General features: G+C 43.7%; 2 protein-coding genes and 2 pseudogenes across 16 annotated transcripts; 3 read left to right on the top strand and 1 right to left on the bottom strand.

Moving 5' to 3' along the window:
• Positions 1–24,149: 24,149 nt before the first annotated feature.
• Positions 24,150–120,069, top strand: CNOT10 (CCR4-NOT transcription complex subunit 10). Of its 15 annotated transcripts, XR_009214475.1 has the most exons (20): positions 38,099–38,366; positions 46,414–46,508; positions 47,349–47,510; positions 51,420–51,570; positions 56,264–56,406; positions 59,495–59,581; positions 60,410–60,493; positions 63,321–63,438; positions 68,742–68,891; positions 71,243–71,445; positions 77,344–77,465; positions 78,706–78,882; positions 81,311–81,391; positions 104,183–104,296; positions 108,115–108,245; positions 109,836–109,871; positions 110,063–110,190; positions 113,556–113,696; positions 115,448–115,523; positions 119,645–119,661. XR_009214475.1 is itself a non-coding variant. In XM_032162214.2 (19 exons), exons 1-19 carry the CDS (start codon positions 24,441–24,443, stop codon positions 119,797–119,799), a joined length of 2,232 nt encoding a protein of 743 aa, XP_032018105.1. In that variant the 5' UTR covers positions 24,150–24,440; the 3' UTR covers positions 119,800–120,069. The 15 variants fall into 15 exon arrangements, 13 of the variants coding, with proteins under 13 accessions (XP_032018105.1, XP_032018104.1, XP_058298373.1 ...); XM_032162214.2 differs by lacking the exons at positions 38,099–38,366; positions 113,556–113,696 and adding an exon at positions 24,150–24,462 and having other exon boundaries at positions 81,314–81,391; positions 119,645–120,069; XM_032162213.2 differs by lacking the exons at positions 38,099–38,366; positions 113,556–113,696 and adding an exon at positions 24,150–24,462 and having other exon boundaries at positions 119,645–120,069.
• LOC116474078 (small nucleolar RNA U3) lies at positions 36,645–36,721 on the bottom strand (annotated as a pseudogene).
• Positions 97,139–98,405, top strand: LOC116473699 (protein SGT1 homolog; annotated as a pseudogene).
• An 11,879-nt stretch (positions 120,070–131,948) lies between the features above and the next one.
• On the top strand, positions 131,949–132,444 carry LOC116473697 (large ribosomal subunit protein uL23-like). The gene has a single exon (XM_032758376.2). The coding sequence runs from the start codon at positions 131,965–131,967 to the stop codon at positions 132,430–132,432; it is 468 nt and encodes a 155-aa protein (XP_032614267.1). The 5' UTR covers positions 131,949–131,964; the 3' UTR covers positions 132,433–132,444.
• The last annotated feature ends 9,932 nt before the right edge of the window (positions 132,445–142,376 follow it).

The following is a 142,376-nucleotide window of genomic DNA, read 5'->3' as shown; positions in this document are numbered from 1 at the left end:
GGAGGCCGAGGCGGGCAGAGCGTTCGGGGTCAAGAGCTGGCGAATAGCGTGGCCAAGATGGCGAACGCGCGCCGGCAGGCAAAGGATAAAAAACAGGCAGCGGTGGCGCGCGCCGGCAGTCCCAGGCAGTCCGCGGCGCGGGGCAGCAGCGAGACGAGGAGAGTGCTGCCTTGGCCACAGAGGGAAGGAAAGAAAGAAAGAAAGAAAGAAAGAAAGAAAGAAAGGAAGGAAGGAAGGAAGGGAAGGAAGGAAGGAAGGAAGGAAGGAAGGAAGGAAGGAAGGAAGGAAGGAAGGGGCTGCCACTTCTTTATTAACTAAATGTATGTAATATTCTAAATTATTTGTTATCATTTCAACAATCACTGGCCGGGTTACAGTGGCTCGTATCTGTAATCCCAGCACTTTTGGGAAGCTGAGGCAAGCAGATTGCTTGAGCTCAGGAGTTCAAGACCAGCCTGGGCAACACTGTGAAACCCTGTCTCTACAAAAAATACAAAAATTAGCCAGGCATGGTGGCATATGCCTGTAGTCCCAGCTACTCAGGAGGCTGAGGCAAGAGAATCGCTTGAACCTGGGAGGCGGAGATTGCAGTGAGTTGAGATCACACCACTGCACTGCAGCCTGGGCAACAGAGCAAGACTCCATCTCAAAACAAAATAAAGCAAACAACGTTCACAGCATCTTCACCAGGAGTAGACTTTGTCTCAAGAAACCACGTTCTTTTTTTTTTTTTTCTTCTCAAGACCTAGTCTTGCTCTGTCACCCAGGCTGGAATGCAGTGGCGCAATCTCGGCTCACTGCAACCTCCACCTCGTGGGTTCAGGCAATTCTCCTGCCTCAGCCTCCTAAGTAGCTGGGATTACAGGCGCCCACCACCATGCTGGGCTAATTTTTGTATTTTTAGTAGAGATGGGTTTTTGCCATGTTGGCCAGGCTAGTCTCAAACTCCTGACATCAAGTGACCTGCCCGCCTTGGCCTCCCAAAGTGCTGGGGTTACAGGCGTGAGCCACCATGCCTGGCCAAGAAACCACTTTCTTTACTCTTCTGTAAGAAACATCTCCTATCTATTCAAGTTTTATCATGAGGTTGCAGCAATTCAGTCACATGTTCAGGCTCTATTTCTAATTCTAGTTATCTTGCTATTTTCTACCACATCTGCAGTGACTTCTCACTGAAGTCTTGAACTCCTCAATGTCTTCCATGAGGGTTGGAATCAACTTCTCCCAAACTCCTATGAATCCTGAGATTCTGACCTCCTTCCATGAATCACGAATGTTCTTTAATGGCATCTAGAATGGTGAATCTTTTCCAGAAGGGTTTCAATTTACTTTGCCCGAATCCTTCAGGGGAATCACTATTTATGGCAGCTATAGCCTTACAAAATTTATTCTTTAAATAATAAGACTTGAAAGTTGAAATTACTCCCTGATCCATGGGCTGTAGACTGAATGTTGTGTTAGCAGGTATGAAAACAACATTCATCTCCTTGTACATCTCCATCCGAGCTCTTGGATGACAAGGTGCACTGTCAATGAGCAGTAATATTTTGAAAAGAATCTTTTGTCTGAGCAATAGGTCTCAACAGTGGGCTTAAAATATTCAGTAAACCAAATGTGTAAACAGATGTGCTGTCATCTAGGCTTTGTTGTTCCATTTGTAAAGTACAGACACAGTAGATTTAACACAATTCTTAAGGGGCTTAGGATTTTCAGAATAGTAAATGACCATTGGCTTCAACTTAAGATCGCCAGCTGCACCAACCCCTAACAAGCAAGTCAACCTGTCCTTTGAAGCTTTGAAGCCAGACATTGACTTCTCCTCTCTAGCTATAAAAGTCCTAGATGGCATCTTGTTCCAATATAAAACTGCTTCATCTATATTGGGTATTTGTTGTTTAGTGTAGCTATCTTCACCAATGATCTTAGATCTGGGTAACTTGCTGTAGTTTCTACAAAAGTACATGCTGCTTCACCTTGCACTTTTATGTTATGGAGATGGCTTCTTTCCTTTACCTCATGAATCCAGCTGTGCTAGCTTCAAACTTTTTCCTGAATCTTCCTCACCTTTCTTAGTCTTCATAGAATTGAAGACAGTTAAAGCCTTGCTCTTGATTAGGCTTTGGCTTAAGCGAATATTGGGACTGGACTGATCTACCCAGACCACTCAAACTTACTACGTATCAGCAATAAGGCTATTTTACTTTTTTAGCATTTGTGTGTTCACTGAAGTAGCACTTTTATTTATTTGTTATTATTTTTGAGACAGAATCTCACTCTGTTGCCCAGGCTGATGTGCAATGGTGTGACCATAGCTAACTGCAACCTCGAACTTCTGGGCTCAAGCGATCCTCCTGCCTCAGCCTCCTGAGTACCTGGGACTACAGGCTCATGCCACCACATCTGGCTAATTTTTATTTTCTATTTTTTGTAGAGATAACATCTCATTATGTTGCCCAAGCTAGTCTTGAACTCCTGGGCTTAAGTGATCCTCCTGCCTAGGCCTCCCAAAGCACTGAGATTACTGGTGTGCGCCACCGTGCTTGGCCTGGAGTACTACTTTTAATTTCTTTGAAGAACTTTTCCTTTGCAATCACAACTTGGCTAACTGTTGGGAGCAAGGGGCCTGGCTTTCAGCCTGTCTTGGCCTTCAGCATGCCTTCCTCACTAAGCTTAATCACTCTCACTGTTTATGTTCAAAATTGTACTGAAAGTTCTAACTTTTGGTTTAAAGTGAGAGATGTGCGACTCTTCCTTTCACTTGAGCACTCAGAGGCCATTGCAGAGTTATTAATTGGCCTAATTTCAATATTGCTGTGTCTCAGGGGATAGGAAGGTCCAAAAAGAGGGAGAGAGAACAGCAGTCCCCACCTTTTTGTCACCAGGGACCAGTTTCACGGAGACAATTTTTCCATGGACTGGGGGATGGGGAAGTAGTTTTGGGATGATTAAAGCGCATTACATTTATTGTGCACATTATTTCTATTATTACATTGTAATAGGTAATGAAATATTTTTGCAACTCACCATAGTACACAATCAGTGGGAGCCCTGAGCTTGCTTTCCTGCAGCTAGATAGTCCCATCTGGGAGTGATGAGAGACAGTGACAGATCATCAGGCATGTGCAGATCCCTCACATGTGCAGTTCACAATAGGGTTCACACACCTATAAAAATCTAACGCCACTGCTGATCTGACAGGAGGCGGAGCTCAGGACGTAATGTGAGCAATGGGAAGTGGCTGTAAATACAACACAGATGAAGCTTTGCTGGCTCGCCCGCCTCTCACCTCCTGCTGTGCAGCCCGGTTCCTAACAGGCCATGGACTGGTACCGGTCTGTGACCCAGGTGTTGGGGAACCCTGATATAGGGGAATGGCCAATCCATGATGCAGTCAGAACACACATATTGATCAATAACCTTGCTGTCCTATGTGGGCACAGTCCATGGCACCCCAGAACAATTACATAGTAACATCAAACATCACTAAATACAGATCACCATAACAGATATATAATAATACTAACGTTTGAAGTATTGTGAGAATTACCAAAATGTGACACCGTGACATAAAGTGAGTACATGCTATTGGAAAAATGGTGCTGATAGACCTGTGTGATGCAGGGATGCCAGAAACTTTCAATTTGTAAAAAAAAAAAAAAATTCGCGAGGCACAATAAAGCAAAGTACAATAATACAATGTATGCCTGGGTTATACCAAGATTAATTTCCTGGCTTTAATGACTGTACTATGGTTATACAAGAAGGTAGCATTAGATGAAAATGGTTGAAAGGTATATGAGACTTCTCTGAACTTTTTTCTAAGTCTGAAATTAGATAAAAATAAAAAGTTTTTTTGTTTTGTTTGTGTTTCCGAGACAGGGTCACTCTGTCACCTAGGCTGGAGTGCAGTGGCATAATCTCGGCTCACTGTAACCTCCATCTCCTGGATTCAAGAAACTCTCCCACCTCAGCTTCTTGTGTTGCTGAGACTACAGGCACACACCACCATACCCGGCTTTTTTTTTTTTTGTATTTTAAGTAGCGATGGGGTTTCACCATGTTGGCCAGGCTGGTCTCCAACTCCTGACCTCAAGTGATCCGCCTGCCTTGGCCTTCCAAAGTGCTGGGATTACAGGCATGAACCACCACGTCCAGCCAAAAATTTTTTTTTCTTTTTTTTTTAAAAGGTGGCCAGGCACGGCGTCCTCACCCTCGCAATCTCAGCATTTTGGAAGGCTGAGGCGGGTGGATCACGTGGTCAGGAGTTCGAGACCAGCCTGGCCAACACAGTGAAACCCCATCTCTACTAAAAAATACAAAAATTAGTCGGGCATGCCGGCAGGCGCCTGTAATCCCAGCTACTCGGGAGGCTAAGGCAGAATCGCTTGAACCCGAGAGGCTGAGGTTGCAGTGAGACAAGATCACGCCACTGCACTCCAACCGGAGCAACAGAGCAAGACTCCGTCCCAAAAAAAACAAAAAAGTGTCCATCTACAAATGTCAGCAGAGGATTTGGTGTAAAAATATTGAATATAGAACGTGAACATTAAAGCCAATAGTTATTTCATATTCTTTAGCACAATTTTTAAAAAGTATTGTCTCATGTTTTAGTAAGAAAACATATCTGAACTCCCAGAATAAGGGAATGGAACGAAGAAAGTAGCTAAAACCACTGTCATCCTGGGGTAACAGTGGACACACAGCTTTTTCCCTTGAGGAGCAGCAGTCTTTTCCCCTGAGAAGCTTGACACAGTGAGGGGAGGCAAGGAGAACAGACTACACTAAAATAATTTAGCCAGTCACTAAATAAACAGAGGAAGAGGACAGTATACAGACTTACTACAATGTATTGTGTCCGGAATTGGTTCCTTCCTGTGGGTTCTTGGTCTCGCTGACTTCAAGAATGAAGCTGCGGATCCTCGCGGTGAGTGTTACTGTTCTCAAAGATGGTGTGTCTGGAGTTTGTTCCTTCAGATGTTCAGATGTGTCCGGAGTTTCTTCCTTCTGGTGAGTTTGTGGTCTCGCTGACTTCAGGAGTGAAGCTGCAGACCTTCACCCTGACTGTTACAGCTCTTACAGGTGACACGTCAGGAGTTGTTCGGGAGTTGTTCGTTCCTCCCAGTGAGTTCCTGGTCTCACTGACTTAAGGAGTGAAACTGTAGACCTTCGCCATGAGTGTTACAGCTCTTACAGGGGGCACGTCGTTCGTTCCTCCCAGTGACTTCCTGGTCTCACTGACTTCAGGAGTGAAACTGCAGACCTTCGCCGCGTGAAAGCTCTTAAAGGTAGCGCGTCTGGAGTTGTTCCTTCCTCCCGGTGGGTTTGTGGTCTCGCTAGCTTCAGGAGTGAAGCTGCAGACCTTCATGGTGAGTATTACAGCTCATAAAGTAGTGCAGACCCAAAGAGTGAACAGCAGCAAGATTTATTGCAAACAGCGAAAGAACAATGCTTCCACATCATAGAAGTGGAGTGCCGGTTGCCACTTCTGGCTCAGGTGGCCTGCTTTTATTCCCTGATTTGGCCCCACCCACATCCTGCTGATTGGTCCACTTTACAGAGAGCTGATTGGTCCATTTTACAGAATGCTGATTGGTCCGCTTTGACAGAGTGCTGATTGGTGCGTTTACAAACCTTTAGCTTGACCCAGAGTGCTGATTGGTGCATTTACAATCCTTTAGCTGGACAGAAAAGTTCTCCAAGTCCCCATTCAACCCAGAAGCCCAGCCAGCTTCACTTCTCTGTATTACTAAAATGTTTCTGACAGAAACAATTATAGAACATACAAAGAAACAACAAAGTGTGATTCACTCTAGAAAACAAACAACAAACAAAAAATACAGGAAACAGATACTGCATGTGAGAGCAACCAGACTTCAGATTTAACAAACAAGTCCTTCAAAGTATAACACTTGTTACAGATATGTTGGAACAAACTAAAGGAAACCATGATTAAAGAAGTAAAGGGGCCCGGTGTGGTGGCTCACGCCTGTAATACCAGCACTTTGAGAGGCCAAGGCGGGTGGATCATTTGAGATCAGGAGTTCAAGACAAGCCTGGCCAACATGGGGAAACACCATCTCTACTAAAAATACAAAAATTAGCTAGGCGGTAGTGGCATGTGCCTGTAATCCCAGCTACTCAGGATGCTGAGGCAGGAGAATCGCTTGAGCCTGGCAGGCCAAGGTTGCAATGAGCCAAGATCACGCCACTGCACTCCAGCCTGGGCAACAGTGTGAGACTCTGTCTCAAAAAAAAAGAAGTAAAGGAGACTGGGCCCTGTGGCGCTTGCCTGTAATCCCAGCACTTTGGGAGGTTGAGGTGGGTGGGTCATTTGAGGTCAGAAGTTCGAGACCAGCCTGGCCAACATGGTGAAATCCCATCTCCACTAAAAATACAAAAAAAAAAAAAAAATTAGCTGGGCATGGTGGCACACGCCTGTAATCCCAGCTGCTTGGAAGGCTGAGGCAGAAGAATCGCTTGAACCTGTGAGAAGGAGGTTGCAGTGAGCCGAGATTGGCCCACTGCACTCCAGCCTGGGCGACAGAGCAAGATTCCGTCTCAATAAAAAAGTAAAGGGGTTGGGAGCAGTGGCTCAAGCCCCTAATCCCAGCATTTTGGGAGGCTGAAGTGGGCAGATCACTTGAGGTTAGGAATTCGAAACCAGCCTGGGAAGCATGGCAAAACCTCGTTGGCACAAAAAATTTAAAAATAAGATGGACATGGTGGCACATGCATGTAATCCCAGCTACTCAGGAGGCTGAGGTGGGAGGATGCTTGGGCCTGGGAGATTGAGGCTGCAGTGAGCCATGACCACGCCACTGCACTCTAGGATGAGTGGCAGAGAGAGAGATCCTGTCTCAAAAAAAAAAAAAAAAAGGCAGTTACAGACTGATGAGTAATGGAATTACAGGTGTGAGCCACTGCACCTGGACTAACCTGCATATTTCTCAATAAAATATCCCAAGTAAATGTGGCAAACATTGAGCTTTGTTCAATCTGGGTGGTAAATAGACTTGTCATATTATATTCTGTACTTTTCAGTGTTTTGAAATATCTCATAATGATGATGATGATAAAAACATTATTCCTCAAATTCCCCATACTTATAGTTGAAATAATTTATTGGATGTACGTTTTAAAGAGTAATAAAAGTATATCTAAAATATATTTTTTTCACAAGTAAATTTAAAATGTCCACAGGAGATGGCACCAATAGATCATTGAAAAACACTCTTCATTGGTAATTGGACACAGAATTACAAAATACAGATAAAACAGTGAAAATCCCATTGTACTATTAATACTTCTATTAACAATATATATATTTTTTGAGACGGAGTCTTGCTCAGGTGCCCAGGATGAAGTGCAATGGCACGATCTCAGCTCACTGCAACCTCTGCCTCCCGAGTTCAAGCGATTCTCCTACCTCAGCTTCCCGAGTAGCTAAGATCACAGGCACCTGCCACCACATCCTGCTAATTTTTGTATTTTTGGTAGGGATGGGGTTTCACCATCCTGGCCAGGCTGGTCTTGAACTCCCTACCTCAGGTGATCCGCCAGCCTTAGCCTCCAAACATGCTGGGATTACAGGTGTGAGCCACCGCGCCCTGCCTTTTTTTTTTCTTTTTTTCTTTTTTTTTTTTTTTTGAGACAGAGTCTCGCTCTGTCACCCGGGTTGGAGTGCAGTGGAGTGATCTCAGCTCACTGCAACCTCCACCTTCCGGGTTCAAGCAATTCTCCTGCCTCAACCTCCAGAGTAGCTGGGATTACAGGCACCCGCCACCACGCCCGGCTAATTTTTGTATTTTTAGTAGAGACAGGGTTTCACTATGTTGGCCAGGCTGGTCTCGAACTTCTGACCTCGTGATCCTCCCACCTCAGCCTCCCAAAGTGCTGGGATTACAGGCATGAGCCACCATTCCCAGCCTATCAACAATATTTTGTATCTGCATAGAGATACAAAATATAGGGTGCTGTGACTCACACCTGTAATCCCAGTACTTTGAGAGGCCAAAGGCAGGCTGATAGTTTGAGCTCAGGAGTTTGAGATCAGCGTGGGCAACATAGTGAAACCCCACCTCTACCAAACATAAAAAAAAAAAAAAAAAAAGGCAGGTGTGAGGCTGAAGTGGGAGGATCACTTGAGCCTGGGAAGTCAAGGCTGCAATGAGCCGAGATGGAGCCACTGCACTTCAGTCTGAGTGACAGACCGAGACCCAGTTTCAAAAAAAAAAAAAAAAAAGGAGGGGGAAGGGGCGGGGAAGGTGAGGCAACAAAAGAAAAGAAAAGAAAAATGATAAAACCACAGACCCAAATGCCACCAAACGTTGTAAGATATCTCTACAAGAAATAAGCAAGCTCTCTCAGGAAGACTTGGGATGAAAGAGGAGACTTGGCTGGGTTAATATGTTTTTTCTAAGTCTGTTGCCAAAGAGTTATATCAGTGAGGATCTAGCTAGGAAAACAGAAACCACTCTAAGCATTTAAAAAACACCCAATACTTTTTTTTTTTTAATTAAAAAAAAAAAAGGAAGAAATTGAGCTGGACGCAGTGGCTCACGCCTGTAATCCCAGCACTTTGGAAGGCCAAGGCAGGTGGATCACAAGGTCAGGAGTTCAAGACCAGCCTGGCCAAGATGGTGAAACCCTGTCTCTACTAAAAATACAAAAATTAGCCGGGTGTGGTGGCGGGCGCCTGTAACCTTAGCTACTCAGGAAGCTGAGGCAGAGAATTGCTTGAACCCAGGAGGCAGAGGTTGCAGTGAGCAGAGATTGTGCCACTGCACTCCAGCCTGGGCAACAGAGTGAGACTCCATTTCAAAAAAAAAATTAAAAAATTAAAAATAAATTTAAAAAAGAAGGAATCAAATAGTAGGAATTGGATGGAAGAGCTGAGAAACCAAGCAAAGGAGTAAAGCAACCCAGGCCTTAGCAACAGAAGGACACCACCACCACCCTCAGCTACAGGAGAAAGGGAAGGATGGAAGAGATGTTTCTGACATCCAAGGGCTGGGGTCACTGAACAAAGCCTGCACCATCATGGGACTGTTTGGGGATAAAGCCTTTTCCAGAAAGACTTCTGAGGCAGACATGGAAAGGGAGAAACACCTTGCCCTTCCTCTTGCCCTGTAATATCTCACTGATGCCTTCTGTTGACTGAATTTCACTGAAATGGGAGCCTGGGAAGCAGCCTAGAGGAGTGAGCCCTGTGATACAGAGCAGAGCAGGACAAGGACAAAATGTAGAGCCAAGGGCAAAGGAAATCCCTTCCATGAGTTATAACCTTATAAATTACGGCTGAACTTTTTTTTTTTTTTTTTTTTTTTTGAGACAGGTTCTCGATCTGTCACCCAGACTGGAATGAAGTGGCAAGAATACTGCTCACTGCAGCCTCGACCTCCTGGGCTCAAGTGATCCTCACACCTCAGCCTCCCAAAGTGTTGAGATTACAGGTGTGAGCCACCACACCCGCCCCCACCTACCTTTAAAAACCGTTGCTTGCAAGCCATCAAGCAGGTTGGATCTTAAGCATGAGCTGCCCAATTCTCCTTGCTTGGTGCCCTACAGATAAACACTCCTTTCTCCCACCACAAACCTTGGTGTGGGTATTTGGCCTTACTGTGCCAGGTAAAGGGACCCTAGTTCAGTTAGACAACATAAATATTTGCAGTGCATGTGTACTACCCAAGTGCATGACTTCATTGACAAATACGTATAATCCCAGGGCTTTGGGAGGCCAAGGCAGGTCAAACAAAATTTGCCAGACTTGGGTCCAACGGTTACTACCACACTTTAAGTTAGCAAATAGCTTTCCCTTGGAAGCTTGATTTGAACAGCCAGTAAAAGAGAAGCACAGCTGGGCCAGGGGCTTGATGTCCCTGGGTATGTTACTGCTTTGGCAAAAGGGGCAGAAATTTATGCTTTTGCACCTTTGTAGTACTTCTTGGTAACAGAGTGTTCCTGTGATGAATCAGTTGCAAAACCATTTGTAGTTTCCATCTAAATCTTGATTATGGGAATAATAACACCTTGATTTAACCCTCAGGGACCTAGAAAGAGTCACATCTAGAGTCCAACAACTCTTTTCAAGTTCTAGTTCTAAAACTTACTAGCTGAGCAAGTTGATCTACTGATTTACTTTTTGGAAATCAAAAAAACCCCCAGTTTCCTTATCTATAAAATGGGTATGAATATCTGTATCACAGGAATGTTAAGGATAAAAAGAGAAATAATTGTACAAACTCTGTATGAAACCATCAAAGGCCATACAAAAGTAAAGACTAACACCCCTGATATAGTGAGGAATTATATTTTAAAGTTGTGTGCTTACAGATATTGTAGTGCTTACTAGGCATCGGACACATATACAAATCAATGGAAATACAATATTGATAATATTTAAAGGCAGAATTTGGAGATTACAGTTAGGGTGGTGGCAAGGGGATTTGTGCCAAGAGATTGTCCCCAAAGTGTAATAGAAGATTTGAAAGATGTTAGTGCAATCTTTTTTTTGAGATGGAGTCTGGCTCTGTCACCAGGCTGGAGTGCAGTGGCTTGATCTTGGCTCACCGCAACCTCTGCCTCCCAGGTTCAAGCGATTCTGCTGCCTCAGCCTCCTGAGTAGTTGGGACTACAGGTGCATGCCACCACACCTAGCTAATTTTTATATTTTTAGTAGAGACGGGGTTTCGCCATGTTGGCCAACATGGTCTCAATCTCTTGACCTCGTGATCCGCCTGCCTTGGCCTCCCAAAGTGCTAGTAGTACAGTCTTTGGCAGTCAAAAAGTCTTCTTGGGAAAATGACACTCATCCTTCCTTGGTAGGTGATGGCATTGGCTATACAAGAGAGTATGTGGCCGGGCATAGTGGCTCATGCCTGTAATCTCAGCACTTTGGGAGGCCAAGGCAGGTGGATCACCTGAGGTCAGAAATTCGAGACCAGCCTGGGCACATGGTGAGACCCCATCTCCATTAAAAATACAAAAATTAGCCAGGCATGATGGTGCATGCCTGTAGTCCCAGCTACTCAGAAGGCTGAGGCAAGAGGATCGCTTGAACCCAGGAGGCAGAGGTTGCAGGGAGCTGAAATTATGCCACTGCACTCTAGCCTGCGTGACAGAGAGACTCAGTCTTAAAAAAAAAAAAAAAGAAAGAAAGCATGCGGAGTGGAGGCTACAGGGGATTATAGACAAATGCTGGCAAATGCAAAAAACAACGTAGTGCCTCTGAGCAACCCCAGTAATATGGCCAAAGTGGGGAGTATGGAGACATGAAGCCAGAGGTCAGAGCCAGATTGTGAAGGCCCTTAAAAGTCCTTTTAGGTCGAGCACGGTGGTTCACACCTATAATCCCAGCAATTTGGGAGCTCGAGGCGGGTGGATCACCTGATGTTAGGAGTTCGAGACCAGCCTGAGCACCATAGGGAAACTCTGTCTCTATTAAAAGGACAAAAAATTAGCCAGATGTGGTGGTGGGCACCTGTAATCCCAGCTACTCCAGAGGCTGAGGCAGGAGAATCACTTAAACCCGGGAGGTGGAGGTTACAGTGAGCTAAGATCTCGCCATTGCACTCCACCCTGGGCAAGAGCGAAACTCCGTCTCAAAAAAAAAAAAAAAAAAAAAGTCCTTTTAAGGAGTTTGGACTTGGTACTAAGAGCATTGAATTGTCTTAAATGGGTGTGGATATAATCTGATTCGTATTTTTAAAAATCTTTGGCTAAATGGAAGCATTCTAGAGGAAAACAGACCAGATGACAAGGTTGAAGTGGCGCTAGTCTCATTTGGGATTTAGGCTTAGGAATGGAGTAGCAGTGAGAACGGGAAGATCCAGCCTATTTAAGAAGTAGAATGCACAGATCTTGGTTGGTTGAACTGGATGGGGAAATGAACTAGTAGATGTTTCAGTTACCTGTTGCTGCACAACAAAGCATCTTCAAACGTAGAAGTTTAAAAGAATAACATGGGCCAGGCGCGGTGGCTCAAGCCTGTAATCCCAGCACTTTGGGAGGCCAAGGCAGGCAGGTCGCGAGGTCAGGAGATTGAGACCATCCTGGCTAACATGGTGAAACCCGGTCTCTACTAAAAATACAAAAAATTAGCCTGGCGTGGTGGCGGGCACTTTTAGTCCCAGCTACTCGGGAGGCTGAGGCAGGAGAATGGCGTGAACCCAGGAGGTGGAGCTTGCAGTGAGCCAAGATCATGCCACCGCACTCCAGTCTGGGTGACAGAGCAAGACTCCGTCTCAAACAAACAAACAAAAAAAGAATAACATGGACATCCACATGAAAAGAATGAAGTTGGACCTATAGTTCACACTATATGTAAAAATTAACTCAACTTGAATCAGAGACCTAAATGTAAGAGCTAAAACTTTATAATTTTTCAACTTTCAGAAGAAAACATAGGAGTAAATCTTCAAGAGCTTGGGTTAGGCAGTGGTTTATTACATTTGACACCAAAAGCAAAAGTGATAAAAGAAAAAATCGATAAATTGGACTTCAGTAAGATTAAAAATTGGCCGGGCATGGTGGCTTACACCTGTAATTAATCCCAGCATTTTGGGAGGCTGAGGCAGGAGGATGGCTTGAGGACGGGAGTTTGAGGCCTGCCTGGGTAGGATTTTGTCTCTACAATGAAATAAAAAGCTTAGCCAGGTATGCTGGTGCATGCCTGCAGTCCCAGGTACTTGGGAGGCTGAGGTGGGAGAATGGCTTGAGCCCAGTAGTTTAAGGCTGCAGTGAACTATGATCGCACCACCACAATTCAGCCTGTGGCGACACAGCAAGACCTGTCTCAAAACAAACAAACAAACAAACAAATAATAGATTAAAATTTTTTGTACTTCTTGAATTGGATAAAACACTTGTATCCAGAATATATACTTTTACAAGTCAACAATAAAAAGACAAACAGGTCAGGCACGATGGCTCATGCCTCTAATTCTAGCACTTAGGGAGGCCGAGGCAGGTGGATTGCCTGAGTCCAGGAGTATAAGACCAGCCTGAGCAACACAGCAAAACCCCGTCTCTACTAAAAATACAAAAAATTAGCTGAGCATGGTGGCACGTGTCTGTAGTCCCTGCTACTCTGGGGGCTAAGACGGAAGAATTGCTTGAGCCCAGGAGGTCGAGGCTACAGTGAGCCCTGATCATGCCAGTGCACTCCAGCCTGGGTGACAAGGTGAGACCCTGTTTCAAAATAAGTAAATAAATAAAATAGAAATAATAATTTTTTTTTTTGAGACAGAGTCTTGCTCTGTTGCCGGTCTGGAGTGTAGTGGTGCCATCTCGGCTCACTGCAACCTCCGCCTCCCGGGTTCAAACGATTCTCCTGACTCAGCCTCCCAAGTAGCTGAGATTACAGACGCCTGTCACCACACCCAGCTAATTTTTTTTTATTTTTAGTAGAGATGGGGTTTCACTACGTTGGCCAGGCTGGTCTCGAACTCCCGACCTCAGGTGATCCACCTGCCTCAGCCTCCCTCCCAAAGTGCTGGGATTAGAGGTGTAAGCCACTGTACCTGGCAATAAAAAAAATTTTTTTTCTTGAGATGGAATTTCACTCTTATTGCCCAGGCTGGAGTGCGTCAGCCTCCCAAGTAGCTGGGATTACAGGTGCCTGCCACCACGCCTGGCTAATTTTTGTATTTTTAGTAGAGATGGGGTTTCACCAGTTTGGCCAGGCTGGTCTTGAACGCCTGACTTCAGATGATCCACCTGCTTTGGCCCCACAAAGTGCTGGGATTACAGGCGTGAGCCACCACACCTGGCCAAAAGAAATTTTTTTTAAAAAGACAAATAATAGCCAAGCATGGAGGCTCACAGCTGTAATCCCAGCACTTTGGGAGGCTGAGGCAAGAGGATCACTTGAGCCCAGGAGTTTGAGACCAGTCTGGGCAACATAGTGAGCCCCGTCTCTATTAAAAAATTAAAAAATTAACTAGCATGGTGGCACATGGTCCCAGCTACTCAGGAGGCTGAAGTGGGAGGATTGCTCAAGCCCAGGAGGTCAAGGCTGCAGTAAGCTATGATCACACCATTGCCCTCTAGCCTGGATGACAGAGTGAGATTCTGTCTTTAAAAAAAAAAAAAAGACAAATAATCTGCTTTTGGGGAAAATCTGCCAGGTGTGGTGGCACATGCTATAGTCCCAGCTACCAGCTACTTGGGAGGGTGAGGTGGGAGGACTGAGGTTGTGGTGAGCTATGATTGAGCCACTGCACTCCAGCCCCAGGAGAGGCCCCAACTCTTAAAAAAAAAAAAAAAAAGACAAATAATTCAATTTAAAAATGGGCAAAGGACTTGAATAGACACTTCTCCAAAGAAGATGTACAATGGCCAATAAGCATATGAAGAGAAGCTCAAAATTATAAGCTATTAGGGAAATGCAAAAGAAAATCACAATAAGGTAACACTTTATATTCTCCTTGGATAGCTATAATCAAAAATACAGTAACAAGCATTGGTGAGGATGTGGAGAAATAAAAATTCTCATACACTACTAGTGGGAACATAAAATGCTGCAGCCACTTTGGAAAACAGTTTGGCAGTTCCCCCAAAAATTAAACAGTTACCCTACGACCCAGCAATTCACTCATAGCTATAGATCCAAGAGAAAACATATATCCATACAAAAACTTGTACGTGAATGTTTTACATAACATTATTTCATAGTAGCCGAATAACAGTAACAACCCAAATGTCCATCAGCTGATGAACAGATAAACAGAATGCGATTTTTTTTTTTTTTTTTTTTTTTTTGAGACAGAGTCTCACTCTGTCACCCAGGCTGGAGTGCAATGGCATGTTCTCGGCTCACAGCAACCTCTGCTTCCCGAGTTCAAGCGATTCTCCTGCTTCAGCCTCCCGAGTAGCCGGGATTACAGGCATGTGCCACCACGCCCAGCTAATTTTTGTATTTTTCATAGAGATGGGGTTTCACCTTGTTGTCCAGGCTGGTCTCAAACTCCTGACCTCGTGATCCACCTGCCTCGGCCTCCCAAAGTGCTGGGATTACAGGCGTGAGCCACCATGCCTGGCCCGATATATTCTTACAATGGTATATTATTCAGCCATAAAAATGAATAAACTTCTGATACTTGCTACAATGTGGATGAATCCTGAAAACATTATGCCAAGTTAAAGAAGCTAGACATAAAAGGTCACATATTGTATGATTCTCTTTATATGCGATGTCCAGAATAGGCAAATCTATAGAGACAGAAATCAGATTAGTGGCTGGGGGCTGGGAGAAATGGACAATGACTGCTAATGGGTACAGAGATTCTTTGGGGGGTGATGAAATTGTTTTGGAATTAGTGGTGACAGTTGCACAACTTTGTGAATATACTAAAACTCATGGAGTTGTACACTATAAAGGGATGATTTACATGGTATATGAATTATACAATTTTAAAAATTAGATATTAAAAGACCACAAAAGACAAAGGTTTATTACTTTTCACAATTCTAAGAGTTAACTGGGCAGGTTTTCTGCTTCATGTAGCTAGGATCACTCATGTGACTATATTTAGCTGGCAGCTGGGCTGGATTGGATGATTCAAGGAGGCCTCATTCGTACGTCTGGAACCTTGGTGCTGGCTGTCAGCTGCCACACCTTGGTTCTCCTCCACATCCTCTCTCCCTCTTTTTCTCTCTCTCTCTCTGTTTCTCTCTCTGTCTCTGACTCTGTCTCTCTCTCTCTCTCCAGCAGAACAATCTGGGCTTCCTTACAGCATGGCAGCTGAGTTCCAAAACAGAGAAATGGAAGTTGTCATGCCTTTTAAAGGCCAGGCCCAGAACTGCTTCAGCATCCCTTCTGCTGCATTCTATTGGTCAGAGCACAAGGCCAACCCAGACTCAAGGGAAGGAGAACTTGACACGACCTTTCTTCACCCCCCAGCTTTGCTGAGGTATGATTGAGCAAATAAAAAGTGCATATATTTAGGGTATGCAATGTGATGTTTTTTGTCGTTGTTGTTGTTTTGAGACAGAATCTCACTCTGTCGCCCAGGCTGGAGTGCAGTGGCGCGATCTCGGCTCACTGCAAACTCCGCCTCCCGGGTTCACGCCATTCTCCTGCCTCAGCCTCCCGAGTAGCTGGGACTACAGGCGCCCGCCACCATGCCCAGCTAATTTTTTATTATTTTTTAGTAGAGACGGGGTTTCACTGTGTTAGCCAGGATGGTCTCAATCTCCTGACCTTGTGATCCGCCCGCCTCGGCCTCCCAAAGTGCTGGGATTACAGGCGTGAGCTACCGTGCCCGGCCATGCAATGTGATGTTTTGATATACATATACATTGTGAAATCATTACCACAGCCAAGCTAATTAACATATCAATCACCTCACATAGTTACCATTTTCTGTTTGTTTGTTTGCTTTGAAAAAGGGTCTTTCTGGCCTGTCAGAGTGGCTCGTGCCTGTAATCCCAGCACTTTGGGAGGCTGAGGCAGGTGGATCACGAGGTCAGGAGTTCGAGACAAGCCTGGCCAATATGGTGAAACTCTGTCTCTACTAAAAATACAAAAATTAGCCAGGTGTGGTGGCTCATGCTTGTAATCACAGCTACTTGGGAGGCTGAGGCAGGAGAATCTCTTGAACCTGGAAGGTGGAGGTTGCAGTGAGCAGAGATCACACCACTGCACTCCAGCCTGGGCAACAGAGGGAGGCTCCATCTCAAAAAAAAAAAGGAAAAGAAAAAGGGTCTTTCTCTGCCACCCAAGCTAGAGTGCAAAGTGCAGTGGCATGATCACAGCTCACTGCAACCTCCCAAGCTCAAGCAATCCTCTTATATCAGCCTCCTGAGTAGCTGGGACTACAGGCGCGCACCATAACACCCAGCTAATTTTTAAAATTTTTGTCGAGACAGGGTCTCACTGTGGTGCCCAGGCTAGTCTCAAACTTCTGAGTTCAAGTGATCTTCCCACCTCTGCCTCCCAAAGTGCTGGGATTATAGGCATGAGCCACTGTGCCTGGCCTGTGTGTGTGTGTGTGTGTGTGTGTGTGTGTGTGTGTGTGTGTGTGTTGTGAGAAGACTTGAGGTCTACTGTTTTAGCAAATTTCAGGTACAGAAGGACTTTTAAAAGTTCATGCAGGCCCAGCGTGGTGGCTCACGCCTGTAATCCTGGCACTTTGGGAGGCCGAGGCAGGTGGATCCCCTGAGGTCAAGAGTTTGAGACCAGCCTGGCTAACATAGTGAAACCCCATCTCTACTAAAAATACAAAAAATTAGCTGGACTTGGTGGTGGGCGCCTGTAATCCCAGCTACTTGGGAGGCTGAGGCAGGAGAATCATTTGAACCCGGGTGGCATAGGTTGCAGTGAGCCAAGATTGAGCCAGTCCACTCCGGCCTGGGCAACAATAGTGAAACTTCGTCTCAAAAAAAAAAAAGTTCATGGAAAAATAGAATTAAAAAGATAAACTTCATTTCTTAACATAAGCTTCGTTGAGTTCAAGACACTTATAAATGATGATACCAGATCACTTGAGGAAAGGAGTTTGAGACTAGCTTGGGCAACTTGGTGAAACCCTCTCTCTACTAAAAATACAAAAATTAGTTGGGTGTGGTGGCGCACACCTGTAATCCCAGCTACTCGGGAGGCTGAGGCATGAGAATGGCTTGAACCTGGAAGGTGGAGGTTGCAGTGAGCTGAGCTCATGCCCCTGCACTCCAGCCTGGGCAACAGAGGGAGGCTCCATTAAAAAAAAAAAAAATCTTAAAGGGCACCCATTTTTATTCAGCTAACAATGTAAAAAAGACGTGCATTGACATGATTAAATCCCCAGGCCCCTCAGTTCTTTAGTGATCTGCCTGCCTTAGCCTTAAGGTTAGAAAAAAAAAAAAATCAGAAGAAGCCAAATCATGACTGTAAGGTGGACGCCTAATGATTTCCCACTGAAACTCTCAAAAAATTGCCCTTGTTCGATGAGAGGAATGAGCAGGAGCATTGTTGTGGTGGAGAAAGTCTCTCTAGTAAAGCTTTCCTGTGTGGTTTTGCTTCTTTTAAGTTTTTTTGTTTTTGTTTTGTTTTGTTTTGGGACAGAGTCTCACTCTGTCGCCAGGCTGGAGTGCAGTGGCGTGATCTTGGCTCACTGCAATCTCTGCCTCCCTAGTTCAAGCGATTCTCCTGCCTCAATCTCCCAAGTAGCTGGGACTATAGGCACACGCCACCACACCCAGCTAATTTTTGTATTTTTTAGTAGAGACAGAGTTTCACCATGTTGGCCAGGGTGGTCTTGATCTCTTGACCTCGTGATCTGCCCACCTCGGCCTCCCAAAGTGGTGGGATTACAGGCGTGAGCCACTGCACCCGGGATTTTTTTCTTTTTTTCCTAAAACTTTGGCTAACTTTCTTAAAACACTCTCATAATAAGCAGATGTTATTATTCTTTGGCCCTCCAGAAAGTCAACAAGCAAAATGAGTTGAACATCCCCAGTAACTGTTGCCATGATCTTTGATCTTGATTGGTATGCTTTTGCTTTGACTGGACCCCTCCCACCTCTTGGTAGCCATTGCTTTGATTATGCTTTGTCTTCAAAATTGTACTGGTAAAGCCATGTTTCATCTTCTGTTACAATTCCTAGAAGAAATGCTTAAGAATTTTGATCTCATTTGTTTAAAATTTCCATTGAAACCTTTGCTTGTCTACAGTTGATCAGGGTGCAACTGTTTGAGTAACTATTTAATGGAAATTTTGCTCAACTTTAATTTTTTAGTCAGACTTGTGTAAGCTGAACCAATTGAGATGTCAATGGTACTGGCTATTGTTTCTGCTGTTAATCGTCTGTCTTACTCAATTAGGGCACAAACCAAGATAGATTTTTTCCTTGAAAATTGATGTGGATGATCTGCCACTTTGCACTTTGTCTTCAACATTGTCTCATCCCTTCTTTTTTTTTTTTGAGATGGAATCTCACTCTGTCCCCCAGGCTGGAGTTCAGTGGCATGATCTTGGCTCACTGCAGCTCCGCCTTCTGGGTTCAAGTAATCCCCCTGCCTCAGCCTCCTGAGTAGCTGAGACTACAGGCACGCCCCACCACGCCTGGCTAATTTTTGTATTTTTTCAGTAGAGTCAAGGTTTCATCATTTTAGCCAGGCTGGTCTTGAACTCCTGACCTCAACTGATCCACGCACCTCGGCCTCCCAAAGTGTTGGAATTACAGGCATGAGCCACTGCACCCGGCCATCTCATCCCTTCTTTTTTTTTTTTTTTTGAGACGGAGTCTTACTCTGTCACCCAGGCTGGAGGCACGATATCGGCTCACCACAACCTCCACCTCCTGGGTTCAAGTGATTCTCCTGCCTCAGCCTCCTGAGTAGCTGGGATTACAGGCGCCTGCCACCACACCCGGCTAATTTTTGTATATTTAGTAGAGACGGGGTTTCACCATTTGGGCCAGGCTGGTCTTGAACTCCTGACCTTGTGATCCACCCGCCTCGGGCTCCCAAAGTGCTGGGATTACAGGCGTGAGCCACCGCGCCCGGCCATCTCATCCCTTCTTAAAACGAGTTATGCATTTGTAAACTGCTGATTTGTGGGGGGCATTCTCTTTATAAACCTTTTATAAACAATAAATTATTTCACCATTCTTCCATCCAAGCTTTACCAGAAATTTGGTGTTTGTTCTTGCTTCAATTTTAGCAGAATTCATATTGCTCTGAAAGGGGCTCATTTCAAACTGATGTCTTATCTTAGTGCCTCAAACCGGATCCTATTTTGACATGTTATAATAAGTTAGTATGAATTAATTTTGGTGCAAAAAGGGTTTGAAATCATGCATAGCTTTTTTGTAATACATATTTTCCATGAACTTTTTGAAGACTCCACATATACAATACATTATTATTATTATTATTATTATTATTATTATTGAGACAGGATATTGCTTTGTTGCCCAGGCTGGAGTGCAGCCTCCACCTCCTAGGCTCAAGCAATCCTCCCACCTCAGCCTCCTGAGTAGCTGGGACTACAGGTGCCTGCCACCACACCTGGCTAATTTTTGTATTTTTTGTAGAGATGGGGTTTCACTATGTTTCCCAGGCTGGTCTCAAACTCCTAGGCTCAAGTGATCCACCTGCATCAGCTTCCCAAAGTGCTGAGATTACAGGTGTGAATCACCACACCCAACCTTACAATACATTATTATTAACTATAGTCACCATGCTATACATTGGGTTCGACTCCACCTCCTGATGGATGGGAGGAGCAGCATGTGCGTATTGGGATGGTAAGAGTTGTCAACCAAGAAGCTAGACATAAAAGGTCACATATTGTATGATTCTCTGGAGGCAGTCTTCTACAAGCAGTAAGAATCACATATAGGCCAGGCACTGTGACTAACGCCTATAATCCCAACACTTTGGGAGGCCGAGGTGGGTGTATCACTTGAGTCCAGGAGTTTGAGAACAGCCTGGGAAACATGGCAAAACCCGGTCTCTACCAAAAATACAAAAAATTAGGCCAGGTGAGGTGGTCACGCCTGTAATCCCAGCACTTTGAGAGGCTGAGGTGGGTGGTTCACCTGATGTCAGGAGTTCGAGACCAGCCTGACCAATGTGGTGAACTAAAAAAACAAAAATTAGCCAAGCACAGTGGCTTGTGCCTGTAATCCCAGCTACTCGGGAGGCTGAGGCAGGAAGATTGCTTGAACCCGGGAGGCGGAGGTTGCAGTGAGCCAAGATCGCATCACTGCACTCCAGACTGGATGACAAGAGAGAAACTCCATCTCAAAATAAATAAATAAATAAATAAATAAATAATAAAAAAATAACAAAAATATAAAAAATTAGTCAAGCGTGGTGGCGTGCACCTGTAGTCCCAGCTACTTGGGAGGCTAAGGTGGGAGAATCACCTGAAACTGGGAGTTAGAGGCTGGAGTGAGCCATGATTACACCACTGCACTATAGCCTGGGTAACAGAGTGAAACCTGTCTCAAAACACAGACACAAACAAACAAACCACATACAGTCTAAAGTACTGTGAATGGATAGTGGTATCATTATTAGCTGGAGGTAAAGTGACTCACCATAGTTTATGACGCAGCAAAATCCTACTGAGTTTTTCCACCTCCCCACTCCTGAATTAATTATCCGTCATTGATGTCAGCCTGATTGTGAAAAAAGGGAGAGGTGCTGATATTGAAAATAGAGGGAAGAGAGCCCAAATATCTTCAATATAATAGCAAATCCTAGAGTCTAGAATGTAGTGGTTAAGATAATAGCCATTTACCAGTCTTGTGGCTTGGGAAAGTGGATTAACATCTGTGCCTCAGTTTCCCTATCTATGAAATGGGGGACAAGAACCAACATAGATGTGACCACATGTGAGAAAGTGAAAAGGGAACTAAGAAAATTAAAAAAAAAAACAAAACAGTTCTGTTAGTAGAATGTTCCCAACTGGACATAAACAGCACTGACAGAATATGAACAATGTTCATAGACAGTTTCACCATGATCGTGTTTTGGACAAGACAGAAACAAGGCCCTCAACAACCACAAAAATGAGAAAACATGCCCTTCTTCTAAGTGATCTTGCTTTTTTTTTTTTTTAACAATGACAGCTCTAGCTTGCTTTGTTCCTCCTTCTGTTTAGATAAAACCAAGACTGAATTGCCTGTTTCCTGACAACATCCAATTCAAATTTGGCCTCCTACTTTCCCAATCCCTTTAGAATAAGCCCAAATTCTGTAAGAGATTCCTCCTAATTCCTTTTCATTAAGAGGCTTCCCACTACACTTCAGGTGTGCCTTTTTATTATTTATTTATTATATTTATTTATTTATTTATTTTAGAGATGGAGTTTTGCTCTTGTTGGCCAGGCTGCAGTGCAATGGCACGACCTCGGCTCACTGCAACCTCTGCCTCCCGGGTTCAAGCAATTCTCCTGCCTCAGCCTCCCAAGTAGCTGGGATTACAGGCACCCATCACAACACCCGGCTAATTTTTGTATTTTTTTTTTAGTAGAGACGGGGTTTCACCATGTTAGCCAGGCTGATCTCAAACTCCTGACCTCAGGTAATCTGCCTGCCTCAGCCTCCCAAAGTGCTGGGATTATTGGCATTAGCCACCATGCCCGGCCAGGTATGCCTTTGCCCGGCCAGGTATGCCTTTTTATGGTGGGCACATATTCATCAAAAGTCATACTAGAGTATTCATATTGGCCTTATTCAAAATAGATAAAATATCCAAATGCTCAACAATAAAATGAATACATAAATTAAGGAATATTCACATAATGTAACATTATAATATATAACAATGAGAAACAAATACAACTTCATTCAACAATGTGAATGAATCTCATACTATCGAGCAAAAGAAGCTAGACCCTAAAAAATATATTGCATAATGTATATACATTAAGTTTAAAAGCAGGTGAAACTAATCCATAGTGTTAAATGTCAGCATAATGATTATCTTTGTGGAGAGATGGGAAGAGGCATGAGGGGAACTCTCAGGTACGGGTAAAGCTCTGTCCTTTCTCTGGGTGCTAGTTATATGTATGTGTTGAGTTGATGAAAAGTCAATAAACTGTACTTATGATTCATGCACTTTTCTTTGTGTATGTTAGCCTGAATTAAAAAGCTTAAGAAAAAACAAATAATTTTTTTTTTTTGAGACAGAGTCTTACTCTGTTGCCCAGGCTGGAGTGCAGTCAGGCGATCTTGGCTCACTGCAATCTCCGCCTCTCGGATTCAAGGGATTCTCCTGCCTCAGCCTCCCAAGTAGCTGGGATTATAGGTGCACACCACCACGCCCGGCTAATTTTTGTATTTTTAGTAGAGACGGGGTTTCACCATGTTGGCCAGGCTGGTCATGAACTCCTGACCTCAAGTGATCCACTCGCCTTGGCCTCCCAAAGTGCTGGGATTGCAGGTGTTAGCCACCGTGCCCGGCCAAAAACAAATACTTTTTTAAAAGAAAGTTTAAAACAAAAGTTAAAAAAAAAAAAAAAAAAACAGGTACAAACCTGAAAAATCTCCCAATTAACAAAGCTGGGACAATTTTAGCAACAAAATAATGTAGTATTGGAATGTAACCATTATAAGATAGACATCCATAAGTCCATACTGATATAAATAGCTAAATGAGGGAGAAGAGGCAAACTTCCCTTGGGGAAGATAATTTATGTACATACTCCCCACTGCAGGAGGTAGAGCTTAAATACCCCGCCTTCCCACCTTGAGTGTGGGTTGCATTTATTGACTTGGTTCCAAAGTAGTGTGGAAGGGTAGGAGGAGTAACCGCACAGTAGAGAAAACCGGCAAGCACTACCTTAGAGAGGTAATCAAGGTTAACATGATCAGCGATGTCATTTTGACAGCATGTACCCTTGATTCTATGTGATGAGAATAGCCAGTCACCTTGTGGTCTTTCTCCTAAACACCCAAAACCCCAGTCTAACCATGAGAAAAACATTGGCCAAACCCAAATTGAGGCACATTCCACCAAATATCTGAGGAGTAACTCTTCAAAACTGTCAAGGTCATCAAAAACAAGGAGAATCTGAGAAACTGCCACAGCCAAAAATAGCCTAAGACGACATCATGAATAAATGCGGTGTGATGTCCTGCACAGGATCCTGGAACAACAACAAAAAAGGACATTGAAAGAAAGCTGGTAAATGTGAATAAAATGTGTAGTTTAGTAATAGTGCACCAATCAAACTGGTTTCTTAGATGTGATCAACGTACCATAGCAAAATAATTAAGATGTTCACAATAGGAGAAACTACGTGAGGAGACAGGAACTCTAGGTGTCCTCTTTGCAACTTTTCTCCACAACTACAACTATTCTAAAATAAAAGGCGTTTCTTTTTAAACAGGGATCCTCAACAGCGCCTCTCTCATGGGGTTGCAAGAAATCAATGAGATAGTACAGACCAAGTGCAGGGCTCAGTGCTTAGCACATAAATGTCAGATGTGGTTATTGTAATCTTATGTAACATTGAGGGACAAAAGCTCTGACACCTCGGTGTTTTAATTAGAATAAGCAAAGGACAGAGGCGCGTACGTCCTACCGCGTCCGCCCTGCGAACATCCAGAGGTTCCAGAGTACGTCCGGCCGGAGGCGGGGCGCGGAGGGGACGTCGGCGTGGGGCGGGGCCAACAGCAGTTCCCACGCCGGCGCTCCAGGCGCGGCAGGCTGCCGCCCCCGGAAGTAGTGGGTACCGGGACGCCGTGAGGCGGAAGCTGTGTATGGCGGGAGGCTGTGGCTGTCCCTTGGTGGGGAAGCTGTTGCTGTTGCTAGACGACGGGAACTAGCTCTCGTCACTTCCTCAGTCCACCGTCTGCCCACTCCTCTAGCCGGAACCTGGGGGCCTGGAGCCGGGGTAGGCACAGAATTGTCCTCGGAGGTCCAGGACAGCGGCCAGCGCGGCGGCGGGAGTCAGGGCCACGCCACCTGCAGGGAGGAAAAGAACTCGAGCCGAAGCGGGAAGATGGCTGCAGACAAGCCTGCAGGTAGGGCGCCAATGTCCCGAGCGACGAGACGGCGGGACGTGCGGGGCCGGGCGGACCCTGAACTCCGAGGCGGCGGGGCCTGGGGTGGGAACTCCAGGGCGACTTGAATTTGGGCGTGCATTTCTTTACCTCATCCTCTGTCTCGGCTGTCGCTAACATGAGTGTTCGGGCCCCGGGTCCAATAGTTGTTTTACTCAAGTGCAGTATGAAGTCGCCACTGGCCGCCTTTGCCCTGCTCTTCAGAATAACTCCGGCCCCAAAAGCTTAAATGTATTTTGCCGCTTCGCAGAATTTTCCGCTTCTTCGTGGGAAAAGCAGACAAGAGAAAGTCACCCTGGAGTACACATCTGCCTGTAATATCGCGTGGCTGAGGCTGGGATTCACCTGGGCTGTTTTGACCACATGTGGCTTCCTCTGGTCATTGACTCCTGTGAAATTACCTTGGAAAAAACACTTTTTTTTTCTTGATAGAGACGGGTGGGGGTCTCGCTATGTTGCCCAGGCTGATCTCGAACTTCTGGGCCCAAGCGATCCTTCCGCCTTGGCTTCCCAAAGTAAACCACTTATTTAAATAGGCATAAAATCCCATTGTCTCTCTACAGTCTGTGCTCCTAAAGTCTTGCGTTTGGTAACTAATTGCTCTAGTTCCTCGAAATTACTTAATCTCGATGGTTTTCTTTATGGATTATTGCTCCCATTCCTAGAATCTTCCACATTAAGGAATATAAAATTATTTCCTGACCATGTCCGGAATGTTTCCCGCAAGGAATTAATATTCTTTGTGGCATCCAGGTTTTATTGGAAATAATTGACAGGATTTAAAAGTGATGGAACTTAAAATTTTTAAAGTGAATTTAATTTAAAATTAAAGAAAAACTCAGTGTGCTGTGGATTTTAGTAGGTTCTGATCACAATAACTGACAAATGAACTTCACTTGGAAATTAAAGTAAGCCAATTCTATTTTAGGTACAGAGGAATAAAAATCATCAGAGGATCTCTTCAATAAGCTAAGAAGAAAAACAACAGAACAAAGGCCTAGAGAGGGTATAAGGAATGTGCTGTGAAGTTTTGGATAGGTTGGTCAGGGAAGGCCTCTGGTGAGATGATATTTGAGCAGAGATATGAAAGAAGTGAGGGAATGAGCCGTATGGAATGAGGAAAGGTGGATGAGGGAGAGACTATTAGGAAAAAGGCATGGCCTGTCCAAGGCTGGACTAGGGGACCAACATCTTCCTCCTTATTTTAGAATAGTGTCTGTGTTCCGCACATTTACCATTCCTCCTTGCTCATACCATTGCGCTTGCCCGAAATCACCCTTTTAGACCTAAAGCCCATCCAGTTTTCAAATCCTCAGTCATAAAGCCTTCTACTTGTTCATTTATTCATTCACAAAGATTGAGTGTTGAATAATGGATATGGCCGGGCGCGGTGGCTCAAGCCTGTAATCCCAGCACTTTGGGAGGCCGAGGCGGGTGGATCACGAGGTCAGGAGATCGAGACCATCCTGGGTAACACAGTGAAACCCCGTCTCTACTAAAAATACAAAAAATTAGCCGGGCGTGTTGGCGGGCGCCTGTAGTCCCAGCTACTTGGGAGGCTGAGGCAGGAGAATGGCGTGAACCCGGGAGGCGGAGCTTGCAGTGAGCCGAGATCGCGCCACTGCACTCCAGCCTGGGGGACAAAGACTCCGTCTCAAAAAAAAAAAAAAAAAAAAAAAAAAGAATAATGGATATGACACACTCCCTGCCTTTGAAGGCCTGCTGTTCAGTCTGTTGGAGGAGACAGACATATCCTAGTTGCACTTCTGTCTGGTAAGAGCTGTGTAATGTGTGTAGTTGAAGAGTAAGGTCCACAGTGATTAGAGGACTGTTTTTTTCATTGGTTTAAGTTTATAGGCCATACTGAAGGAAACTTCCTGCTTTGATATAAGGTTAAATTTGTATAAAATAGATGAGTGTTTAGTGTAGCTCCTTTGACTCTCTGCTCATCTCCATCTCAACTGCTGTGTTTCTGGCCTTTATCTTTTAATATGATCTGTGTCGCATTGAGTAGTCTTCTCACTGGTGTTTGTCTCTTGTCTCTTCCTATCCCATCCATTTTCCTCACTGTCGCCCCCGCCTTTTTTTATGTCCTAAGACATTCATTGAATCCTGTCATTCCCCTTCCTATAAAGTTTTTAAGACTGTACATACTTTGGGCATCAAGTCATCATTCTTTTCAGTTAATTTTTATTATATTTTCTTTCTCCTTTTAAGTCCTCACTGTTTGTTTTGTTTTTTTTTTTGAGACGGAGTCTCACTCTGTCGCCCAGGCTGGAGTGCAGTGGTGCGATATCGGCTCACTGCAAGCTCCGCCTCCCGGGTTCACGCCATTCTCCTGCCTCAGCCTCCCGAGTAGCTGGGACTACAGGTGCCCGCCACCACGCCCGGCTAATTTTTTTTGTATTTTTTAGTAGAGAGGGTTTCACCGTGTTAGCCAGGATGGTCTCGATTTCCTGACCTTGTGATCCGCCTGCCTCGCCCTCCCAAAGTGCTGGGATTACAGGCATGAGTTACCGCACCCTGCCGTCCTCACTCTAATGTGGTTTGTGAGCATCTTCAAAATCTATTTCCAGCTGGTTTTTCTGTATCAACCCACCCAGCTCTTCACATCATAAATTACTGTTGCAAAGCATTGTGTTTTTTGAGCTTCTGAGCTGTAATGTCCTTTCTCTTCTCCATCTGGTGAACACTATTCATTCAAAGTCTGTCTTACATGCTGCTTCCTCTCTGAGCTCATGAGGTCCGGATATTTGTCACAGAGGGTCTTGTGTGTGTGTTCTTTATCAGGTAAGAAAAAAGGGTCATGAAAGGACTTAAGGTGAGTGATCTGATCACACTGACTGTTTTAGGTGGTGGATTTAAATGAAGTAAGACAGGAAGCCTAGAGACCACCTGAGATGAGTTAATGTTGTGATATTAATTTATTCAGTAAACATTCACCAGTGGCCTGTTTTGCCAGGTACTACTTTAGGAACTGGGCAGGAACAAAACAAAGTCTCTGTTCTGGAGCTTATGTACTATGAAGGACAGATAAGCATGTAAACAAAATGAAAAATAAGATGATTTCAAGTTCTGATAGATACTCTGAAGAAAGCCGAGTACGGTGGCTCACACCTGTAATCCCAGCATTTTGGGAGGCTGAGGGGGGGGCGGATCACCTGAGGTCAGGAGTTCAAACCCAGCCTGACCAATATGATGAAACCCCCATCTCTACTAAAAATACAAAAATTAGCCGGGCATGCTGGCGCATACCTGTAATCCCAGCTAGTCGGGAGGCTGAGGCAGGAGAATTGCTTGAACCCGGGAGGCAGAGGTTGCGGCGACCCAAGATCGCGCCACTGCACTCCAGGCTGGGTGACACAGCGAGACTCCATCTCAAAAAAAATTAATAATACTCAGAAGAAAAAATGAGTAAGAGAGGCTGTCTGCAGTTGCTCACACCTGTAATCCTAGCACTTTGGGAGGCCAAAGTGGGAGGATTGCCTGAGGCCAGGAGTTTGAGACCAGCCTGGGCAGCATAAGTGAAACCCTGACTAAAAAATAAAAAGCCAGACATCGTGGTGTGTGCCTATAGTCTCAGCTCCTAGGGAGGCTGAGGTGGGAGGATTGCTTGTACCTAGGAGTTCAAGGCTGCAGTGAGGTTTGATCACGCCACTGTCTGGGCAACAGAAAGACCCTCTCTCAAAAAAATAAAATAAAAGGCCGGACGTGGTGGCTCACGCCTGTAATCCCAGCGCTTTGGGAGGCCAGGGTGGGCAGATCACGAGGTCAGGAGATCGAGACCATCCTGGCTAACACAGTGAAACCCCGTCTCTACTAAAAATACAAAAAAATTAGCCGGGCCTGCTGGCGGGCGCCTGTGGCTCCCGCCTGTAGTCTCAGGACTTTGGGAGGCCGAGGTGAGTGGATCACCTGAGGTCAGGAGTTCGAGACCAGGCTGGCCAACATGGTGAAACCCTGTCTTGACTAAAAATACAAAAATTAGCTGGTCGTGGTGGCAGACGCCTGTATTCCCAGCTACTCGGGAGGCTGAGGCAAGAGAATCACTTGAACCCAGGTGGCAGAGGTTGCAGCGAGCCAAGATCGTGCCATTGCACTCCAGCCTGGGCAATAAGAGCGAAACACCGTCTCAAAAAAAAAAAAGAATAGAGGATGACTGAAAGCCTTGTTTTTCAGATAGATTAGAGGAAGGCTTTCTTAGAGTTGACATTTAAACAGAAACCCTAAGGATAAAGAGCCAGCTGTGTTGGGAAGAATGATCCAGGTAAGAGGAGCAACGAATGTGCAAATGTACAGAACCCTTGCTTGGAAAATGTTTAAAGAACATCAAGCAGACCCCTTGAATACAAGCTCCCTGAAGATAGAGACTTTTGTCTGTGTTAGTTGTGGTCTAGCTCTAGTCCCTAGAACAATATCTGACAAATAAAAGACACTCAACACATAATTTAAGGCTGGGCATAGATGCTCACACCTGTGGGAGGCTGAGGTGGGAGAATCGCTTGAGGCCAGGAGTTCAAGACCAGCCTAGGCAACATAGCCAGACTTGTCTCCACAAAAAATAAAAAAAAATTAGCTAGGCATGATGGCGTGACCCTGAAGTCCTAGCTACTCCAGAGTCTGAGATGAGAGGATAGCTTGAGCCCAGGAGTTCAAGGTTGCAGTGAGCTATAATTGTGCCACTGTACTCTAGCCTGGGTGACAGTGAGACCCTATCTCAAACAGAAAACAAAACAAAAAAGCCAATACACATAATTTATAGCATAGTGAGCAAACGCAGCATGGCAAGAGATAAAGTCACAGTTGTATCAGGAGTTGGTGTATGTTGGGCGTTATAGGCCATGGAGGGAGTTTGAATTCATTTTAACTAATGGGAAGCGAGTGGAAGTTTTCAATAAGGGCATGATGGTGTGATCTGATTTATATTTAACTGATCCAGGTAAGGAATGATAAGAGTTAAGAGTAGGGGGTTTGAAATCAGATAGTTTAGTTTCATCCTATCTGTACTACTTGGTATTTGTGTGACATTGGGCAAATTTCAAGAAGCCTTTTTTTTAAGCTTCACCTTTCCTGCGTGTAGAATGAGAACGATGAAAGTATCTACCTCACAGGTATGGTAACAGGTTAAATGATATAATCTCAGGCTCTGAGTTTTTTGGTTTTTTTGTTTTGTTTTGAGACAGAGTCTCACTCTGTCACCCATGTTGGTGTGCAGTGGCACCATCATAGCTCACTGCAGCCATGAACTCCTGGGCTTAAGCAATCCTCTTGCCTTAGCCTCTTGAGTAGTTAGGACTACAGGTGTGTACTACCGTACCCAGATAATTTTTTTTTTTTTTTTTTTGAGACAGAGTCTCGCTCTGTTGCCCAGGCTGGAGTGCAGTGGCGTGATCTCGGCTAACTGCAAGCTCTGCCTCCCGGGTTCACACCATTCTCCTGCCCCAGCCTCGCAAGTAGCTGGGACTACAGGCGCCCACCACCATGCCTGGCTAATTTTTTTGTATTTTTAATAGAGACGGGGTTTCACCTTGTTAGCCAGGATGGTCTCGATCTCCTGACCTTGTGGTCCGCCCACCTCGGCCTCCCAAAGTGCTGGGATTATAGGAGTGAGCCACCATGCCCGGCCCGTACCCAGATAATTTTTAAATGTTTTGTAGACATGGGGTGTTGCTATTTTGCCTAGGCTGGTCTTGAACTCCTGGCCTCAAGCGATCCTCCTGTCAGTTCTTGGTGTTTTCTAAATGCTGACTAATATTACTTTAGGGTAGTGGTAGGATGGAGAGGAGAGGCAAATGGGAAAAATGTTTAAAGATTAAAGTTGGCAGATCTTGATGACTGATTAGAAAGTCGTGCACTTGGAAAAGGGTATTAGTTGAGCCTCAGTTTTCCACATTCATAAAATGGGGATCCTAATAGCTTTCTGTTGTATTTGCTTTACAGGGTTTTTAGCTTGTAAGGTTCACATGAGGTAAGTTGCATGTTTTAGCCCACATCCTCTGGGACGCTGAACTCAATTAAGGTGCTACCTTTTTATTTGAAAGATACAAACCCGGGGTAGTGAAAGTGAGGGAGAGAAGTAAGGCAAAGGAAGACACAGTAGGTTACATCCCTGGCTACTGCTTCACTTTGAGCTGTGAAGAGACATAGGTCACTTGTGTGTGAGAGTCTTCTGGAGGGATTTTCAGGAGAAACTTCAGAGAGAAAGGAGGGATGATTTATCGGTCTAGGTTCCTCCCATTTTCGGTTGCCAGTTGGTTAGGACTCACCCCATGGGGAACTAATTTACCTGTGCTTCTGTGTTGCATGCTTTCCCAGTGATGTATCACCCGGCTGATCCCACACCCTGAATTGTATTTCAACCAAATCCTGCAGGGAGGAGTGTCTTAGGGTGTAGGTAGGTGCACCAACCAAAAACAGGGGTAGTGGAAGGTTCACAAGGTTTGTGTCTCTATATAACATGGAAAAGTAATACGAAACCAGTGTCATTCCTGACTAAGGGAATAAATACCAACAGTGTTTTAGGATTTTTTTTTGGGGGGGGGGGGGGGGCGGTACTCTTTAGGGTTATTTGAAAGGAGAAAGTAGCTGGAGTTAGGACACAAAATCCCAGATTTGAAGTTATCTGAGAATTTGCACTAGGAAGATGGTGGTGGTAGTCTCAATAAGAAAAGATTGATAACATTATGAAGAAGGGAAAAACAGAACCGGATGAGTAACAAGAAATCAAGATAAGAGTACTTTATGATGTTGGTTGGGCATGGTGGTTCATGCCTGTAATCCCAGCATTTTGGGAGGCTGAAGTGGGCAGATCACCTGAGGTCAGGAGTTCGAGACCAGCCTGGCAAACATGGCAAAACCCTGTCTCTACCAAAAATATAAAAAATTAGCCAGGTGTGGTGGCATGCACCAGTCGTCCCAGCTACTCAGAAGACTGAGGCAGGAGAACCACATGAACCCGGGAGGTGGAATTTTCAGTAAGCCAAGATCGCACCACTGTACTCCAGCCTGGGCAATAGAGTGAGACTCTCTCTCAAAAAAAAAAAAAGAGAAATTTTAAGCCAGGACGACCAGAAAAACTGTAGGAAGAACGAACAAGTGAGACTATTTTAAGTGAAGACTGTTTTTATTTAGGCCGGGCACTGTGGCTCATGCCTGTAATCCCAACACTTTGGGAGGCTGAGGCGGGTGGATCACCTGAGGTCAGGAGTTCAAGACCAGCCTGGCCAACATGGTGAAACCCCGTCTCTACTAAAAATACAAAAATTACCTGGGCGTGGTGGTGCGCCTGTAGTCCCAGCTACTCTGGAAGCTGAGGCAGGAGAATCACTTTAACCCGGAAGGCAGAGGTCGCAGTGAGCTGAGATGGTGCCACTGCACTCTAGCCTGGGCGACAGAGCAAGACTCCATCTCAAAAAAACTCTATAAAACCAAATGTAATCCCAGCACTTTGGGAGGCTGAGGCGGATGGATCACAAGATCAGGAGATCAAGACTATCCTGGCTAACATGGTGAAACCCCGTCTCTACTAAAAATACAAAAAAAAAAATTAGTCGGGTGTGGTGGCGGGCACCTGTAGTCCCAGCTACTCAGGAGGCTGAGACAGGAGAATGGCGTGAACCCTGGAGGTGGAGGTTGCAGTGAGCCGAGATTGCGCCACTGCACTCCAGCCTGGGGGACAGAGCAAGACTCCATCTCAAAAAAAAAACAAAAAACCCAAATGTGTAAGTTTTCCATACCTACTTACCTAGTCTTACTTTCCAGCTAACTAGTACCAAGTTTGCCATTCTTCCACACTTTTTCTATTCCTACACAAGTTCATACGCTTAAAATACATATTTTAAGTCATTTATATATGATATACAGAGATGAGTTAAGTATACTACAGCAACACTGTCCTGCCATTTGCTTTCTTCAAGGTCCAGTGAGGAATCTGTGCATTATTTGTTTTTTGTTTTTTTTTTTAAGATGGAGTCTCCCTCTGTTGCCCAGTGGCGGGATAATCAGCTCACTGCAACCTCCACTTCTTGGTTTCAAGTGATTCTTCTGCCCCAGCCTCCCAAGTTGCTGGGACTACAGGTGCATGCCACCATGCCCGGCTAGTTTTTTTGTAGTTTTAGTAGAGAAGGGGTTTCACCATGTTGGCCAGGCTGGTCTCGAACTCCTGACCTCGTGATTCACCCGCCTCAGCCTCCCAAAGCGCTGGGATTACAGGCATGAGCCACCTCGCCCAGCCTTATTTGGTGTTTTTTCAACTTTTTATTATGAATGATTTCAAACACGTAAAAAATTTAAAAAATAAAATGAATATCTATATATCTACCCCCTAGTTCAGCAATTGTTATATTTTACCGTATTTGCTTCCTCTATCACTAACTATGACTTTTTTTTTTTTTTTTTTTTTTGAGGTGGAATCTCACTCTGTTGCCCAGGCTGGAGTGCAGTGGTATGATCTTGGCTCACTGCAACCTCCACCTCCCGAGTTCAAGCGATTCTCCTGCCTCAGCCTCCCGAGTAGCTGGGATTACAGGCACACGCTATCACAGCCAGCTATTTTTTTTTTGAGATGGAGTCTCACTCTGTTGCCCAGGCTGGAGTGCAGTGGTGTGATCTCGGCTCACTGCAGCCTCTGCCTCCTGGGTTCAAGTGATTCTCCTGCCTCAGCCTCCTGTGTAGCTGGGACTACAGGCGTGTGCCACTACGCCTGGCTAATTTTTTGTATTTTTAGTAGAGACGGGGTTTCACTGTGTTAGCCAGGATGGTCTCGATCTCCTGACCTCATGATCCACCTGTCTCAACCTCCCAAAGTGCTGGGATTACAGGCGTGAGCCATGGCCTGGCGACGCCCAGCTAATTTTTGTATTTTTAGTAGAGACGTGGTTTGACCATGTTGGCCAGGCTGGTCTTGAACTTCTGAGCTTAAGTGATCTGCCCACCTCGGCCTCCCAAAGTGCTGATGTGAGCCAACACGCCCGGCTCTAGCTATGACTTTTAATGTTGAATCATTTCAAAATATGTTATAAACATCATAACACTTCATCTCTAAATATTTCAACATGCATTTCTTAAAAATAGGGACATTCACCTATGTAACCACAATACCATTGTCATACTTTAGACAACTCATGTTTTAATATATTAAAAATTTCCTGCCAGCCAGGCATGGCACCTCACACCTGTAATCCCAGCACTTTGGGAGTCTGAGGTGGGAGGATCAGTTGAGTTCAGGAGTTAGAGACTAGCGTAGGTAACATGGTGAAACCCCGTCTCTACCAAAAATGTAAAATATTAGTGGTGGTACACGCCTGTAGTCCCACCTACAAGGGAGGGTGAGGTGAGAGGATCACTTGAGCCTGGGAGGCAGAGGTTGCAGTGAGCCAAGATAACACCACTGCACTCCAGCCTGGGTGACTGAGACCTTGTCACCAAAAAAAAAAAAAAAGCCAGTTTCCCGCCAGGCATGGTGGTTCATACCTGTAAATCCTAGCACTTTGGGAGGCCGAGGTGGGTGGATTGCTTGAACCTAAGAGTTCAAGACCAGCCTAGGCACCATAGTAAAACCCTGTCTCGGCCGGGCACGGTGGCTCACGCCTGTAATCCCAGCACTTTGGGAGGCCGAGGCGGGCGGATCACGAGGTCAGGAGATCGAGACCACGGTGAAACCCCGTCTCTACTAAAAATACAAAAAAATTAGCCGGGCGTGGTGGCGGGCGCCTGTAGTCCCAGCTACTCGGAGAGGCTGAGGCAGGAGAATGGCGTGAACCCGGGAGGTGGAGAGCTTGCAGTGAGCCGAGATCGCGCCACTGCACTCCAGCCTGGGTGAAAGAGCGAGACTCCGTCTCAAAAAAAAAAAAAAAAAAAAACCTGTCTCTACAAAAAATACAGAAAGTTAGCGGGGTGTGGTGACATGTGCCTGTAGTCCCAGCTATGGCTATATTTTTAAAATTTATTTGTAGGCACAGGGTCCCAATATATTGCCCAGGCTGGTCTCAAACTGTTGGGCTGAAGGAATCCTCCCAGCTTGGTCTCCCAAAGTGTTGGGATTACAGGTGTGAGCCACTGCACCCAGCTTTATCTCCTGTATTTTCTTAAACTCTAACTTATTTCTACAGGCTTGATTAGATATAGGTTCAACATATTTTTGAGAAACTTTGTAGGTGATGGTATATACTTTATTTTCTGTATAAAGTACATAATGTCAAGTTATCCGGTCTTAGTGATGCTAAATTTGATCAATTTGAGGTGCTGACAGGAACATCTTTTTCCATTTTCAATTAGAGGTAATTTATGGAGTAATCGGCATTTCGTAAATATCCACTGTTGTTGATTCTTTCCTCATTCAGTCATATTATTGAGGGTTACAAAATGATTTTTACCTAGTTCTTTTGTAATTTCTACCTTTGTTAGTGAATGTTCTTCTTTAAAGAGTAGCTCTCCTGGGCTGGGTACAGTGACTCATGCCTGTAATCTCAGCACTTTGGGAGGCCAAGGTGGGCAGATCACTTGAGCCTAGGAGTTCAAGAGCAGCCTGGGCAACATAAGGAGAGCCTGTCTCTACAAAAAGATTGAAAAAACTTAGTTGGTGTGCTGCTGCGTGCTTGTAGTCCCAGCTACTCGGGAGGCTGAGGTCGGAGGTCACTGGAGCCCAGGAAGTCGAGGCTGCAGTGAGCCGTGATCACACCACCACACTCTAGCCTGGGCTACAAAGTGAGACTCTGTCTCAAAAACAACAACAAAAAAGAATAGCTTTCCCATATTGACTGTTAGTCTTCCCAGAAAGACATGTTAAATGCTAAAAGCTTAATTCATTATTTTCAATTACTAGTTTTTAGAACAAGGAGTTGATGTGGTAGTGACCTATGTTTGATATTTAAAGTGTTTTTTTTTCTTTTTTAAATTTAATTAATTTTTTTGAGGCAGGGTCTCACTCTGTTGCCCAGGCTGGAGTACAGGGGCATGATCTTGGCTCACCGCAGCCTCAACCTCCTGGGCTCAAGTGATCCTCCCACCCCAACCTCCCAAGTAGCTGGGACTACAAGTGCATGCCACCACACCTGGCCAGTTTTTCTATTTTTTTGTAGAGACAGGGTTTTGCCATGTATCCTGGGCTGGTCTCAAACTCCTAGACTCAAGCAAGCCTCCTGCCTTGACTGCCCAAATTGCTGGGATTACAGGCGTGAGTAAGTGTTTTTAATATATGAATTTAGAGTAATATATTGGTTTTTTTTTTTTTTTTCCAGACAGAGTCTCACTCTGTCACCCAGGCTGGAGTACAGTGGCATGAGCACTGCTCACTGCAGCCTTGACCTCCCAGGCTCAAGCAATCCTCCCACCTCAACCTCCCAAGTAGCTGGGACTATAGGCATGCGCCACCAGGCCTGGCTAATTTTTGTATTTTTTGTAGAGATGAGGTTTCGTTATGTTGCCCAGGCTAGTCTTGAACTCTTGAGCTCAAGCCATCCTCCCACCTTGACCTCCCAAAGTGCTGGGATTACAGGTATGAGCCACTATGCCTGGCAGTTATATTAATCTTATGATTTCAATTTAAAATGTATAATTGACTGAATATTGATTTATACTTGTGAATTTAAATTGAAACCTTATTGTAGTTATTTTATTTTGTGGACACTAGAGAGTACCTAAGAGTCACTGTAAGTTTAATTTTTTAGGTTTGTAAGTTATTCTCAGGAAATTTTTTTTTCTTGACACATGTTAAAATACAAAAATTTTGTCTTTTTAAGTCTAACAATTATACTTAAAATTGGATATATTGTTGGGGTTTGGTGGAGGGGGGGTTGCAATAGTTCTGACTTGATAAATTTTTTTTTTAATTAAAAAAAAGTGTTTGGGGCCGGGCGCGGTGGCTCAAGCTTGTAATCCCAGCACTTTGGGAGGCCGAGGCGGGCGGATCACGAGGTCAGGAGATCGAGACCACAGTGAAACCCCGTCTCTACTAAAAATACAAAAAAATTAGCCGGGCGTGGTGGCGGGCGCCTGTAGTCCCAGCTACTCGGAGAGGCTGAGGCAGGAGAATGGCGTGAACCCGGGAGGCGGAGCTTGCAGTGAGCCGAGATTGCGCCACTGCACTCCAGCCTGGGCGACAGAGCGAGACTCCGTCTCAAAAAAAAAAAAAAAAAAAAAAAAAAAGTGTTTGGTACTCTACACTTTTGGAGAAACTTCTCTAGTAACCAACTGTAGAAATGATCCCTGAAAGTGTAGTCTTGATAAAATTTTTTAAGTAGTTAACACTTTATGTTTGAAGATGTTATGTTGAAGGTGAACTTTGAAATGAGTTTAGACATTCATGACAGGCCTTTAAAATTAGACCTGCAAGTAGAATAAGTTGTCTAAGTTCAGTGTAAAAATTTGAGTAAAATCCACGCTTTTTGAATTTGTTACTTTAATAAATTAAGTATTAATATTTTAAAACTAGAGTAAATCTCAGTCTTTTCTATGCATAAAAACAACTCCTCTTACATGTGAAAACAAAATACTCATCAGCAGTGGCAATATTCTGCTTTGCCTAGCTTCCTTAAAGCATGCTGATATTGTTTTTTCTTTTCTTTTTTTTTTTTGACTCCCTGTCCCATTCTGCCTCCGCCCACCGCAACCTTCCGGTACTGGGATACAGTCGCCCGTTAACTACCTCATCTTTTTTTTAAGACAGTCTTGCTCCGTTGCCTAGGCTGGAGTGCAGTGGCATGATCTCGGGTCACTGCAATCTCCGCCTCCTGGGTTCAAGTGATTCTCCCGCCTCAGCCTCCTGAGTAGCTGGGATTATAGGTGCGCACCACCATGCCTGGCTAATTTTTGTATTTTTAGTAGAGATGGGGGTTTCACCATGTTGGTCAGAATGCTCTCAAACTCCTGACCTGCTGATTTGCCTGCCTTGGCCTCCCAAATTGCTGAGATTACAGGTGTGAGTCACCGCGCCCAGCCTAATTTTTGTATTTTTAGTAGAGATGGGATTTCACCATGTTGGCCAGGCTGGTCTCAAACTCCTGACCCCAGGTGATCCTCCTGCCCTGGCCTCCCAAAGTGCTGGGATTACAGGCCTGAGCCACTGTGCCGGCCATGCTGATATTGTTGATTTGAATTTCTGTTCCTTTATTTCTGCACTACTGGGCAGGATGCTCAGTTCTGTAGCATTGCTTGTTACAAATGGCTTATTCTTTGGGCTGCGAAGTGTGTGCTTTCCCATTTCTCCAGCTCCTCTTGTCCAGCTTAAAATGGAGGGAATATGGTTTAGTGAATAAACAATTTGAGGTTTTGAAATCAAGTATACTTGTTCAGATGATAGAAATCATATGTGAGGTATGTTAACCTAGCTGTATAGTGAATTGTTTTTCTTCGAAGTGGCATCCTTCTTAAGATTTAAAACTTTCCTTCACAATGGCATCATTGGTATTTTGTGACTGTGATCGTTGATTTCCTTAGGTCTTTTAACATCCCTTTTTTCTTTGGAAAAGTTTTCTTTTCTTGATATATCAGTGGAGCTGTATTTTGTTGAGTGTAGCTTGTAGTCTCCTCCAATCAGATTTGAATGATTAACGTTCTGTATTGGAATGTGTCTGTGCTTTCAGTTAACTGATGATTTTCAGTTTTGAAAACGTGGTGCATTTCTTCTCTGCATAGTTCAAACCTAAAGGCAATTGTTTGGTTAGAAATGAAGTCTATTGGTGTAAAGACTGTCAAGGTTTGTGGGTCAAAGAGCTCTGTACGCACAGAAAGTCAGCCATGTTCATTAGGCCAGAGTAGAAGGAAAGTCAAGCTTATGGGTGAACGGTCGTATACTCTTTCAGTTGGCAATGGAGACTACTTTTGGACAAGTAAAGAAATGCTATGGGATTATTTGCAGAGTCTGTCTGGTAAGAAGTCAGTAGTTATAAATAATAAATGTTTTTAAAACATTAAAAAAACTGATTACAAAAATGAATACCCATTTCTGGCAGAAAACTTGAGAAATGTACAAATATTTAACAGGGAAAATAAAAATAATCCTGTCGAAGTATATGTGTGTGTGTGTGTGTGTGTGTGTGTGTGTGTGTGTGTGTGTGTGTATTTGAAATGGGGTCTTGGCCAGGTGTGGTGGCTCACGCTGGTAATCCCAGCACTTTAGGAGGCCGAGGCAGGCGGATCACTTAAGATCAGGAATTCAAGACCAACCTGGCTGACATGGTGAAACCCCGCCTCTACTAAAAATACAAAAATTAGCTGAGCATTGTGGCGGGCACCTATAATCCCAGCTACTCAGGAGGCTGAGGCAGGAAAATCACTTGAACCTGGGAAGCAGAGGTTGCGGTGAGCTGGGATTGTGCCTGTGCACTCCATCCAGCCTGGGCAACAGAGCGAGACTCTGTCTCAAAGAAAAAAAAAGAGGAAGAAGAAATGGGGTCTCACTGATTGCTCAGGCTGGTAGTCAAATACTGGGCTCAAGCGATCTTCCCTCCTAAGCCTCCTGAGTAGTGAAGTGTGTTTTTTTAAAAACAGAAAATTTTTATCCTGAAGTTAAAGAATGTAGGTAAAATAATGGTTTGTTAACATGTAAAAGGTTATTTATTGAGCTCAGTTCTGTGAAACGTGTAGAAATGGGAATTTCAGAGGCTGTTGTCAGCCTTAGAGTCCAGTTTATCTATTTATTTATTTATTTATTTTGAGATGGGGTCTCACTGTCACCCAAGCTGGAGTGCAGTGGCACAATCTCAGCTCACTGCAACCTCCACCTCCTGGGCTCAAGTGATCCTCTGTCCTCAGCCTCCGAAGTAGCTGGACTACAGGCATGTGCCACCACACCTGGCTAAGTTTTGTGTTTTTGGTAGAGATGGGGTTTCGCCATGTTGCCCTGAGCTCAAGATCCACCCTCCTCAGCCTCCCGAAGTGCTGGGATTACAGGCATGAGCCAATGTGTCCAGCCCAGCTTATATATTTATCTTAAATTGGCTTCTCTCCTTTTCTGGAGAATTTTAGGAGACTTACATTTTCTTTTTCTTTCCTTTTCTTTTCTTTTTTTTTTTTTCTTTTTTTTTGAGATGGAGTCTCGCTCCATCACCCAGACTGGAGTGCAATGGCGTGATCTTGGCTCACTGCAGCCTCTGCCTCCCGGGTTCCAGCAATTCTCCTGCCACAGCCTCCTAGGTAGCTGAGATTATAGGCATATGCCACCAAGCCCAGCTAATTTTTGTATTTTTAGTAGAAACGGGTTTCACCATGTTGGCCAGGCTGGTCTGGAACTCCTGACCTCAGGTGATCCGCCCATCTTAGCCTCCCAAAGTGCTGAGATTATAGGCATGAGCCATCATGTCCAGCCTGAGACTTCCATTTTCTGGGTTGCTGACAGCAGTGGCCACATGAACTACTCTACTTTTAGTGGAGAATAGAAGCTCAAAATTTTCAACACCTGGGTGAGTTGTTGGGTTTTCCCCCTTTGCCCTGTATTTCTAAGGTGCTCTTACAGTTGGGCCCAAAAGTCCCATTAAAGAATGTCATCTAATCTAGGGCATATTTTACTTATTTATTTTATTCATATTTATTATTATTATTATTATTGAGACAAGGTTTCACTCTGTCACCCAGCTGGTCACAGCTCACTGCAGCCTCAACCTCCCAGGCTTCAGCGATTATCCCACCTCAGCCCCCCAAGTAGCTGGGACTACAGGCACATGCCACTATGCCTGGCTAATTAAAACAATTTTTAAAAATAGAGACAGGGTCTTGTTTGGTTTCCCAGGCTGGTCTGGAACTCCTAGGCTCAAGCGGTCCTCCTGCCTTGGCCTGCCAAAGTGCTGGGATTACAGGTGTGAACCACTGTGCCCAGCCAAGGGACATATTTTAGAAGAAGCTTTAAAGAAAGCTTGATGGCAAACTAAGAATTTTTGGCATTTGGTTTAAATTATGTTTCTTTATGAGAGAAGACACATTTTTTAAAATGTTATGTTTCCTAAAACCTTTAATAATAAAAGAAACATGAAAGGTATTTATATTCTTTGTTAAAATTTTATGGTGACAATATGTGGATTGAGTATTCTGTTTCAATCTAAACTTATAACTTGCTTTCTGAGGTCCTAAAGTCCTGTGTCACATTTTTACACGTTTTAAAATAATTGGTCCTTACCTTTTTTGTGCACCTGACAGTTTTGCAAAACACATGTATTGGGTAAACAGTATGTTCTTGCAGTGAAACTCATTGTTATTGGCTTTCCAAAGAAAAAACTTTAACATTGTCCTTTGAAACTGGCAAACTTCATTCACTTAACTCTTAGCTTTTCCTCCTCCCTGTCGTATACTAAAGTGGAAATAAAATACTAATTGACCTGCTAACTTTAATTATCAGAAGTAACACTTTTTAATAAGCCCAAATACTGGAATGCCTTTTTTATATGGCAGACAAGTTCTTAGATGAGTTTTTTTAAATACAAGTTATACAGTATTACGTTGTTATAAGTGGTGACTCTCAAAAAGGTGTGCAGTCTTCTGGGGGTTTCGTAGTGATCTAAAGAGCTGTTTCATAGTCAAGTCACATGAAATTGAATTTTACTGTTAATTTTTATGTTTAAATTACAGACAAATATATTTTTAAAAATATAACTACAAGAATTTTTAGTTCTGGTAAAAGGAAAGCAGGGAAGGGAGCTATATTTATTTAGCATCTCCAATTAAAGACAGGCCAAAGGAAGACTGGACTGAAGATGTGACTTATTCTAAGACTTGTGCTCTTTTAATTATGTCATATTGCCTTCTTGGAAAAGGGAAGTTGGGAATCTTCACTGACTGCTGACATGTGCTAGGCTAGGACTTCCCAAAGTTAGTTCTGTTGACAACTGGTTCTTTTATTTTTAGTTTATTAAGATGAGGTCTTACTCTGCTGCCCAGGCCGGAGTGCTGTAGCACAATCTCAGCTCACTGCACCCTCCACCTCTTGTGTTCAAGCAATCCTCCCACCTTCGCCTCCCTGGTAGCTGGGACTACAGATGCATGCCACCATGCCCAGCTAATTTTTGTATTTTTTGTAGAGACAGCGTTTCACCATGCTGCCCAGACTGTTCTTGAACTCCTGGGCTCAAGTGATCCACCCGCCTTGACGTCCCCAAATGCTGGAACTACAGGTGTGAGCCACCACACCTGGCCAACAACTGGTTCTTTGAGATGCTCCTGGTGTCTAGGCAGTTATCAAAAAGTGCCCAGATCATAAGTGCACATACAGTTTGATGAATACTTTGCTGTGTATCCTTGTAGACTTTATACTTATTCAGAGGTACATATTTGTGTATATATTTTTATAAAACACGGGATTCAGTTGTACAAAGCAGTTCGCAATCTGTTTCTTTTATTTAACAACATGTTGTAAATATTTTTCCACATCAAGTTATATAGACTTAATAACTGTTAATGTGCCATTGTATTCCTATACTATGATTTAGTTATCAAATCTCTTGAAGAATATTTATTTCTAGACATTTAGTATTATTGTTTTAATTTACAATTATTTAATAAATAATGAGGATGAATTTCATTTCATGTTATTAAGCCATTCATATTTACTCTCCTTTCAGCAAGTTTCTGGTGTTTGAGGAACACTATGAAGGACTGTGGCAGGGTTCTTGAGGATAAGGGAGTTTGTTTATCTAGGCAACTCCTTAAAGCCATTATAGAGGGAGTCACACTTCCCAGTATCCTGGAAGGGGGCTTGTGATGGAGAAGTGCAAAAGTGGAGGCTACTATGAAAGATACAACTCTGGGGCACCATACTGGCGGAGCATTCTACTAGCTCTAGCCCCAACTTGAGTCCATGTTGGCAGATCTATAGAAGGAGAGGGAAGAATGGAAAGGAGACAGTAAGCAAAAGAACTCCATGACCGGTGTGATTCTTGACAACTTTCTGGAAAGTTGGTTGTAGGCACTCTTGAGGGGTAAACTTGGGGACAAGGTGGTCTACTATTTCTCATGTGGGGATTTGTCTTCCATAGAAACCTTAATTGGATATGAGTGCTGCTTTAGGAACAAACATATCAGTTTCTTTTTTTTTTTTTTTTTGAGATGAAGTCTTGCTCTGTCACCCAGGCTAGAGTGCAGTGGCATGATCTCGGCTCACTGCAACCTCTGCCTCCCAGGTTCAAGTGATTCTTCTGCTCCAGCCTCCCAAGTAGCTGAGACTACAGGCTTGCACCACCACGCCTAGCTAATTTTTGTGTTTTTAGTAAAGATAGGGTTTCACCATGTTGTCCAAGCTGGTCTTGAACTGACCTCAGGTGATCTGCCCGCCTCGGCCTCCCAAAGTGCTGGGATTACAGGTGTGAGCCACTGCGCCCGGCCTCAGTTTCTTTATAGAAGCATGTTTGGAGTTACTGAATCTGAGTTGGAAGAGATGCTAAAAGCTATTTAATACAGACTCTTATTTTAGTGAATAGGGAAGCTGAAACTTGCCCCAGTTCCACTTTGTAGCATCTGTTTAATTTCAGAAATGACATTAAAGTTTTAGTCTTATTTCAATTCTAAAAATTGTACGTCACTGTGCAACCTGCCTCCCGTCTGTATGTTGAAAATGATAGAATCTGCACTATTGTGCTACATATCAGGGGTTTACTCTGCCAGGTACATGCCAGTTACTTCACATATATTCTTACTAAAGCCTTACAATAACTTAGAAAAGGGTTTTCTTATCCCCATTTTGCAGATAGGTTCAAGCTTTGGAGGTCTTTGAGTTTCAGTCTGAAGCAACAATTCTGTATGAAAAAAATTCCTGTATAAATATTAGAAATTCAAATATTGTGAGACTTTGAAATTCTTTAAAGTCATACACAGTGGCATTGCCATCACCTACCTATGTTTGCGGCCCATGACATCACATTTATGCAGTGATCACATTTCCTTTTAATGATGTTTCTATTAGTGGTGCGTGGAGCTTTTGCTGGTGAGTAGAACCAAGAAACAGGATATTCTTTGGGAGATAGTAAAATATAAAAGGCACTTTTAAAAACAAATGGCAAATTTTTGCAGAAAAGAAAACTTAACATTAAAAATGACTAGGCCAAGCGCAGTGGCTCACACCTGTAATCCTAGCACTTTGGGAAGCTGAGGCCAGCAGTCACCTGGGAGGTCAGAAGTTTGAGACCAGCCTGGCCAACATGGCAAAACCCTGTCTCTACTAAAAATAAAAAAATTAGCCAGGTGTGGTGGCAGGTTCCTGTAGTCCCAGCTACTCGGGAGGCTGAGCCAAGATTGTGCCACCGGCATCCAACCTGGGTGACAGAGCAAGACTCCATCTAAATAAATAAATAAAATAAAAATAAAAAATAAATAAAAATGACTAATATTTACATTACCTATATAGTATTCTTGCCAGAAATGTTAAACTGCTTGTAATATTGAGGAAATAGAAAAATTCAGAATGTAGGACATTCTAATTCTATTTAATTAATTCTAATTGGCTTAGACTCTTTTGAAATAAATAAAAAACCAAAAAACAATGACCTAATGATATTGTGTAGCTCTGTGTCCCCACTCAAATCTCATGTTGAATTGTAAATCCCCAATGTTAGGGGAGGGACCTGGTGGGAGGTGACTGGATCATGGGGGTGGATTTCCCCCTTGCTGTACTGGTGATAGTGAGTGAGTTCTCACTAGATGTCATTATTTAAAAGTGTGTAGCACCTCCCCCTTTGCTCTGTCTTCTGCTGACCATGTGAAGATGTGCTTGCCTCCTCTTTGCCTTCTGCCATGATCGTAAGTTTCCTGAGAACTCCCTATATGTGCTTTCTGTACAGCCTGTGGAACCATAAGCCAATTAAACCTCTTTTCTTTATAAATTGCCCAGTCTCTGATAGTTTTTTTTGTTTGTTTGTTTGTTTTTTGACAGAGTCTCACTCTGTTGCTCAGTCTAGAGTGCAGTGGCACAATCTCGGCTCACTGCAAGTTCTGCCTCCCAGGTTCACGCCATTCTCCTGCCTCAGCCTCCTGAGTAGCTGGGACTACAGGCGCCCGCCACCACGCCCAGCTAATTTTTGTATTTTTAGTAGAGATGGGGTTTCTCTGTGTCAGCTAGGATGGTCTCGATCTCCTGACCTTGTGATCCACCCGCCTTGGCCTCCCAAGATGCTGGGATTACAGGCATGAGCCACCACACCTGTCCTTTTTTTTTTTTTTTTTTTTCCCTCAAAACAGAGTCTCACTCTGTCGCCCATGCTGGAGTGAAGTGGTGTGATCTCAGCTCACTGCAACCTCTGCCTCCCTGGTTCAAGCAATTCTCGTGCCTCGGCCTCCCAAGTAGCTGGGATTATAGGCATAAGCCATCACGCCCAGCCAACAATGACTCTTGAGAGAACTATAAAAAGTATTGAAGCATTTGTTAGAGTACTTAACACACTTTTGTTCTGAGTAGTTTTAGGTTTGGTTCAGCTGAGATTTTTACCTTTATTTTGGAATTTATTTTCAAATTAAAACAAAAAGCAAAACATCTAATATTTAAAATAGTAAATTATAGAGGTAGGAGGTAGTTTTCCCAGCTAAACAGATTATTAACCTTTACTGTGAATTTATATGGACACTTAACATATTAAACTTTTTAAATGTGTTAATATTTTGGATTTCTGAGCCTGTGAAAATATTCCTTGCCTGGAAATTAGCTGTAAGCTCTTATCAATGTAGTTTTCTGATTAAGTGTTACTACTTTCCAACCAAATTATAAATCTCTTAAAGGCGTCGTAGGTGTGTTTATATCTCCAGCACCTGGCATAGTTGCTTGAATATGTGGGACTGTATATTGCTGGGTGGCAGATCTAATATTTTTTAAAGAGCACAATATTCTCAGCTTGAATGTCCTCATCAACAGAGCTTGTGGTCTTTATTTAAGTGGGCAGGTTTTCATTGTGTTTCAACTTGGCCAAAGGAACCTTTTCAAGTTTTCAGAGGAGTAGCTTCTTATTAGCTTATAACATTAATCAGTTATTGGTTTTTTGTTTTTGTTTTTGTTTTTGTTTTTTGAGACGGAGTCCCACTCTGTTGCCCCGGCTGGAGTGCAGTGGCATTATCTTGGCTCACTGCAAGCTCCACCTCCCGGGTTCATGCCATTCTCCCACCTCAGCCTCCCAAGTAGCTGGGACTGCAGGCGCCCGCCACCACGCCCAGCTAATTTTTTTTTTTTTTTGTATTTTTAGTAGTGACGGGGTTTCACTGTGTTAGCCAGGATGATCTTGATCTCCTGACCTCGTGATCTGCCCGCTTTGGCCTCCCAAAGTGCTGGGATTGCAGGCGTGAGCCACCACGCCTGGCAACATTAATCAGTCATTGTTGAGAGAGCCCTAACTCTGGCCACTTTATTAGGAAGAACACAAGATGAAAACTAGGGACAAATTCACTATACAGTAGTCTCCCACCTTTTCCTCAAGAGATACGTTCAGGGTCCTCCAGTGGATACTTGAAACCACAGATAGTACTGAACCTATGTACTGCTTTTTTTTATACATACATAACTATGATAAAGTTTATAAATGAGGCACAGTAAGATATTAACAACAACATTAATAAAATAACAGTTATCTGAATGTGGTTTCTCTTTCTCAAAATATCTTACTGTACCCTACTCACCTTTCTTCCTATGACCTATTGATCTGATAACCAAAATGGCTACTATGTGTCCAAGGGGGAGGTATCTTATACAACATGGAATGCTGGACAAAGGAATGATTGACTTCCTGGATGGGACAGAGCGGGACACTGCAGGATGGCAAGAGATTTCATCATGTTACTCAGAACGTTGCTGTTTAAAACTTAAGAACTGCTTATTTCTGGAATTTTCCATTTCATATTTACATACCATACTTGACCTTGGGTAACTGAAACTGCAGAAAGTGAAACTGGATAAGGAGAGACCACTGTACAACTTTTATTTCTAAAGAACTGTAAACATTTGTGTGTTTGCAGATCAGGGAGTAGAGAAACATGAAGGCACAGGTCAGTCCTCTGGGATCACTGATCAAGAGAAGGAGTTATCCACCAATGCTTTCCAAGCTTTCACAGTAAGAAATGGCTTCTCTTAATCTGCTCAAGTTGTAGGGTTCTGTCAAGTATGAATCTTTTCATAGTGAATTTTTAAATTTACAATTTTTACTCTGTAATAATTCAAAAGTTAATTTAGAGATAAGTAGGTTTAATTTTAAAAATAAATGTTTTAGAGTTTAAATATGGTGAAAGGAATGGGAGTAATTGGAGCCATTCCCAAGTTTTTGTAAACATGTTTTAACTCATATACTGTTGTTTTTAAGTCTTTTAAATTTAGATTTGTAAGTATGTGGGTCAGTCTTTTCATTTCACTATGCTGTTCAATTATTTATTTATTTATTTATTTCTGAAAATATCAGATTCAAAAATTATTTTCTTGAAGGTACTTTAAAATGGAACCCCAAAACTTTATTGGCAGAATTTTAACTTTTCTGACATTAAACAATATGAAAGAAAACCTTATTTGGTTATCAGGTTACGTGCATGTAAGCAGAAGAACTTGATGCTTGGGTATTCAAAATATATTTACTAGAAAATAAAATTTAGAGTGATTATATTAGCTTTCTTGACTAGTCTCAGCCATTAATACCCTGCTAGCACTATATGTATATACCAGTATATTTATCATATCAATATATGTGTCAATGTCAGGGTTTTGAGTCTTAGGAAGTAAATATCCACAGTTTCTTAACTGACATAATATTGCTTTAGTGACTGATTAGTATATGTAGGGAAACTACATCTTTCTTTTTAAGAACTTTTAAGATAAAGATGAATGAAATATATTTGGAATGATACACTGTTCTTAAAGCTGGTATGTAATTTTGTGTGTGTATGTGGTTTTTTTTTTTTTTCAGTCTGGAAATTATGATGCCTGTCTACAACACCTTGCCTGTCTACAAGATATAAACAAAGATGATTATAAAATAATTTTGAATACAGCAGTAGCTGAGTTTTTTAAAAGTAACCAAACAACAACAGATAATTTGAGACAAACACTTAACCAACTGAAGAATCAGGTGATATACAAATGAATTTAACTATAAAAAATATTGTTATGTTCTTCAATTTATGAAATACAAATAGTTAAGGAAAATAAATGTGATTTTTCTGGTATTTCTTGTCTGAAACATTTGTTAGCATTAATTTTATTTCCATAAAATTATTATTCCAGGAGATAAAAGGTGTGTTGTGGGATTTTTTTTTAATTGGGGTTTTAATTAACTTGAACAGAATAGACTAATATACCAAATTTGAATGAGCTTTGGAGTTTTGAGAAAGAACTATATGAAGAAGCTTAGCTGTGGAGATATATCTTGTTTATAATTACAAAAATATGATTAATCCTAATGTCAAGTTTTTTTAGCATTTGGATCAGGAGATGATTAATTAAATAGAAGATATTCTGCTTTGTATCTGGCTTGAGGCTTGAATTGGGGATTGGTCTGGTGATAACGGCAATGTTTCTTGAATCCTGGGGCTAGACTTTTGGTGTTCAAGAGGGTTGATAACAGTGATGGTGCTGATAGGATCAGCTAGCATATGTTAAGTGTTCACTGTGTGACAGGGCTCTGCCAAGAGCTTGTGTGCAACTTCTCATTTGTTCTTCTCAGTAGCCCTATGAAATAGCTATATAATTTTTCTTATTTTAAAAGTGGGAAAGCCAGGGCACAGATAGCTGTGTAAATTGTCCAAAGACACAAAGTTTTTGAGTAGTAAGAGCTACATGAACTCAGTTGTATTTAACTCTAGAGTCTGTAATTTTAGTTACTGCTTCATGCTGTTAGGGAGTCATGAGATCTTTCCTGTAATCATGAGTACCATGATACTGTATAGTATCACCCTAAAGTGTGACACAGGTAGAAGCAAGTTGTCCCTTCAGGCTCTCTATAATCCTTTATAGGCATAAAGTAATTTTAAAACCCCATTAAAATTCAAAAATGAGAATAATAGCTACCATTTATTGAATGCATACTTGGTGCCAAATTCTGTATTAAGTGCTTTTTATGCCTTATCTCATATAATCCTCACATTCAACTCTTGAGGCAGTAGGTGCTTATTATCTCAGTTTTAAAACCAGGGTTTAGGAAGTCTAATTTAAATTTACACAACTAGGAAGGAAGAACAGATTTAAACCAGGCCTTCTGACTCTTGAGCCTGTTCTCCTACCTGTCTCAGTCTTCATAAATTTATATGTCCTCACGTTTCCTCATTACTCCAGTATTATTACTGATGACTTTATCTAGTGTTCCAGAATCAAAAGAAAGATGATGCTTACTGATAATCTAGTACATGCACCCTATGACCCCATAGGCAGTTTCTTCCAGGACAAATTTGTTTGGTTTTTGAGAATAAGTTCAGCCTTTAAACTTTTTTTGAATAAGCAATTCCTGCAAACTTCCAGTTAGGCCAAAAAAACTTTGTGAAGTTCTTTCACTAGCTTTTATTTATTTATTTTTTTTTATTTTTATTTTTTTTTTTTTTGAGACGGAGTCTCGCTCTGTCGCCCAGGCTGGAGTGCAGTGGCGCAATCTCGGCTCACTGCAAGCTCCGCCTCCCGGGTTCACGCCATTCTCCTGCCTCGTGATCCGCCCGCCTCGGCCTCCCAAAGTGCTGGGATTACAAGCGTGAGCCACCGCGCCCGGCCTGCTTTTATTGTTTATAAGGTTTGTTAGGGCCTTCCAACTCTTGAGTTTCCTAGAAGTGTTTGTATTTGTGATTACTGGCTTCTTTAAATCATACTTCTGTTCTCAGTCACATTGGGCACAGTGACACACCTTTTCAACCTATTCCATTTTAATTAACAAACGTCTAATTTCACTTAATGAGTAGTTTTTCTTTTGGCTGGAGCAATTACTAGATTATTTTGGTGAGTCATAGAACATATGGCAAAGTTATTCGTGTGATAATTATTCAACCATTGCTGAATCCAAAACGCCATAGTTTTATCTAAAAGCTTTTCTGGCTAAACTCTTCTTAATTCAGTCTCTCTCCATTACATAACTACAGAAAGAGTTGCCTTTGGAAATTGAGTTTTCACTGTTTGAAGATACTGTTTTTAATCTCTTTAAGATAGTGACTTGATAAGTGAAGATTATAAAAAGTTCCCAAACTCATTGAAATGCACATGTTGTTGGTCAGCTGGGACCACTTGCTAACATTTGAACCATGTCAGGCTTAACCACGTGGGTGGTTGATGTCTGTTGAAGTCCAGTTACAAAATTTACAAATCATTGTGTGTTGTGAACCTTCAGGTTCCTTGCCATTAGTCAAAACAATGGCTGTTAAATCCATGTACTATGTATCAGAGTTCTAAGGAAGTGTTGGTCTTAGAGTTAATTACTTAATATTGAACAATAATTTATTGCAATCTTCATAATGGCAAAGGTTAGTTTTGATACAGGTAGACTTCCAATTTCATGTGTTATATGGAATTGTGCAATGGTTGTAAATCTTGATTAAAATTTAAAAGCCCGTTGCTACAGCTTACAGAAGGGGGTATACAGTTTGAGAATGCAAAGTGTCATGCTTTTTTTTTTCTTTTGGTGTCAGTTATAGATGTTAGCCTTTAGTGAAGCCCATAAAAGCCTTTTCTAACTATCATGTGTGCAATAATATATTTTTGTTATTGAGTACTTTAAAAATATTCTTTTTTACGGGAACAAAACCTGAAAATATACTTTCTAGCCCTATGGCCTTGGGCAAGATAATTAAGTTTTCTGTGCCGGTTTCCTTATGTATAAAGTGGAAATGAAATTATCTATGTCCTCTGCCGGGTGCGGTGGCTCATGCCTGTAATCCAAGCACTTTGGGAGGCTGAGGTGGGCAGATCGCCTGAGCTCAGGAGTTCAAGACCAGCCTGGCCAACATGGTGAAACCCCATCTCTACTAAAAATACAAAATTAGCCAGGTGTTGTGGTGCATGCCTGTAGTCCGAGCTACTCAGGAGGCTAAGGCAGGAGAATCACTTGAACCCTGGAGGTGGAGGTTATGCTGAGCTGAGTTCGTGCCACTACACTCCAGCCTGGGTGACTCCATCTCAAAAAAAAAAAAAATTATCTATGACCTTGAGGTCTGGTGAGGATTAACCTGTAAAAAACTTTTAACATAGCAAGTCTGGCACATGTTAAATAGTTAACTGTTTTTGTTTTGTTTTGTTAGATACAGAGTCTCGCTGTGTTGTTCAGGCTGGAGTGTAGTGAGGTGATCTTGGCTCACTGCAGCCCCTGCCTTTTGGATTTAAGCAAGTCTCCTCCCTCAGCCTCCCGAGTAGCTGGGACTACAGGCGCGTGCCACCACACCCAGCTAAATTTTTTTTTGTATTTTGTATTTTTAGTAGAGACGGGGTTCACCATGTTGGCTAAGCTAGTCTCGAACTCCTGACCTCAAGTGATCTGCCTGCCTCGGCCTCCCAAAGTGCTGGGATTACAGGCATGAGCTGCCATGCCCAGCCAGCTATTATTAATGTTTGAATTTTACCTTAGTTTTTACAAAATGAAATCAAACTATGAATACTACGTGACATTTTTATGGGAAAGGTCATTTTGAGTTTGTTGCACGCCTGGTGTAGCCTCTCGTAGGTTGTGAGTCTAGGAGATGGGAATCCTACTCAGAAGCCGTGTTACCAATTGAAACAGGGAAGATAGCTTCACAGTGACAAGGAAGATAATTGTCTAGCCATGTGCTGGGTACTTAATAAAGTCTCATCAAAACATTTTACCTGAAATTTTATTATGTGTGACACAGAAGAATGAAAATAATTTTTAGTATGTGAGGGTAATTAAAATCTAAAGATACTGTTGAAAGTATGGAAAAATTCAGAATAAGAATGTTGGCCTATGTTCCTTTTTATTCATATGAATTCTTTCACTTTTGCTTTTTATTTCTTTAATGTTGTTAAAGTATAAACTCTGTTGATTGCTTTATAGGTCCACTCAGCTGTTGAAGAAATGGATGGATTAGATGATGTTGAAAACAGCATGTTGTACTATAATCAAGCAGTCATTCTTTATCATCTGCGGCAGTATACAGAAGCCATATCAGTTGGTGAAAAACTTTATCAGTTCATAGAGCCTTTTGGTATGTTATCTGTCAAGTCAAAAATTTCCCTATCTTCCCTATACTTGCAAAGTTCTCTGGTACTTTTACCTAGATAACCTAAATCTGAGAAGTCCATGTCAGTATTCAAAGAAAAGCCATATCGGCTTTGCTTAATGGTTAGAAAAGATAAAAATGTAATTCAGGTTTTCTTTGAGTGTCCCTTCCCAAATTTTGAAGATAACTGTTAAAAGTGCTGTTGGAAAGTGTTGAAAACACTTAGTGATATTTGTGGGGTTTTTGCTGTTTCAACACTATTTTAGTGTACCTGATCCTTTCTTACTTTAGTACATTAAGGAAGTAGCATTTTGGAATGTTAGGGGACAGTGAGGTATTTCATTTTTGCCTATTGCCTTACTGAAATTTTTGGTGGTAATTATGGAGTAGGAAGTATAGAACAGAGTTAGTTTTTTTGCTATCTTAATTAGCTTACTAACCTCAAGTAGGAGTAGCAAGAAAAGTAAGGGCAAAGGAAAAAAGAAGAGCAAAGGAGAAAGCTGGACCCAGGAAATGGTTGTTAGAGAAGGCTATTGGTTTCTAGCCCACAAGCAGTCAAATTCCATTTGTGAGTTACATTTTTGTCTTTTTTTTCCATGATTGCTTTCTTTTACATTCAAAACACAAATGAGAATTCCTGATTTATCAGGAATGCCTGATTGCTGATGTGGTTACCACAGGACAAGTGGTGGGGTGTGATAGCGCTCTGTGGTGCTTTGGGAAGAGGTAGAGAGTCCCCTTTTGCTGACAGCTGGTTGAACAGCTGATTACTATGGCTCCAGAGAGCCGTTCTGAGGTGCTTCTCTTCTTTCCCTCAATCCTGAGAGCTTGGTAGCTGGACAGACTGGGCAGGAGAGACACCAATGGTAAGGGATTATGTAATTAGTGACCATGTCCTTCTGTATAGCTGGAAATCAGAGTTACACTTTTAGGACTGTACACATTTTTCTATAAAGTTACTGTTATTGATGCTTCTTAGAATTTCAATATGGAGAAACTGCCTTTAAAGGCAGCTATGAAAATATAAATATGCCCAGTGTGGTGGCTCATGCCTGTAATCCCAGCACTTTGGGAGGCCGAGGCGGGCAGATCATCTGAGGTCAGGAGTTCGAGACCAGCCTGTCCAACATGGGGAAACCCCGTCTCTACTAAAAATACAAAATTAGCCGGGTGTGGTGGCACATGCCTGTAATCCTAGCTACTCAGGAAGGCTGAGGCAGGAGGATCACTTGAACCCAAGAGGCAGAGGTTGCAGTGAGCCAAGATCGCACCACGGCATTCCAGCCTGGGCAACAAAAGCAAAACTTGTTCTCAAAAAAAAAAAAAAAAAGGCCGGGCGCGGTGGCTCACGCTTGTAATCCCAGCACTTTGGGAGGCCGAGGCGGGCGGATCACGAGGTCAGGAGATCGAGACCACGGTGAAACCCCGTCTCTATTAAAAATACAAAAAATTAGCCGGGCGTGGTGGCGGGCGCCTGTAGTCCCAGCTACTCGGAGAGGCTGAGGCAGGAGAATGGCGTGAACCCGGGAGGCGGAGCTTGCAGTGAGCCGAGATCGCGCCACTGCACTCCAGCCTGGGCGACAGAGCAAGACTCCGTCTCAAAAAAAAAAAAAAAAAAAGGAATTTCCGGAATTCATGAAATCCTATTAATCTGCACTGTGGCTGAACAGAATATATTAACAGTAATCAACTAGTCAGTATTCACATCCATTTTTCTTTTAAAATATTATGGCTTTTTTTTTTTTAAACTTTTACTGCTTGGATTTTTTTTAAAGACTGTTTTTTTAGAGAAGGTTTAGATTTACAGCAAAACCAAGTTTCCTCTTGTACAGAGATTTCCCATGTGTCCTCTGCCCCAACACATCCATAGCCTGCCTCATTACCATTATCCCCCAACAGTGTGGTGCATTTGTTATAATTGATAAACCTACATGGATACATCATAATCATCCAAAGTTCATAGTTTATGTTAGGGTTCACTCTTGGTGTTGTATGTTCTATGTGTTTGGACAAATATATTCATTATAGTATCATACAGAGTATTTTTCACAGCCCTAAGAGTTCTGTGTTGTGCCTGTTCATTCCCTTTCTACTTATAACCACTGATCTTTTTACTGTCTGTGTTGTTTTGCCTTTTCTACAGTGTCAAACTTGGAATCATAACTACTCAGCTTCTTTTTTTTTTTTTTTTTTTTTTTGAGATGGGGTCTCTTTCTGTTACCCAGGCTGGAGTGCAGTGGCGTGATCTCCACTCACTGCAACCTCCACCTGCCAGGCCCAAGCGATCCTCCCACCCCGGCCTCTTCAGTAGCTGGGATTACAGTCACGCGCCACCACACCCAGCTAATTTTTGTAGTGTTTTGGAAAGACTGGGTTTCGCCATGTTGCCTAGGCTGGTCTTAAACTCCTGGGCTCAAGCAATCCACCCACCTTGGCCTCCCAATGTGCTGGGATTACAGGTGTGAACCACCGTGCCTGGCCAGTACTCAGATTCTTCATACAACATATGCTAATTGAGCACATGGGCCAATACTGTGGGCCAGACACTGTTCTGGGTCTGGAGATAATGCAGTGAATGAAATACAGAAACTCTACCCCCCGTTAAGCTTCTATTCTAATGGGAGAGAAAGCAATAATAAAACAGCCATCCGTTGGTATTCAAGGGAGATTGGTTCTAGGACACCCCTCTTCAGATACCAAAATCTGCTGATACTTAAATCCCTTATATAAAATGGTGTAGTATTTACATACAGTCTTTGTATATGTCCTCCTGTACATTTTAAATAATCTCCAAATTACTTATAATACCTAATACACTGTAAATGCTATGAATATGTTTTTATACCATATTGTTTAGGGAACAGTGATGGGGAAAATATCTGTACATACTCAGTGCAGATGCAACAACTCTTTTTTTTTTCTTTTAACATTTTCAATCTGAGGTTGGTTGAATCTGTGGGTGCAGGTCAGATACAGGGGGCTGGCTGTATACTGAATGCTATGAAGTAAAGCTAAAATTGAGTGAGAATGTAGAGATTGACTGGGGATGTTTTAAGTAAGGTAATCAAGCAAGGCCTGGGACGAGATGGTATTTGAAACAAGACCTGAATAAAGAAAAGACGTTATCCTTGCTACTGTTTAGAGGGAAAGCATTCCCACTGGAGATAATGGGATATGGAGAAGACTTGAGGTGAGAGGCTGTGTTTGGTGAGAGCAATAGCAGCAAGATCATTGTGACTGGAGCTAGGTAAGGAGGATAATAGGAAATAAAGTCAGAATTAGCCACGGGCAGAACAGGTAAAGCCTAGGGCAGGGCTTACTGTCTTAGGTGCAGTGAGAAGCCCTTGGAGATATATGACCTTTGCACACCAGCTGTGTTAATTTCAGTTTTTAAATGAATTCCACTCTTTAAAGCCTTTTGAAATTTTCTCTTCTAGACCTTATTTTTCCTTTTATATTCTTTTTTGAAAGGAAAGATAGTTTTATGTCACACCAGGTTAACTTTCCTCTCTTCATTGGGTTCTTTTTGTTTTGAAGGTCTTGTCTCTTGGCAGTCTCAATTTTGTGATATACTCCAGCCCATACCTTGCTTCTTTTGCTTCTGTAATCAGATTTTTTTTTTTTTTTTTTCCATCTCCGTGACCGAGAAAAGAAATGTACTTCATGGAGTCATAGACTTTTTTAGTTAGAAGGAACCTCACAAGATCCCCTGGTCCACCCCTCTGCCTTCAGGCAGGTAAAATATTCTCCTCATTTTACAGGTCAGCCAGCTGAAGTCTGAAAAGTTAAACGATGTACAGAGACCACACATACCTAGTTAGTGGCTGAATAGGGGCAGGTTGAGTATCCCTTATCCAAAATGCTTGGGACAAGAAGTGTTTCAGATTTGGGATTTTTTTTAACTTTGGAATATTTGCATTATACTTACTGGTTCAGTATTCCTAACCTGAGGTCCAGAATGCTACCATGAGCATTTTATTTGAGCATCGTTGGCGCTCAAAAAGTTTTGGATTTTGAGGCTGGACACAGTGGCTCACACCTGTAATCCTAGCCTTTGTGAGGCCAAGGTGGGTGGATCACTTGAGCTCAGGAGCTTGAGACCAGCCTGGGCAACATAGTGAAACCCTGTCTCTATAAAAAAATTAGCCAGGCATGGTGACACATGTTTGTGGTCCCAGCTACTCAGGAGGCTGAGGTGAAAGGATCTCTTGAGCCTAGAAGGCAGAGGTTGCAGTAAGCCAAGATTGCAACACTGCACTCCAGCCTGGGTAACACAGTGAGATACCATCTCAAAAACAAAAAAAGTTTTGGATTTTGGAGGATTACAAATTTCAGATTTCAACATTTCAGGTTAGGAATGCACAACCTCTATTGGAATTCAGGTTTCTTTCCGCCTAAAGTAATATTCCTCATTACGTGTGCTAGTGTTTAGTAGATGTTTTCCCAAGGAAGATTTAACCACTGGAATTTCTGAAACGAGAGGCCTTGCAGTGCCTAGTAAAATGACGTTGTTGGCATTGCAAGTTGCCTTCATTCATGGCTCTAGGTGATATGCATTCATTTGAGTAAAGACTTATGCTTTGCTATTTAAAGCTTTGTATCCTTTTTTGGAGGGTGGTCTGAGATGTGTGCATTACTTTAGGTTGTGACTATTCTTTTCTGTGTTTTTTTCTCCCAGAAGAAAAATTTGCCCAAGCAGTGTGTTTTTTGCTTGTAGACCTGTATATATTAACCTACCAAGCTGAGAAAGCTTTGCATCTTCTTGCTGTGCTAGAAAAAATGATTTCACAGGGTAACAATAACAAAAATGGAAAGAATGAGGTGAGTCTTTAAAGGTGATCAGAATAAAATCTAAAATATGATTAATTCTCTCTACTTGTTGGTTTACTGGATTAAAAAGAAAACAATTAAAATATGATTAATATTTGTGGTTATGAACTTAACAGCTTTAAGATACAATTTTCATATTATAAGCTTTATCATTTTAAAGTATAGAGTTTAGTGGTTTTGAGTGTACTCACATTTGTACAACCATTACTACTATCTAATTTCAAAATATTTTTGTCACCCCAAAAAGTACCATTTGCAGTCACTCCCCATTTCCCCCTTTCCTCAGTCCCAAGCAGCCGTTAATCTTCTTACTGTCTCTGAATTTACTGTCTGGACATTACATATGAATGGAATCATAATATGCGGCCATTTGTCACTGGCTTTTTTTACTTAATGTAATGCTTTCAAGCTTCATCCATATTGTAGCATATACTTATTTTTTTTTTCCATGTACTTCATGCCTTTTGTGGCTGAATAATATTCCATTCACTATATGAATATGCCACATTTTAAAAATTTCTTTATCAGTTGGTGGACATTTGGGTTCTTTTCTACCTTTTGGTTATTATATATAGTGCTTCTATGAGCATTCATGTACAAATTTTTGTGTGGATATATGTTTTCAGTTATCTTGGATATAATATTTAGGAGTAGAATCACTGGATTATATGGTATCTTAACTCTATGTTTAACCCTATACAAGACTGTTTTACAAAGTGGCTGCACTATTTTTTTTTTTTTTTTTTTTTTTTTTTTTTTTTTTTTTTTTTGAGACGGAGTCTCGCTCTGTTGCCCAGGCTGGAGTGCAGTGGCGCAGTCTCGGCTCACTGCAAGCTCCGCCTCCCGGGTTCACGCCATTCTCCTGCCTCAGCCTCTCCGAGTAGCTGGGACTACAGGCACCCGCCACCACGCCCGGCAAATTTTTTGTATTTTTAGTAGAGGCGGGGTTTCACCGTGGTCTTGATCTCCTGACCTCGTGATCCGCCCGCCTCAGCCTCCCAAAGTGCTGGGATTACAAGCGTGAGCCACCACGCCCGGCCTTATTGTCTATCTTTAAAAGAAAATTAGCTATCTTAGGGGTGTGAAGTGGTATCTTGTTACAGTTTTGATTTATATTTTCATAATGACTAAGGATGTACATTGAGTGTCTTTTCATATATGAGCTATTATTTTTATAGAATTGAAAGATTGAAATTAAGACAATAGAATCCATAACCTGGATAAACACTATTGCTTTCATTAGGGAATATTTCATCATTAAAGTTCTTCAAAAAAAAAAAAATACATGGCTGGGCGTGGTAGCTCACACCTGTAATCCCAGCACTTTGAGAGTCCAAGGCAGGTGGATCACCTGAAGTCAGGAGTTTGAGACCGGCCTGGCCAACATGGTGAAACCCTATTTTTACTAAAAATACAAAAAATAGCTGGGCATGGTGGCACACAACTGTAATTCTAACTACTCAGGAGGCTGAGGCACGAGAATCACTTGAAACTGGGAGGCGGAGATTGCAGTGAGCCAAGATTATGCCACTGCACTCCAGCCTGGGAGACAGAGCAAGACTCAAACTCAAAAATAAAAAAGCATACATTTATGATGTTTAAGCTTCACCATGTTCTGGTGAGAGACTTAGTGCCCAGTATGAGTATATCCTGGGTCTCATGTTTTTCTTTTACTTGTGCTTCTGGTTATCAAGGGATGACCCTTCTTTCTTCCGTTTTCTGCCCCTTTGTTTTAAAAGGAGTGTTTGCAGGAAACATTGCCAATACCTTTTTGCCTGTGTACATTCTTGAGGTTTAAAAAGAAAATAAACATCTGGCATTACTTTTTTCAATTTTAGTGTGTATTCGTAAGGGATTTCAGTTGAATAACCTTAGCATTATACCGAAACATTGTGTAGTAAAATATTTATATTCAGTACTTGTAATATTTGATTAAATATAATTTAGTTTAGCAGATGCTTATGTGCTCTGCCAGGTTCTAAGGTACTCTGCTAGGTACTAAGGTGACAAAAACAAACAAAAACATTGCAGTCCCTGCTTTCAAGGATCTCAGGTCTAGGAAGAGATAAATTGGGCAACTGGTCATGGACAGGGAAGAAAGAGGTGAAAGAGGTTAGGGAATATTTCAAAGGAATTTGAATGTTTGTTTTGGGCCTCGGAAGATGGTTAATAGTTTGACAAGTCAGAAAAGGAGGAGTAGAGCAAGATAACTAGCCTGGCAGAGAATATCGCAAAAGGTATGAGCTTATGGTGTGCTGGAGACCTCTCTGGTAATGAAATGAGCAGTACCAGAGAAATGCAGAGGAGAGCAGTGGGAGATGATGTTGGCAATATGAGTGTGAGTGATAGCTTGAAGAACTTTGAATTAGAAAGTTCAAATTTGTTGTGATTGGCAGTGTTCGTAACAGAGAAAGTTTTAAGAAGTGGGTGGATCTGTTCGGGGTTTTAGAAAGATATTCTGAGTTTTGCTTAAAGTAATATTCATGCTTTTTAAAATAAGCCCAGGCTGGCCACAGTGGAGACCCCCATCTCTGTGAAAAATTAAAATTGTAAATAAATAAAACCAGCTCATCATTACATTCGACTGTGAGCTTCTTATGAGTAGAGCTTCCTGTCACCCACTCTAGACTACTGAACCTCAGTCTCTAGGAGTGGGACCTGGGATTCTGCATTTTTTAAAGACAGGGTCTTGCTCTGCCATGTCAGGCTGGAGTATAGTAGCATAATTACGGCTCACTGCAGTCTTGATCTCCTGGGCTCAGGCAGTCTTCCCACCTCAGCCTCCTGAGTAGCTGGGACTACAGGTACATGCTACCATGCCCAGCTAATTTTTGTATTTTTTGTAGAGATGGGATTTTGCCATGTTACTCAAGCTGGTCTCGAACTCCTGGGCTCAAGCGATCCGCCCGCCTCAGCCTTCCAAAGTGCTGGGATTACAGGCATGAACCACCATGCCCTACAAATTCTACATTTTGAAAATGCTCTCTAGGTAATTTAGATTAGCTCACTTGGAAATCACTGATTTAAATTATGGTCAAAAATATTTAATTTTGATAAACTTTGTTTCATCACCCTACAGACTGGTAATAACAACAACAAAGATGGATCTAATCATAAAGCTGAAAGTGGAGCTCTAATAGAAGCTGCAAAATCAAAGATACATCAGGTAGTATAAATTTTAAAGGGGGGCAACACATGACATATTTAATTGTAGTTATGACAAATGAAGCAATGAGATAGATCATTGGAAGCAGTCAATAATTCAGGGTGCATGTATTTGTTTGTCTTTTGAAGTATTGTAGTTTAGAAGCACATTTATCCTAAATACATTTTGCTTAAGAGGATAATATAATTTACTTAAATTGCTCTATAAATAAAGTTTGAGAGAAATGGCATGGGAATGTACTGCATGATGAAATCAACTGGAATTTTAAAAAGTCATTGTTAGCCATGTGCAGAAGAGGATTGATAGGATTTTTGCCCGGAACTTGAGTATTTAAGTTTTTTGTTTGTTTTTTGAGATGGAGTCTCACTCTGTCACCCAAGCTGCAGTGCAATGGTGCAATCTCGGCTCGCTGCAACCTCCGCCTCCCAGGTTTAGGAGATTCTCCTGCCTCAGCCTTCCTAAGTAGCTGGGATTACTGGCGTGCATCACCACACCCGGATAATTTTTTGTATTTTTAGTAGAGACAGGATTTCACCATGTTGGCCAGGCTGGTCTCAAACTCCTGAGCTTGGGTGATCCACCTCCCTCGGCCTCCAAAGTACTGGGACTACAGGCGTGTAGCTAAGTTTTTATTCTACCATGATTTTAGTATTTTGAAGTATATTCGAAGAGTACAGTGAAAATAGCATATTTTTTAAAATTGTAAACTTGATTTAGCAAGTAATTAGTGTAACTATGTTGTAAATAGATTGGGTTTTCTTAACTAGAAAGTAAAACTTTATGTAAATCCACCATAGTTTTAACATACTAACATTTTCCCTTTGACAGTACAAAGTACGAGCTTATATCCAAATGAAGTCTCTGAAAGCATGTAAAAGGGAAATCAAGTCAGTCATGAATACAGCTGGAAATGTAAGTTTCTTCTGGACTTTTGTTTTTCAATTTGTGTCTTTCTTATTTAGACTATGGGTATTGTCAGTTTTAAATAATTTATCTTAGTCTTTTACATATACTGCCAGATATGGACCTTGCTATTTTAAAGTTGGGAAGTAGTAATAATACTGTGTCTATAGTTTTTTTTTTTTTTTTTTTTTACTTAAAATTACAACAAGCGCTTTTCTATTTTATGTAACCTTCAAAACCACCATTTTAAATAACTGCCTATTTTTCTGTTACTGGTTTATCACAACTCACTTAAACATTTTGCTAATAGTAGACATTTAGGTTATTTTAGAATTTTTTAGTATTATACTCAAAACATTTATGGCCAGGCATGGTGACTCATGTGTAATCCCAGCACTTTAGGAGGCCAAGGTGGGCGGATCACCTGAGGTCAGGAGTTCAAGACCAACCTGGCCAACATGATAAGACCCTGTCTCTACTAAAAATACAAAAATAAGCCGGGTGTGGTGGCGTGTGCCTGTAGGCCCAGCCACTGGGGAGGCTGAAGTGGGAGGATCATATGAACCGGGGAAGCAGAAGTTGCAGTGAGCTGAGATTGTGCCATTGCACGCTAGCCTGGGCAACAGGGTGAGACCCTGTCAAAAAACTTTAAAAAATAAAAAAAATTATTAAAAATCTAACAGTCAAATTGTAGCCAAAACCTGCCCCTTCCAAATGACTTTTGGCTTGATAGTACCTTCGATTTAACTGAGATAGAATTACTTCTTCCTTCCACTCCCTCCACCCTAATCTTTCATTGATAATTTTTAAGGTGGTGTAGGAAAGAAACAGAATTGTGAACAATCTTGATGCTTCTAGAAAAACTATAAATTTAGAAGTATAAAGTCATGAGAAAATATGGTTAAAAATCTCAGGCAGGATCCAGATTAGTCACTGAGTTAGTTAATATGCTAGTGATTTTTGAGAACAATCATGTCCTAGACCTGAGCCTAAGAGGGAAAGGCCCAGTTAGCCAGCCAGCCATTATCAAACCTTTTTTTTTTTAATGATAAAAGACATAATTCCGCCGGGCGCGGTGGCTCACGCTTGTAATCCCAGCACTTTGGGAGGCCGAGGCGGGCGGATCACGAGGTCAGGAGATCGAGACCACGGTGAAACCCCGTCTCTACTAAAAATACAAAAAAATTAGCCGGGCGTGGTGGCGGGCGCCTGTAGTCCCAGCTACTCGGAGAGGCTGAGGCAGGAGAATGGCGTGAACCCGGGAGGTGGAGAGCTTGCAGTGAGCCGAGATCGCGCCACTGCACTCCAGCCTGGGTGAAAAAGCGCCCTTCCAAAAAAAAAAAAAAAAAAAGACATAATTCCTGCCTTAAAGGAGACCACAGTCATAGAGGAAAGACAATTGAAAATTATTATAATTCAGTGTAATAGTCATCCTAAATCAGTGAAAACTTCAGGAGGAATAGCTACCACTAAGAATAAGCACTGAAAGCCCTTGTTTCTTTAGTGACCAGAACTTTGGGATGGGCAGGAGGCAGAGCAAAGGATAAACTAGGATTTATAAGGAAAACCTGTTGCTAAATTAAGTGAATAAATAGGCCAGGCGTGACGGCTCATGCCTGTAATCCCAGCACTTCAGAAGGCTGAGGCAGGCAGATCACCTGAGGTCAGGAGTTCGAGACCAACCTTGCCGACTTGGGGAAGCCCCGTCTCTACTAAAAATTAAAAAATTAGGTCGGGCATGGTGGCTCATGGCTGTAATCCCCACACTTTGGGAGGCTGAGGCAGGCGGACCAGCCTGACCAACATGGTGAAACCCCATCTCTACTAAAAATACAAAAATTAGCCAGGTGTGGTGGCGTGCGCCTGTAATCCCAGCTACTCAGGAGGCTGAGGCAGGAGAATTGCTTGAACCCGGGAGGCGGAAGTTGCAGCGAGCCGAGATCACGCCACTGCGCTGTAGCCTGGGCGATGGAGCGAGACTCTGTCTAAAACAAAAACAAAAACAAAAATTTGCCTGGTGTGGTGGTGCATGCCTGTAATCCCAGCTACTCAGGAGGCTGAGGCAGGAGAATTGTTTGAACCCAGGAGGCGGAGGTTGCAGTGATCCGAGATCATGCCACTGTACTCCAGCCTGGGCGACAGAGCAAGATTCCATCTCAATCAATCAATCAATCAATCAGGATTTCAGATGTTTAGTCTGGATGGATGTTTAGTCTCCAGAGCTCTCTGTATGCTTTTGTGCTCTAAACAGGTAGTACTATCTAGGGTCCTCCACCATGAGGATTCTTAGGAGAAGTGAAAGGTGATCTACCATTCAAAACGTGATCTTTGGAACAGCAAGATTAGTGCTTGCAAATAAGGCATTCTGTTGAAAATTCTTCCATTTGTAGAATGGCACTTTTTTTTTTCCTATTTATATCTCTGTAGGTTCTAATGAAAGGTGCATTTGTATCTTAAAAATTAAGAAAGATCACTAGTCTCTCTAATAACTATTAAAATGAAGGACATAGATTGTGTTGTCAAATTGGTTTTCAGTTAGTAGTGTAGTAGATGAACACAATCAGTTGATAATCTATAGACTGTATTCTTATACATATACCTATATTTATTTTTTCAGGTGGACCCTTAGTAAGTCTTTTGACAAAGTGCTTTCTGACAAGTTTCAATTTTTTTGGTTGTGAGAGCAATGAAAAATTTAGAGACTATATAGTTTTTTGTGACTGTGTCTTAATTGATTCATTTATGGTTTTGAACACGTCAGTACAACAGTATAATTAAGATCTTACATTAGGCATCTGAAAACAAATTATAAGTAACTTTTATATTTTCTCTACAGTCTGCACCCTCTCTCTTTCTTAAAAGCAATTTTGAGTACTTAAGAGGTAATTATCGAAAAGCCGTGAAGCTATTAAATAGTTCAAACATTGCTGAGCATCCAGGATTCATGAAAACAGGTAAAAGAAAATTGTGAAATTTTAACTTTTTTTTGCCTGGCTTTTCTACCCCTTCTTGCTTGTCCACCTCCCAACACCCAGTCTTTTGAGTGATTTATGCTAATTTTTTAATGAAAATGTTTTAATATTTCTGGTGCAAAAATTTCCAGGAATGCTTTTTTCTACTTTAGAAGAAACCTCATGAGCCGGGCGTGGTGGCGGGCACCTGTAGTCCCAGCTACTCGGGAGGCTGAGGCAGGAGAATGGCCTGAACCCGGGAGGCAGAGCTTGCAGTGAGCTGAGATTGCGCCACTGTACTCCAGCCTGGGCTACAGAGCAAGACTCCCATCTCAAAAAAAAAAAAAAGAAAAGAAAAACCTCATTTCTTCTTGCTTTCACTTTGCTTGCTTGCTTTTTTTTGCTTTTCCAGGTTGGATTGCTTTCCTCCCCTCCCCTCCCCCACCTTCTTTTTTTCTTTCTTTTTTTTTTGAAATAGGGTCTCGCTTTGTCGCCCAGGCTGAGTGCAGTGCTACAATCACAGCTCACTACAGCCTCAACCTCCTAGGCTCCAGCGATCCTCCCACCTCACCCTCCCAGGAAGCTGGGACTGTAGGCATGCACCACCACGCCTGGCTTATTTATTGTAGAAACAAGGTCTCATTATGTTGACCAAGCTGGTCTCAAACTCCTGGACTCAAGTGATCCGCTGACCTCAGTCTCCCAAAGTGCTGGGATTACAGGCATGCACCACTGTGCCTGGCCCAGATAGCTTGTCTTTTTTCTTTAACCTGACTTGCCCTCCCTCCCTCCCTCCCTCCTTCCCTCCCTCCCTTCCTTCCTTCCTTCTCTTCCTTCCCTTCCTTCCCTTCCCTCCCTTCCTTCCCTTCCCTCCCTCTCTTCCCCCTCTTCCTTCCTTCCCTTCCTTTCTTTCCTTTCTTTTTTTTTTTTGACAGAGTCTTGCTCTGTTGCCCAAGCTGGAGTGCAGTGGCACCATCTTGGCTCACTACAACCTCCACCTCCCTCCCAGGTTCAAGCTATTCTCCCACCTCACCCTCCCGAGTAGCTGGGACTACAGGCACGCACCACCATGCTCAGCTAATTTTTGTATTTTTTTGGTAGAGACGGGGTTTCCATGTTGCCTAGGCTGTATCGAACTCCTGACCTCAAGCGACCCGCCTGCCTCAGCATCTCAAAGTGCTGGGATTACAAGTGTGAGCCACCGCACTTGGCCCTTTCATTTGTTTTGATAAGATCCTTGGACATTTGCTTTGTGAAGTGAGACTTTTCTTCTTCCATCTTTTTTTTTTTTTTTTTTTTTTTTAGTGAATTACCATCTATACCAGAAAAATTAGACCTTTTAAGTAAATAATATAATGTTTTTACTTTTTTCTGCCATAAAGGCAGTTAATAATATAATTTTTTTCAGTAACTTGCCCAATTAATATGACTTCTTTAGATCATTACCTGTATCAAAAATCTATAATGCTAGGAAGATAAGTATTATTACATATTCTTGCCTCTATTTAGACTAAAAAGTGTTACAAATCCTTTGATACTAATGATAATATGAAAGTAAAAATTGTGACTGTCATTTAGGTTTATATCATCAGTATTTGATAGGGCAGGAAAAGGAAAATCACTTATTCGAGAAAGGAGGATAAACTATTGAAAATGTATGTTTTGCCTCAAGTTTAAAATGCAAACAATATGGTTTTTGGTATGTTTTGTCTTGTTTTTTTTGGATTCTATTCAGATACACACACAGAATACACATGCAAACATACTGACACCTTCCCCTATTTAGCCTTTCAGTTCACAGGAGTGATGGAGGATGGAGAAAGGCACTTTGTTCCTTATAATTCTCTTGTGGGTATTATTTCTGTTCTGAATACCCATTTCTAATTCTGCTCAATTTTAGTGTTTTGTTTTCATTGTCATAGTTTCTCCTCAGAGGTCCACTAACACACAACATGCAATGATCCCTCAAACTAAAAAGATAATATACTTTGAGAAAATTTTGCTTAGGATTTTCTTGATGTATATGTCAATATTGACATTGTCAATCTTTAAAATGGAGGCAGGAGCTGGAAGCGGTGGCTCATGCCCGTAATCCTAATGCTTTGGGAGGCCAAGGCAGGAGGACCAGGAGTTCGAGGCTCCAGTGAATCATGATCATGCCACTGCACTCCAGCCTGGGCAACAGAACAAGGCCTTGTCTCTAAAAAAAAAATTAATAAATAAAGATGGCCAGGCGTGGTGGCTCACACCTATAATCAATCCCAGCACATAGGGAGACTGAGGCCGACGGATCACTTGAGGTCAGGAGTTCAAGACCAGGCTGGCCAACATGGAGAAACCCTGTCTCTACACAAAATACAAAAATTAGCCAGGCATGATGGCATGCGCCTGTAATCCCAGCTACTTAGGATCCCAAAGTGCTGGAATTGTAGGCGTGAGCCACCAAGCTCAGCCTAGTTTTTCTCTTTTAAATATTGTCATTGCTTAATTTAAAAATATGTCAGAAGATTACCTTTAGATTTTAAGTGCTAAACAATAAATATCCTGATTATTAATTTTGTCTTTCTAGTCAGGCATTTTATACCACTAAGGGCCATCGTTTTGGAATATTTGGGTAGCTATTTAGAAAAAGAATATTAAAGGCCAGGCATGGTGGATCATGCCTGTAATCTCAGCACTTTGGGAGGCTGAGGCGGGCGGATCACAAGGCCAGGAGATCAAGACCATCCTGACTAACACGGCGAAACCCCGTCTCTACTAAAAATACAAAAAATTAGCCAGGCATGGTGGCGGGCGCCTGTAGTCCCAGCTACTGGGGAGGCAGAGGCAGGAGAATGGCATGGACCCGGGAGGCAGAGGTTGCAGTGAGCTGAAATTGCACCACTGCACTCCAGCCTGGGTGACAGAGCGAGACTCTGTCTCAAAAAAAAAAAAAAAAAGAAAAGAGAAAGAATATTAAAGCTTAGATTACTTTCATTACGCCAAAATAAAATTCAGAGAGATGAAGGATTCACATTTAAAAATAAATAAAAGCAGTAAGATAAAACTTGGATGAATATTTTAATTTTGTGATGGGGAAGGCTTGAATAAACATTTTCCAAAATCTAAGTACCATAGAATTTAGAAAACATGGCTAAATTTGATCACATTAAAATGTTAAACATGGCCGGGCGCGGTGGCTCACGCCTGTAATCCCAGCACTTTGGGAGGCCGAGGCGGGCGGATCACGAGGTCAGGAGATCGAGACCATCCTGGCTAACACGGTGAAACCCCGTCTCTATTAAAAATACAGAAAATTAGCCGGGCGAGGTGGCCGGCGCCTGTAGTCCCAGCTGCTCGGGAAGCTGAGGCAGGAGAACGGCGTGAACCCAGGAGGCGGAGCTTGCAGTGAGCCGAGATCGCGCCACTGCACTCCAGCCTGGGCGACAGAGCAAGACTCCATCTCAAAAAAAAAAAAATGTTAAACATTTTATGATTAAAAATGTAAACACACATACACATACTGAACCAAGTCACGAAACAAATGACAAACAGAGGTGGGCAGTAATATTTGAAACAGATGTGACAGAAGGTTTCTATAATATATAAAACAACTAGTAACCAACAGAAAAAACATCTGTAACCAAATAAAGAAATAGATCGGCCAGGAATGGTGCTCACGCTTGTAATCTCAGCACTTTGGGAGGTCGAGGCAGGAGGATCACTTGATTCCAGGAGTTTGCAACCAGCCTGAGCAACATAGGGACCCTGTCTCTGCAAAAAAATTAAAAAATTAGCTGGGCATGGTGGCCCATGCTTGTAGTCCCAGCTACTCAGGAGGCTGAGGCATGAGGATTGCTTGAGCCCAGGAGGTCGATGCTGCAGTGAGCCCTAATTATGCCACTGCACTGTAGGCTGGGCGACAGAATGAGACCCTGTCTCAGAGAAAGAAAAAAAATAATACGGATGAAAGACAAGAAGAGGCAACACAGGCTGAAGAATACAAATTCCCAAACATGAGAAGATGCTTAGCTGCAGTGGTATTTAAAGAAGTGTGAATTAAAATCAGTGGAGACTTACAGTTTAACAGACATACTCTGTTCTGTTCCTTTTTTTTTTTTTTTTTTTTCTTTGAGACAGTCTCTGTCACCCAGGCTGGAGTGCAGTGGCGCCATCTTGGCTCACTGCAACCTCTGCCTCCTGGGGTCAAGAGATTTTCCTGCGTCAGCCTCCTGAGTAGCTGAGATTACAGGCACCCACCACCATGCCCGGATAATTTTCCTTTTTTTTTTTTTTTTTTTTTTTTGAGACGGAGTCTCGGTCTGTCACTCAGGCTGGAGTGCAGTGGCATGATCTCGGCTCACTGCAAGCTCCACCTCCCGGGTTCACGCCATTCTCCTGCCTCAGCCTCCCGAGTAGCTGGGACTACAGGCACCCGCCACCACGCCCGGCTAATTTTTTGTATTTTTAGTAGAGACAGGGTTTCACCATGTTAGCCGGGATGGTCTTGATCTCCTGACCTTGTGATCCACCGACCTCAGCCTCCCAAAGTGCTGGGATTACAGGCGTGAGCCACCTCACCCGGCCCAATGCCTGGCTAATTTTTGTGTTTTTACTGGAGGTGGGGTTTCACCATGTTGGCCAGGCTGGTCTCGAACTCCTGACCTCAAGTGATCCACCTGCCTCAGCCTCCCAAAGTGCTGGGATTACAGGCGCAAGCCACCGCACCTGGCCTCACTCTGTTCTTTTCTATATATTCTTCCTATTAATATACTTTGGTTGTTTCCATGCATACTTGCTTCCTTGTTTCTAATTTCTACATAATATTTCATTAATGGATGCAATGCATATACATTATATTACTGATAAACACTTTTTGTTTTTTGCATTTTTGTATCATTTGTCTACAGTTACCAAAAATTAGCTGGGCGTGGTGGCTCATGCCTGTAATCCCAGAACTTTGGGAAGCCAAGGTGAAAGGGTTGCTTGAGCCCAGGAGTTCGAAACCAGGATAGGCAATATAGTGAGACCCTGTCTATTTTAAAAATTGTTTTAAAGAAGGAAAAAAACAATCAGAACAAAATTAGACTAACAAAATAGGACTGGTTTTTTTAAAATAATTTGTATCACCTTTAATAAAAGAGATTTTAAAAGGAGTTTTAACATTTTTCAGATATTTCCTAAATTTCAAATGCCTTGTGAACTGTTCTTTAGGGAGTAAGTGGAATGGTAACAGTGTTAACTCATGCAAGATGAGCCCAATTCTTGTCTGAGGGACATCAACATTAAAATTTTTCTGTGGACAAATTTATTTGCATTTTTTTCAGGTGAATGCTTGAGATGCATGTTCTGGAATAACCTTGGTTGCATCCATTTTGCCATGAGCAAGCACAATTTGGGAATATTCTACTTTAAAAAGGCTCTGCAGGAGAATGACAATGTCTGTGCACAGCTCAGTGCAGGTAGTACTGATCCAGGTAAGCCCAGTACTGGGGGACAGTTTGTATTTACTACTTCAGAAAAGCATGATTTAAAAAGCATGAATGTGGTTAAAATACCCACCATGTAGACTTACATATAGTTAACTCTGATCTTACCCAACAAGTTTGGCCCTGGGGATTTTTAGTAGATATTGCTACTTTGAATAGCAATAACAAGGTGTTAAGAGTAATTTTGAATTATCCAGAAATTTAAGTTGCATTCCATTTTTCATTGATTTGAAAATGAGTAATTCCCTGTGGTAATGTTATATACCAGAATGTTTGATTAGTCACAACATGGCTGCCAAACTAGGTTTATTACAGATTTTTTTTTTTTTTTTTTTTTTTTTTTTTGAGACAGAGTCTAGCTCTGTCATCCAGGCTGGAGTGCAATGGTGTGATTTCAGCTCATTTCAACTTCTGCCTCCTGGGCTCAAGTGACCCTCCCACTTCAGCCTCCTGAGTAGCTGGGACTACAGACACATGCCACTGTACCTGGCTAATTTTTGTGTTTTTTGTAAAGATAGGGTTTCACCATGTTGCCCAGGCTGGTCTGGAACTCCTGGGCTTAAGTGATCCTCCCACCTCAGTCTCCCAGAGTGCTGGAATTACAAGCATCAGCCACTGTGCCCGGCTTATTATAGATTCTTTGCAGAGTTTTACATGTGATACTACTGGCAGCATCTGACAGTCTTTAAGCAAATTCCTGACATTTATCCTTTAATAGTCATTATCATATGGATCCTTGATCTGCAATGCCTAAAATCAAACAATTATTTAGCTTTTAAAAATAATAACCAGGCCGGGCACAGTGGCTCACCCTGTAATCCCAGCACTTTGGGAGGCCGAGGCAGGCAGATCACGAGGTCAGGAGATCGAGACCATCCTGGTGAACACGGTGAAACCCTGTCTCTACTAAAAATACAAAAAATTAGCCGGGCGAGGTGGTGGGTGCCTGTAGTCCCAGCTACGCGGGAGGCTGAGGCAGGGGAATGGCGTGAACCCTGGTGGGGGGGGGCCTGCAGTGAGCTGAGATCACGCCACTACACTCCAGCCTGGGTGACAGCAAGACTCCATCTCAAAAAATAATAATAATAATAACAATAATAATAATAACCTATTTAGGCCAGGTGTGGTGGCTCACACCTGTAATCCCAGCACTTAGGGAGGCCGAGGTGGGCAGATCATGAGGTCAGGAGATCGAGACCATCCTGGCTAACACGGTGAAACCCTGTCTCTACTAAAAATACAAAAAAACTTAGCCGGGCATGGTGGCAGGCACCTGTAGCCCCAGCTACTCAGGAGACTGAGGCAGGATAATGGCATGTACCCGGGAGGCAGAGCTTGCAGTGAGCCGATATCGCGCCACTGCACTCCACTCTGGGCAACAGAGCGAGACTCTGTCAAAAATAATAATAATAATAATAATAATAATCTATTTAATTGATGACAAATGTATTATAAATCAAGGTAGACCGAAACATTGAATAGGTGATAACACATGACAATAAAATGGTTAACCAAGATGAATTTTATTTTTTTGTCTGAGATGAAGTCTCACTCTGTTGCTCAAGCTGGAGTGCAGTGGCATGATCTTGGCTCACTGCATCCTCCACGTTCCAGGTTCCAGCAATTTTCCTGCCTCAGCCTCCCGAGTAGCTGGGACTACAGGCACACGCCACCATGCCCGGCAATTTTTGTATTTTTAGTAGAGACGGGGTTTCACTATTTTGGCCAGGCTGGTTTTGAACTCCTGACCTTATGATCTGCCCGCCTTGGCCTCCCAAAGTGCTGGGATTACAGGCGTGAGCCACTGTGCCCAGCTGAAAATTTTAAAAAGTGGAAACTTTATACAGACTCTAAAAATGTTGGCTAGGCAATATGGCTTATGCCTGTAATCCCAACATTTAGGGGAGGCCAAGGTGGATCACTTGAGTCCAGGAGTTCAAGACCAGCCTGGGCAACATAGTGAGACCCCCCCGTCGCTACAAAAATAAAAATAAAAAATAAAAGAGAATAAAGTAAAAATGTAGAAAAGTAGTATAAGGTTCAAAGGAGTGAGAGCGGGTCCCATCTCTTATCTTTGCCTTCCTGGAACATTGTTGCCTGAGGAGCTGGCAAATGAGAAGAGACATCTCTGGCTCTGCCAGCATAGACAACTGAGATGACGCTGGAGAATATTTGTGGGGTTGAGGATGGAGACCACCATTGGTGAGAACTATTAAAACTCAGATCAGGATTATTGGTGTTAAACATGGTAGTGTCTAAGTACTTAATGGAGTCAATGTTTTCAAGGTTACCATTACTGTAAATCTAATGATGTATTCTTGTCTAATTTTTATCACTAGGTAAAAAATTTTCAGGAAGACCCATGTGTACGTTACTAACCAATAAGAGATATGAATTGCTGTATAACTGTGGAATTCAGCTTCTTCACATTGGAAGGCCTCTTGCTGCCTTCGAATGTCTGATTGAAGCTGTTCAGGTTTATCATGCAAATCCTCGCCTCTGGCTACGGCTGGCTGAATGCTGCATTGCTGCCAATAAGGGGGTGAGTGCTACTTGGGTATCTTTTTGAACCCTGTCTTCTCCCCACTTACTACATGGAATGGTTAAAAAAAAAAAAAAAAAGAAAAAGAAAAAAACCTTGGAAACATACATAAGACATTTCTCTCTTTTTTTTTTTTTTTTGAGACGGAGTTTCTCTCTTGTTGCCCAGGTTGGAGTGCAATGGCATGATCTCGGCTCACTGCAACCTCCACCTCCCGGCTTCAAGCAATTCTTCTGCCTCAGACTCCCAAATAGCTGGGACTACATGCACATGCCACCACGCCCAGCTAATTTTGTATTTTTAGTAGAGATGGGGTTTCACCATGTTGCCCGGGCTGGTCTTGAACTCCCGACCTTACGTGATCTATTCACCTCGGCCTCCCAAAGTGCTGGGATTACAGGCTTGAAATGTATAGATAGTCTTCTCTTCTTAACCACTGGGGAAAAAAAAATTTAATTTCAAAAAGTCATTTGTTGGCTGTGCGCAATGGCTCACGCCTGTAATCCAAGCACTTTAGGAGGCTGAGGCCGGTGGATCACTTGAGCTCAGGAGTTCAAGACCAGTCTAGACAACATAGTGAGACCCCCATCTCTACAAAAAATTATTGGGTGTGGCAGTGAGCGCCTGTAGTCCCAGCTATTCAAGAGGCTGAAGCGGGAAGATCGTTTGGGCGTGGGAGGTGGAGGTTGGAGTGAGACCAGATAGAGCCACTGCACTCCACCTTAGGCAACAGAGCGAGACCCTGTCTCAAAAAAATAAAAATAAAAATTTAGAAAGTCATTTGTTAACATTCTCATTCTTGGTAAGTAAGTATGGCAACATTAAAGAGTTGAAGCTGGCCGGGCGCGGTGGCTCAAGCCTGTAATCCCAGCACTTTGGGAGGCTGAGGCGGGCGGATCACGAGGTCAGGAGATCGAGACCATCCTGGCTAACACGGTGAAACCCCGTCTCTACTAAAAAACACAAAAAATTAGCCGGGCGTGTTGGCGGTCGCCTGTGGTCCCAGCTACTCGGGAGGCTGAGGCAGGAGAATGGCGTGAACCCAGGAGGTGGAGGTTGCGGTGAGCCGAGATCGCGCCACTGCACTCCAGCCTGGGGGACAGAGAAAGACTCCGTCTCAAAAAAAAAAAAAAAAAGAGTTGAAGCCAGTGAGAAAGTCATGTATGTTGGAACAGTGGTCTGCTAGCTGCTCCAGGGGTCAGGATACATGCATCTGCTGGCATAAGAATAGTGTGTAGCCTGGTGATTAGAAAAGGTCTGATCACAGCTGGGCGCGGTGGTCACGCCTGTAATCCCAGCACTTTGGGAGGCTGAGGCGGGTGGATCACGAGGTCAGGAGATCGAGACCATCCTGGCTAACACAGTGAAACCCCCGTCTCTACTAAAAATGCAAAAAATGAGCCAGGTGTGGTGGCGGGCGCCTATAGTCCCAGCTACGCGGGAGGCTGAGGCAGGAGAATGGCGTGAACCCGGGAGGCGGAGCTTGCAGTGAGCCAGGATCGCGCCACTGCACTCCAGCCTGGGCGACAGAGAGACTCTGTCTCAAAACAAAAAGTTCTGATAACATAATGTGGAAAGAGCTGCATTAAGCTGGATTTCCTTCATTGCCTGAGGGTTTTACTTTGGTTTCAGTAAATGATACAGAGTTTATGGATTACCAGGCTGTTCCTCTCTGACACATGATCGCCCATGGTAGCTATGAGAATAGGCCAGTTTACATTGCTTTCCATGCTTAGATTATCTCTAAATGGCAATTGGTGGAAGCCTTTTGAATTTAAATTTGGGAAGGATCAGTAGGAGATAGGGGAAAGATGGGTTGTATCAGAATTACCAGATATGTGTGTCTTCCATTTGCTACCCCACGCCCTGCCCTTGCTGTGCTTTTTGGGTATGTGTAAACATTGGGAAGGTATGGTACCTGGAGGTTTTACCTTGTGTGCCTACCACAGGTGATATAAGATGTTGAGGCTCTCCTCCTGCTGAACAGCAGTTTCTGAGAAGTACAAGAACTAAGGGGATTAAAGAAGTGTGTTTGCTAGTTTTCATACTTGGTACTTAGGTAGTTTATGATTTGAGTATACCAACAGAGGAAGAGATGAGTGATTTGTCTTTGAAAGACTTTAATGATTTAATTATACTTTGCTTTTTAAAAGACAACTTTCTTATTTGTTAATTCTTAACTGATAAACAGTTCTAGGCAGAATGTATACTTCTTAAAGGTAAAAGAAGCAAATAGAAATTGCTTATTCTCTTTAATCTGTTTATAAATTTAAGTGTTGGGGGCCTTTCTTTGGTATTTACTGGAAACCAGGGAGTTACTTTTTTTCTGGGACTAGGGAAAGATTGTAAAGTTTAATATTTTCTTTTTAAATTAACTGGTTTTAGAAATAGTACTTTTAGGATTGTGTTTGTTCTACAGAAGGCTTTGAGCTTACAAGGTCTCCTCCCCTCCCCCTAGAGGAGAAGGAGCGGGAGGGGAGGATAAGTATTTTCCATATTAATATGCTGCCAGTCCTGTTTTTTTTTTTTTTCCTAGAAAAGTTGTAAATTTGTAATTTTTAAAAAATGGTAAAGATGACTTTTGGTTGCCATAACCTCATGAACACACACAATTTGTGCTGCTAATAGAAAACTTGCCACCAGTAATATCTTTGTCTGTGCTTTTCCTCCTCCTAAAAAAAACTTTAGGGTAACCTAAAAAACAGTAAAAAGAAGCCCAAAACACTAATAAAATCAGAGGACAAATCCCAGTATGAGTAATTGTAAACTCCAAATAAAATTTCATAAAATTTGTTTTATTTAGTCAGGACAGGAGGTATGCTGAACAAAGTAGTCTGTACCTTGAGAAATAAATTCATTTTGGATTAAAAAAAAATTAACTTGTTTATGCTAAGGAGGACATTTTGTCCTGAATATCTGGTACATATTATTTCAGACTTGGCAGAGGCAAGGCTTATATTTACCTGGACAGTGTATAAATATGGGAAAAGATCTGCTAAACAAAAATAGTCCCAATATTTTAATTATGTATGATCCTTTTACCTTAAAACTTTTCTGGCACACTTTCTGGCTATCGGTGATTGAAGGTATGGATTATTATTCTACATTTTTTAGTTCCAGTCCATCACGGGCCAGTTTGTTTTCATCTGTTGCATCTTCATATCTAGCCATTTGGATCAGTTTTCATGGCCTTAGCAATAAGAAAAGAGAAGAGAATATGGATGAATCCATGTAAATTTATCACCACAACTAGGAAAAGAAGTCAGAATGGAAGTCCTCACAATAATGGTTTAAAATATCCACTTTTTCATTAATATTGCATGGCCTCTCTATACACAATTAGTTTTTTTTTTTTTTTTTTTTTTTTGAGACGGAGTCTTTCTCTGTCCCCCAGGCTGGAGTGTAGTGGCGCGATCTCGGCTCACCGCAACCTCCACCTCCTGGGTTCACGCCATTCTCCTGCCTCAGCCTCCCGAGTAGCTGGGAATATAGGCGCCCGCCACCACGCCCGGCTAATTTTTTTGTGTTTTTAGTAGAGACGGGGTTTCACCATGTTAGCCAGGATGGTCTCGATCTCCTGACCTCGTGATCCGCCCGCCTCAGCCTCCCAAAGTGCTGGGATTACAGGCTCGAGCCACCGCGCCCGGCTACACAATTAGTTTTGATCAGAGCAGTTTTATTGTATTTTTTTAGCACTGTGTAGTATGTTCTTTATTAAAAGTCGTATATGGAAGTACAACTATAATAAGTTACATTCAGGAGCAATAAGTAACAGTACAGAAACATTTGTGTTTAGAGAAAAGACTTTTTGCAGGGCAGAGATTAGTTTTGCAAATTCATATTGATTGACTCCAGTTTGTTCTGGTATGTGAGAATTTGGATGTCATTATAAGATAACTACTTGGGATTCCACCTGCAGATAAATTAGAGACTTGTTTTATTTTATTTTATTTTTGAGACAGGGTCTCACTCTGTCATTCAGGCTTGAGTGCAGTGGCGTGATCATGGCTCACTGCGGTCTCGAACTCCCTGGTGTCAAGCGATCTTCCCTCCTCAGCTTCCCTAGTAGCTGGGACTATAGGCATGCATGACCCTGCTTGGCTAATTTTTGTATTTCTTTGTAGATATGGAGTTTCACCACATTGCCCACACTGGTCTCGGGTTCCTGGGCTCTAGCAATCCACCCGCCTCAGCCTCCCAAAGTGCTAGGATTACAGGTGTGAGCCACCTTGCCCAGCTTAGTTTTATTTTTTAAATTAAAAAAGATTTGGCCTAGAGCAGTGGTTCGTGCCTGTATTCCTAGCACTTTGGGAGGCTGAGGCGGGTGGATCAGGAGGTCAGGAGATCAAGACCATCCTGGCTAACACGGTGAAACTCCATCTCTACTAAAAATACAAAAAATTAGCCAGGTTGTGGTGGCACCCACTTGTAGTCCCAGCTACTCAGGAGGCTGAGGCAGGAGAATTGCTTGAACCCGGGAGGCGGAGGTTGCAGTGAGCCGAGATCGCGCCACTGCACTCCTGCCTGGGCGACAGAGTGATACTCCATCTCAAAAAAATAAATAAATAAAAGATTTTTCCTGGCTGGGCGTGGTAGCTCACACCTGTAATCTCAGTACTTTGGGAGGCAAAGGCGGGTGGATCACTTGAGGTCAGGAGTTTGAGACTAGCCTGGCCAATGTGGTGAAACCCCATCTCTACTAAAATACAAAAATTAGCCAGGTGTGGTGACAGGTGCCTGTAATCCTAGCTACTCGGGAGGCTGAGGCAAGAGAATCACTTGAACTCAAGAGGTGAAGGTTGCAGTGAGCCGAGACTACACCACTGCACCCAAGCCTAAAAAAAAATTTTCCAGCCTCAGCAACTTGGCAAAACCCTGTCTCTAAAAAAAAAATAATAAATAGAAAAATTAGCCAGTCATGGTGGCACACACCTGTACCTGTAGTCCCAGCTACTTGGGAGGCTGAAGCAGGAGGATCACTTGAGCCCAGGAGGCTGAAGTTGCAGTGAGCCGAGATCGTGCCACTGTACTCCATCCTGGGCAACAGAGCCAGACCTTGTCAAAAAAAAAAGAAGAAAGAAAGAAAGAAAAAAAAAAAGGTAGATACAGGAGGGTCTCACTGTGTTGCACAGGCTGGTCTCGAACTCCTGGTTTCAAATGATCCTCCTGCCTTAGCTTCCCAAAGGGCTGGGATTATGGGCATGAACCACTGCACCCAACCAAATTAGAGACTTAGAATGAAGGGGGATCACAAATGAAATTATCACTGTGAGCTCTGTAGTGAGATAATACATCTTAATCAAATATCCTAAAGTACTATGTATGTGTTAGTAGCTTTTGTTATTTTCAATTTAATGTTTATGCATTTGGTGTGGGGATTTTAATTTCCTAGAAGGCAAGTATTGTGTCCATGTAAATTTTTACCATGTACAGCTTATTAAAGTTTATATATTGTTGACAATGTAATTAATACTTTGAATTAAGAAGGAAATGATCTGTGTTTTAGGAAGTGGAGCTGCTTCATTTTTCTTTTACACTATTTTGGGGTCTTGTATTTTCCTTACTCTGTTGTCAAAGTACCTGTAATATGTAGCATGGAGGTCTAGGATATTCTAAGTAAATGATTCTAAATAAATTATTGGGACATAATTGAATTGGATTTTGTTCTTAGAATTTTCTCCAATCTCATGTAAACAAAATGTAGCACATATCCCAGATTTTCAGCCTTATATACTTTTTCCACTAATACCAAACATGTTTCCATTATCACCAAAAAAAGTCCTCATTGATTTTAAGAACTTTCTTAAATTTAGAGTAATTGTGAGAGGTATTCCCTCATTTTTTATACCACATCTTACAGTTCCCTTAAATTTATTGGAAATTATTTGTATTTTGTAGACTTCTGAACAAGAAACTAAAGGCCTTCCCAGCAAAAAAGGAATTGTACAGTCTATTGTTGGTCAAGGCTATCATCGTAAAATAGTTTTGGCATCACAGTCTATACAGAATACTGTTTATAAGTAAGTATTTTGCAAAGAAAAAGTGTATATATATTTAATACTAGTTTACATAATGTTACTTATATATAAAAGTATGATTAGGATTTATCATTGCATAGGAGGAACCACTTTGTAACTAGATTTTATTGCTATTTCAACAAACAGACCCTCATGTATAGGTCCATAGTGAATGTTATCTAACGTGATTTTGGTTTATTACATCCATAGGTGCTGCAATTACTGATGGCCTAGGAAACCCTAGTCTGTTCAGTGCCATTATTAATTATGTCCAGAAGAGGGCATCTTGGTATCTCCTTTTTATGTAGTTTTGGTTATCATTGATACTTTTCGTTTAGGTATTTTCTTATAGTCCCTAGGACTGAAAATACATGAAAGCGAATTCTTGCTATTCAGAGAAAAAAGGTGTATTAAAACATAAAGCAACCAAAGCAGTATAGAAGCTGTCACATGTATAATCTTCATTTGACAATTTGGAATTGCCATTATTTGTAGTGGCAAACTTTGCAAATAATTAGCTGCCTTAATTTGTTTCTGTCAAAGAAGAAAATTGTTCTGTACCATTTAAAAGTTTTTCCAAAGTTTAAAAAATATCAGATACACAATAATTTAGTTAAACTATAATGCAGGAATATTTTTTAAAACTATTACGATAAAGCATTTCAAAGTTTTAAAGCAATTTCAAAGTTGTTACTACTTTTCAAAATTTTATTTTTCCCTAGTAAAAATTCTGTTTGGGTATATCAAACCAACAAAGTTGTATAAAATGTCAATGAAATTATAAGACAAAAAGTAATGTTGCTGTTTCAAAGTGTATAGAGGCATTTTTGAAAGCAAGGATCAACCAAAGTAAGGCTTAGACGTGAAAATCTGTTTTCTTCCCTTTCATCCCATTCTTAATATACCTCTCCTTGCCCTCATTACAGTTGCCCTTGTCTGCAGTTTCTGTAATATGTTAACATTAACATTGTGATATACATCGAATTGTCTCTCCCCCTTGGTCTCGTTCCTGGAGACACAGTGTATGTAATTTATATACTTGCAATCCATTATTTATACTATTTACAACCTATACTTAGGATTTGGGTTCTTTAGCATGCTTTTATAACTGCTTATATTAAAATTTCTACCTACCAAAAGACATAGCTTTCATTTATAATCGATTGGTTTTATTCCTCATAATAAAAAAGCCTTATTTTAAAATATTTTATCCACTTAGCTAATTTGGTTTTGTTCTTTTAAGTGATGGGCAGTCTTCGGCCATTCCTGTAGCCAGTATGGAGTTTGCAGCCATATGTCTCAGAAATGCCTTGTTGCTGCTACCTGAAGAACAGCAAGATCCAAAGCAGGAAAATGGGGCTAAAAATAGTAATCAATTAGGTGGGAACACAGAGAGCAGCGAAAGCAGTGAAACTTGCAGGTATTCTAATCCTTATGACCTCCCTTGGCAAAATCCTTTCAGGACTTCTTTAGTAAACCCTTTGTTCTTTAAGTAAATTCCTAAAATCTCCAACCTGAATTTCTGAAATTCTCTGTTTTGCATAACAAGAAAGGAAAGTATTTATGTTTCTAAGTCTTTCTGGAAGAGAGAAATAAGGTGAAGGCTAAGTTAGGAGAGATCCTTGAAAAAGAAAAGTAGAAAGTAGCAGCTTCGGCCAGACTCAGTGGCTCATGCCTGCCTGTAAAAGGCTGAGGCAAGAGAATCGCTGGAACCCAGGAGGCAGACGTTGCAGCAAGCCGAGATTGTGCCACTGCACTCCATCTTTGGCGACAGAGTGAGACTTCATCTCAAAAAAAAAAAGTAGCAGCTTTTCATTGACAAGAGGGATATTTGTAAGAAGTCCTGTTGTCAGACAGCTTCAAAAAAATTTGGCCAGGTGTGGGGGCTCAAGCCTGTAATCCCAGCACTTTGGGAGGCCAAGATGGGTAGATCACTTGAGGTTAGGAGTTCAAGACCAGCCTGGCCAACATGGTGAAACCCCATCTCTACTAAAAATATAAAAATTAACTGGGCGTGGTGGTGGGCACCTATAATACCCGCTACTAGGAAAGCTGAGGCAAGAGAATCACTTGAACCCGGGAGGCAGAGGTTGCAGTGAGCCAAGATCATGCCACTGCACTCCATCTAGCCTGGTGACAGAATGAAACTCCATCTCAAAAAAACAAAACATTTATTAAAATAAACACTTAACTCCTAAAGCTGCTCATTTCTTATTATCCTCTTAATATACTATAATCACTAACCTCCAGAATATTTTTATATATTTCTGGTTTTCTAGTATAAATTCAAAATTATGCAATTTTGGGGTGCTGGAGGAGGCCAAGAGTTCAAGTCTAGCCTGAGCAGCATAGCAAGACCCCATCTCTTCAAAAAAATTAAAAATAAATACATAAATAAAAATTATGTGACTCTATAGAAATTGGGAGAACTTTATCTAGTACGGACAAAACACGTACCATTATATATAGGAAATTCAGCTTCTTTCTTTTCTTTTTTTTTTTTTTTTTTTTTTTGTTGTTGTTGTTGTTTGTTTTTGAGACAGAGTCTCCCTCTGTCACCCAGGCTGGAAAGCAGTGGCATGATCTCAACCTCATTGCAACCTCCACTTCACAGGCTCAAGTGATTCTCCTGCCTCAACCCCCTAAGTAGCTGGGATTATAGGCCCAGCGCCACTATGCCCAGCTAATTTTTGTATTTTTAGTAGAGATAGGGTTTTGCAATGTTGTCCAGGATGGTCTTGAACTCCTTACCTCAAGTGATCTGCTCTCCTCGGCCTCCCAAAGTGCTGAGATTGCAGGCATGAGCCACTACACCCAGCTGGAAATTCTGCTTTTTATACATGGTATCGTTAAACTTACATCTCCCATCCCAGCATTTTTTCTTGATTATAATAGCAATCAATACATGTTTATTATAGAAAATGTGGGCCAGGCATGGTGGCTCATACCTGTAATCCCAGTGCTAAGGGAGACCAAAGCTGAAGGATTACTTGAGGCTAGGAGTTCGAAGCCAGCCTGTCCAACATAATGAGACCCCATCTCTACAAGAAATAAAAAAATTAGTTGAATGTGGTGCCAGGCACCATTAGTCCCAGCTACTTGGGAGGCTGATGTAGGAGGACTGCCTGAGCCCAGGAATTTGAAGCTGCAGTGAGCTATGATCATGCCACACTGCACTCCAGCCTGGGCAACAGAGTCTCAAAAACTCAGTCTCAAGAAAAGGCAGGGGTTGGGGGGTTAGGGTAATTAGAATAATGAGAAATGCGTGAAAATTTTCAGTTACTTCCTTTCTGTAGTAAAGATACTGTTTTCAGTTAGAGATTTTTTAAAGCAGTATTGGAGGGGCGGGAGCAGTGGGGTAAGAAACTAATATATAATATAGCTTTAAGATGTTAGTGTTACCAAATTACTAAGCATTTCCATTGTTTAACTCTTTTACACTTTTGTTGTAAAAAGTTACACGGGAGGCCGGGGCGAGGTGGGTCACCTCTGTAAATCCCAGCACTTTGGGAGGCCAAGGCAGGCGGATCACCTGAGGTCAGGAGTTCGAGACCAGCCTGGCTAACATGGTGAAACCCCGTTTCTACTAAAAATACAAAAAATTAGCTGGGCGTGGTGGTGTGTGCCTGTAATCCCAGCTACTCGGGAGGCTGAGGCAGGAGAATCACTCAAACCCGGGAGGCAGAGGTTGCAGTGAGCCGACATCGTGCGATTGCACTCCATCCTGAGCGACAAGAGCAAAACTCTGTCTCAAAAGAAAAGTTGGGAGTAAGGACAGGGAAACAAAATTTTACGTTTAATTATTTATTTGTTGCTCTTCATAATTAAGACTCTTACCTCTATTTTAGCAGTAAAAGCCATGATGGAGATAAATTCATTCCAGCTCCACCTTCTTCTCCATTGAGAAAACAGGAATTAGAAAACTTAAAGTGAGTATCTAAACAAAATTAGCATTGCATCTATTGAAATGAACACATTTATGGCTGGGCACAGTGGCTCATACCTGTAATCCCAGCACTTTGGGAGGCCGAAGCTGGTGGATCACTAGGTCAGGAGTTCGAGACCAGCCTGGCCAAGATAGTGAAACCCTGTCTGTACTAAAAGTACAAAAATTAGCTGGGCGCGATGGCGGGTGCCTGTAATCCCAGTTATTTGGGAAGCTGAGGCAGGAGAATTGCTTGAACCTGGGAGGCGGAGGTTGCAATGAGTGTGCCACCGCACTCTAGCCTGAGCAACTCCATCTCAAAGAAAAAAAAAAAAGGAACACATTCTTTTTTATCTTGTTTATACTGTTAATATGATGAATTACACTGATCAAATGTTAAACCAATCTTTCAATCTTGTGATAAACCCTACTTGGTTAGAATGTATTTTCTTTTATATAAATTTTTAGATTTGATTTGTTAATACTTCGTTGGGAATAAGTGCTTCTATATCCATGAGGAAGATTGGTCCATACTTTTCTTTCCTTGAAATTATTTTGTCAGATTTGGTTTCAGGATTATGCTGACCATATAAATGAGTTGAGAAGTGCTTCATCTTCCTCTGTTTTCTGCAAGAGTCTGTGTAAGATAGGTATTACTCATGGATACAAAGAGGGGAACAATGGGCTCTGGGGCCTCCTGGCGGGTGGAGGGTGGGAGAGGATCAGAAAAAATAACTGTTGAGTACTAGGCTTAGTACCTGGGTGACAAAATAATCTCTACAACAAACCCCCATGACACAAGTTTACCATATAAAAAACCTGAACATGTACCCCTGAACTAATAAAAAGGACAAGTATTACTTCTTCCTGAAGTATTTGATAGAATTCACCAGTGAAACCATCTAGCCTAGGATTTTCTTTGCAGGAAAATTTTTGATAATGAATTCAACTTGTTCAACAGAACACTTTTTTCAGATTTTGTATTTCTTTTTTTTTTTTTTTTGAGATGGATTCTCACTCTGTCGCCCAGGCTGGAGTGCATTGGCGTGATCTTGGCTCACTGCAACCTCCGCCTCCTGGGTTCCCACCATTCTCGTGCCTCAGCCTCCTGAGTAGCTGGGACTACAGGCGCCTGCCACCATGCAGGGCTAGTGTTTTGTATTTTTAGTAGAGACAGGGTTTCACCGTGTTAGCCAGGATGGTCTCGATCTCCTGACCTCGTGATCCGCCCACCTCGGCCTCCCAAAGTGCTGGGTTTACAGGCGTGAGCCACAGCATCCGGCCTGTATTTCATCTCATCTCAGTTTGGTTAAGTATTATTTTTCAAGGAATTTTCTAAGTTGTCAAATTTATTGGCCTAACATTGTTCATAATATTTTTTTACCTTTTTAATGTCTGTAGAATCTGCAGTTATACCTCTGTTTTCTTTCTTTTTTTTTTTTTGAGACGGAGTTTTACTCTCTGTCCCATGCTGGAGTGCAGTGGTGTGATCTCGGCTCACTGCAACCTCTGCCTACCAGTTTCAGGCGATTCTCCTGCCTCAGCTTCCCAAGAAGCTGGGATTACAGATGCCTGCTAGCACGCCTGGCTAAATTTTTGTGTTTTTAGTAGAGACAGGGTTTTACCATGTTGGCCAGGCTGGTCTCGAACTCCTGACCTCAGGTGATCCACCCGCCTCGGCCTCCCAAAGTTCTGAGATTACAGGCGTGAGCCACTGCGCCCGGCCAATTTTCATTTTTGATATTTGTGGGATCTCTCGCTTTCTGTCTTTTCTTTCCTAAGCAGTCCTGCTAGCAATTTACATATTGGATTGATGTTTTCAGAGAATAGACTTATACTTCATTTTCTGTTTTCTATTTCATTTCTGCTCTTTATTTTATTCTTTTACTAACTCTGAGTTTATTTTGCTCTTTTTTTAACTTCTTATGCTGGTCACTGATTTTTAGATGGTCCTTTTCTACACAGTTCCCTTTAAGCCTGCTGTGACTTCATTGCACAAATAGTTATGTTTTATTTGTTTATTTCACTCCATGGTGTCTTTTTTTAAAAATTAAACTTCATTTAGAGACGATTGTAGATTCACATAATAGTCTAAAAAGTAATACAGATGCCTGGGCAACATAGTGAGACCCTGTCTCTAAAAAAATCAAAAAATTAGGCCAGGTGCAGTGGCTCACGCCTGTGATCCCAGCACATTGGTGGGATGCAGAGGCAGGCAGATCAGCTGAGGTCAGGAGTTCGAGATGAGCCTGGCCAATATGGTGAAACCCCATCTCTACTAAAAATACAAAAGTTGGCGAGGTGTGGTGGCGGGTGCCTGTAATTCCAGCTACTTGGGAGGCTGAGGCTGGAGAATCACTTGAGCCCAGGAGGCAGAAGTTGCAGTGAGCCAAGACTGCGCCATTGCACTCCAGCCTGGGCAACAAGAGTGAAACTCCGTCTCAAAAGAAAAAAAGAAAGAAAAAAAGAAAAAAAATTATCTGGGCATGATGTTGCATGCCTGTGGTTCCAGGTAGCTGACAGGCTGAGGTGGGAGGATCACTTTAAGCCCTGGAGGTCATGGCTGCAGTAAGCCGTGATTCTACCACCAAACTCCAGCATGGATGACAGATCGAGGCTCTGTCTCTAAAAATAAAAAACAATATAGAGACCTAATCTACCCTTTACCCAGTTTTCTCAAAGATAACTTCTTACAGAACTTTCGTACATGCTGGGCGCGGTGGCTCATGCCTGTAATCCCAGCACTTTGGGAGGCCGAGGTGGGTGGATCACAAGGTCAGGAGTTCAAGACCAGCCTGACCAATATGGTGAAACCCCATCTCTACTAAAAATACGAAAATTAGCTAGGTGTGGTGGCATGTGCCTGTAGTCCCAGCTACTCGGGAGGCTGAAGCAGGGGAATTGCTTCAACTGGGGAGGCGGAGGGAGGTTGCAGTGAGCCAAGATCATGCTATTGCCTGAGCAACAGACACTGTCTCAAAACAAAAAAAGAACTTTAGTACAATGTCACAGTCAGGATACTGACACTGATACAGTCAAGATACAGAACTTTTTTTGTTGTTTTACAATATTTTCTTTTTTTTTTTTTTTTTTTTTTTCTTTTGAGACGGAGTCTCGCTCTGTCGCCCAGGCTGGAGTGCAGTGGCGCAATCTCGGCTCACTGCAAGCTCCGCCTCCCGGGTTCACGCCATTCTCCTGCCTCAGCCTCTCTGAGTAGCTGGGACTACAGGCGCCCACCACCACGCCCGGCTAATTTTTTTGTATTTTTAGTAGAGACAGGGTTTCACCGTGGTCTCGATCTCCTGACCTCGTGATCCGCCCGCCTCGGCCTCCCAAAGTGCTGGGATTACAAGCGTGAGCCACCACGCCTGGCCACAATATTTTCATTACATTCAATTTCTTAAAATTTTTTTTAAAATTTTGTGGCCGGGTGCAGTGGCTCATGCCTGTAATCCCAGCACTTTGGGAGGCCGAGGCAGGTGGATCACGAGGTCAGGAGATCGAGACCATCCTGGCTAACATGGTGAAACCCTGTCTCTATTAAAAATACAAAAAATTAGCCGGGCATGGTGGCGGGCACCCGTAGTCCCAGCTACTTGGGAGGCTGAGCCAGGAGAATGGCGTGAACCTGGGAGGCAGAGCTTGCAATGAGCCGAGATCGCGCCATTGCACTCCAGCCTGGACGACAGAGCGAGACTCCATCTTAAAAAAAAAAAAAAAAAAAAATTTGTATAGGTGTGAGGTCTTGCTGTCCTGTCCAAGCTGATCTCAAACTTCTGGCCTCAAGCAATCCTCTCACCTTGGCCTCCCAAAGCACTGGGATTATAGTTGTGGGCCACCGTGCCTAACCCAGAACATTTTTATTACTACGAAAGATCCCTCATGTTGCCCTCTTATAGCCATACCCACTTCCACTCCTGCTCCTGCCCCTTATTTAACCCTTGGTTATGACTAATCTGTTTTTAATTTCTATAATTTTGTCTTTCAAAAATGTTATATAAATGGAATCATACAGTATGTAACCTTTTGGGATTGATTTTTTTCATTCAGTATAATTCTTGGAAAATTCACGTAAGTTTGCTGAGTAAATCAATTGTTGTTCCTTTTTATTGGTGAATATTATTCCATGGTATGATTGTACCTCAGTTTAATCATTCACCTTTTGTAGGACATCTAGCTTTATTCCAGTTCGGGGCTGTTACAAATAAAGCTGCTAGAAATATTCACAGGTATTTATGTGCACATAAATCTTTGTCTCTCAGGGATGAATGTCCAACAGTGCTGCATAGTAGGGGAGTTACATGTCTAATATTTTAAGAAACTGCCAAGGCTGGGCGCGGTGACTCACGTCCGTAATCTCAGCACTTTGGGCGGCCGAGGCGAGCAGATCACGAGGTCAGGAGTTCGAGACCAGCCTGGCCAACATAGTGAAACCCCGTCTCTACTAAAAATACAAAAAATTAGCCGGGCATGGTGGCGCGCACCTGTAGTCCCAGCTACTCTGGAGGCTGAGGCAGGAGAATCATTTGAACCCAGGAGGCAGAGGTTGTGGTGAGCCGAAATCGTGCCACTGCACTCCAGCCTGAGCAAGAGTGAGACTCCGTCTCAGAAAAAAACAAAAACAGAAAAGAAAAGAAACTGCCAAACTCTTTTAACAGAGTGACCATACCATTTTACATTCCCACCAGTGGTGTATGAGTGATCCAGTTTCTTTACCACAATATTTCGTATTTTCTTTTTTAAAAAAAATTTATTTTTTCATCACATACTTGTTTTGATATTTGTGTGTGTTGTAGGTTTTTTTTTTTTTTTTTTTTCCGCCAGGCTGGAGTGCAATGGCATGATCTCGGCTCACTGCAACCTCTACCTCCTGGGTTCAAGCAATTCTCCTGCCTCAGCCTCCTGAGTAGCTAGGACTACAGATGTGTACTACCATGCCCAGCTAATTTTTGTATTTTTAGTAGAGATGGGTTTCACCATGTTAGCCAGGATGGTCTCTTGACCTCGTGATCCACCCGCCCCGGCCTCCCAAAGTGCTGGGATTACAGGCATGAGCCACCGCACCTGGCTTGTTGTAGGCACTTTTTACTTTACTCATTCTAATAGGGAAGTAAGATGTGTAGTGCTTTCTCATTGTGATTTTTATTTGCATTTCTCTAATGAACTTCTTTTCATGTGGTATAGCTTTATTGTTTTGTTTTGGTGTGTTGTCGTTGTTGCTGTTGTTCTGAGACAGTCTCGCTGTGTTGCCCAGGCTGGAGTGCAGTAGAAGGAACTCAGCTCACTGCAACCTCCGCCTCCCAGGTGCAAGCGACTCTCATGCCTCAGCCTCCTGAGTAGCTGAGATTACAGGCGTGTGCCACCACACCTTGCTAATTTTTGTATTTTTGGTAGAGATGGGGTGTCACCATGTTGGTCAGGCCAGTCTCAAACTCCTGAGCTCAAGTGATCTGCCCGCCTCAGCCTCCCACAGTGCTGGGATTATAGGCGTGAGCCACCACATCTGGCCTTTACCAGTAATTTTATAGTCTGTAAACTGCTGTGTACCTTACTTTGTTCCCGTATCAGCACAAACCTTTGTTTCACCAGCTTTTGCTGGTACAAATAATGCTGCAGTGAATATGGTTATACCCATTTAAAGGGAATCCTTAATGAAGAAGACATTTGAAACAGTTTTTCAAACTTGATTTAATTTTTACAAGTTTACTTGAATGAATACTAATCTTTTTTTTTTTTTTTTTTTTTTTTTTGAGATGGATTTTTGCCCTTGTCTCCCAGGCTGGAGTGCAATGGCATATCTTGGCTCACTGCAACCTCCGCCTCCTGAGTTCAAGCAGTTCTCCTGCCTCAGCCTCCCAAGTAGCTGGAATTACAGGCATACGCCACCACGCCTGGCTAATTTTTTATATTTTTAGTAGAGATGGGGTTTCACCATGTTGGTCAGGCTAGTCTCGAACTCCTGACCTCAGGTGATCCATCCGCCTTAGCTTCCCAAAGTGCCGGTATTATAGGCATGAGCCACCCACCTGGCTTAATGAGTACTAATCTTAGGATTGCTTTATTTATGTGTGCAATTTAAGAAGTATATTGTTTCTGCCAGGTGCAGTGGCTCACGCCTATAATCCCATCACTTTGGGAAGCCAAGGCAGGCAAATCGCCTGAGGTCAGGAGTTCGAGACCAGCCTGGCCAACATGGCAAAACCCTGTTTCTACTAAAAATACAAAAAAATTAGCTGGGCATGGTGGCACACACCTGCAGTCCCAGCTACTCTAGAGGCTGAGGCAGGAGAATTGCTTGAACCCAGAATGCAGAGGTTGCAGTGAGCCGAGATTGTGCCACTATACTCCAGCCTGGGTGACAGACTGAGACTTTGTCTCACATACACACACACAAAAAGTAGTATATTGTCTTACAGTAGTTAAACATCTGCAGAGTTGTGTAATTTAACTTTACCTTCTGAGAATGTCATTAAAGAGAAGTGTGCATACAGGATGGGATTCCTCTCAAAGAGTTTTGTACCTTTCACGGGTCCAGCTGTTTGCTTTCCATATGTCATAGTAGGAGGATTGATGATTTTCAGAGAAAATAATAATATTTCCATTTTTTGTGTGTGTGAAAAGGAGCATAGGGCTTCCATAGGGAATGCCGTCATCATAAAGTGAGGCGAGAGTGGATTCTGTAGTATATATATATATTTTTTTCTTATGGAGCAGATGGGAGGGAGAAAGGAAACAGTACAAGATGGAAGGAGCTTTAGGGTAGATTTATAAAAAGGACTGCTATGCCAGACAGTAGCAATGGTAACGTGGACACCAATGGTGAAGGGGAGTAGTCGTAAAAGAATTGTGTTGTAATTTTCAAAGCCGTAAAGCTCACAATGCAGTTGGGTGTGTTAAAGGGCAATTCTGTGGCAGGAGCCAGCTGTCTTCTATGTAAGGAACCTGAGCACTGTGTTTTAAGATTGTGAAATTCTTTTGAGATTTCATCTATTTCTGACCTGAACTCTTTAAGGTTATTGAAAATGTGACTAGTATATAGTTTAGCTTTTATGGACTATTATATTTCACCCCTTGTGCTCAATAATACCCAAGACACCAATGCAAATCCCCATTTTCTGTTTCCAGCATAACTAATATGCAGTAAATGATCATGACTTTTCCAATGGCCACTTTTTATGATATAGGTTTATAGCCCCTTGAGTATTTTTGTTGTTTTTCATTTGTACATAAATTAAGGTAAGTCCAAAAAATTTCATTCTAACCAATTTACCAAGTATGTTTTTGGAAGGCAGATAATAATTAAGTTGCAAGATTCTATATTAAATCAAGGTAGTTTCAGAAAAATATTCTCACAATTGAAATTAAAATGTGGCCCCAGGCCGGGCGCGGTGGCTCAAGCCTGTAATCCTAGCACTTTGGGAGGCCGAGGCGGGCAGATCACGAGGTCAGGAGATCGAGACCATCCTGGCTAACACCGTGAACCCCCGTCTCTACTAAAAATACAAAAAATTAGCCAGGCGTGTTGGCAGGCACCTGGAGTCCCAGCTACTCGGGAGGCTGAGGCAGGAGAATGGCGTGAACCCGGGAGGCAGAGCTTGCAGTGAGCCAAGATCACGCCACTGCACTCCAGCCTGGGCGACAGAGCGAGACTCCGTCTCAAAAATAAAATAAAATAGATAAATAAAAATTAAAAATAAAATAAAATAAAATAAAATGTGGCCCCAAATTAGGAAAATGTCTCAGAAATCAACTAACTAGTTTAACTGTAAGGTTTGGATGAACTTAGAGATACTAATATAATGGATCAAGAAAGTTATACAGTCATCCTTTGGTATCCTTGAGGGATTGATTCCAGGGCCCCCAACAGATACCACAATTCTCAGATATAAAATTCCTTATGTAAAATGGTGTAGTAATTGCAGATAACCTGTGCACATCCTCTCATATACTTTACTTATTTTTATTTTATTTATTTATTTTTTTGAGACGTAGTTTTGCTCTTGTCACCCAGGCTGGAGTGCAATGGCTCAACCTTGGCTCACTGCAACCTCTTCCTCCTGGATTCAAACGATTCTCCTGCTTCTGCCTTCCAAGTAGCTGGGATTGCAGGTGTGTGCCACAACACCTGGCTAATTTTTGTATTATTAGTAGAGATGGGGTTTCACCATGTTGGCCAGGCTGGTATTGAACTCCTGGCCTCAAGTGATCCACCCATCTTGGCCTCCCAAAGTGCTGGGATTACAGGCATGAGCCACTGCACCCAGCCTTCTCTCATATACTTTAAGTCATCTTTAGAGTACTTATAATACCTAGTGCACTATATATGCTATATAAACAGTTGTCATACTGTATTGGTTTTTAATTTAAAAAAATTATTGTACTTTTTTTATTATTATATTTTAGAATATTTTCTATTTTTTATTTTATTTTATTATTATTTTTTTTTTTTTGAGACAGAGTCTCACTCTGTCGCCCAGGCTGGAGTGCAGTGGCGCGATCTTGGCTCGCTGCAAGCTCCGCCTCCCGGGTTCACGCCATTCTCCTGCCTCAGCCTCTCTGAATAGCTGGGACTACAGGCACCTGCCACCACGCCCGGCTAATTTTTTGTATTTTTAGTAGAGATGAGGTTTCACCGTGGTCTCGATCTCGTGACCTCGTGATCCGCCCGCCTCGGCCTCCCAAAATGCTGGGATTACAAGCGTGAGCCCCCGCCCCCAGCTATTTTAGAATATTTTCTATTTATAGTTGGTTGAATCTACAGATTTGGAACCTGTGGATTCCAAGCACCAGCTGTACACATAATGACACTTTTAGAAATTTGCTTCAGTTTCTGAACCACTCAATGCTGTATGAAGCCGTAAGTTTTATTCAGTTAAGGAGATAACATACTCACACAAACATTCTGGGCCCTGGAATTAAATAAATGCTATGACCTTGAAATTTTAAGCTGGTTCTGTTCCTAGATGTTTACCAAAGAGAAACAGAAACTTGTCCACAAAAGAATTTTATAGCAGCTTTACTCCTGGTAGACAAAACCTAGACATAGCTCAGGTATTCATCAGTAGAAGAATGGATAACTAAGTTGTATTACACTCGTATTTTGCAATACTAGTCAGCTATAAGGAAGAACCAGTGAGGTCGGGCACAGTGGCTCATGCCTGTAATCCCGACGCTTTGGGAGGTCCAGGCAGGCAAATTGCTTGAGTCCAGGAGTTTGAGACAAGTGTGGGCAACATGGTGAAACCCCGTCTGTACAAAAAATTGGCCAGGCACGGTGCTGCACGCTTGTAGTTCCAGCTGCTCAGGAGGCTGAGGTGGGAAGATCACCTGAGCCCTGTAGGTTTGAGGCTGCAGTGAGCTGAGGTTGCACCAATGCACTCCAACCTGGGTGACAAAGTGAGACCGTGTCTCAAACCAAAACCAATTACTAATGCACAAGTTAACATGGATGAATCTCAAAACATTTTTCTGTTTCTTCTTTTCCTTCACATAAGGTATCTACTGTGTGATTCCGTTTATACCATTTATATGACAAACAAAACTTTATGAATAGACAAAACTAATTTATGTTGCTAGAAATCAGAACAGTGGTTGCGGGAATTGGCTGGAAAGAAATATAAACGCATCAATTTAAGCAGCAGACCCCAACCTTTTTGGCACCAGGGACCAGGATCATGGTAGACTATTTTTCTGTGGACAGGGTTGCAGGGGAGGTGGTTTCAGGATGATTCAAAAACATTACATTTATTGTGCACTGTATTTCTATTATTATTACATTGTAATATATAATGAAATAATTTATACAACTCACCATAATGTAGAATCAGTGGGAGCCCTGAGCTTGTTTTCCTACAACTAGATGGTCCCATGTGGTGGTTATGGGAACAGTGACAGATCATCAGGCATTAGATTCTCATATGGCGCACACAACCTAAATTCCTTGCAGGCGCAGTTCACGATAAGATTTGCACTCCTATGAGAATCTAATGCTGCTGCTGATCTGACAGGAGGCGGAGCTCAGGCAGTAATGCAAGTCATGGGAGCAGCTGTAAATATAGATGAATATAGCTGTAAATATAGGTGTGGTGGCGGGCACCTGTAGTCCCAGTTACACGGGGGCTGAGGCAGGAAAATCACTTGAACCCGGGAGGCGGAGGTTGTGGTGAGCCGAGATTGTGCCACTGCACTCTAGCCTGGGCGACAGAGCGAGACTCTGTCTCAAAAAAAATAAATATAATAGGCCAGGCGAGGTGGCTCACACCTGTAATCCCAGCACTTTGGGAGGCCAAGGCAGGTGGATCACCTGAGGTCAAGAGTTTGAGATCAGCCTGGCCACCATGGTGAAACTCTGTCTCTACTAAAAATACAAAAAAATTAAGTGGGTGTAGTGGCACATGCCTGTAATCCCAGCTATTAGGAGGCTGAAGCAGGAGAATCGCTTGAACCCAGAAGGTGGAGGTGGAGGTTGCAGTGAACCCAAATGGCGCCTTTGCACTCCAGCCTGGGCAACAAGAGTGAAAGTCCGTCTCAATAAATAAATAAAATAAAATAAAAATAATTTTACGTGTTTCTTTTAATGTTATTTTTTAAACGTGTCTGTTAGAAAAATTTAAATTACATTTATGGCTTCAATTATATTTCTTCCTTTTTTTTTGTCTTTTACAAAAAAATCTGTACCATAAACTTTCACTACACCACACACAAACTTCTGGCCTCAAGCAATTCTCCCACATCAGCCTCCCGGATAACTAAGACTACAGGCATGGGCTGGGCTTGGTGGCTCATGCCTGTAATCCCAGCACTTTGGGAGGCCGAGGCGGGCAGATCACTTGGTCAAGAGATCGAGACCATCCTGGCCAACATGGTGAAACCCTGTCTCTACTAAAAATACAAAAATTAGCTGGGCGTAGTGGCGCACCCATGTAGTCCCAGCTCCTCGGGAGGCTGAGGCAGGAGAATTGCTTGAATGCAGGAGGCAGGGGTTGCAGTGAACCGAGATTGTGCCACTGCACTCCAGCCCGGCGACAGAGCAAGACTCCGTCCCAACGCTCCCCCTCTCCAAAAAAAAAAAGACGGCAGGCATGTACCGCCATGCCCAGCTACTTTTTAATTTTTTTTGTAGAGCTGGGGTCTCACTGTGTTGCCCAATATAGTCCTAACACTCCTGGGCTGAAGTGAAACTCCTAGGCTGAAGCAGTCTTCCCACCTTGGCCCCCAAAGCATTGAAATTACAGGTGTGAGCCACTGCAGTTGGCTATGGCTCTAATTATATTTCTCTTGAACAGAGCTGCTCTAAGGTTTTAAGACAAGTGTGTTCAAATGTTTGTATGTTATAACATGATTTTTACATGTGTGAATGTTGTTACTATTCCACAGTTTTTTTGTACCACAAATTTTAACTGAATTATTTATCTCTTTAGAAAATTTCTTTTGTTAAAAGTCTTAATACCCAAAGGAATCTTAGAACACAGTTTCTTGGGCAGGATTGATATTTTGGCTATATTCGTTGATTTAGATGTGAATGTTTGCGGCATACATTTGGGAGATGATAGGTTTTTGAAATAACAATGATTGATCGTAATAGAATAATGTATTTTTCTTCTGATGTGTTTTTTGGTATTTATTTATTTAGAGATGGAGTCTCGCTCCGTGGCCCAGGCTGGAGTGCAGTAGTGCAGTCTTGGCTCACTGCAACCCCTGTCTTCCGGGTTCAAATTATTCTCCTGCCTCAGCCTCCCGAGTAGCTGGGATTACAGCTGCCCACCACACCTGGCTAATTTTTGTATTTTTTGTAGAGACGGGGTTTCACCATTTTGGCCAGGCTGATCTCAAAAACACCTGACCTCAAGTGACCTGCCTACCTCTGCCTTCCAAAGTGCTGGGATTACAGGTGTTAGCCACCGTGCCCGGCCTGTTTTTGTTTTTTGTTTTTTTTTTTGTGGTTTTTTTTTGGTGGTTGTTGTTGTTGTTGAGAGGGAGTCTCACTCTGTTGCCCAGGCTGGAGTGCAGTGGCACAATCTTTGCTCACCCACCTCTGGGTTCAAGCAGTTCTCCTGTCTCAGCCTCCCGAGTAGCTGGGATTACAGATGTGCATAACCACACCCAGCTAATTTTTGTATTTTTAGTAGAGATGGGGTTTCACCATTTTGGCCAGGCTGGTCTCGAACTTCCAACCTCAGGTGATCCACCTGCCTCAGACTCCCAAAGTGGTGGGATTACAGGCATGAGCCAACGCATCCGGCCAAGAGTTCTTTATATGTCCTAGATACAACTATCAGATATATGACTTATAGTTATTTTCTCACATTCTGAGGGTTGTCTCTTCACTTTTTTGAAGGTGTCCTTTGAAGCATAAACGTTTTTCATTTTGATGAAATTTAATTCTTATTTTTGTTGTTGCTTGTGCTTTTCATGCCATATCTAAATCCAAGATCATAAGGATTTACCATGTCTTCCTCTAAAAATTCTAAGTTTTAGCACTTAAATTTAGGCCTTTTATCCATGTTGAGTTAAATTTTTTTTTTTTTTTTTGAGACTGAGTTTTGCTCTTGTTGCCCAGGCCAGAGTGCAGTGGCATGATCTCGGCTCACCTCAACCTCCACCTCTCGGTTGATTCTCCTGCCCCAAGCCTCCCGAGTAGCTAGGATTACAGGAATGTGCCACCACACCTGGCTAATTTTGTATTTTTAGTAGAGACAGGATTTCCCCATGTTGGTCACGCTAGTCTCGAACACCCGACTTTCGGTGATCTGCCTGCCTCGGCCTCCCAAAGTGCTAGGATTACAGGCATGAGCCACCGCGGCCTGCCTTATTTTTAGTTGATTTTTATAGATGAGGAGAGATAAGGCTCAACTTCATTTTTTTTTTTGCATACTACGATCTTGTTAAGATTTTGGGTGCACCAAAATTTCACACATCACCACTAAAGAACTTGTGTAACCAAATACCTGTTCCCTCAAATACCTATGGAAATAAAACGAAGGTAGGAAGGAAGGGAGGGAGGGAGGAAGAAAGGAAATAGCTGGGTGTGGTGGCTCACGCTTGTGATCCCAGCACTTTGAGATGCTAAAGTGGGAGGATCCCTTGAGTCCAGGAGTTCAAGATCAGCCTGGCCTACATAGTGAGACCTTGTCTCTACAAAAAATTTAGTCTGGGCATGATGGCGCACGCCTGTAGTCCTAGCTACTTGGGAGACTGAGGTGGGAGGATCGCTTGGGCCCAGAAGGTAGAGGCTGCAGCGAGCCGAGATCACACCAGCCTGGACGACAAGAGCTAGACACTGTGTCAAAAAAGTAAGGGCTGGGCACAGTGACTCACGCCTGTAATCCCAGCACTGTGGGAGGCCAAGGTGGGTGGATCACCTGAGGTCAGGAGTTCGAGACCAATCTGACCAATACAGTGAAACCCCATCTCTACTAAAAATATAAAAATTAGCTGGGTGCGGTGGTGTGTGCCTATAGTCTCAGCTACTCGGGAGGCTAAGACAGGAGAATTGCTTGAACCCTGGAGGCCAAAGTTGCAGTGAGCCAAGATCGCACCACTGCGCTCCATCCTGAGCAACAGAGCAAGACTCCATCTCAAAAACTAAAAAGAGTAAAGAAGTAATTTCATAGATCTAGTCATATAACAATATTTCTTTTTTTTTTTTTTTTTGAGGCAGAGTCTTACTCTGTTGCCCAGGCTGGAGTGCAATGGCGCGATCTCGGCTCCTGCAACCTCTGCCTCCTGGGTTCAAGCAATTCTCCTGTCTCAGCCTCCTGAGTAGCTGGGATTACAGGCTCACGCCACCAGGCCCGGCTAATTTTTGTATTTTTAGTGGAGACTGGGTTTCACCATGTTGGTCAGGCTGGTCTTGAACTTCCTGACCTCGTGATCTGCCCATCTCAGCCTCCCAGAGTGCTGGGATTACAGGCGTGAGCCACCGGGCCTGGCTATATAACAATATTTCATTGTTGCATAGTGGTTTAATAACTGTCATGGGTATGAACTGACTCTTACCCACATCAGCCTCCCGATGTGCTGAGATTATAAGCATGAGCTACAGCACCTGGCCTGAAAATGAAATTTTAATTTAATTGGTCATTTCTAAAATGAGAGGCCACAAAAGGGATAAAAGGAAATGTTTGGAGCAAATTTAATTAAGCCCAGTTAAGTTATTCCACAAGTGTAAATTATAAAGCTTAATTAGTTCTTTCAGACTCTAATGTGACAGTCAGTGAATTATTTTCCATTCAGTTAAAAGGGACCTCCTGTGGTCCAGTGTTTATAAAAGAAGATGAATCAAACAAATGGTTGATAACATAAATATTATAGACAGTTTTAGTGTGCTTAAGAAACCATATTTCTTCTGTTGTTAGCCCAGTGGTGATATTGTAGCCCATAAGACATAACTAAAAGAGGATTATGGCTAATAATCTTTTGAATCTTATATTGCTTTTGCTAGAGATCCAGCCCCATTTCAGTCTCATGACTGAGTGTGGTCCTCCTGAAACTTGTTCGTCTAATGAATTCTACCATAGAAGGAGCCTACCTGTGTGACATTTCCTTCACACTATCAGCAATTTGTGTTCACGTTGGCATGATTCACATCTGCCTCCAAGGATCTCATTTAGATGAACTGGTGTTCAGATTGATCACAAACCAGGGTTAAAATAATTCTTCAGGCCAGGTGGGATGGCTCACTGTAATCCCAGCACTTTGGAAGGCCAAGGCAGGTGGATCACCTGAGGTTGGGAGTTCGGGACCAGCCTGACCAATATAGAGAAACCCCATCTCTACTAAAAATACAAAATTAGCCGAGAGTGGTGGTGCATGCCTGTAATCCCAGCTAGTCGAGACGGCTGAGGCAGGAGAATCGCTTGAACCCAGGAGGCAGAGATTGTGGTGAGCCGAGATCACGCCATTGTACTCCAGCCTGGGCAACAAGAGCGAAACTCCGTCTCAAAAAAAAAAAAAATTCTTCAGTGGTCTGCCACTCTGTGGAAACCCCACAGGGCCACTAATGTGGATAAATCATTTAACCCCTGTGGGCCGCCTTTTCCTTTTCTGTCAAATAAAGCAATTGGATTAGGTGATCTTAAGGTCCTGTCCATGTGTAAAATGCTAAGTCTCTGTGACTTTATATTTTATTTGCTGCCCAGGATAAGACTGTGGTTATTTGGGATGCTAGATTTGATAAAGATAAAACTTTTTTAGCTTTTTTGTGTTGGACTTCTATTTGTGTTGGATTTAGACTATGTTTGTCAGTAAGATTCTTTTTTTTTTTTTTTTTTTTTTTTTTTTTTTTTTTTTTTTTTTTTTTTTTTTTTTTTTTTTTTTTTTTTTTTTTTTTTTTTTTTTTTTTTTTTTGAGACGGAGTCTTGCTCTGTCCCCCAGGCTGGAGTGCAGTGGCGCAATCTCGGCTCACTGCAAGCTCCGCCTCCCGGGTTCACGCCATTCTCCTGCCTCAGCCTCCTGAGTAGCTGGGACTACAGGTGCCCGCCAACACGCCCGGCTAATTTTTTGTATTTTTAGTAGAGACGGGGTTTCACCGTGTTAGCCAGGATGGTCTCGATCTCCTGACCTCGTGATCCGCCCGCCTCGGCCTCCCAAAGTGCTGGGATTACAGGCTTGAGCCACCGCGCCCGGCCTAGTAAGATTCTTTTTGCACAGAACTGTTATTAGCAAAATGTTTACAGAAGACAAAATTAAAAACTAATTGAACATCTAAACTTCTGTTAAGAGTTGAAAGTTGGTTGGGTGTGGTGGCTTATTCCCGTAATCCCAGCACTTTGGGAGGCCGAGGTGGGCGGATCACCTGAGGTCGGGAGTTGGAGACCAGCCTGACCAACATGGAGAAACCCCTTCTCTACTAAAAATACAAAAATTGAGAAGTTTCCCCCTTGGGCAGTGGCGGAGGTGGTAACCGCGATAGTAGCAGCTCCGGCGGCAGTAACAGTGACTATGAGGATGGTGGCAGCTGCAGTAGGACCTGCAACATCCCAGAGGTTTTTCCAGAGCTTCTTGGATGCTCTAATTGATGAGGACCCCCAGGCGGCATTAGAGGAGCTGACTAAGGCTTTGGAACAGAAACCAGATGATACATAATATTAGTGTCAAAGAGCTTATTGTCACATTCTTCTTGGGAATTACTGTGTTGCTGTTGCTGATGCAAAGAAGTCTCTCGAACTCAATCCAAATAATTCCACTGCTATGTTGAGAAAAGGAATATGTGAATGCTATGAAAAAAACTATGCTGCTGCCCTAGAAATTTTTACCGGACAAAAATTAGATAGTGCTGATGCTAATTTCAGTGTGTGGATTAAAAGGTGTCAAGAAGCTCAGAATGGCCCAGAATCTGAGGTGTGGACTCATCAGTCAAAAATCAAGTATGACTGGTATCAAACAGAATCTCAAGTAGTCATTACAGTTATGATCAAGAATGTTCAAAGAATGATGTAAATGTGGAATTTTCAGAAAAAGAATTGTCTGCTTTGGTTAAACTTCCTTCTGGAGAGGATTACAATTTTAAACTGGAACTTCATCCTATAATACCAGAACAGAGCATATTTAAAGTAGTTTCAGCAAAGATTGAAATCAAACTGAAAAAGCCAGAGGCTGTGAGATGGGAAAAGCTAGAGGGGCAAGGAGATGTGCCTACACCAAAACAATTCATAGCAGGTGTAAAGAACCTACATCCATCATCATCTCCTTATACAAGAAATTGGGATAAATTAGTGGGTAATATCAAAGAAGAAAATAATGAAAAGTTGGAGGGAGATGCAGCTTTAAACAGATTATTTCAGCAGATCTCTTCAGATGGTTCTGATGAAGTGAAATGTGCCATGAACCAATCCTTTGTGGAGTCTGGTGGTACAGTTTTGAGTACCAGCTGGTCTGATGTAGGTAAAAGGAAAGTTGAAATCAATCCTGATGATATGGAATGGAAAAAATACTAAATAAATTAATTTGCTCTCACACACACACACAAAAATACAAAAATTAGCTGGGCGTGGAGGTGCACGCCTGTAATCCCAGCTACTGGGGAGGCCAAGGCAGGAGAATTGCTTGAACCCAGGAGGCAGAGGTTGCAGTGAGCCAAGATCATGCCATTGTACTCCAGCCTGGGCAACAAGAGCAAAAAACTCTGTCTCAAAAAAAAAAAAAAAAAAAGTTGGAGGTTGACAAGTTTAACATTTTTTGAATTATTGTAGACAAATTGGCATTAATATTTTTTTCTTTAGAAATTTTATTTATTGGCCAGGTGCAGTGGCTCACGCCTGTAATCTCAGCACTTTGGGAGGCCAAGACGGGAGGATCATGAGGTCAGGAGATCGAGACTATCCTGGCTAACACGGTGAAACCCCGTCTCTACTAAAAATACAAAAAATTAGCTGGGCGTGGTGGCGGGCACCGGTAGTCCCAGCTACTCAGGAGGCTGAGGCAGGAGAATGGCATGAACCTGGGAGGCGGAGCATGCAGTGAGCCAAGATCGTGCCACTGCACTCCAGCCTGGGTGACAGAGCGAGACTTCGTCTCAAAAAAATATATATATATATATATTTTTTTTTTTTTACTTTTTTTTTTTTTTTTGAGACAGAGTCTCACTCTGTTTTCCAGGCTGGAGTGCAGTGGCGTGATCTCTGCTCACTGCAACCTCTGTCTCCTGGGTCCAAACGATTCTCCTGACTTGGCCTCCTGAGTAGCTGGGACTACAGGCATGCACCACCATGCCCAGCTGATTTTTGTATTTTTGGTAGAGACGGGGTTTCGCCATGTTAGTCAGGCTGGTCTCAAACTGCTAATCTCAGGTGATCAGCCTGCCTCGGCCTCCCATAGTTCTGGGATTACAGTCATGAGCCACCGTGCCTGGCCTCTTTTGAAATTCAGAAATCTCGGCTACTCTGGGCTTACTGCCCATGGGGTAGCCCTGCTCTCCAAGGACCATTACAAAACAAAAAAACAGATATTCCCATATTCAGTTTGTTGAAAGAAATTACATTAACTGGGCACGGTGGCTCACGACTGTAATCCCAGCACTTTAGGAGTCCAAGGCAGGCAGATCACCTGAGGTCAGGAGTTTGAGACCAGCCTGGCCAATATGGTGAAGCCCCATCTCTACTAAAAATACAAAATTAGGCGTGTGTGGTGGTGAATGCCTGTAGTCCCAGCTACTCAGGAAGCTGAGGCAGGAGAATCACTTGCAACCAGGAAGTGGAGGTCGTGGTGAGCAGAGATCATGCCATTGCACTCCGGCCTGGGTGACAAGAGTGAAACTCCGTCTCAAAAAAAAAAAAAGAAAAGAAATTACATTATTAGATTTTTTATTTTTATTTTCTTTTTTCTTTTTCTTTTTCCTTTTTTTTTTTTTTTTTTTTTTTATATGGAAGGAGGTTTTTTTTTTTTTTCCAGGCTGGAGTGCAATGGCATGATCTCAGCTCACTTTAACCTCTGCCTCCCAGTTTCAAGCAATTCTCCTGCCTCAGCCTCCCAAGTAGCTGGGATCACAGGCATGTGCCACCACGCCTGGGTAACTTTTTGTATCATTATTGGATTTTTTAAGGAAATTTTTCAAATGTTTGCTGTGAGGCTACTTTGTAAATTTATTTTCCTTTGACAAATGGTGACTGACTGGATTTACCCTCATTTTAGCCATTTTAAATAAGGGTTGAACTATTTCAGATATTTGGTTTAGATTTCTTTAACTCACAGGATCTATGGCTTGACAAATTTTAATGCCTAGTCTTGCATAGCTTGTTGTAACTTGGTGCTTGAAGAAAATGTTTACTTCTTTCTTTTCCTTTCCTTTTTTTTTTTTTTCTTCTTTTTTTATCTCCTTTTCCAAGGGTTGGCATTCTGGGGACCTAGAGCTAGTTCCTTCAGCATGTGAAGGGGAGAGTGGGGTTTTGTCAGATCCTCCACAGGGGGGAAAAGCTAGTGTCTCTTCCCTTGAGGTATAGTTCTTCCAGTCTGATGAACTGTCAGATCCACTGAGTCATTGGTAAAGCAGATTGGACAGTGACTCGAGGAAGTGGGGGTGGGGACAATATTTTAAGTAGTAACTATCAAAAGTAAAGTGATTCTCTGGGGACTCAGTAGAGCCATGTGTGCTTCTAGCGTTAGCAGTCTGCAGGAATTGTGCAGAGTGCGGTGTTTTCTAAGAGGAAAAGGAGGATGAGTGTGAGAGTGATGAGAGGTGAGTTGGGATGGATTGTAACGCACCAAGAGAATGGAGCATAAATGTTGGTTTGAGTTTCGCGCAATGAAACTTGCTTAATCCTGATGGCTCTTAATCAGAGTGTCAGCCCTAAAGTTTCATATTCACAGTTGAGAACTTTTAATTGAATGATTATTTTTTATAGAGTCTTTTACCCTGTTTTGATTTAGAATTTGAAGAAAGCAGATTTTTATATTGTACGTAATTATAGTTTGGGCTTCCTGGGAAACAGAATCCTGCTGCAAATCTTACATGACTGATTTCTGGACCCAAAGTGGGTTTGACAGTGAGCTGGAGCAGTAATAGCCCACCTACTGTCGGGAGAGGCCAGGGCAGGCATTTCCCAGCAAGCCTGCCTGAAGTGGGTCTTGTCCTAGACTCTAGGACCTAGATCATGCAGGAAAAGTCCCGTTTGTGGGAGCTGGAAAAGAGTTGGCTTCATTAGCAAAGTGACCTACCAACAGGAAAGGTGGGGGTCTGGAGAAGCAGATTTAAAATGTTAAAAGCTGTGTTTCTTTAACAAATACTTATTAAGCACCTACTGCCTATGTGAGATACTGCTCTTGTCTGTGTAGGAAACCACAGATGTGTGCTTCTGCTTTTAAGGAGCTTATGTTTTACACTGACCTTTGGCACAGTCACATATGAAAATGGATATCGGGCCAGGTGCAGTAGCTCACACCTATAATCCCAGCACTTTGGGAGGCCAAGGCGGGCAGACCGCAAGGTCAGGAGTTTGAGACCAGCCTGGCCAACATAGTGAAACCCCATCTCTACTAAAAAAATACAAAAAATTAGCTGGGCGTGGTGGCGGGCGCCTGTAATCCCAGCTACTTGGGAGGCTGAGGCAGGAGAATAGCTTGAACCAAGCAGGCAGAGGTTGCAGCGAGCTGAGATTGCGCCACTGCACTCCAGCCCAGGCAACAGAGCAAGACTCTGTTTCAAAAGGAAAAAAAAAAGGATACTAAATTTTGTAACTGTCATTCACATAGGCCCTGAACTAATTTTTTTTTTTTTTTTTTTTTTTTTTTGTGACAGAGTTTCGCTCTTGTTGCCCAGGCTGGAGCGCAATGGCGCGATCTCAGTTCACCACAACCTCCACCTCCCGGGTTCAAGCGATTCTCCTGCCTCAGCCTCCCAAATAGCTGGGATTACAAGCATGTGCCACCACGCCCAGCCAATTTCGTATTTTTAGTAGAGATGGGGTTTCTCCATGTTGGTCAGGCTGGTCTTGAACTCCCGACCTCAGGTGATCTGCCTGCCTCAGCCTCCCAAAGTGCTGGGATTACAGGCATGAGCCACCACACCCAGCCACTAATGGTCTTCTTGAGCCTCTGGAGACTGGACCTTTAATAGTCTTTTTTTGTTCGTAAGTAGTACATATGAGCCGGGCGCGGTGGCGCACGCCTGTAATCCCAGCACTTTGGGAGGCCGAGGCGGGCAGATCATGAGGTCAGGAGATCGAGACCATCCTGGTTAACACGATGAAATCCCGTCTCTACTAAAAATACAAAAAAATTAGCCGGGCGTGATGGTGGGCGCCTGTAGTCCCAGCTACTCAGGAGGCTGAGGCAGAAGACTGGCGTGAACCCAGCAGGCGGAGCTTGCAGTGAGCCGAGATCACGCCACAACACTCCAGCCTGGGTGACAGAGCGAGACTCCATCTCAAAAAAAAAAAAAAAAAAAAAAAAAAAAGCAGTACATATCTGATATGTTGTAGTTACTCAGTATACTTCTTGAATGAATGAATGTCATTGCCATTTTAAAATTAAAAATACAAATAAGCCAAAAGGAGAAATTAAGTCACCAGTCTTGCCACACAGACCTAACTGCTAACATTCTTCTAAAGATGGAAGATAACTAGCCTTCTGCCTCTGGTCCCTTAGTCTTCCTTCATGGGGAGGGTTCATTGTAGGGACTGTGGCCATGGGACAACCTTGCTGGTAAAGCCAGCTGTTGAAGAGCCAGAAATATTGATAGTAGGCTTGCCAGGAAAATTCCTTTGAAAGTGGCACTACTTGCTTGCTCTCAAATTACTATCTTCTGTAACAAGGGTCAGATTTAAAATTATATACTCAGGGACAAAATATAACCTTGTGTTTGGATTAAACTTTTTCTGCCTGTTTAAAAAGACCAGTTAGAATACCTATGTTGTGTATGCCTAGAACTTAGAAAAATTATAATGTACAAGAATCTTTTCTGTTGTGTTTTTTGTAAGTGGTCTTGTGAGTTAATAAAGAAGCAATGTGATTGGATGGGAAGAACAGTGGATTGGGAGTCTACAATGTCAAATGTTAGTCCCAACTAATCACACACTAAGCTAAAGACTGTGTTTACTCACTGTGAGTCTCAGTTTCCACATCAGTTAAACAAGGAACCACACTAGACAGTCTTTCAGCCCTCCCATGGTAGTATAAGGCATAAACCTCAATTTCCTTATGCTTCTCCAGGACCAATCTACTTTTCTGTGTTAAGAGTTGAGGGGCTGCCTTTCTAAGATTCTAGGAACCAAATTCTAGGGCAGTTTTCTAAGATTCTAGGAACCAAAAGTTAGCAAGTGAAGAGGAAACAGGATACTTTTGAATTTGCCCAGCTGTGCTTTTTATAGGAAGAGCCATTTCTATTCAGAGGATTTCAGAACATTTCAAAACTCTGTGGTGATATATTGGTTACATTCTTCCTTAGACTAAAATTACAACCTGAATACACTTAATGATACATATGTGTATTGTAATTTGTAAACATAACTCAAAACCCTGTATCTGAGTCAGGTCATTTGTGGTTAGCCATTCAAACTTCATTTCTATTTGACAAGGGTTTATTTTAAGATTGCTTTGTGGAGCAGTTGTTTAACATTCAAGTGATCTATTAGTGTTAAGTCTTTAACCAGACTTGTTTTAAATGAGCTGTCTGTGAAGTAGAAAACCAAATATTATAGAAACTTAGATTTCCAATCCAACTTAGCAAAATCAGTGTAACTTAAATGTTGTCTTCACATATGTTTGTTTAACCTGTTTTTTTCCTTCAGTATTCCTTTAGAAGAATAGTAACTGTGTGAATAAAACTTTTTAGTTACTCTTGATACTGTTGTTTAGCAAGAACTGTAGACTTAATTGGTTGAGAAAAGAACATTTGAAGTAAATGAATGCTTTAGTAAGTTAATTATTTCTTAGCATATCACAAATATATGTAGAAAGAATAAGATCTGATTCTATAGCTTTATTCGTAGGTTATTAAAAGCAAATTTCTATGGAATTTAGTTCTCATTAGGCTATATATATATAGTGTGTGTGTGTGTGTGTGTGTGTATTTATACATACATACATACATACAGGCTATGTATTGTAATCCATTTGGTTATTTTGTTGGGGATGTGGGTCAATTGGATGAAAGCTAAAGATGACTTATGTAAACAGCCAAACTATGCTTCAGAATTGTTTTACACATCAATCTAATTCTTACCGTTAGTACCGTGGCTTCCTCTCCTCTTTCCTGGTGTCCAGATTGTGACAGCTAAAGTGCATTTCTTCCTATTTAGCAAATATAACCATTATCAATTTTTAAAATGAGATTTTTGGCCCCTTCCCTTTTGTGTTATAGGTGCTCCATACTTGCTTGCAGTGCCTACGTGGCTCTGGCTTTGGGTGATAACCTTATGGCTTTGAATCATGCAGATAAACTTCTTCAGCAGCCCAAGCTGTCAGGATCTCTTAAGTAAGTGTGGCTTGCCCTGTTTGTCCCGGTTTCTTTTGTTTTGAGGTTTCTCCTTGGTTTGTGGTTTATGTTGCTTCTTTTGACTCCTCCAGTGGAATATATATTTGTAAGGAAAGCAACAGTTTAAAAGAACTTTTTTTAACCCATGCCTCTGCAGTGAAAACATTTTCACTTGTGCTGTACTGAGTGTTAGGAGACAAAAACTTCGGACTCTAGTGTCCACTTCTAGGCTTCACTGCAGCACTTTAATTCCCCAAATAAGTCAAGTCCTCAGAGAGAAGACCTACAGAAAAAGGAGTTTGGTCAATGTGATAAATCTACTTTGAGGGACCAGGCGCGGTGGCTCATGCCTGTAATCCCAGCACTTTGGGAGGCCGAGGCAGGCAAATCACGAGGTCAGGAGTTCAAGACCAGCCTGGCCAACATGGTGAAACCCCGCCTCTACTAAAAATACAAAAAGTTAGTTGGGCCTAATGGCGGGCACCTGTAATCCCAGCTACTCAGGAGGCTGAGACAGGAGAATCGCTTGAACCCAGGAGGCAGAGGTTGCAGTGAGCCAAGGTCGCACCACTGCACTCCAGCCTAGGCTACAGAGCAAGACTGTCTCAAAAAAAAAAAAAAAAAAAAAAAGAATTTTAAAATATCTTTCCAAGCTACTGTGTCATTCCAAAATCAGCTAGTTTTAGTCAGATTCCAAATACTTCTCCATTAATATCATGGTCATTCTGAAATTTTCCAAAGCACATTATCTTTTCTTTTACCAAAATTGAGTAAAATACAGGCCAGGTGTGGTGGCTCATGCCTGTAATCCCAGCACTTTGGGAGGCCAAGGTAGGCAGATCATTTGAGGTCAGGAGTCCCAGACCAGCCCAGCCAACATGGTAAAACCCCATCTCTACTAAAAATACAAACATTAGCCAGGCATGGTGGTAGGCGTCCATAATTCCAGCTACTCGGGAAGTTGAAACAGGAGAATTACTTGAGCCTGGGGGGCGGACGTTCGGTGAGCCAAGGTTGCACCATTGCACTCCAGGCGGAGTGACACAGCAAGACTCCCTCTCAAAAAATAAAAATAAAAATAAGGCCGGGTGCAGTGGCTCACGCTCGTAATCCCAGCACTTTGGGAGGCCGAGGTGGGCGGATCACGAGGTCAGGAGATCGAGACCACGGTGAAACCCCGTCTCTACTAAAAATACAAAAAATTAGCCGGGCGTGGTGGCGGGCGTCTGTAGTCCCAGCCACTCGGGGAGGCTGAGGCAGGAGAATGGTGTGAACCCGGGAGGCGGAGCTTGCAGTGAGCTGAGATTGCGCCACTGCACTCCAGCCTGGGGACAGAGCGAGACTCCGTCTCAAAAAAAAAAATAAAAAAAAAAAAAATAAAATAAATAAAAATAAAATACAACTTGAATTTTTGTATGATGCTGATCCTGGAAATTTTATCAAAAGCCACGGGTATTCTGCACAACATTAGAACAGTTCTTTCATTCATCGTATAGGTATAAATTATAAATGCCAAAATATAACTACTTACTCTTTTGCTTTTTAGTGATCCCCAAACATACCTAGTGTTGTTGTTTTTTTTTTTTTTTTTTTTTAAGTAATTAAGGCCAGGCGCGGTGGCTCACCTGTAATCCCAGCACTTTGGGAGGCCTACGTGGGCAAATCATTTGAGGTCAGGAGTTGGAGACCAGCCCTGCCAATATGGTGAAACCCCATCTCTACTGAAAATATGAAAATTAGCCGGGCATGGGGCGCACTCCTGTAATCCCAGCTACTAGGGAGGCTGAGGCACGAGAATTGCTTGAGCCTGGGAGGCAGAAGCTGCAGTGAGCCAAGGTTGTACCACTGCACTCCAAACCGGGTGACAGAGTGAGACTCCATCTCAAAAAAAAAGTAATAAGAAATCATTCAACTATATAAGAGACTTTGTCACAGTTCAAATATAAGGGAGCTCCTGCTCTTCTGCAAGAAAATCTTGTCCAATATTCAGGCCTAGAGATGGGGAAGATCCTAATTTTCAGTTCAAGGCATTTGGGTTGCCTCTAAAGTACCTTCCATCCTTACCATTGCCCAACTCAAAATGCCAGTGTTGGGAATTGCAGCTGCTGCTGGTGTTCAGATTGTGGTGTATACGGCCATTATGAGAGAACTGGACTTTTGTGTGTGTGTGTGTGTGTGTGTGTGTGTGTGTGTGTGTGTGTGACTGAGTCTCTCTCTGTCACCCACGCTAGAGTGCAGTAGCGCAATCTCAGCTCACTGCAATCTCCACTATCTGGGTTCAGGCGATTCTCCTGCCTCAGCCTCCCAAGTAGCTGGGATTACAGGAGCCCACCACCACACCCGGCTAATTTTTTTTCTTTTTTTGAGACAGTTTCACTCTTGCCCAGGCTGGAGTGCAGCGGCATGATCTCAGCTCACTGCAACCTCTTCCTCCCCAGTTCAAGGGATTCTCCTGCCTCAGCTTCCTGCATAGCTGGGATTACAGGCACACACCACTATGCCCTGCTAATTTCTTTTTGTTTTTTTTTTTTCTTATTTTGAGACGGAGTTTCACAGGCATGAGCCACCGCACCTGGCTAATTTTTGTATTTGCTCTTATTGCCCAGGCTGGAGTGCAATGGTGTCATCTTGGCTCATCACAACTTCCACCTCCCGGGTTCAAGCGATTCTCCTGCCTCAGGTTCCCGAGTAGCTGGGATTACAGGCATGCACCACCACGCCCGGCTAATTTTGTATTTTTAGTAGAGATGGGGTTTCTCCATGTTGGTCAGGCTGGTCTCGAACTCCCGACCTCAGGTGATCTGCCGTCTTGGCCTCCCAAAGTGCTGGGATTACAGGCATGAACCACCATGCTCGACCTGGAGAGTTTTAAAACTATTAAAGTTTAGTTTGTGTTGTTGTTGTTCTTGTGTAGAAAGTCATTAAGATGGCCGGGCACGGTGGCTCACGCCTGTAATCCCAGCACTTTGGGAGGCAGAGGCGGGTGGATCATGAGGTCAGGAGATAGAGACCATCCTGGCTAACACAGTGAAACCCCATCTCTACTAAAAATACAAAAAATTAGCCGGGCGTGGTGGCGGGCGCCTGTAGTCCCAGCTACTCTGGAGAGGCTGAGGCAGGAGAATGGCATGAACCTGGGAGGCAGAGCTTGCAGTGAGCCAAGATTGCGCCACTGCACTCCAGCCTGGGCGACAGAGCGAGACTCCATCTCAAAAAAAAAAAAAAGTCATTAAGATTTTGAGCAGATCAAAAGGTCCCCAGTTAAAAAAAAAAAAAAAAGCTGGGCATGGTGGCTCACGCCTGTAATCCCAACACTTCGGGAGGCCGAGACGGGCAGATCACGAGATCAGGAGATCGATCTTAATTTTAATTTTTATTTTTTTTGAGATGGCGTCTCACTCTGTCATTCAGTCTGAGGTGCAGTGGCATGATCACTGCTCACTGCAGCCTCAGTCTCCCAGGCTTAAGTGATTTTCCCACCTCAGCCTCCTGAGTAGCTGAGACTACAGGTATATGCCACCACGCCCAGCTAATTTTTGTAGAGACAGGGTTTTGCCATGTTGCCCATGCTGTTCTCAAACTCCTGGACTCAGCAGTCCACCCACCTAGGCCTCTTGAAGTGTTGAGATTAAAGGCATGAGCCACTACACCCAGCCAGTTGATTCGTTTTACCTAAATAAATTTAGATTTCAATTTAAGGACATGAAATATGAGACATATATCCAATGTGTAATAACATAATATACCCAGCATTATTTTACATTGGGTATTTTTGTGATGTTGTACTTTTCAGTTTGGAATCTGTTTTTTCATTTTAGGTTTCTGGGACATTTATATGCTGCAGAAGCCCTCATCTCTCTCGACAGAATATCTGATGCCATTACTCACTTGAACCCGGAGAATGTCACTGATGTCTCCTTAGGGATCTCTTCAAATGAGCAGGACCAAGGTTAATGAGGACACCTTTGATCAGAACTGATCACTGTTTCCATTTCCCTCCTGTCATAATTCAGGCTGTGTGGAAATTTAAGGGCATGGTGATAATGAGAAGAAAGTTTTAGGTTGGCTTTCCACATTTTTGTCTGTACTTACTTTGTAGCAGTTGTTTGCTAAGTAGACCTGAGAGTTAATGATCACATCATCTAAATTCTCACCTTTGAAAGGCTGGTACTGTTAGAATGGTTAATTTTGGTTCTGATACTATTTATTTGTTTTCCTTTGGAGTGATTTTAAAATCCATAGGGGAGTAAAAATATTGCATTCAAGAGTCAGTTTTAGTCTGGGCGTGGTGGCTCACGCCTGTAATCCCAGCACTTTGGGAGGCTGTAGCAGGAGGATCACTTGAGCCCAAGAGTTCGAGACCAGCCTGGGCAACCTGGTGAGACCCCCGTCTCTATTTTAAAAATAAGGAAAGAAAGAAAAGTTTGTTTTAAATCATTGCTAAATTTTTAAATAATTGCTGGGTGTGGTGGCTCACACCTGTAATCCCAACACTTTGGGAGGCCGAGGCGGGTGGATCACCTGAGGTCAGGAGTTCAAGACCAGCCTGGCCAACATAGTGAAACCCCATCTCTACCAAAAATACAAAATTAGTAGGGCGTGGTGGCGCAAGCCTGTAATCTCACCTACTCAGGAGGCTGAGACAGGAGAATCGCTTGCACCCAGGAGGTGGAGGTTGCAGTGAGCCAAGATCACGCCACTGCACTCCAGCCTGGGTGACAGAGCAAGACTCTGTCTGAAGAAAAAAAAAAAAATTAATAATTAAAGCTGTGTGACATTCATTTTACTCAAGATTAGTGCTCAGGTTTGAGATGGTGGTGGGTGGTAGCATTCTGACAGTTTTTAATGGAATCTCTACTACATGAAAAGTAAATAAATTGCTTTTTATTAAATTTCCATTTCATAAAGAAAGTTAGGTTTTTAGAAAATATGCTCTCAGCTGGGCACAGTGGCTCACGCCTGTAATCCCAGCACTTTGGGAGGCCGTGGTGGGTGGATCACCTGAGGTCAGGAGTTCGAGACCAGCCTGACCAACATGGTGAAACCCTGTCTCTACTAAAAATACAAAATTAGCCAGGCATGGTGGTATGCCCCTGTAATCCCAGCTACTCAGGAGGCTGAGGCCAGAGAATCACTTGAATTCAAGAGGCAGAGGTTGCAGTGAGTCATGCCATTGCACTCCGGCCTGGGCGGCAACAAGAGCAAAACTCCATCTCCAAAAAAAAAAAAAAACCAGCCTGACCAACATTGTGAAACCCCGTCTCTACTAAAAAATACAAAAATTAGCCAGGGATGGTGGTGCATGCCTGTAATCCCAGCTACTCAGGAGGCTGAGGCAGGAGAATCGCTTGAACCCAGGAGGCGGAGGTTGCAGTGAGCCGAGATCATGCCACTGCACTCCAGCCTGGGCAACAGAGCGAGGCTCCATCTCAAAAAAAAAAAAAAGAAAATATGCCCTCTACCTTCTGAGCCTGAGGAGAAAAAAAAGAAAATATGCTCTGTTGTTCTGCCCCTCAGATTTATTTTCATGTTTTTGTAGGATCAGACAAAGGTGAAAATGAAGCAATGGAATCCTGTAAGTAAGAAGTTTTGTGATACTTAAGTAGCCTGGCCTGCATCCCAAAAATTTAGATTCTAAATCTTCTGTGTTCGTTTTTCTGCCTGAGGAATACTGCTGTGCCGAGTGGCTCCTCAAGGCGATAGATTGGGTTGCTCCCTTGCTGTTGGCACGGCTTCTTCACCGGTGTCTACACTCTTTTTCCCCAGCTGGGAAGCGGGCCCCTCAGTGCTACCCCAGTTCCGTCAGCTCTGCCAGGACTGTGATGCTGTTCAACCTTGGCAGCGCTTACTGCCTGAGGAGCGAATATGACAAAGCCCGAAAGTGTCTCCACCAGGTGAGTCCAGAATGGGAGGAACTGAACCTTGTAAAGCAGCCAACACAAGTTTGAGGTTTATATTTTTTGTTAGTTTGTTTGAGGCATCTGGTCAGTTTGTTAAATATTGGAATATCACTTTCCCAGATTTAAAAATATTCTTGCAAGGTAAACAACTGATCAGCATTGTAAATGAACCTAGACACTTAATGGAGAGTTTTTCTTGATGATTTTATTTAAAAAAATTTTTTTTTTTTGCCGGGTACAGTGGCTCATGCCTCCCAGCACTTTGGGAGGCTGAGGCAGGCGGATCATGAGGTCAGGAGTTGGAGACCAGCCTGGCCATATGGTGAAACCCCATCTCTACTAAAAATACAAAAATTAGCCAGGTTGGTGGCACGTGCCTGTAGTCCCAGCTACTCATGAAGCTGAAGCAGAAGAATCACTTGAATCCGGGGGGCGGAGGTTGCAGTGAGCCAAGATCATGACACTGTACTCCAGCCTGGGCAACAGAGCGAGACTCCGTCTCAAAAAAAAAAAAAAAAAGAATGTTTAAATTTCAAATCAGCAAAATAAAAGGCAACTTGGGGCCGGGCACAGTGGCTCACATCTGTATCCCACACTCTGGGAGGCTGAGACAGGCAGATCACTTGAGTTGAGGAGTTTGAGACCAGCCTGGGCAACATAATGAGACCCTATCTCTACTAAAAATACCAAAAATTAGCCAGGCATGGTGGTGCATTCCTGTAGTCCCAGATACTTAGGAGACAGAGGTAGGAGGATTACCTGAGCCTGGGAGGTCGAGGCTGTAGTCAGCCAAGATCGTGCCACTGCACTCCAGCCTGGGCAACTGGAGTGAGACCCTGTCCCAAAAAAAAAAAAAAAAAAAAACAAAAAAAAACGAAGAAGTAACTTGACAGTTTTAATTATTAAAATTCCAAAAGATGGAAAACTGTCTAAAAGATCACTTATATAAATAATAGTGCATCTGTACAGTTGAAGACAATGCAGCTATAAATTCTAGGTACTAAAATGGAAAGATGTCTAAGACATACTAAATGAAAATAGCAAGGTGTGAAACAGTTTCTGTATAACCGTGTATACATGCATAAAAGATCTCTGAAAGGACACACCAAGAAACTGCGAACATTAGTTGTTGGGGTGGCAGGATAAATACTACATGGCTGGAGCAGTAGAATGGGAGACTTTTCACTGTATACTCTTATGCTTTTAATTTTTTCTTTTTTTTTTTTTTTTTTTTAGGACGGAGTTTCACTCTTGTTGCCCAGGCTGGAGTGCAATGGCGTGATTTCGGCTCACTGCAACCTCTGCCTCCCGGGTTCAAGCAATTCTCCTGCCTCAGCCTCCCGAGTAGCTGGGATTACAGGCATGTACCACCACATCCGGCTAATTTTGTATTTTTAGTAGAGACGGGGTTTCTCCATGTTGAGGCTGGTCTCGAACTCCTGACCTCAGGTGATCCACCTGCCTTGGCCTCCCAAAGTGCTGGGATTAGAGGCATGAGCCACTGTGCCCAGCTGCTTTTAAATTTTGAATTGTGTAAATCTTTTTTCAAAAAGTGAATTATAGGCCGGGTACGGTGGCTCATGCCTGTAATCCCAGCACTTTGGGAGGCTGAGGCGGGCAGATCATGAGGTCAGGAGATCAAGACCATCCTGGCTAACACAGTGAAACCCCGTCTCTACTAAAAATACAAAAAAATTAGCCAGGCGTGGTGGCATGTGCCTGTAGTCCCAGCTACTTGGGAGGCTGAGGCAGGAGAATGGCATGAACCTGGGAGGCGGAGCTTGCAGTGAGCCAAGATCGCGCCACCGCACTCCAGCCCGAGCAACAGAGCGAGACTCTGTCTCAAAAAAAAAAAAAAAAAAAGTGAATTATAAATCCACCTTTCAGAAAGCCAATACTAGAGAAACTCCATACACACTAAAGAAAGCTACTGGCAATATATAACTAAAATAAACCTCTGAATTCTACCACTGAAATGGTGCATCATGAAGCTTCAAGGAAGATTTTGATTGGATCTCTTTAATAGGTCACCTGCCAATCCCTGGACCAATCATGGGCATTGAGCCATACCTGTAGTAGGGGACTGGGTACCACCATTGGCAGCCCCAGAGGAATCTCACAAAATTAGAAATAATTCCTCAAAAGGACATTCATCCAGCAAATATCTGTTGAGCACTTACTTCCGAGCTAAGCCATGGGAATAAGACTGCACATAAGCAGACATGCTACAATCTTGCCCTTGTTTGTAGACCTTTGCAGTTGGGAGACACCTTCCTAAAAAGGGAATTGCATAGTCATAGGATATGCAGGATTTTAAGACTTCTGATATAGAAAGTTTGTATCAAATGGCATATTCTCTAGCAGCAGATGAGAAGGCCCACATTCCCACATGCTTGCCACAGCAACTAAAGTTGATATTAAACCTCTTCTCAGGAGATAGGGTGGCTTTCAGCCGGGCACAGTGGCTCACGCCTGTAATCCCAACACTTTGGGAGGCCGAGGCAGGTGGATCACCTGAGGTCAGGAGTTCGAGACCAGCCTTACCAACATGGAGAAATCCTGTCTCTACTAAAAATGCAAAAATTGAGGCTGAGGCAGGAGAATGGCGTGAACCCGGGAGGCGGAGCTTGCAGTGAGCCGAGATTGCGCCACTGAACTCCAGCCTGGGCGACAGAGCGAGACTCTGTCTCAAAAAAAATAAAAATAAAAATAAATAAAAATGCAAAAATTAGCTGGGCATGGTGGCACATGCCTGTAACCCCAGCTACTCGGGAGGCTGAGGCAGGAGAATTGCTTGAACCCAGGAGGTGGAGGTTGCGGTGAGCCGAGATTGGGCCATTGCACTCCAGCCTGGGCAACAAGAGCGAAACTGTCTCAAAAAAAAAAAAAAAAGCCTATGGGGCTTTCACATAGGTTCCTGCTTATGTAAGTAGCCTTGTTGTGCCTAGAAGTGATGATGCTTTACCATGTGGAAAATAACTACAAATTCTATTTAGTCAACTTAGTGGCATCTGGTCAGCATTTCTATCCCAAATCAGAAAAGTTAAGTGACAGGCTGTCCAGGGTAACATGTTTGATATTATCTAGGCATTGAGTGTATGAGTTAAACCAGTAAGAGTTAAAATGTTTCACTCTTCTCAGTAGCAAGGCTAGGGTGTTAAGCATCCCCTCTGAAAGTGCCCCCAAACTCCAGTCACTGCAGCAAACAGAGCTTTTGATCTAAATGTACAGTGTGTACAGTCCAGCTCAGGTTCTCATACAGCAGGTGGCCATGGCTGCTGCCACGCTGGGAGAGACAGATGGGGTCAGGCCTGGTTCGGGGTCTGAAGGGGGTTTTGTTTTGGTCCCTTGGTTTTTAGGTTAATCCAATGGCTGGACCTTTGTTAATTGGGAGGCCCACCCTGCCTGGGAGGGAAGAACAGTGATGTGAAGAGTTGGAAAGGGCTCGGAGTAGATGTTTCCAAGGTTGCCTGCCCACCACTAACCATTCTGAACAGCCAGTAAGCAAAATGCCATTAAGTATCATAAAGATGTTGCCTTGAATTCTTCTATTTTAAAAAAAGCTTCAGACTGTGGTCGTTGCAAAAAACAGTAAATAAAATGTGTTACTAGCCACTTGGATGGAAAATAGAGATTTTACTATCCACAAAATGGGCCGGGCACAGTGGCTCACGTCTGTAATCCCAGCACTTTGGGAGGCCAAGGCGGGTGGATCATCTGAGGTGAGGAGTTCAAGACTAGCCTGGACAACATGATGAAACCCCGTCTATACTAAAAATACAAGAAATTAGCCGGGCGTGGTGGCAGGAGCCTGTAATCCCAGCTACTTGGGAGGCTGAGGCAGGAGAATCGCTTGAACCCAGGAGGCGGAGGTTGCAGTGAGCCTAGATCGCGCAATTGCACTCCAGCCTCGGCAACAAGAGCAAAACTCTGTCTCAAAAAAAAAAAAAAAAAAAAAATCCACAAAATGGTATAAAGACGATCTTGCCTATACAGCTTGCCTAGAAAGCTAGGTTTAGATATATAAAATCTCATTTTCTGAAAAGAATTGTTATACCTCAGTGTTGTGGCGAGAGGAATAAAAGCCTCCCCACCTCATTCATGAGGAACTTCTTAGAAGCACATGCTCTGGGCAACATGCCCCGCTAGTCTGAGATTTCTCCTAATGCTGCCAAAAACCAGCCTAGTACACGTTTCTGGTCCTCCCCAACATCTCCCACGTTCAAGCTGCTACCTTCAGTACCATTTTTCCCCATTTTCTACCTATGAGATATCTACCCTGCAAGGACTAAAGCAGGCCTCCCTTACCCCAAAGCTCTGTTTGAAAGAAACTTCTTTCTTTCTCTCCATATTCACAGCACATTCACTGCCTTTCTCCCTGGCATTTACATAACTTTGTTTGGATTATTGTTAGTTATTTGCATGCTTGTTTATTATCAGGGGAAGTCCCTGTCTTATCTCTATACCCACCTCTGTTCAATAAGTATTTGTAGAAGTCCATTATCTGATTAGATTAAGAGAAGAGGCAGAGCTGTCTGGAAGCAGTGAGCAACTAAAACTAGATGGGGAAATACAAGTTGATAATAAGGTGAGGAATATTTTGGCTGTAGCCCAAAGAGGCCCAGACTGAGGAAATAAACCTGTAATTTCAGCACTTTTGTCCAGAGCAGTCCAGGCTTCTTTCTTCAGGACTGGATTGAGAGAAACTGCTGGCTGATGCTATGGCTCTTACTCAGATCTAAGGGCAGCATGTTGCCTAAACTAGTAAATTATTTTATTGGACTAAATTGAACTGTGTTTCAGTCCTTAAGAATGGAGACATCAAACATGCTATGTGGTACGTTTTTTCTGTATTACTATTTAAGTTTGAATAATTATTCCTGACATTGATAACTTACAGTTTATAATACTGAAGTGTTACTTAGGAAAACAAATGGGCATGCAGATTTTGATGTAATTGCAACTGTATGTGTCTGTTGTGAAAGCCACCAGCAGAATTGGATGGTTGACTATAGTATCGGGGTGTCCAGTCACCCATCTCAAAACCCAGAGTATTACATGTCTAGCTTAATTGGTAGGTTTTAAGGCAAAAGGAGCTGAGGCTTATCACAGCTGAACAACAGGTAGTCCCTAGGAAGTCACTTGGGAATGAGCTTAAATAAGTTTGTTACCTTGTTGGTTGGCAGATGTACTTGAAGTGTGTATCTTAAGCTGTTGTTTTTTCACGGGCATCTTTCTGTTTTGAGCAAAGGCGGCTTCAATGATCCATCCTAAAGAGGTGCCCCCTGAGGCCATCTTGCTGGCAGTCTACCTTGAACTGCAGAATGGTGAGTAATTCTCTCTGTTTAGGACTTTATCCCTTGAAAGAGCCTGAGATTTTTTGGTTGGGAGACAGGGTCTCACTGTGTTGCCCAGGCTGGAGTGCAGTGGTACCATCGGAGCTCACTGCAGCCTCCAAACTCCTGGGCTCAAGCAGCCTTCCCACCTCAGCCTCCCAGGTAGCTGGGACTACAGGTGCACGCCAATGAGCCCAACTAATTTTTTAAATTTTTTGTAGAGATGTGGTCTCGCTTTGTTGCCCAGGCTGCTCTCGAACTCATGGGCTCAAGCAATCCTCCCATCTTACCCTCTCTAGTAGCTGGGATGACAAGCATAAGCCACCATGCTCAGCCAAGGCTGAGATTTCTTTTTTTTGAGACAGGAGTCTTGCTCTGTAGCCCAGGCTGGAGTGCTGTGGCGCGATCTCAGCTCACTGCATGTTCCGCCTCCCGGGTTCACGCCATTCTCCTGCCTCAGCCTCCCGAGTAGCTGGGACTACAGGCGCCCACCACCATGCCCAGCTAATTTTGTGTATTTTTAATACAGACAGGGTTTCACCGTGTTGGCCAGGATGGTCTCGATCTCCTGACCTCATGAGCCGCCCGCCTCGGCCTCCCAAAGTGCTGGGATTACAGGCGTGAGCCACTGCGCCCGGCAAGGCTGAGATTTTTAATGTCTGTTTTTTCTCTTCAGAGTCAGAAATTTGCCTTCCTTGAAGATAGGTGACCCATCAAATTCTTTTTTTTTTTCTTTTTTGAGATGGAGTCTCGCTCTGTCACCCAGTCTGGAGTGCAGTGGCACTATCTCAGCTCACTGCAGCCTCCGCCTCCCGGGTTTCAGGTTCAAGAAATTCTCCTGTCTCGATCGAGACCACGGTGAAACCCCGTCTCTACTAAAAATACAAAAAATTAGCCGGGCGTGGTGGCGGGCGCCTGTAGTCCCAGCTACTTGGGAGGCTGAGGCAGGAGAATGGCGTGAACCTGGGAGGCAGAGCTTGCAGTGAGCCGAGATCGCGCCACTGCACTCCAGCCGGGGCAACAGAGCGAGATTCAGGCTCAAAAAAATATATATATATATAGTTAGGAGCTGGGCGCAGTGGTGCATGCCTATAATCCCAGCACTTTGGGAGGCTGAGGTGGGCTGATCACCAGAGTTCAGGAGTTCAAGACCAGCCTGGGCAACATGGAAAAACCCCATCTCTACAAAAAATACAAAAATTAGCTGGGTGTGGTGGTGTGCGCCTGTAGTTCCAGCTACTTGGAAGGCTGAGATTGGAGGATCACTTGAGCCCTGGAGGTTGAGGCTGCAGTGAGCTGAGATCATGCTAGAATGAGACCTTGTCTAAAAAAATAATAATAGGCCGCAGTGGCTCACGCCTATAATCCCAGCACTTTGAGAGGCCGACACGGGTGGATCATTTGAGGTAGGAGTTCAAAACCGGCCTAACCAACATGGTGAAACCCCATTTCTACCGAAAATACAAAAATTAGCCAGGTGTGGTGGCGCATGCCTGTAATCCCAGGTACTTAGGAGGCTGAAGTAGGAGAATCGCTTGAGCCTGGGAGGTGGGAGGTTGCAGTGAGCCGAGACACGCCACTGCACTCCAATCTGGGCGACAGAGTGAAACCCTGTCTCAAATAATAATAAATATCTATATCTATCTAGATATATAGATAAATTGATAGATAGATATAGTTAGGGAGTTTTTGATATCCTACAAATACTCCTTACAAGTTAAGCTTATCTCCTTTTTTCTGAGAAAATACAGAATCATAACTTCAGACACTTAATTATAATTAATCACTATTAATTAACCTTTCTCCTAGGCAGCTAAATGACTGAGAACATGAGTTAGAATGCAGTTGCTTTGAGTTGTACACCGTAGTATTTTGAACACAGGTATTAACAAGTTTTACAGTAAGCCAGTTCTTGCTGAGAATTATTTATTCAAACATAAATGTAGGTCATGCCTTTAGGGCATGTACGATCTCCAAGATGTATCTCACTAGAAGAAAGGCTATTGGCTCTAAATATGAGATAGCATGAAGTAGAAAAGAGACATGAATGAGAGAGATTAGAAGGGACAGAAATAGGCCGCGTGTGGTGGCTCATGCATGTAATCCCAACACTTTGGGAGGCCAAGGCGGGCGGATCACGAGGTCAGGAGATGGAGACCATCCTGGCTAACATGGTGAAACCCCATCTCTACTAAAAATACACAAAATTAGCTGGGCGTGTTGGCATGCAGTTATAGTTCCAGCTACTCAGGAGGCTGAGGCAGGAGAATTGCTTGAATCCGGGTGGCGGAGGTTGCACTGAGCCGAGGTCGCGCCACTGCACTCCAGTCTGAACGACAGAGCGAGACTCCGTCTCAAAAAAAAAGGGACATAGGCCGGGCGCGGTGGCCCACGCTTGTAATCCCAGCACTTTGGGAGGCCGAGGCGGGCGGATCACGAGGTCAGGAGATCGAGACCACAGTGAAACCCCGTCTCTACTAAAAATACAAAAAATTAGCCAGGCATGCTGGCGGGCGCCTGTAGTCCCAGCTACTCGGAGAGGCTGAGGCAGGAGAATGGCGTGAACCCGGGAGGCGGAGCTTGCAGTGAGCCGAGATTGCGCCACTGCACTCCAGCCTGGGCGATACGATAGAGTGAGACTCCGTCTCAAAAAAAAAAAAAAAAAAAAAGTGGGGGGGGACATAAATGAAGTCACAGCCAGGCGTGTAGTCCTAGCTACTCTGGAGGCTGAGGCGGGAGGATTGCTTAAGGCCAAGAGTTCAAGGCTATAGTGTGCAGTATTGCTCCTGTGAACAGTCACTGCACTCCAGCCTGGGCAACATAGTGAGACCCTGTCTCTTTTTTAAAAAATAAAAAATAAAAAAAAGGCTGGGCACAGTAGCTCATGCCTGTAATCCCAGCTACTCTGGAGGCTGAGGCAGGAGAATTGCTTGAATCTGGGAGATGGAGGTTGCAGTGAGCCGTAATCGCCCCACTGCACTCTAGCCTGGGCCACAGAACAAGACTCTGTCTCAAAAAAAAACCCAATGTTCTAAGGCATAACTCCTTGTTGACCTTGGGAACTCTTACAAGGCTCCCCCTTTTTTTAATAGCTGAAGAAGGGGTCTTAAGTGCCTGGCACCCAGCGGGCCTTAGCCTCCTTAAAGATGTGATTAGGGGCCGGGCGCGGTGGCTCAAGCCTGTAATCCCAGCACTTTGGGAGGCCGAGGCGGGCGGATCACGAGGTCAGGAGATCGAGACCATCCTGGCTAACACGGTGAAACCCCGTCTCTACTAAAAATACAAAAAATTAGCCGGGCGTGTTGGCGGGCGCCTGTAGTCCCAGCTACTCAGGAGGCTGAGGCAGGAGAATGGCGTGAACCCGGGAGGCAGAGCTTGCAGTGAGCCGAGATTGCGCCACTGCACTCCAGCCTGGGGGACAGAGCAAGACTCCGTCTCAAAAAAAAAAAAAAAAAAAAAAAAAAAAAAAAAAAAAAAAAAAAAAAAGATGTGATTAGGGTTAGTGCATTGCCCTAGATTGTTTCATTGTTTTTTGTTTGAGACAGGGTCTCACTTTGTCACCCAGGCTGGAATGTAGTGGCGTGATCTTGGCCTTGACCTCCCAGGTTCAAGCAGCCCTCCTGCCTCAACCCCCCAGGTAGCTGGGACTACAGGCATGCACCACCACGCCCAGCTAATTTTTGTATTTTTTTGTATTTTTTTTGTAGAGACGGGGTTTCACCATGTTACCCAAGCTGGTCTCGAACTCCTGAGCTCAGGCGATTTGCCCACCTCAGCCTCCCAAAGTGCTAGGGTTACAGGCATGAACCAACCCTCCCAGATGATCGTTTCTTTTATACAGCCCACCTATAACAAGTTCTCTACCTGGGCTGTACCTTAGAATCACTGGGAAGCTTTTAAAAATTCCATTGCCCGGGCCATGCCCTACATCACTTAAATCAGAATTTCTGGGGATAAGATGGAGGCTTTATGGGATTCCAGTGTACAGCCAAGGCTGCAGATGACAGCTCTTCTAGATCATCTTTTACCTCCTTAGCAGGATTTTCATGTCTTGCTTTGTGTGTGGTAGTATTGTTCTGTGCTTTGTTTTTTAACGGGAAGTATTTTTATAGGTAATACTCAGCTGGCCTTACAGATCATCAAAAGGAATCAGCTGCTCCCTGCAGTGAAAACACACTCTGAAGTGAGAAAGAAGCCAGTGTTTCAGCCTGTCCACCCGATCCAGCCCATCCAAATGCCGGCTTTCACCACTGTGCAGAGAAAGTGATACTTCACTTTTGGAAAACTGTTACCTGAGACCCAGGGGAGTATTTACTGGCCATTTTAGTTGTATCACAGCAGAATGAATAAAAGATGGTGAAGGCTGTTAATTTTGAGACGATTCTACCCCTGACTTTTGGCCAAAAGCTTACTTAAAATTAAGGATTTACTAAGTCATCATCAGCTGTTTTTCTTAATTTCAACCAGACTATTAATTTTGAGCCATTATGTAATATATGCCATAGGCAATTAAAACATAATTTTATCAGAAGTCTTACACAGTCTTTTATTGACTATTAGATTATTTTAGCATCTGAGGTTTTGTGTTAACGTTTAAAAATTGACAAAGAACATCAGCAGTAGATAAATAGCCAATTCAGAAGCCGACCTGAAGGTGAAAGGGAGGGAAAGAGAGTTGATGTGTTTTATGTCTAGTTATGACTGAAAAGACCAGAAAATGTGTTAACAAATTAGGTTAAGAAGATACAACTGGGCCAGTCACAGTGGCTCATCCCTATAATCCCAGCACTTTGGGAGGCTGAGGTGGGCAGATCACTTGAGGTCAGGAGTTTGAGACCAGCCTGGCCAACATGGTGAAACCCCGTCTCTACCAAAAATACAAAAATTAGCCAGGCATGGTGGCACACACCTGTAGTCCCAGCTACTCAGGAGGCTGAGGCAGGAGAATCACTTGAACCTGGGAGGTCGAGGTTGCGGTGAGCCGAGATTGTACCATTGCACTCCAGCCTGGGCGACAGAACAAGACTGTCTCAAAAAAAAAAGACACAACTGATCTGTTAGGAATCATTTGCTTAAAAAGTGCAAATACAACAGAGTTCAGTGTACTGACCACTGGCCTTGTTCACTCTCCTAGGTTCTGGAGTCTGTTAGCAGGCAGTTCAAGGTTCATTACTAACCCTTTTGCAAATGCAAACAAGAATTTAATAGCTTCTTCCCAAGAGACAGTTATGTGTTGTGGGATTGACATTGACAAAATTTGCCAATAGGATGGATATACACTAACATTAAGTAGGGGGAAAAAATACAAGTGGGTGCAGTGGCTCACATCTGTAATCCCAATGTTTTGGGAGACCAAGGCAGGAGGATCGCTTGAGGAGTTCAAGACTAGCCTGGGCAACATAGCAAGACTCTGTCTCTAAAACATTTTTAAAAGCTGGACATGGTGGCCCATGCCAGTAGTCCTAGCTATTCTGGAGGCTGAGGTGGGAGGATTGTTTGAGCCTAGGAATTCAAGGCTGCAGTGAGCTATGATGGCACCACTGCACTCCAGCCTGAGTGACAGAGTGAGACCCTGTCTCAAACAAACAAAAGACAATGTAGATTTGCTCTACTAAATTGGGTGTCCCCCTAGTTAAGATGGTGTTTGGTAGATTCATCTAAGCTTGCCATTTAGGAATATCCCTTAATGTCACAATGCTTCACTTCCCTAGTTTGGAGACACATTAGCTGAATCTACATGTTACCTCAGTTTCAGAACCAGAGAGACAAGTGTGTGGATAAGCACTGATTTATCTGAAACTTTATCTGAATTATTCTTTTTTTTTTTTTTTTGTTTGAGACGGAGTCTTGCTCTGTCTCCCAGGCTGGAGTGCAGTGGCACAGTCTTGGCTCACTGCAACCTCTGCCTCCCGGGTTCAAGTGATTCTCCTGCCTCAGCCTCCTGAGTAGCTGGGATTCCAGGTGCCCGCCACCACGCCTGGCTAATTGTTGTATTTTTAGTGGAGATGGGGTTTCACCATGTTGGTCAGGCTGGTCTGGAACTCCTGACCTTGTGATCCGCCCACCTCAGCCTCCCAATCTCCCAATCCTCACTCCCTGCTACTAGGATTACAGGCGTGAGCCACTGCACCTGGCCGTTTTTTTTTGTTTTGTTTTGTTTTGAGACGGAGTTTTGCTCTTGTTGCTCAGGCTGGAGTGCAATGGCGCGACCTCGGCTCACTGCAACCTCCGCCTCCCAGATTCAAGTGATTCTCCTGCCTCAGCCTCTGGTGTAGCTGGGATTACAGGCATGTGCCACCATGCCTGGCTAATTTTGTATTTTTGGTAGAGATGGGGGTTTCTCCATGTTGGTCAGGCTGGTCTCAAACTCCCGACCTCAGGTGATCTGCCCACCTCAGCCTCCCAACATGCTGGGATTACAGGTGTGAGCCACTGAGCCCAGCCCATCTGAATTATTCTGTTGCTGACAGGAAACGGAACTCAGGTAATGATATATACTAGAACTGGGTATTTGTGACTGAGATAGGCATTGCCTGCCAACAGACTCAAAGGGGAGAATATGCTCCTGTTTTTAAACATGGATGGATGGATGTAGAGGCTCCATTGATCGAGTGCCACATTGTAGTTGTTTTGTACACAGAGTAGATCTTTACAGGTGGACATAGAAAGCGAGATAGCCTAGCTTCCTTGGACCTCTTGAAGCCCCTTCTAAGTAGGACCATAGGACCCGTAATCTGCACTGCTGTTGGTTTAAGTCTGCCGTCTCTGCTTTCCCGTACTCCAGACCAACAACAGTACTGTGAGACCCACTCAAATGAGCAGAATTGCTTAGCCTGGGAATTTTCTGGAGAGTAAGTCCACAGACTTCATAAATTGCCAGGAACTCACATAGTCATGGTAGTTTGAAGGGGAAAAGCCCTATAATTGTACTTCAAAAAAACACATCTTTAGAGAAATCAAGAAATTAGAACTTTCTCTGCATGTTGGTTTGTTTATGGGAAAGCAGGCAATACCTAGTAAGGGTAGGGCAGGTCCTATGTTAAATAAGACTATATTTGGCTGCAAGTAGCAAAAAATAGGTCTGTGATTTAAACAAAGATTATTTTTCTCTCACTTGAGAAGGGGATACGAAGGCAGCTGCTGGCCTGGGTTCTAGTGTCCCGTGACGCCATCCAGGACTCAGCTCTGTTTTTCCATGCCGCTGTCCTCAGCATTTGGGCATTTGTTTCCATAGTCAAAAGATATTCCAGTATCATGTCAACAATGAAGGCAAGAAAAATAGGGCAAAAACTAGCTAATCTTGATGGGAGACTATCTGGAACAAAACTTTCTTAGAAACCCCCAGCAGCCTTGAGCTTAACATCTCTTTTGTCACATCATATCATGGAGCCATCCTAAGCTGCAGGGAAGCCTGGCAAAGATGTCATAACCATGTCTGCTGCAGTTGCTGGCATAGCCCTGCACATCCTAAGGGAGGCCAATTCAGTGTTTTCAGATTAATGTTCCAGCAGCTCAGCTTTTCTTTCCACTGCCTACTGTCAGCAGAGCCCAGCAAATTAAATATAAGTTCTTCACCTCTATGTCTGGACTCATACTGGTTCCCATAGCCAGGAAGGCTTCTTCCCACCTATTTTTCCTGCCCCAATTTGTTAAAGCCACCTCTGCTAACTGAGGTAACTCTGTCAGAGGGGTTTGAACCAGAGCAACTCCATCTTAAATGGGAGCTGGGTAAAATAAGGCTGAAAGCTACTGGGCTGCATTCCCAGGTGGTTAAGGCTTAAGGCATTCTAAGTCATAGGATGAGATAGGAGGGCAGCACAAGATACAGGTCATAAAGACCTTGCTGATAAAACAGTTTGCAGTAAAGAAGCCAGCTAAGACCCACCAAAACCAAGATGGCAATGAGAGTGACGTCCTCACTGCTACACTCCCACAAGCGCTGTGACAGTTTACAAATGCCATGGCAACATTGGGAAGTTACTCTATATGGTATAAAAAGGGGAAGCATGAATAATCCACCCATTGTTTAGCACATCATCAAGAAATAACCATAAAAATGGGCAACCTGGCTGGGCGCGGTGGCTCATGCTTGTAATCCCAGCACTTTGGGAGGCCGAGGCGGGCGGATCACGAGGTCAGGAGATCGAGACCACGGTGAAACCCTGTCTCTACTAAAAATATAAAAAAATCAGCCGGGCGTGGTGGCGGGCGCCTGTAGTCCCAGCTACTCGGAGAGGCTGAGGCAGGAGAATGGCGTGAACCCGGGAGGCGGAGCTTGCAGTGAGCCGAGATCGCGCCACTGCACTCCAGCCTGGGCGGCAGAGCGAGACTCCGCCTCAAAAAAAAAAAAAAAAAAAAAGGGCAACCAGCAGCCCTCAGGGCTGCTCTGCCGGTGTAGTAGCCATTCTTTATTCCTTTACTTTCTTAATAAACTTGCTTTCACTTTACAGACTTACGCTGAAGTGTTTCTGAATTCTCTTGGAGTCTAGATCGGGACCCCTTTCCAGTAACAACCCTATCTATACAAAAAGGCTTTTGGCCAGGTCTGGTGGTTTACGCCTGTGATCCCAGCACTCTGGGAGGCCAAGGCGGGTGGATCATTTGAGGTCAGGAGTTTGAGACCAGCCTAGCTAATATGGCGAAATCCCCGTCTCTACTAAAATATAAAAATTAACTGGGCATGGTGGCGGGTGCCTGTTATCCCAGCTACTCGGGAGGCTGAGGCAGGAGAATCACTTGAACCTGGTAGGTGGAGGTTCCAGTTAGCCAGGATCGTGCCACTACACTCCAGCCTGGGTGACAGGGCAAGACTCTGTCTCAAAAAAAAAAAAAAAAAAAAAGGCTTTAAATGTCACTTACTAAAGTTTTTCCTGGTTGTTCCCAGTTTCTTCCCCCTTTGTATCTTCCCTGGTACATACAGTTTCTTCTGTGGTATATGGTTTTCTGGAATTTAACAGGTAGGAGAACCACAGGCATTAGTCTCAAAATATGGCAACTTATTTGCTGGGGTTTGCGTTTTTGGGTTTTTGGGTTTTGTTGTTGTTGTTGTATGGTCTTACTTTGTTGCCCAGGCAAATGTTGCAGTGGCTCTATCAAGGCTCAGTGCAGCCTGGACCTCCTGGGCTCAAGTGATCCTCCCACCTCTGCCTCCCGAGTAGCTGGGACTATAGGCAGGAGCCACCATGCCCAGTTTTGTATTTTTTGTAGAAGCGGGTTCTTGCTATGTTGCCCAGGCTCATCTCAAACTCCTGAGCTCAAGCGATCCACCTGCTTCAGCCCCACAAAGTGCTGGGATTACAGGCATGAGCCACCATGCCTGGCCTTTGCTGGGGTTTTGAATTCTGAGAGCCATTAGGTCTATTCAAGCTCTACCACTCATTCAGCTGCATCATCTACAATATGGGACAAAATCAACCTCATTAATTTCTTCATGGACCCAGGAGGATGTTGTTGCAAGTGTCTCCCAAACCACATGGCATGAACCCTCAGAACAGCTGGAGTAGTCTTCCCTTGTGCCTTCTGGCCCTTAACCCATAATTTGGCCTCCTGCAGAGCTCTGTTAAAGCCATGCCCTTGACTGGAACATAGGCCGGCAACCTTGCATGGCCTTACCCAATGCACTGCCATCTGCCTGCATATGGATACTATGCACCCTCCGCCTCCTCTTTCATATCAGAATGCCACCTCTCATAGTCCCTTTCTGACTAGTTTTCTGACAGCTCTGCCCTTAATCTAAGTGACTTTGAGCAAATGACTTCATCTCTCTTGAGGTTTTTTGACCAGTTTGTAAAATGCTTTTCTCCAGGGCCTAGTGTGAGGATTAAAATGAGATGATGAATGCAAATTGTGCCTGGTGGACACTTAATACAGGTGAGTTCACTTATCCCTCTTGTTACTGAAAGGGCCTGCTCAGCCCAGTCTCCCTCTGTACTTCCTTCATCTCAGTGCTACCTCTGAGTCTCTCTCATTCCTTCCTGTTCTTGGAAGCCACCTGGAGAAAAGTGACTGATGACATCATGGACCCTCTAGCCAGACTGTTTGGCTTCAAATCTTGGTTCTCTCTCTGGAATAATTTTGATATGAAACAAGTTGCTTTGCTTCTTTGTGCCTGAGTTTCTTCATCTGTAAAATGGGGATACTAATTCATAGGATTAGAATGATGTTTAAGGGTGCGGCCATTGTACCATTGTTGAATGTGCCTTGAACTCCCAAATGTTTGAAAGGGAACACCATAACTTTGACTGTATCATGTAAAAGTGATATCAAAGCAAAGACTTTCCTGAACCACTGACATTATATAACAGTAGCACTGAGGCTGGACAGTGGGGAATGGAGGGGGACTCCTTGAGATAAATTACCACCTCCTTCACTTTTTTTCTGAGACAGAGTCTCACTGTGTTGTCCAGGCTGGCCTCAAACTCCTGGGTTCAAATGATCTTCCCACCTCAGTTTCCCTAGCGGCTGGGACTACAAGTGCAAGCTACTGCACCCAGTCCTCCTTCACTTTTGATTTGCTCAACACCTAGTGGCATCCTGTGTTCTCATCCTATTCTTTCCTGCCTTGCCCAGGACCTCATCTTGTGATGACAAGAGGTACCAGGTCTCCTTGCCTCAGATTCCTTCTCCCACCCTTTCTTCCTCACTACAGCCTGTAACTTCCTGTAGCACAGCTCTGGCTCCTGCCTAGGGGTTGCTTCAGGGATATCTGAGGTCTCTTTCTGCCCTTCCTACGTAGCCTTTTTTTTTTTTTTTAAGCAGAGACAACATCTCACTATGTTGCCCAGGCTGGTCTCAAACTCGTGGCCTCAAGTGATCCACCTCCCAAAGTGCTGGAATTACAGGCATGAGCCACAACACTCAGTTTAGCTACTATTAATCCCTCCCTTATGCCCCATTTGTTCCACCACTGGATTCTCTGCCATCTCCTAAAAGGAGTCATCATTTCCTACCCTCAGAGCTTTGCTTCAGTCTCTTCTGCTGCCTAGAATTTTCTCCCTTCCAGTTTTAATGTGTCAACATCCTGGGCATCCCAAACTGCCTCTCCATAGCCCTAACCTCCCCCAAGGGATTTCCTCTTATGCCCCCACTCTTCATTTCACACATGCTTACTGAGGGCATGCTCTGGTCCCAGAAGTTTTTTTGTTTGAGCCCCATAGTAACTAGGCAAATCTGCAAGCGCATGTCTTTCATGACGTGTTCTTTGTTGACTATTTTCTTTCCCCTGCTGGATTGTAAGTACCTTTGAAGACAGGCTGTGCATTATACAGCGTGTGGATTATTCTAGGTGAACAATAAAGTCTGCTAAACAGAATTTTTGGTGACATGTCCTTTCTAGGCCTGGCAATGACACCCAGGGCCTACTTCTTTCAAGGTGGTAAAGGCCTATTAACATAAGCCCAAGGTTCACAGGGCCTCAGCATCCTTGACCTCTGCACCTTTATGGAGTGAGAGTTAAATAGTAGCCCGGGACGGGTGGGTTAGTTACTGGTCAAAGTCAATCCTCCAAGTCAACTTGGCCCGGCCTAAAGTAACCAAACCCATGCAGAAAACTTGCAATTTAAAAATTCATCTTCCCTTTCTTCCTGGGAAGGACTGGGCAGAAATGCAGGCTCCAGGGTGGGAGTGGGGCTGCGACGGGAGGAGGCAGCGAAGTTCATTAGCCCCCTCATTTGGGGCAATAGGAATCCGTGTGGTGACAAACAATTGTCCTGGAGGATTTAGGGGGATTTGGCCAAGTGTCCCTATGGGCCCCCAGCCTCCTCCTAATCCCGTCCACATTTCAGACTACTTAGGATCGCATTAAATGTCAAAGCCGGCGTTTAGGGAAATATCTACATTTCGTATGCATCGCTCGGATGAAAAGAAAAGCTGAAACGAACCTCGGAGCTTTTGGCGCGAGAGGCGCTCTGTGTGGTCCCGAGTGTGAATGGGAAGAGGGGGGCGGCGCCCCGGGGGCCTCCCCGCCCAGGAATGCAGGCCTTTCACATGTAGAAAATGCTAATGCTTTGTTCCTGCCTCGGCCTCCCGGAGGCGCAGAGGCGCCCGGCCGGATTGTCCCGGCCGCATTTGCATGTGAGTGGCCCCAGATCCCCGTCCCCACCCGCGGCCCTCCCCCACCCCAGCACGGCTGGCCGGGGACTTCTGTCCTCGGGCTGGGGCCGCCTGCAAACGTCCTCTGCCGTCATTTATTTCATCCCGGTTAAAGCCACAAATAGCTACTTTCTGAATGGATAGCCTTTCCCCTGGGGCCCCGGGCAGGTGAACATTTTTTACTCCATACTTGGGACACTGACACACACAGTTGTATCTGTAACAACCTCTGTTCCAGCGAGGAAGGGCACGGCGTTGGCTGAGCCATGCCCCGCTCCAGCGTCACATTTATGTCCTGTGACGAACACGCTGTATTTGGCGTGACACTAGGGGCTCCAAACTACCCATTACGTGGTTCGTCTTCAGTTGCATCCAAGCGACCGCAGGTGGCGGGGCCGAAGGGGTAAAGGTATATTTCATGCACGTTTTACGGAAGAAGACACACCCCAGAGTTGAGGGGCCACCGGGGTCCTTCTCTGAGCACAGGCGCCCGGAGCGCAAATGCGCGGACTGACCGAGCGGCCGGCGCGGCGGCGCCGGGCGGACTTAATCGCGGGCGCAGCGCGAGGCTCGGGACCCACAGCGCCACCTACCGGCGGCACGGTCGGCGCAGCAGGCCCCAGAAGGGCGGGGGACGCTGTCAAGCCCAGGGGCACTTCAGCGAGGAGCCCCACCCGCCCTCCAGCTGAGCCTCAGCTGTGGCCCACATCCGGGGCCCAGAGCGCGGCGGAAACGCCGAAGCCCGGCCGGCAGGTACCCGCACGTCTCCTTCTGCCACCGCGGAGCTTGCTTCATTAATTCCGTTGCATGTGACTTATTTTCTTTCTTTTACTTTATTTTTATTTATTTCATTTTATTTTATTTCACTTATTTCACTTCAATGTTTTATTTGGTTTATGGTTTTACTTCATTAATTCTGTTTTCCCCATTATTTAATTAATTTTATTCTGTCTCAGTATTTGTTTCACTACTTTGTGGGTGAAGGGAAAGGGCGGATACCTTTTTTGTCTTATTTTTCGTTGTTGTTGTTTTTTGAGACAGTCTCGCTTTGTCGCCCAGGCTGGAGTGTAGTGGCTCTATCTCGGCTCACAGCAACCTCTGCCTCCCGGGTTCAAGCGATTCTCCTGGTGACCCGCCCTCCTCGGCTTCCCAAAGTGCTGGGATTACAGGCCTAAACCACTGCGCCCTGCTGGCCTGAATCATATTTTTTAAACCCCTTTCAGGTGCCTGCTCTAGGCAAGATACCTTGCCCAGTGTACAGGGCAGAAAAGAGATGACCACATAGTCCTAGGCTCAAGAGCCCCAAGCCAAACTGACAAACAACAAAGACCCAATAATTCAAACCAGGCTCCATGGAGGAGGTGTCATTTCAGGTGGGCAGATACAAAGGGATAGGAGGCTGCTTCACGTGCCTGGATAATAGGGGCCGTGTTCCAGATCAATACAAGGAAGGAAGAGTTCCGTCACACTGTGGAGAGTCTCTTGTGTTGGAGCGAGCTGTCTGCAATTTGAGTTAGACAAGGAAATTCTCTGGCCTGGGCCCTGATGGTTCTGTGGTTTCCATGGGAGGGCCTTCAAGGTTGTGACATCTGCCCCCCATACCATGTACAGTATGGTGTGCGTTATGTATTATTTTGAGGATAGGGGAAGATGATTCCCTATTTATTTGCTATCAGTTCTCTAGAAAGCGTAATGAATTGCATTTCTGAATATTCACCTTATTTTCCCCCAATCTTTAATTTTGAAAAATATTAAGTATGTAGAAAAGATGGATGGCTGGGCCCGGTGGCTCACGCCTGTAATCCCAACACTGGGAGGCCAAGGTTGGGGAATCACCTGAGGTCAGGAGTTCAAGACCAGCCTGGCCAACATGGCGAAACCTCATCTCTACAAAAATACAAAAATTAGCTGGGCATGATGGTGGGTGCCTGTAATCCCAGCCGCTCAGGAGTCTGAGACAGGAGAATTGCTTGAACCCCAGAGGCAAAGGTTGCAGTTAGCCGAGATCACACATTTGCACTCCAGCCTGGGTGACTGAGCAAGAATCTGTCTCAAAAAAAAGGATGGAAAAGTCACTTAATGAAACTCTTTATGTCCTAGATCCACCAATTGATTCTTTGCCAGCATTTACTTTAGCATGCTTCCTCTCTCTCTCTCTCACACACACACACCTGTATGTATGTATCTCTTTTCTTTTTTTCCTGAATTTTTTTTTTTTTTTTTTTTTGGAGACGTGTCTCCTTCTGTCACCCATGCTGGAGTGCATTGGTGCGATCTCAACTCTCTGCAACCTCCGCCTCCTGACTTCAAGTGATTCTCCTGCCTCAGCCTCTTGAGTAGCTAGGACTACAGGCACGTGCCACCGCGGCCGGCTAATTTTTTTTTTTTTTTTTTGAGATGGAGTTTTACTTTTGTTGCCCAAGCTGGAGTGCAATGGCACAATCTCGGCTCACTGCAACCTCCACCTCCGGGGTTCAAACGATTCTCCTGCCTCAGTCTCCCGAGTAGCTGGGATTACAGGTGCGCACCACCACACCTGGCTAATTTTTCTATTTTTGGTAGAGATGCGGTTTCACCATGTTGACCAGGGTGGTCTTGAACTCCTGACCTCAGGTGATCCGCCTGCCTCAGCCTCCCAAAGTGCTGGGATTACAGGCGTGAGCCACCGCGCCTGGCCTAATTTTTGTTTTTTTGTTTATTTATTTTTTTTTAGAGACGGAGTCTCGCTCTGTCGCCCAGGCTGGAAGTACAGTGGCGCGATCTCAGCTCACTGCAACCTCCACCTCCCAGGCTCAAGCAATTCTCCTGCCTCAGCCTCCCGACTAGCTGGGACTGCCATGCCCAGCTAATTTTTTGTATTTTAGTAGAGACTGGGTTTCACCATGTTGCTCAGGCTGGTCTCGAACTCCTGAGCTCAGGCAATTCGCCCGCCTCGGTCTCCCAAAGTGCTGGGATGACAGGCATGAGCCACCATGCCCGGCCTTAATTTTTGTATTTTTAGTAGAGACCGGGTTTCACCATGTTGGCCAGCCTGGTCTCGAACTCCTAACCTCAGGTGATCCACCCGCCTTGGCCTCCCAAAGGCCTCAGCCTCCCAAAGTGCTGGGATAACAGGCGTTAGCCACCACCCCCGGCCTACTGAACTTTTTTTTTTTTTTTTTTGAGACGGAGTCTCGCTTTCGTTGCCCAGGCTGGAGTGCAATGGCACGATCTCGGCTCACTGAAACCTCTGCCTCCCAGGTTCAAGCGATTCTCCTGCCTCAGCCTCCCAAGTGTCTGGGATTACAGGCATGTGACATCACGCCTGTCTAATTTTGTAGTTTTAGTAGAGACGAGGTTTCTCCATCTTAGCCAGGCTGATCTTGAACCCCTGACCTCAGATGATCCACCTGCCTCGGCCTTCCAAAGTGCTGGGATTACAGGTGCAAGCCACTGCCCCCGGCCCCTGCTGAACTTTTTTTTTTTTTTTTGAGAGGGAGTCTGGTTCTGTTGCCCAGGCTCGAGTGCAGTGGCACAATCTCGGCTCACTGCAACCCCCACCTCCCAGGTTCAAGCGATTCTCCTGCCTCAGCTTCCTGAGTAGCTGGGATTACAGGCGCCCTGCCTCAGCTTCCCAAGTAGCTGGGATTACAGGCACCTGCCACAATATGCAGCTAATTTTTGTATTTTTAGTACAAACGGGATTTTACCGTGCTGGCCAGGCTGGTCTTGAACTCCCGACCTGAGGCGATCAGCCTGCCTCGGCCTCCCAAAGTCCTGGGATTGCAGGCGTAAGCAAACACTTTGGGAGGCTGAGGCAGGTGGATCACCTGAGGTCAGGAGTTGGAGACCAGCCCAGCCAACAGGGTGAAACCCCGTGATAAAAAAAAAAAAAAAAAAAAACCGGGTGAGGTGACCAGTCTATAACACACTACTTGGGATGATGAGGCAGGAGAACTGAACCCCCAGCCCCCCACCCCCCCCCCCCCCCGGGGGGCCCACACGGGGGCCCCCCCCCAAAAAAAAAAAAAAAAAAAAAAAATTGAGGCCAGGCATAATGGCTTACGCCTGTAATCTCAGCATTTTGGGAGGCTGAGATGGGCAGATCACTTGAGCTCAAGAGTTCAAGTCCAGCCTGGGAAACATGGTGAAACTCTGTCTCTACCAAAAATATAAAAATAAATAAAATTAGCCAGGCATGGTGGCGCTCGCCTGTACTCCCAGCTACTCAGGAGACTGAAGTGGGAGGATCACTTGAACCCAGGAGGCAGAAGTTTCAGTGAATCGAGATGATGCTACTGTACTCCAGCCTGGGGGAGAGAGCGAGACCCTGTCTTAAGAAAAAAAAAAGCCTTTTCACAAGATGGCGCCGAAAGCGAAGAAGGAAGCTCCTGCCCCTCCTAAAGCCGAAGCCAAAGCGAAGGCTTTAAAGACCAAGAAGGCAGTGTTGAAAGGTGTCCACAGCCACAAAAAAAAGAAGATCCGCACGTCACCCACCCTCCGGCGGCCCAAGACACCGCGACTCCGGAGACAGCCCAAATATCCTCAGAAGAGTGCTCCCAGGAGAAACAAGCTTGACCACTATGCTATCATCAAGTTTCCGCTGACCACTGAGTCTGCCAAGAAGATAGAAGACAACAACACACTTGCGTTCATTATGGATGTTAAAGCCAACAAGCACCAGATTAAACAGGTTGTGAAGAAGCTCTATGACATTGATGTGGCCAAGGTCAACACCCTGATTCGGCCTGATGGAGAGAAGAAGGCCTATGTTCGACTGGCTCCTGATTACGATGCTTTGGATGTTGCCAACAAAATTGGGATCATCTAAATTGAGTCCAGCTGCCTAATTCTAAATATATATACATATATATCTTTTCACCATAAAAAAATAAAGAGAAAAAAAAAAAGGGGGCCGGGCGCGGTAGCTCACGCTTGTAATCCCAGCACTTTGGGAGGCCGAGGCGGGCGGATCACGAGGTCAGGAGATCGAGACCACGGTGAAACCCCGTCTCTATTAAAAATACAAAAAAATTAGCCGGGCGTGGTGGCGGGCGCCTGTAGTCCCAGCTACTCGGAGAGGCTGAGGCAGGAGAATGGCGTGAACCCGGGAGGCGGAGCTTGCAGTGAGCCGAGATCGCGCCACTGCACTCCAGCCTGGGTGATAGAGCAAGACTCCGTCTCAAAAAAAAAAGAGAGGAAAAAGAACTGGAATTGGAAGGACAGGGAGACTGAAGGGTAGCAAGACAGGCTGGAGAAGGGAGTGAAAAGACCGCTTACCCGATTTGAAATTGGTGAGATGTTCCTTGGGCTGGTTGGTCTGAGGACCCGAGGTTGTAGGTAGATATTATGGAGTGAGGGTGAGGATAGGGGACTGGTCTCCCGAAGGAGTCCTCCTGTCCCGGGTCTTCGGCACCAAATGTCATGCGCGTCCGTGTGAAGAGACCACCAAACAGGCTTTGTGTGAGCAACAAGGCTGCTTATTTCACCTGGGTGCAGGTGAGCTGAGTCCTGAAAGACTCAGGAAGGAAGATAAGGGTGGGGCCATTTTATAGGATTTGGGTGGGTAGTGGAAAATTACAGTCAAAGGGGGTTTTTCTCTTACGGGCAGGGGCAGGGGTCACAAAGTGCTCAGTGGGGGAGGTTCTGAGCCAGGAGAAGGAATTTCACAAGGTTAATCGCTCAGTTAAGGTGGGGCAGGAACAAATCACAATGGTAGAATGTCATCAGTTAAGGCAAGAACCAGCCATTTTCACTTCTTTTGTGATTCTTCACTTGTTTCAGGCCATCTGGACAAATACATGCAGGCTTGGGCTCAGAGGTCTGACACAAGCGATTCTCTTGCCTCAGCCTCCCCAGTAGCTGAAGTTACAGGGATGCACCACCATGCCCAGCTAATTTTTGTATTGTTATTTTTTATTTTTTTGAGACTGAGTTTTGCTCTTGTTGCCCAGGCTGGAGTGCAGTGGCGCGATCTCGACTCACTACAACCTCCGCCTCCCAGGTTCAAGCTACTCAGCCTTCCTGATCTGCCCGCCTCGGGCCTCCCAAAGTGCTGGGATTACAGGCGTAAGCCACGGCGCCCAGCCAATTTTTGTATTTTTAGTAGAGACAAGGTTTCACTATGTTGGCCAGGATGGTCTCGATCTCCTGACCTCATGATCCACCCGCCTCGGCCTCCCAAAGTGCTGGGATTACAGGCATGAGCCACAGCGCCCCACAAAGGCTCTACTTTTAAAACATTGTGTATTTCATTAGTTTGAAAAGGCACATTTTTCTTTTTCTTTTTTTTTTTTGAGACGGAGTCTCACTCTGTCACCCAGGCTGGAGTGCAGTGGCGCGATCTCAGCTCACTGCAAGCTCCGCCTCCCAGGTTCATGCTATTCTCCTGCCTCAGCCTCCCAAGTAGCCAGGACTACAGGCACCCACCACCATGCCCGGCTAATTTTTTGTATTTTTAGTAGAGACAGGGTTTCACCTTGTTAGCCAGGATGGTCTCGATCTCCTGACCTTGTGATCTGCCCGCCTCGGCCTCCCAAAGTGCTGGGATTACAGGCCTGAGCCACCGCACCCAGTGAAGAGGCACATTTTTCACTTGACATTTCTGAAGTTGGGATGAAGTTTTCAGAGCATTAAACTAGTGGAGTTTTTCCTCATGTGGTGGTAATAATGGTATATGCTTCAATTATTTATTGCTGCTTAACAAACCACTTGAGAACTGAGCTGCATAAAACAACCACCATTTTACCTTGCTCACAGATTTTGTGGGTCTGGAATTGAGAGAAGGCACAGCAAGAAATATTTGTCTCAGCTTCACAATGCCTGGAGTCTTAGCTGATAGCTGGGATGACTGTAAGGGCTGGACGCTAGAGTCATCTGGAGAGGAATCACTCACATGTCTGGCTCATTGGTTGGGATGACATGAATAGCTGGGGGCTCACTGGCTGGCTGGCTATCTATCTATCATCTATTGTTATATATTCTCGGAACTTCTCCATGTGGACTCTCCACATGGCCTCTCTATTATGGCAGCTCATGGTTCTGAGGGCCAGTGTCCCAGCTTCTTATTCTGATTGGACTGCTATAATAAAATACCATAGACTAGGTAGCCTGTAAACAACAGTTTACCTTTCTGAAGGCTAGGAAATTGAAGGTAAGGTACCAGTAGATTTGGTTTCTGGTAAGGGCCTGTTTCTTCATAGAAGCCATCTTCTCGCTGGGCGTGGGGGCTCACGCCTATAATCCCAGCACTTTGGGAGGCCAAGGTGGGTGGATCACGAGGTCAGCAGTTTGAGACCAGCCTGACCAACATGGTAAAACCCCGTCTCTATTAAAAAATCCAAAAATTAGCTGGGTGTGGTGGCACACGCCTGTAATCCCAGCTACTCAGGAGGCTGAGGCAGGAGAATCGCTTGAACCTGGGAGGCAGAGGTTGCAGTGAGCCAAGATCGCGCCATTGCACTCCAGCCTGGGCAACAGAGTGAGACTCCAACTCAAAAAAAAAAAAGAAGGTATGTTTTCATTGTAACCTCACAGGGTAGAAGGGGTGAGGGATCTCCCTGGGGTCTCTTATGAAGGCACTAATTCATCATGAGGGCTCCATTCTGATGACCCCATCACCTCCCAAAGGCCGCACCTCCTACCTCCTAATACCATCCATCACCTTGGGGGTTAGGATTTCAACATATGAATTTTGTGGAGACACACAAACATTCAGATCATAGCGCCCAGTGAGCAAGACGAAAGTTTGCCTCCGAAGTCACATCGCATCACTTCCACTGTACTCTGCTGCTTGAAGCAGTCATAAGCCCACCCAAATTTTAGGGGAAGGCACACAGACCCCTGACCTCTCCATAAGAAGAGTGTCAAAGAATTTGGGGCTATGTTTTAGAACTGCCACAGTGTATCTTAAAATTAGTGGAGTCTTAGAGTCCACAAAATATGTTATCTTGAATTTGAGCACCCCTCACAACCTCTACTGCTAACACCCTGGTCCAAGCTGTAATTACCATCCATCTGCCTCAGTGATTCCGATCCATCCCTCCTAGGCACCCTCACCATCTATTCTCTACACAGTAGCCAGAGTGATCCTTATAAAACATAAATCATGGCCGGGCATGGTAGCTCATGCCTGTAATCCTACCACTTTGGGAAACCGAGGCAGATGGATCACTTGAGATCAGGAGTTCAAGACCAGCCTGGGCAACATGATGAAACCCTGTCTCTACTAAAAATACAAAAATTAGCTGGGCATGGTGACTCATGCCTGTAGTCTCAGCTACTTGGTGGGGCTGAAGCAGGAGGATTGCTTGTACCTGGGAGGTGGAGGCTGCAGTGAACTGTGCCACTGCACTCCAGCCTGGAGGACAAAGACCCTGTCTCAAAAAAACAAAAATAAAAACCCACAAACAGGCCGGGTGTGGTGGCTCATGCCTGTAATCCCAGCACTTTGGGAGGCCGAGGCAGGCAGATCACCTGAGGTCAGGAGTTTGAGACCAAACTGGCCAACATGGTGAAACCCTGTCTCTACAAAAAATACAAAAATTAGCCAGACGTGGTGGCGGGCACCTGTAATCCCAGCTACTTGGGAGGCTGAGGCAAGAGAATCGCTTGAACTCAAGAGGCGGAGGTTGCAGTGAGCCAAGATCATGCCATTGCACTCCAGCCTGGGCGACAAGAGCAAGACTCCATCTCAAAAAAAGAAAAAACCCACAACAAACAAAAACACTTAAATGATATCATAGACTGCCTTGATCTTAATCTTCTATTGGCTTCTTACCACCCAGAAGAAAATCCAAAGTTCTAACTTGGACTTATAAGGCCCTATATAATCAAACTCCTGACTTTATATCTGACCTTACTTCCTGCCAGTTTACCCCCCTGTTCATTCCATTCTTTCACTGGCAACATTGCTGTTTCTCAAAGGAATCTATCATATTTACACCTCAGGGTGTTTTAATTTGTGGTCCCCTCTTTCTGTTACTCTTCTCCCCTAGGTGTCTACATAGATATCTTTCACCTCATTCTGGTCTCTACTCAGATGCCATCTCTTCAGACAGGCCTTCCTTGACCTCTCCATCCAAAAATAGCACATTCAACTCTATCACTCTGTCCCCACACCCAGCATGGCTTTGCTGTGCTTTGCTTTACAGCATTGATCACAAAAGGCTAATCTGCTCCACTTACATGTTTACATGTGCATTTACATGTGCATTGTCTGCTCCAACTTCAAGGCAGGGACTGTTTTCTTCACTTCTGCTTTCCCAAAGCCTGGTATATGGTAGGTGCTCAATAAATACTCATTGAATGAATTCACTTACTGCCTCATTTCCTCATTGTGTAACCTCGGGCAAATAACTTCTCTGGGCAGTTGGCAAGCAGGCTGGTGGATGGCTGTTCCTGCAGGGTCTCACTCACATAGTTGTTAGTTGGCCAGCTGTCTGTGGGGAGATGGAGGTAACTGAGCCACATGTCTTTCATCCTCCAGCAAAGTAGCCCAGGTGATCACATAGGTTGAATAGCAGCAAGAAGGCAAGCTCCACATTCTCTTCTGCTTGTGTCATGTTTGCTGTTGTTCCATTGGCCAAAACACATCATGTGGCCCTTCCCAGAGTCATGGTGAGAGGGCACAGTCAAAAGGCAAGCATACAGGGAGGCGTGAACAAATCGGGGGCCACGATTACAACCGTCTACCCCAACAGCTAATTTCAGAAGAGAGGACTAGCTTAAGTGCAGCAAAGGTGGGAGGTGGCAAAGAGGAAAAACAACTTCTGACCCAGCATTCTGGAAAAGCAGTGGACTTTGAGTCAGTTTTGTTTTGTTTTGTTTTGTTTTTTGAGACGGAGTTTTGCTCTGTCTCCCAGGCTGGAGTGCAGTGGCGCGATCTCGGCTCACTGCAAGCTCCGCCTCCCGGGTTCACGCCATTCTCCTGCCTCAGCCTCCCGAGTAGCTGGGATTACAGGCGCCCGCCACTGCGCCCGGCTAATTTTTTGTATTTTTAGTAGAGACGGGGTTTCACCGTGTTAGCCAGGATGATCTCGATCTCCTGACCTCGTGATCCACCCGCCTCGGCCTCCCAAAGTGCTGGGATTACAGGCGTGAGCCACTGCGCCCGGCCTTGTTTTGTTTTTTTGAGACGAAGTCTCGCTCTTGTCCCCTAGGCTGGAGTGCAATGGCGCGATCTTGGCTCACTGCAACCTCTGCCTCCCGGGTTCAAGCGAGTCTCCTGCCTCAGCCTCTCAAGTAGCTGGGATTACAGGCATGCACCACCACACCCAGCTAATTTTTGTATTTTTAGTAGAGATGGGGTTTCACCATGTTGGCCAGGGTGGTCTTAAACTCCTGACCTAAAGTGATCCGCCCACCTTGGCCTCCCAAAGTGTTGGGATTACAGGCGTGAGCCACCACGCCCAGCCAGTTTTTTTGTTTTTTTGTTTTTCAGACAGAGTCTTGCTCTGTTGCCCAGGCTGAAGTGCTGTGGCATGACCAAGTCTCACTGTAGCCTCAACTTCTCGGGCTCAAGTGATCCTCTCACCTCAGCTCCCTACTAGCTGAGACTATACGTGTGGGCCACCACGCCCAACTAATTTTTTTTTTTTTTTTTTTTGTAGAGATGGAGTTTCACCATGTTTCCCAGGCTGGCCTTGAACTCCTGGCCTCAAGTGATCCCCCCCGTCTTGGCCTCCTAAAGTGGTGGGATTACAGGCATGAGCCACCATGCCCAGCGATTTTTGTAGTTTTTGTAGAGAGGGGGTTTTGCCATGTTGCCCATGTTAGTCTCAAACTCCTGGGCTCAAGTGATCTGCCCTCCTCGGCCCCGCTAAGTACTGGGACTACAGGCATAAGCCACCATTACAACCTAACATCTGTTATTTTATCTATTTATTTATTTATTCATTTATTTATTTTTGAGACGGAGTCTCCCTCTGTTGCCCAGGCTGGAGTGCAGTGGCGTGATCTCAGCTCACTGCAAGCTCTGCTTCCGGGTTCATGGCATTCTCCTGCCTCAGCCTTCTGAGTAGCTGGGCACCCACCACCACGTCTGGCTAATTTTTTGTATTTTTAGTAGAGACGGGGTTTCACCGTGTTAGCCAGGATGGTCTCGATTTCCTGACCTCATGATCCGTCCACCTCGGCCTCTCAAAGTGCTGGGATTACAGGCGTGAGCCACTGTGCCTGGCCCTATTTTTTTACTTTTTAACAGTAGCCATTTTGATCGATGTAAGATGGTATGACACTGTGCCTTTGATTTGCATTTCTCTAATGATTAGTGATGTTGAACATTTTTTAAAGCTTGTTTGCCATATATATGTCTTCTTTTGAGAAGCATCTGTTCATGTCCTTTGTTAATTTTTTAATGGGGTTGTTTGTGTTTTGCTTGTTGATTTGTTTAGGTTCCTTATAGGTTCTGGATATTAGATCTTTGTCAGATGCACAGTTTGCAAATATTTTCTTCCATTCTGTAGATTACCTGTTTACTGTGTGATAGTTTGTTCTGTGTGCAGAAGCTCTTTGGTCTAGTTAGGTCCCACTTGTCAACTTTTGTTTTTGTTGCAATTGCTTTTGGAGTCTTTGGCATGAAATCTTTGCCAAGGCCTGTGTCCAGAATGGTATTTCCTAGGTTTTCTTCTAGGGTGTTTATAGTTTTGGGTTTTACATTTAAGTCTTTAATCCATCTTGAGTTGAGAAGGAAGGGATCCATTTTCACTCTTATGCATATGGCTAACCAGTTATCACAGCACTATTTATTGAATGGGGAGTCCTTTCCTATTGCTTGTTATTATCAGCTTTGTCGAAGATCAGATAGTTGTAGATGTGCAGCTTTATTTCTAGGTTTTCTATTCTGTTCCAATGGTCTACGTGTCTGTTTTTGTACCAGTACAACACTGTTTTGGTTACTGTAGCCTTGTAGTACTGTTTGAAGCAGGGTAGTATGATGCCTCTGGCTTTGTTTTAAAAGCACTGTCTCATTTAATTTTCATAATCACCCAGAGCACTAGGTTCCATTTTCATCTCTTTTTTTTCTTCTTCATTTTTGAGATGAAGTCTTGCTCTGTTGCCCAGGCTGGAGTGCAGTGGTGCAATTTTGGCTCACTGCAACCTCTGCCTCCTGCATTCAAGTGATTCCCCTGTCTCAGCCTCCCAAGTAGCTGGGATTACAGATGTGCACCACCATGCCCAGCTAATTTTTGTATTTTTAGTAGAGATGGGGTTTCACCATGTTGGCCAGGCTGTTCTCAAACTCCTGACCTCAAGTGATCTGCCTGCCTCAGCCTCCCAAACCTGGGATTACAGGTGTGAGCCACTGCTCCCGGCCACAATCTTGAGCAACAAGAACAAACCTGGAAGCATCACACTACCTGATTTCAAAATATACTGCAAAACGATAGTAATTAAAACAGCATGATATTGGCATACAACAGATATATAGATCAATGGAACACAATATAAAGCCCAGATATAGATCCATGTATTTATGCTCAATTAATCTGCAACAAAGGTGCCAAGATCACACAATGGGAAAAGGACAGTCTCTTCAATAAATTGTGTTGGGAAAAGTGAATGTTTACAGGCAGAAGAATGAGATTGGACCTTTACAGCACACACGAAAATCAACTAAAAGTGGATTAAAGACTTAAAATATAAAACCAAAAACTGCAAAACTACTAAGAAGAAACAGGGAAAAAGCTTATTCACATTGGTCTGGACAATGATTTTTTTGGGTATAACCCCAAAACCACAGGCAACAAAAGCAAAAATAGACAAATGGGATTGCATCAAACTAAAAAGCTTCTGCACAGCAAAGGAAACCAACAACAGAGTTGAAGAGAACTTACAGCACGGGAGAAAATATTTGCAAACCACACATCTGATAAGAGTTAATATCTAAGATATATAAGGAATTCAAGTAGTTCAACCACAAGAAAACAAATAACCCAATCAAAAAATGAGCAAAGAGGCCAGGCACGGTGGCTCATGCCTGTAATCTCAGCATTTTCGGAGGCCGAGGTGGGTGGATCACCTGAGGTCAGGAGTTTGAGACCAGTCTGACCAACATAGTGAAACCCTGTTTCTACTAAACATACAAAATTAGCTGGACGTGGTGGCACATGCCTGTAATCCCGAGTACTCGGGAGGCTGAGGCAGGAGAATCGTTTGAACCCAGGAGGTGGAGGTTGCAGTGAGCCGAGATGGCACCATTGCACTGTAGCCTGGGCAACAAGAGCGAAACTCCATCTCAAAAAAAGAAAAACAAACAAACAAACAAAAAAGCAAAGAGCCAGGTGCAGTGGTGTCTACCTATAGTCCCTCCTACTTAGGAAGCTGAAGTGAGAGGATTGCTTGAGCCCAGGACTTCGAGGCCGGCCCAGGCAACATAGGGAGACCTCATCTCTAAAAAAATAAAAATAAAAAATTTAACGGGCAAAGGACCCAAATAGATATACCTCAAAAGAAGATATATAAATGGCCAATAGGTGTATGAAAAAATATTCAGCATTGGCCGGGCACGGTGGCTCACGCCTGTAGTCCCAGCACTTTGGGAGGCCAAGGCAGACGGATCACGAAGTCAAGAGATCGAGACCATCCTGGCCAACATGGTGAAACCCCGTCTCTACTAAAAATACAAAAATTAGCTGGGCGTGGTGGCACATGCCTGTAGTCCCAGCTACTCGGGAGGCTGAAGCAGAAGAATTGCTTGAACCTGAGAGGCGGAGTTTGCAGTTAGCCGAGACTATGCCACTGCAGTCCAGCCTGGCGAGAGAGCGAGACTCCATCTTAAAAAAAAAAAAAAAGAAAAATACATCACCACTCATCAGGGAAATGCAAATCAAAAGCACAGCAAGATATCACTCACACTTGTTAAAATGGCTATGATCTGGCCGAGCGCGGTGGCTCACGCTTGTGATCCCAGCACTTTGGGAGGCCGAGGCGGGCGGATCACGAGGTCAGGAGATCGAGACCACGGTGAAACCCCGTCTCTACTAAAAATACAAAAAAAATTAGCCGGGCGTGGTGGCGGGCGCCTGTAGTCCCAGCTACTCGGAGAGGCTGAGGCAGGAGAATGGCGTGACCCTGGGAGGCGGAGCTTGCAGTGAGCCGAGATTGCGCCACTGCACTCCAGCCTGGGCGACAGAGCAAGACTCTGTCTCAAAAAAAAATAAAATAAAAATAAAATAAAATAAAATAAAATAAAATAAAATAAAATAAAATGGCTATGATCAAAAAGACAAAAGATAACAACATGTGGAGAAATGGAAACCCTTGTACACTGTTGGAGGGATTATGAGTTGGTAGAGCTGTTATGGAAAACAGTTATGGTGGTTCCTTGAAAAATTAAAAACAGAACCACAAGCTGGGCATGGTGGCTCATAGCTGTAATCCCAGCATTTTGGGAGGCCAAGGCAGAAGGATTGCTTGAGTCCAGGAGTTTGAGACCAGCCTGGGAATCATAGTGAGACCCTATCTCTACAAAAAATAAAAAATTAGGGCCTGGTGGCCGCACCTGTAGTCCTAGCTCCTCGGGAGGCTGAAGTAGAAGGATTGTTTGAGCCTGGGAGTTCAAGGCTGCATGCAGTGAGCTGTGTTTCAGCCACCACACCAGCGTGGGTGACAGAGTGAGACCCGTCTCAAAAAAAAAAAAGAACTACCATATGATCCAGTAATCCCACTCTGGGTACATATCCATAGAAAATGAAATCAGTATGTTGAAGCGGTATCTGCACTTCCATGTTCATTGCAGCATTATTCACGATAGCCAAGATATGAAATCAACCT

Source organism: Hylobates moloch, unplaced genomic scaffold, assembly GCF_009828535.3.
Source record: "Hylobates moloch isolate HMO894 unplaced genomic scaffold, HMol_V3 SCAFFOLD_8, whole genome shotgun sequence".
In the NCBI taxonomy this organism is placed as follows: Eukaryota; Metazoa; Chordata; class Mammalia; order Primates; family Hylobatidae; genus Hylobates; species Hylobates moloch.
This window is presented reverse-complemented; position numbering and strand designations above follow the sequence as displayed.

Bases quoted from the DNA above. Each gene is read 5' to 3' on its own strand.
- CNOT10 (XM_058442383.1), top strand. From the start codon at position 38,165: ATGAAGTCTATTGGTGTAAAGACTGTCAAGGTTTGTGGGTCAAAGAGC. The intron at 59,582-60,409 runs GTAGTATAAATT...TCCCTTTGACAG, and splicing joins CAAAATCAAAGATACATCAG to TACAAAGTACGAGCTTATAT. The intron at 81,392-104,182 runs GTGAGTATCTAA...TTTGTGTTATAG, and splicing joins CAGGAATTAGAAAACTTAAA to GTGCTCCATACTTGCTTGCA.
- LOC116473697 (XM_032758376.2), top strand. From the start codon at position 131,965: ATGGCGCCGAAAGCGAAGAAGGAAGCTCCTGCCCCTCCTAAAGCCGAA.